Source organism: Brassica napus, chromosome C3 (assembly GCF_020379485.1).
Source record: "Brassica napus cultivar Da-Ae chromosome C3, Da-Ae, whole genome shotgun sequence".
NCBI lineage: Eukaryota > Viridiplantae > Streptophyta > Magnoliopsida > Brassicales > Brassicaceae > Brassica > Brassica napus.
Genome location: NC_063446.1, coordinates 11,478,091 through 11,619,943, shown reverse-complemented (window position 1 = coordinate 11,619,943; position 141,853 = coordinate 11,478,091). Strand labels below are relative to the sequence as shown.

The 141,853-nt window shown below is 33.1% G+C and overlaps 19 protein-coding genes, 1 long non-coding RNA gene and 1 other non-coding gene across 23 annotated transcripts in view; 8 read left to right on the top strand and 13 right to left on the bottom strand.

Moving 5' to 3' along the window:
• Positions 1–9,102: 9,102 nt before the first annotated feature.
• LOC111197890 (probable DNA double-strand break repair Rad50 ATPase) lies at positions 9,103–10,483 on the bottom strand. Its single transcript, XM_013789002.3, has 4 exons — positions 9,908–10,483; positions 9,583–9,693; positions 9,379–9,459; positions 9,103–9,281 (listed from the first exon to the last, which is right to left on the bottom strand). Exons 1-4 carry the CDS (start codon positions 10,169–10,171, stop codon positions 9,219–9,221), a joined length of 519 nt encoding a protein of 172 aa, XP_013644456.1. The 5' UTR covers positions 10,172–10,483; the 3' UTR covers positions 9,103–9,218.
• A 19,053-nt stretch (positions 10,484–29,536) lies between these two features.
• Positions 29,537–32,332, top strand: LOC106388119 (growth-regulating factor 3). The gene is made up of 4 exons (XM_013828115.3): positions 29,537–30,016; positions 30,113–30,292; positions 30,805–31,105; positions 31,746–32,332. The coding sequence occupies exons 1-4, from the start codon at positions 29,812–29,814 to the stop codon at positions 32,164–32,166; spliced, it is 1,107 nt and encodes a 368-aa protein (XP_013683569.1). The 5' UTR covers positions 29,537–29,811; the 3' UTR covers positions 32,167–32,332.
• Positions 32,333–32,479: 147 nt separating this feature from the next.
• LOC106388120 (ABC transporter G family member 39-like) lies at positions 32,480–41,034 on the bottom strand. The gene is made up of 19 exons (XM_022699050.2): positions 40,144–41,034; positions 39,875–39,995; positions 38,041–38,129; positions 37,865–37,949; positions 37,481–37,771; positions 37,173–37,263; positions 36,185–37,085; positions 35,947–36,107; positions 35,494–35,597; positions 35,240–35,405; positions 35,099–35,161; positions 34,887–35,005; positions 34,447–34,779; positions 34,067–34,357; positions 33,904–33,987; positions 33,697–33,830; positions 33,399–33,626; positions 32,905–33,331; positions 32,480–32,818 (listed from the first exon to the last, which is right to left on the bottom strand). The coding sequence occupies exons 1-19, from the start codon at positions 40,500–40,502 to the stop codon at positions 32,549–32,551; spliced, it is 4,317 nt and encodes a 1,438-aa protein (XP_022554771.2). The 5' UTR covers positions 40,503–41,034; the 3' UTR covers positions 32,480–32,548.
• An 8,944-nt stretch (positions 41,035–49,978) lies between these two features.
• On the bottom strand, positions 49,979–52,153 carry LOC106388122 (probable LRR receptor-like serine/threonine-protein kinase RKF3). Its single transcript, XM_013828120.3, has one exon. It carries the CDS (start codon positions 52,013–52,015, stop codon positions 50,153–50,155), a length of 1,863 nt encoding a protein of 620 aa, XP_013683574.2. The 5' UTR covers positions 52,016–52,153; the 3' UTR covers positions 49,979–50,152.
• A 1,452-nt stretch (positions 52,154–53,605) lies between these two features.
• LOC106388124 (GDSL esterase/lipase At2g36325) lies at positions 53,606–56,717 on the bottom strand. The gene is made up of 5 exons (XM_013828122.3): positions 56,631–56,717; positions 56,268–56,492; positions 55,208–55,485; positions 54,562–54,853; positions 53,606–54,146 (listed from the first exon to the last, which is right to left on the bottom strand). Exons 1-5 carry the CDS (start codon positions 56,686–56,688, stop codon positions 53,944–53,946), a joined length of 1,056 nt encoding a protein of 351 aa, XP_013683576.2. The 5' UTR covers positions 56,689–56,717; the 3' UTR covers positions 53,606–53,943.
• A 1,124-nt stretch (positions 56,718–57,841) lies between these two features.
• Positions 57,842–59,014, bottom strand: LOC106388123 (zinc finger A20 and AN1 domain-containing stress-associated protein 4). Its single transcript, XM_048752506.1, has 2 exons — positions 58,824–59,014; positions 57,842–58,638 (listed from the first exon to the last, which is right to left on the bottom strand). The coding sequence occupies exon 2, from the start codon at positions 58,602–58,604 to the stop codon at positions 58,104–58,106; it is 501 nt and encodes a 166-aa protein (XP_048608463.1). The 5' UTR covers positions 58,605–58,638; positions 58,824–59,014; the 3' UTR covers positions 57,842–58,103.
• Positions 59,015–61,965: 2,951 nt separating this feature from the next.
• On the top strand, positions 61,966–64,369 carry LOC106388125 (uridine nucleosidase 1). Its single transcript, XM_013828123.3, has 9 exons — positions 61,966–62,268; positions 62,647–62,762; positions 62,953–63,012; positions 63,093–63,275; positions 63,346–63,450; positions 63,530–63,626; positions 63,711–63,818; positions 63,892–64,027; positions 64,118–64,369. Exons 1-9 carry the CDS (start codon positions 62,175–62,177, stop codon positions 64,224–64,226), a joined length of 1,008 nt encoding a protein of 335 aa, XP_013683577.2. The 5' UTR covers positions 61,966–62,174; the 3' UTR covers positions 64,227–64,369.
• Positions 64,370–73,484: 9,115 nt separating this feature from the next.
• LOC106388130 (protein LITTLE ZIPPER 4-like) lies at positions 73,485–76,263 on the top strand. 2 transcript variants are annotated; one of them, XM_022698094.2, is made up of 2 exons: positions 73,485–75,221; positions 75,807–76,263. In XM_022698094.2, exon 2 carries the CDS (start codon positions 75,831–75,833, stop codon positions 76,041–76,043), a length of 213 nt encoding a protein of 70 aa, XP_022553815.2. In that variant the 5' UTR covers positions 73,485–75,221; positions 75,807–75,830; the 3' UTR covers positions 76,044–76,263. The 2 variants fall into 2 exon arrangements, with proteins under 2 accessions (XP_022553815.2, XP_022553816.2); XM_022698095.2 differs by having other exon boundaries at positions 73,929–75,275.
• Positions 76,264–76,667: 404 nt separating this feature from the next.
• LOC106388126 (FBD-associated F-box protein At4g10400) lies at positions 76,668–79,322 on the bottom strand. Its single transcript, XM_013828124.3, has one exon. It carries the CDS (start codon positions 78,320–78,322, stop codon positions 77,090–77,092), a length of 1,233 nt encoding a protein of 410 aa, XP_013683578.2. The 5' UTR covers positions 78,323–79,322; the 3' UTR covers positions 76,668–77,089.
• An 889-nt stretch (positions 79,323–80,211) lies between these two features.
• LOC106388129 lies at positions 80,212–81,851 on the bottom strand. Of its 2 annotated transcripts, XR_007321250.1 has the most exons (7): positions 81,807–81,850; positions 81,613–81,695; positions 81,374–81,498; positions 81,220–81,295; positions 81,028–81,144; positions 80,755–80,940; positions 80,212–80,434 (listed from the first exon to the last, which is right to left on the bottom strand). It is a non-coding gene; the product is annotated as an uncharacterized LOC106388129 (long non-coding RNA). The 2 variants fall into 2 exon arrangements; XR_007321249.1 differs by lacking the exon at positions 80,212–80,434 and having other exon boundaries at positions 80,606–80,940; positions 81,807–81,851.
• A 430-nt stretch (positions 81,852–82,281) lies between these two features.
• On the bottom strand, positions 82,282–84,260 carry LOC106388128 (CAAX prenyl protease 2-like). The gene is made up of 8 exons (XM_013828125.3): positions 83,904–84,260; positions 83,655–83,714; positions 83,342–83,548; positions 83,127–83,238; positions 82,956–83,027; positions 82,822–82,884; positions 82,650–82,730; positions 82,282–82,557 (listed from the first exon to the last, which is right to left on the bottom strand). Exons 1-8 carry the CDS (start codon positions 84,243–84,245, stop codon positions 82,424–82,426), a joined length of 1,071 nt encoding a protein of 356 aa, XP_013683579.2. The 5' UTR covers positions 84,246–84,260; the 3' UTR covers positions 82,282–82,423.
• A 1,155-nt stretch (positions 84,261–85,415) lies between these two features.
• On the top strand, positions 85,416–85,499 carry TRNAY-GUA. Its single transcript is given in 2 exon segments — positions 85,416–85,452; positions 85,464–85,499. It is a non-coding gene; the product is annotated as a tRNA-Tyr (tRNA).
• Positions 85,500–85,585: 86 nt separating this feature from the next.
• On the top strand, positions 85,586–87,657 carry LOC106388131 (1-(5-phosphoribosyl)-5-[(5-phosphoribosylamino)methylideneamino] imidazole-4-carboxamide isomerase, chloroplastic). Its single transcript, XM_013828132.3, has 7 exons — positions 85,586–85,964; positions 86,027–86,237; positions 86,351–86,436; positions 86,595–86,696; positions 86,777–86,910; positions 87,003–87,051; positions 87,333–87,657. Exons 1-7 carry the CDS (start codon positions 85,806–85,808, stop codon positions 87,516–87,518), a joined length of 927 nt encoding a protein of 308 aa, XP_013683586.2. The 5' UTR covers positions 85,586–85,805; the 3' UTR covers positions 87,519–87,657.
• Positions 87,658–91,504: 3,847 nt separating this feature from the next.
• On the top strand, positions 91,505–92,501 carry LOC106385824 (auxin-responsive protein SAUR15). Its single transcript, XM_013825722.3, has one exon. It carries the CDS (start codon positions 91,884–91,886, stop codon positions 92,265–92,267), a length of 384 nt encoding a protein of 127 aa, XP_013681176.1. The 5' UTR covers positions 91,505–91,883; the 3' UTR covers positions 92,268–92,501.
• An 11,338-nt stretch (positions 92,502–103,839) lies between these two features.
• Positions 103,840–107,149, top strand: LOC125574772 (beta-fructofuranosidase, insoluble isoenzyme CWINV4-like). Its single transcript, XM_048752504.1, has 6 exons — positions 103,840–104,121; positions 105,031–105,039; positions 105,150–106,009; positions 106,087–106,496; positions 106,595–106,709; positions 106,794–107,149. Exons 1-6 carry the CDS (start codon positions 103,938–103,940, stop codon positions 106,986–106,988), a joined length of 1,773 nt encoding a protein of 590 aa, XP_048608461.1. The 5' UTR covers positions 103,840–103,937; the 3' UTR covers positions 106,989–107,149.
• Positions 107,150–107,616: 467 nt separating this feature from the next.
• On the bottom strand, positions 107,617–108,823 carry LOC106388133 (ubiquitin-60S ribosomal protein L40). Its single transcript, XM_013828133.3, has 5 exons — positions 108,640–108,823; positions 108,477–108,563; positions 108,284–108,386; positions 107,920–107,986; positions 107,617–107,837 (listed from the first exon to the last, which is right to left on the bottom strand). The coding sequence occupies exons 1-5, from the start codon at positions 108,740–108,742 to the stop codon at positions 107,811–107,813; spliced, it is 387 nt and encodes a 128-aa protein (XP_013683587.1). The 5' UTR covers positions 108,743–108,823; the 3' UTR covers positions 107,617–107,810.
• Positions 108,824–109,417: 594 nt separating this feature from the next.
• Positions 109,418–110,814, bottom strand: LOC106388134 (40S ribosomal protein S14-2). The gene is made up of 5 exons (XM_013828134.3): positions 110,582–110,814; positions 110,305–110,424; positions 110,160–110,205; positions 109,764–109,979; positions 109,418–109,667 (listed from the first exon to the last, which is right to left on the bottom strand). Exons 1-5 carry the CDS (start codon positions 110,582–110,584, stop codon positions 109,600–109,602), a joined length of 453 nt encoding a protein of 150 aa, XP_013683588.1. The 5' UTR covers positions 110,585–110,814; the 3' UTR covers positions 109,418–109,599.
• Positions 110,815–111,017: 203 nt separating this feature from the next.
• LOC106388135 lies at positions 111,018–112,641 on the bottom strand. The gene is made up of 5 exons (XM_048749379.1): positions 112,621–112,641; positions 112,444–112,524; positions 112,067–112,183; positions 111,495–111,588; positions 111,018–111,411 (listed from the first exon to the last, which is right to left on the bottom strand). The coding sequence occupies exons 1-5, from the start codon at positions 112,639–112,641 to the stop codon at positions 111,191–111,193; spliced, it is 534 nt and encodes a 177-aa protein (XP_048605336.1). The 3' UTR covers positions 111,018–111,190.
• A 7,598-nt stretch (positions 112,642–120,239) lies between these two features.
• On the bottom strand, positions 120,240–120,533 carry LOC106383922 (abscisic acid and environmental stress-inducible protein-like). Its single transcript, XM_013823971.1, has one exon. The coding sequence runs from the start codon at positions 120,531–120,533 to the stop codon at positions 120,240–120,242; it is 294 nt and encodes a 97-aa protein (XP_013679425.1).
• A 9,338-nt stretch (positions 120,534–129,871) lies between these two features.
• On the bottom strand, positions 129,872–130,878 carry LOC106383923 (glycine-rich protein DOT1). Its single transcript, XM_013823972.3, has one exon. The coding sequence runs from the start codon at positions 130,814–130,816 to the stop codon at positions 130,121–130,123; it is 696 nt and encodes a 231-aa protein (XP_013679426.1). The 5' UTR covers positions 130,817–130,878; the 3' UTR covers positions 129,872–130,120.
• An 8,996-nt stretch (positions 130,879–139,874) lies between these two features.
• Positions 139,875–141,853, top strand: part of LOC106386421 (casparian strip membrane protein 1) — a 2,609-nt gene continuing 630 nt past the window's right edge. The window contains exons 1-3 of the mRNA XM_013826275.3: positions 139,875–140,396; positions 140,927–141,050; positions 141,140–141,853. The exon at positions 141,140–141,853 is cut by the window's right edge and continues 433 nt beyond it. Of these exons, the coding sequence (XP_013681729.1) occupies positions 140,116–140,396; positions 140,927–141,050; positions 141,140–141,355 (621 nt within the window). The 5' untranslated portion in view covers positions 139,875–140,115 and the 3' untranslated portion in view covers positions 141,356–141,853. The remainder of the gene's footprint in view (positions 140,397–140,926; positions 141,051–141,139) is intronic.

Here is a 141,853-nt window from a genome sequence, read left to right as displayed (position 1 = left end):
TATGGACTGGACTTGTATTATTATACTATAATAGAATTAACATTCTTTCGGAAAAGGAGGGGGCTGCCTGTAAAGCAAAAATCAGAAATGTGCCAACGCATAAAATAAGAAATTATATAATCTTTTTTTTTTAAACACAGAAATTATATAATCTTATAGAGATAATTATACGCCATACCAAAGCAAAGCCGAGAAAATGACCTAACTGCCATGTGACAACCATGTCCAACCAATCATATGTACAACATTTCTTGTACCTTTTAAAGCATACATGTAGTTTAAAAATATAGTTAAATGTGAAATATTTTCTTGATTGAGATCTATTAATGAATCTTTAGTATACAACCAGAAACCAAAATATCTTAAAATCCAATTTTAGTACATATCCAACCAATCATATGTGTAACATTTATTGTACTTTGATTTGGATTTAAACAATAAACGTCATAGCTGTACATACAAAATAATACATACGAACAATGAAAACTCATAGGCTAATCTTAGGGCATTTCCAACCCTACTCAATTTTCTACTCCAAACATCATTTTAGAGTAAAGTATTCTCTAATCCCACTCTATTTTCAACCCCAAAATGAAATAATGGTTAGGGTTACTCAATTTATAGAGTACTCTTATTCATTACTCCATTCTGGTGTTTAATTTTTTTTTATTTGTGAAAGTGTCCTTTAAATAAACATGACTACATGCATAAAATGATATAATTATATAAATAAACAAGATATTTCATTATCAATAATTTCACATAAAAAAATAATATATTAAAAAACATAAATAATATAAATAAAGATAACAGAAAAGGACATATAGTCATGTTTAGCTATTGTGAAAATATTTGTTTGTTTTTGAAAAAAAATGTGTTACATGACATCATTATTATATGCATAATTTTATATAACATGATAATTGAGAATGAATGTAAACTCGATGCACCAATTGAACTAGAAAGAGAAGCTCCAACTCCAGATATCAAAATTGCAAAAGATGAAAATATCTGATTTTAACATTTCTGGCTCGGTTTAATAATATCAAAGATAAAGAAGCTAATTTTTCATTGCGAAATGCATTAGAAAAATATTCTAATGCTTATTATTGAACCAATTTATATATTGTCTTTTATTTTATTTTTATGATTTCTTGTACTTTTTAATAATAAATATTTAATTCAAATAAACTACATTTTAAGGAATTTTTGTAAACATAAAATAGTTGGGGTTAATTTGTAAATTTTTATAAGTATAAAATATTATTAACAGTTATTAATAAAATATATTATTTTGGAGTGAAAAGTGAAGTAATACATTGGAGTAAAACTTTACTCCATTTTGATATCGCACTATTTTGAAATAAAATATGAAATAGTACATATGCTCTTAGCTAGGCCTGAGACTTATTATCCGAGATCCGGATTCGATCCGAGATCCGCTCCGGAAATAGGATATCCGGGGTGCCCGGATCCGAATCCGGATAGTAAAATCTTGGATCCGTGCAAACCGAATCTGGATCCGGATATCTTAATTTTTAGGTCCGGATATCCGGATCCGGATCCGTATTTTTAAAATACATTAAATTTTTAAATTTTATTAATATTTATATTTGATATATTAATATTTATACATGAATTAATCTTATAATATTATTTTTCAGTTTTTACAATATTATAAACATATATAAATATATTTATAAATATTTAATTTATGTATTATATTAAAAAAAAAAAAAATTTTTGTTAAAAAAATTATTTTTAATTATTTTGACGGATCCGAATCCGGATCCGGATATCCGCGGATAATAAAATATCGAGACGGATATCCGGAAACCACGAATCCGGATCCGGATATTAAATCCACGGATCCGACGGATCCGCATCCGGTTACCCTAAATTTTTCGGATATCCGGATCCGTCCCACCCGTACTCTTAGCTTTATATATATAGATAACTACACTACAGCCACTTTCCATCTCATCAAAACATATTCTAATGAGTATTCTAGTTTTGAAAGAGTTCAGCAACTTTGAAAACTGATGATTTTGGATACAAACGTTAATAAATAAATGGAAAAGTTTTAACATTTGCACTAAAAAAATAAATAAAAGGAAAAGGTATATTGTTGCAACGCATCTTTTTCCCATCAACTCGAACTTGTATAGAACTATCAAGTTTTCAAAAACAGTAGCTATCAAATGGTTACTTATAGTGGACTATGGAGGTGTTTCCTTCATGAAACAACACCGAACGCATAGTTTATACGGATTTTCTAATGAGATATAAAACATGAACTCATATTCGTGGCCGCACGATATTGCTTTCATAGTTGGATAAATCATGGGATGAGACTTGTATTTATTCTGAAAACATGTAAAATTGAGTTTGTTAAAACATATACCTTCACTAACATAAGAACTAGATGATATGTGGTTTTGGTGTCTTAATGGTTATTTATTCGTGTAGACATAATTATATTGGTTAAACATATCTCATATATATTAATTGAAAAATATTTAATTTTTTTTTGTAGCCACGTGTCATTACTATGATGATTCTTTAGAAAAATAGAAAAATAGGTTGGTCCATCTAGCTAAAGTATATATATGACAATTAATGATTTTGAATAATAATGAATTGATAAAAATTAGTATATCTTTTATCATATTTGTTAAATTTTAAATTATTAAAATAAATTACACAGCCACATTAACTATATAAGAAAATTAAATTTTTTCTGTAGATGTTATATTTTGAATTTTTAAAAATGGTTATAAATTACTAAAACTGTTAAAAGTCTCACTTTCAAATTTTGTGATCCATGGTTTAAAATTTTTGTTATGAAAAAAATACAAATGATTACAAAATCATATAAGTAAAAAGTCTAATTTAATTAATTATTATATTGTTTAAAATTAAACTATATACCATATAAAATATATAAATATTTTAATTCTGAAATTTACGTTGAACATTTTTCTTTGATAAAAGCTTTGAAAAAACATTGACAACTTAATTTTTAAAAAATTATAAATTACTACAATTATTAATCTCACAATGAAAATTTTGTTTTCAATAATTTAAAGTTTTTGGTATAAATGATACAAATGATTAAAAAACCATATGAGTAGTAAACATAATTTAATAGATATTAATATTAAAAATATATTATGTATGTTAATATCATTTAAATTTAATTATATATCCTATCAAATATAATTTTTTTTTGGATTAATAAAATTGATTTATATGTTCACATCAATTTAATTATATACAGTTACTGACTTTTGTTATTCAATATATATTTTTTATTTCATAATATATAAAAATATATAATATATAAATAATTTATATATATAATGTTCATTCCGCATAAGGCTCGGACGGACCATTATCTAGTTACATATATAATCTAAACCATCATTTTGATGCATCTTTCTCATTTCCAACTATTGACTTGACCAAATCTATTACGTCTAAAGACTTTTCTTTCAATCCAATGCCTGTCAAATATAATTATCCCTCTACACACGTAAATTAATGGAGTATTATGCTACACGTAAACTAGTCAAAAAAATCTCTCATTCACAAGTAGTATCATACTGACGGACTATTCTATTTCTAATTGAGAAAATTGTAACTAAATAAAAGCTTAACCTGTCTTCACAAACAAATCATTTGAATTAAGTAACTGAGAGGTAAAAACCTTTGTTGGGCCCTTGCAAAGGTTGTATCGGGTACAAACTACAAAGAGAGAAAACTTTGTTGGGTTTATGATTTAAACGTCATGGACAAAAAGCTAAGCAGTGGACTGCGTTGGGCTATATCGGAGTAAGAAACTTCTGTTGCAATAGTGTCAGATAGAGAACTCTTATAATTCTAACGGATAAAATACAAACCTATAAATTGGATGGCACATGTATTTATTATACGATAAACGAGAACATTCTGATGACAGACTAATGAAATCTGTAGACAACTCCGACACTTGAAACCAGAGCTGATATCAGTTGGCCTCACTGATCTGATTAAGTCTGAGACATATAAGAAACTTAATTATTCAGATCTGATCTCTAGACCAGATATTCGTACATCCTTGCTTATATAAGAGGTTTTTCCAATGGATAAGTAATTTCACATCATTAGTTTGTGCCCAACATAATGAATCATTACGAGTTTGGCAGCAACTCGATCATATGAAGCGAGAATGCATCTTATATAGAAATACATTGCTCTCACCGTCTTACGTATCTATGTATTTTGAAAAGCCTTCATAATTTCTCGCTTGGTTCTTCTTTAATATTGAGAGGAACAAATATTTTGGACCTTTGTGTATGTATTTATCAATAAGATTTGCATAATAGAATATAGTCCCCATCGCTAGTTAGACATATTAATATTGAATAATCACCCCAAAGCTACTGTAAGTATACAGATTAAATTCACCAATTTCCCAAACTAGATGCTAAACTTAATTAAAATAATTTTGTTTATTTGCATATATGGGTCATGAAGACGTTATAAAAGGGCCGGGTATTTATCTATTGTTGGGAAAATTATCCAATATCGATGAGATGAAGATGGTATTAGACAACTAGAAAATTTAAGAAGAAGACTCTTAATATTTAGGAAAGGGTTTACTACAAAGATTTTGTTTTTGGAAACTCTCTCTTACAAATATTTTCTCTCTTTGTTTTTCTTGATTCTTGGATTAAGGCTTGATTATGATTTGATTAGTTTTGGGCTTAAGGAGGGAAATCCAACAAATCTCCCCCTTCCCGATTTAGCCCGAAACAGTCGCCATGCCTGTGCCTTTGCAGCAATCTTCAAACTTCTTGATCGGTAATACTTTGGTCATAAAGTCTGACCAATTTTCGTCGGTGTGTACCTTTGTGAGATGTATGAGCTTCTCTTCCAGAACTTCTCGGATCCAGTGATGTCGGATATCAATGTGCTTTGAGCGAGAGTGAAACGTTGGATTCTTTGCTAAGTGAATAGCACTTTGGTTGTCACATAGCATGTTGTACTTGTCTTGCTTTACTCTCAACTCAAGCAAGAAGTTCTTCATCCATAGCATCTCCTTGCATGCTTCCGTTGCTGCGATGTACTCCGCTTCCGTTGTGGATAAGGCAACACACTTTTGTAATTTCGATTGCCAGGAAACAGCTCCCCCTGCAAAGGTAGTCACAAATCCTGATGTTGATTTCCTTGAATCTTTATCACCAGCCCAATCTGCATCGGTGTAACCGTTCAGCTCCAATTTTCCATTGCCAAAACATAGACACTTCTTCGTTGTGCCTCGTAGATAGCGTAGGATCCACTTAACTGCTTTCCAATGCTCCTTTCCTGGATTCGCTAGAAAGCGACTCACAACTCCTACTGCATAGGCAATGTCCGGTCTGGTGCACACCATAGCATACATGAGACTGCCTACTGCTGATGCATATGGGGTAGTCTTCATTTCTTCTTTCTCTTTCTCACTTGTTGGACTTTGCTCCGAACATAACTTGAAATGTCCACCAAGTGGAGTGTTCACTGGCTTTGCCTTATTCATGTTGAATCTCTCCAACACCCTTTCAACATATCGTTCTTGGGATAACCACAAAAGCTTCTTTGGTCTATCCCGAGTGATTTTCATTCCAAGAATCTGTCTCGCTTGCCCCAAATCTTTCATTGCAAAGGACTCTCCTAGGTCATTCTTCAATGCGGCTATTTTGTTGCGATCTTGGCCCACAATCAACATATCGTCAACATAGAGTAATAATATGAGAAAGTCGCCGCTTTCGTACCTCTTTATAAAAACGCAATGATCGTTCTTGGTTTTCTTGAAGTTGTGATCCACCATGAAGGAGTCAAACTTCTTATACCATTGTCTTGGGGCTTGCTTGAGACCGTAAAGACTCTTTTTTAATCGGCACACCAAGTCTTCTTTTCCTGGAACCTTGAATCCTTCAGGTTGCTCCATATAGATCTCCTCCTCGAGTTCACCATGTAGAAAGGCCGTCTTGACATCGAGTTGTTCAATCTCCAAGTCTAGAACTGCTGCTAGACCAAGAACCACTCGGATAGAGGACATCTTCACCACTGGAGAGAATATTTCTTCAAAATCTATGCCTTTCTTTTGGTTGAATCCTTTCACAACCAATCGAGCTTTGTATCTTGGATTTGAGCTTCTATCTTCATACTTCAACCTATACACCCACTTGTTCTTCAAGGCTCTCTTTCCTTTTGGTAGCTTCATCAGCTCATAAGTGTGATTATCATGCAAGGATTGCATTTCATCTTGCATAGCTTCAACCCACTTATCTTTATGGGTGTCTCCTATGGCCTCCTCATAGCTTTGAGGCTCCCCCTCATCTGTAAGATTAACGTACTCATCTCGATAATATCTTACAGATGGTCTTGTCTCTCTTCCAGACCTTCTTGGCTCATGTTCTTCCTCTGGCTCCACTTGAACTTCTTCTTCACCTTCATCACCATTCGGATCCATGATTGGATCCCCTTCGCCATCATCTCCAATCACTTGTTCATGATCTTGAGGCTTATGAGAATCTTCATTCCTTACAACCCTTAGCTTTGGTTTCTTTGATTTGTTGATGTCTTCGATTGTTTGATCTTCGAAGAAAACAACATCTCTGCTCCGGATAACTTTTCTGTTAACCGGATCCCAAAGCCGATAGCCGAATTCGTCTTTTGGTGATCCAAGATAAATGCACTCTTTAGTCTTAGAGTCTAGCTTGGCTCGTTCATCCTTAGGTATATGGACAAACGTTCTGCAACCGAACACCTTCAAATGGTTGTAAGAGACCTTCTTACCCGACCAAACTTCCTCCGGGACATCGCCTTCCAAAGGAACTGATGGTGTAAGATTTATGACGTCCACTGCAGTCTTTATGGCTTCTCCCCAAAATGGTTTGGGTAGTTTAGCGTGAGAGAGCATGCACCGAACTCTTTCTGTGATCGTTCGATTCATTCTTTCAGCTAGCCCGTTCAGTTGTGGCGTCTTTGGTGGTGTCTTCTCCATCCTGATTCCATGAGCTTTGCAAAACGCTTCAAAGGGACCTCGGTACTCTCCACCATTGTCAGATCGAACACACTTGAGTTTTTGACCCGTACTTCGCTCTGCTTGGGCTACAAACTCCTTGAAAGCATCAAGAACTTGATCTTTTGACTTCAAAAGGTATACCCATACCTTCCTTGAATGGTCATCAATAAAGGTGACGAAATATGATGCCCCTCCATTGGATTTCTCGGACATGGAGCATACGTCAGTATGCACAAGATCAAGAATATGCTTTCTTCTCATAGGCGTAGATGATCTTCGGAAAGCGACCCTATGTTGTTTTCCGGCTAAGCAATCATGACATGGTGAGAGAGAAATACCTTTCATATCAGGAAGAAGTTTCTTGCTAGAAAGTATACTTAAACCTTTCTCACTCATATGCCCGAGTCTTCGGTGCCATATATCGATGTCATCACTTGCAACGTTTACTTCTTCCTTGCAAAGCTTGGCTTGAGTCACGTATAATGAGCCTTCTTTTCTTCCTCGAGCCATGATCAAACTTCCTTTGGTTAACTTCCATTTGCCACCACCAAAATGACTGTCCAAGCCGACATCATCGAGCTTTCCGGTTGATATGAGATTGAGTCGCATGTCGGGAACATGTCTCACATCCTTGAGAACTATCTTACATCCAGTGTTTGATGTAAGAATAACATCCCCCTTTCCAATGATCTTGCTTCTTCCTTGATTTCCCATTTGAACATTACCAAAGTCACCACTTTGATAGGTTGTGAAGAAGCTTCCATGAGGGGTGACGTGAAAAGAAGCACCAGAATCAACGATCCATGAGCTATCATCAGAGCTAAGATTACATTCTCCAACGAGATATAATTCTTCGCTCTGGTCTTCCACAATGGTGGTAGTCTTTTCTTCATGCTTCTTTGTAGGATTGAACCGGTCTGGTTTGATATTACCGGCTTGTTTGTCTTTCTTGAAAAACCGACATTCCGACTTCATGTGACCCTGTTTGCCACAGTAATAGCAAGTAACTCTCGGACGTGACTTGGATCTTCCTCGAGATTGGTCTCGTCCTCTGCTTCGGTTTTGACCACGAGTCTCTTCTCTACCTCGTCTATCAACAATGTTAGCTTCTGAATATGAACTCGAACCTCGTTCCTTCCTGCGAACTTCTTCGTTTAGAAGGCTATCAGTGACGGTGTCCATGGTAAGCTTTCCCTCCGGTGCTGAATTGCTTAGAGTGACAACTAGTGTGTCCCAACTCTCCGGCAGTGAACTGAGGAGTAAAAGGGCTTGCATTTCGTCTTCAACCTTCATATCAACTTTGTTAAGCTGATTTACAATCCCCTTGAAATTGTTCAAGTGCTCCATCATGCTCTGGCCATCCTTGTACTCCAACTTTACCAACCGTCGAACAAGAAGAGCTTTGTTTCGAGGTGTTTTCTTTTGAATCATGGATTCAAGTTTTGTCCATAATTCAAAAGCATTTGTGTAGGTAGAGACATGTTCAAAAAGAGATCGGTCGACATACTTACGGATTACGGCAACCGCCTTTCTATTAAGAATCTCCCATGCTTTATCATCCTTTCCTTCCGGCTTATCCTTCATGATGATGGGCTCATGCAAATCCTTACAATAAAGGTGATCTTCCATCATCGGTTTCCAATAAGAGAAGTTGTCCGTCGTGAGCTTGAACATGTCACCTTCAAAGGTAACGGTGGCCTCCATCTTCACTTCTTCAAAGATAACGGTAACCTTGCTCTGATACCAGCTGTTGGGAAAATTATCCAATATCGATGAGATGAAGATGGTATTAGACAACTAGAAAATTTAAGAAGAAGACTCTTAATATTTAGGAAAGGGTTTACTACAAAGATTTTGTTTTTGGAAACTCTCTCTTACAAATATTTTCTCTCTTTGTTTTTCTTGATTCTTGGATTAAGGCTTGATTATGATTTGATTAGTTTTGGGCTTAAGGAGGGAAATCCAACATCTATATATACTAATTTTTGTAAGAGTGGCAGTTTTTTTTTTAAATATGCAACACAGGATTTGTATAAATTAAAAACAAAGAAAAACACCCATAAATTTCACATTTTACAAGAAGATACATCATAATTCACACAGTGAACAAAAATCCAAACCCAATAAGTTCTTTGGCTGATCTTTGTCATGTATGTTTTTGAGACATTCACTAAATGCTCTTGCTCAAATCTTCAAGCTTCTTCAACCTCAGATTCTCGCTTTCTCCAGCCAACTGTCCAATCTCCTCAGTAAGAACATAAACACCATGTACGCAAAAATATTCAAATCTAGGAATCAGCTAGCAACTTAGATAAGAGCAAGAAACTAACCTCCATGAGTTTGGTGATCAGCTGAATTTTCTCCAAATTCTTCTCGTTGAATGCATCAACTGCTTCTTTGTATTCCCTTTGCTGTTTCATTCCCATTACAAAAACAACAACAACAAATCCCAAGTTTCGAGTTTAGGGTTTAGTTTGGTGATTGCTAAACAGAAATGAAATCAAACCGATCTTAAAAGAATAATGGTAAGGCACCTTCTTTTGAACAGAGTAACTTAATGGTCTGAGCTCTTTGTAAACGCTATCAATCTTCTTACGAATCATCAAAACTTCCTTCCTCGTGGGATCTGCAAGAGATTCAAGCTCCTGTACAAGACACCATCATCATTCATTACACACCAGACACAACATAACGTCTAACTTTTGTTTTCTTTTCTTAAAGGCATACTGATCCTTGGAACTTCGTGGATTTTGGTTCTCTGATCTCATGATGAGTCTTTCTACCATTACACCAACATAACTTGGTTATCATAACCTCAAACTTTATACATATATAACTAAAAGAAATAAAGTAAGAAACCTCGCGTATTGTGGCGAGGCGTCGGGTTTCTTCTTCAACCCGATCTAGTTGAGCCTGGACCCGTTCACGAATCTCCATCTTTCTCCTCTCGATCTCACTCTCTTTAGCTTTAAACTCTGAAAGCGCTGTACGAGTCATATCCTCGTCTTCCGTGAACAAACAGCTGCTGGTGCTCATGCTCCTATGAAACATCATTTCGTTGTTCAGAGGAGCCTCTGCCATTCCGGTGGCTCCTACTCCGTCTCCGGCGTTAGACCGAGCCATATTCACCTCCTCTTTCTTTTCTGTTGATTTGGCTTTAGAACATCTACGCCTGATCAGGAGGTATTTGAATGGCCGAGGCGGCTATCCGGGCTATATGTTGGTTGTTATAGAGTATATCATTATTTAATTATACTATTTTATTTTAATTGCAATTTTGGAAAACAAACGCATCATTTAAAGTTGTATTTTTGTAAAATTCCTTAGAAGGGATGAATAAAATACGAGGTGGAATTTTTTGAATTTTTTTTTTTTTTGACAATAGCTACTACCGCTTTAACCATATTTACCTAAAGCTAAATTCATGATGGTCACATACATTAATATGTTAGATTTATTACCAGAGATTAGTCTTCAGTCATATAGCCACGAATTTGGAACCAGCTATTTTTTTGTGGCTAATACCATACACTACAAGAAAACAGCGGCATACTGAGGGAAAAAATCGTCGGTATGTTGTCGGAATAACGCTATTCCGACGACATACCGACGAAAAAAGTCCTCGGAAATTCATCTTTCCTCGGAAATCCCTCGGAAATTTCCGACGGAATTCCGAGGAAATTCATTTCCTCGGAATATTCCGAGGACTTTTTTCGTCGGAAATTCCTCGGAATATTCCGAGGAATATGTCGTCGGAATATTCCGAGGGATACACTTCCTCGGAATATTTCCAAAATTCAAAAAAAAAATTATAAATTTATTTTTTTAAATTGAAATTCAAAAATATAAAATTAAAATTGAAATAGAAAACATATTTAAAATACAAAAAATAATAAAATAGTTTTAATAAATAAAAAAATGTTTTATAAATACAAAATTAGTTTTAATAAATATAAATATTTTTATAAATATGAAATCATCTTTTTATAAATACCAAATAGTTTTTATAAATACAAAAAATAATAAAATAGTGTTTATAAATAAAAAAAATGTTTTATAAATACAAAATTAGTTTTAATAAATATAAATATTTTTATAGATATGAAATCATCTTTTTATAAATACAAAATAGTATTTATAAATACAAAAAATAATAAAATAATGTTTATAAATCAAAAAATGTTTTATAAATACAAAATTAATTTTAAAATATGAAATCATCTTTTATAAATCCAAAAAACGAATTTATATACAAAGAACATTTTGTATATTTAAAAATAGTTTTTATAAATACAAAAATAAAAAAATAGTGTTTATAAATCAAAAAAATGTTTTATAAATACAAAATTAGTTTTAATAAATATAAATATTTTTATAAATATGAAATCATCTTTTATAAATCCAAAAATCGAATTTATATACAAAAACGTTTTGTAAAATCGAATTTATATAAACGTTTTGTAAATACAAAAATAATAAACAATTTATAAAAAAAGTTCTAAATCAATTCAACACAACCAAATCACAATTCTAAACCTATTACACAACAAATCACAATCCTACCCAATCACCCTAACAAAAATCTATCAAAAAACTTCTAAAATCATCAAATCTACTTAAAAACCTAACAAATAGGACCTAAGAGAGTGGGATAAGGTCCTTACATGATTTGTAAAGGAATGGAAAGGATTCGCCGGAGAGATCGTCGCGAGAGAAGGTGGAGAACGCCGGAAGGAGAGAGAGATCGCCGGAGAGGAAGAAGAGAGAAATGGGGAAGAAGATGCGGTTCGAGTTTATAAAACCTTGGGTCTGACGGATATTTTCCGTCGGAATTCCCTCAGTATTTTCAATTTCAATTTTCGCGAAATATTTGGCGGCTTGTTTGCCCGGTTAAATGAAAATATTCCGAGGAAATTCCGACGGCCACTTAAATATCCGTCGGAATTTCCTCGGAATATTTTTATTAATTCGAGGAAAAAGAATATCCTGTGCATGTATTTCTATTAATTTATATTGTTCCTCGGAATTTCCTCGGAATATTCCGAGGAAATACCGAGGAACTAGTGTTTGGGGTTTCAAAACATCAATTTTTTTTGCCGTATTTCATTTCTTATACAATTGTAATGCATACCATTGAGGATTCTTTGTATAGATGAGCATAAACCATGAAATAACAAATTTCAAAACGAATTGTAAGTATTCCCTTTACCGTTCATTAAAGTGTATAAGTGTTTCTTTTATGTTGTGGGGATTTCGTTCATACAATCGGAAAAGTGTTTATTATAGGGTAATAAACAAATTTTTGACTTCATAATGAACGTAAGACACTTAATAAGGGTTATATAGGTGTTATTCAAACCGCAAAACGTTGTTTTCGGTTTAAAAACCATATTTCCTCAGAATTTCCTCGGAATATTACAAGGAAATTCCGAGGAAACCCTTTTCTTCCTCAGAATTCCGTCGGAATATTCCGAGGAAATTCTGAGGAACTAGTGTTTGGGGTTTCAAAATCTCGAATGTTTTTTTATAAACGGATCGATCGATGTATTTATGTCCAAAAACGCATCGATCGATCACTAAGATGGACCAAAGCGTAACAATGTGATCGATTGATGAGATTATCCCATCGATCGATCAAGGATATCAAGTGTTCCTCGGAATTTCCTCGGAATATTCCGAGGAAATTCTGAGGAACTAGTGTTTGGGGTTTCAAAATCTCGAATGTTTTTTTATAAACGGATCGATCGATGTATTTATGTCCAAAAACGCATCGATCGATCACTAAGATGGACCAAAGCGTAACAATGTGATCGATCGATGAGATTATCCCATCGATCGATCAAGGATATCAAGTGTTCCTCGGAATTTCCTCGGAATATTCCGAGAAAATTCTGAGGAACTAGTGTTTGGGGTTTCAAAATCTCGAATGTTTTTTTATAAACGGATCGATCGATGTATTTATGTCCAAAAACGCATCGATCGATCACTAAGATGGACCAAAGCGTAACAATGTGATCGATCGATGGGTATATGTCCAAAAACGCATCGATCGATCACTAGTTCGTCGGAATTTCCTCGGAATATTCCGACGGATTGATGTTTCCTCGGAATTCCGTCGGTATATTCCGAGGAAATTCCTCGGGAAATTCCGAGGATTTCATTTTCTGTCGGAATGTCCGTCAGAATACCGATGTTTTCTTGTAGTGATATATTGGGTACAAATTGTTGCCAACATGGTTTTGCTAACAGAACTTTTGTGTCTTGTTTTGGTTCATTTTAGACTTTAGGGTTCGTTTTGTGTTCTATTATCGTGTCTATGAGTATTTATTGAGCCTTTAGTTGCATTTGGATACATCATCACTCTAATTCTTCAATGATTTCGAGATGCATGTATAAATTAAGCTAAGAGATGAAATCTCTTGATTGAAAGCCGAAGGTATTGAAATAGTGTTTTCTTCTTATGTTGATTTGTGACCGACTTACTATAAGTAAGAGCTAGAAGAACATGTAATAAACTTATAAGGTGAATGAAATCACTTCACATAATATTAGTAATAAATATAAACATTTATACAAGCATTCATATACATCGACATTTATAGTACATAACCATGTACATACGTATGTCTCACCTCTGAACATCTATTGGACAGAAGAAGGCTACAAAACCAAAGCAGAAACGTGTAAAATGCATTAAATAAGAACACTATACAGTATCAAATTCTTTATTAATCCATAGTTTATGTTTTGCTGTTTTGCTACGGCATGTATTATGTATATATATACCAATACGACAGATTGTTTGATTTAGAAATATAGAGAAAGCCAATAAAATGACCGGACTACCAAGTGCCACCCAATCCCAACTAACCTTATGTGCAAAATTTATTGATTATGTTCGTCTTATCTCCCGTTAAATACAATCAACTTTAGTAATCAAAACATAGGAAACTGAATATCAATACAGCGAACAACCATTAAACAACAACTACATTACACTTCTTATAACGAATCCTATGTTACCGCCAACCAACAAAGAAAAGTTTCCTTAGATACAATGACATCATTCACTAATTGCATCGCCGCCTGTAAAACCTAATTCGAAGGCAATGGAACATCTCCTTGATTTTAATTAATGAGTAGAACAATTAAGTAAACTATAGTATGAAGATATTTGAACCCAAAAAAGGTAAGGAGATAAACATCATAGCTAGTTGTATTATATGATGTTCTTTTTGGCAAAATTATATGATTTTAATTTCAAAAGAGAAAATTATATGATGTCTTATTAATTACTTTTCTTTCTTACATGAATTATTTATTATTTAATATATTTATTGACGTTATATATGGTTTATGACATTTTCAGTTGATATTACGTTAGAAATCAGAATTATTATAGAAACAAATGCATGGGTTCCGAATCGCCCACTTGCAGAGAAACATATCCCAAAACCGGTTGATGGAGAGAGCATATTCAAATGAAACAAATCTATAAATGTATTTGTTTAAAGAAATCATTGTGAATATGTGGACAAAACATTCTTAAAAAGAAAAGACAAGATCGATAATTAATACTGAGCAGAAGAATTCGATTGTGGAAGGAACCAAACAGAAACTTCCAAACATCAAAAACAAAATATAAGTGAAACTAAAGGGATGTAAAGAAAAAATGAAAAACTAGAAGCATAAGTGTTCAAAAAAAAAACTAGAAGCCTAAAAACCTTTCCTTGGGAAAAATAGGGTTGAGTTCACTAGTCTCCCCGAAAATTACTTTCCACACTCATTCCTACGCCCAAATTATTGAGGTAATCACTAACCCCCCCCCCCCCCCCCCCCCCACGCTAATTGTTTAAAACACTAAACTACATAAACTAAAAAGTTCATAGTAAATCCGTATAAAATCTAGTTCAGTTATTCAAAATAGCGTTTACTAAATTGCGATTACCCACGATTCAACTGAAATGAGTTCCCAAACCCAAATGAGAGAGAACCTAACCCGATAAATATATATAATCCGAAGGTATAGGAAGATAATTTTCTAGGAGATAAAAACAAGTTCTAGGAGATTAGTGAAGTCTACCAAAGATAAAAAATCTACAAGGTGGAAGAAATTAAAGATGATGTTATAAAAGTCATATAGAGACAGCGCCGCTTTCGTTGAAAATATAAAAAGATATGGGGCCCGCTGCACTATTTGCACAGTAAATTTTTTTCTATATATACGAACGTTTGCGTTCGTTTGTAAATACACTGAAAACTCTTATCTTCCTTTCAATAAGAAACACTCTCTCTATATCAGTGTTATCTTCTCCTACGGGTATAAAATTTTGCTTCATTTAAATTTCTGCGATATAATAAAATTCCAGTTCTTTTTATAACACGTTATCAGCACGATCACTCTGCGATTCGGTAAAATTTATTTGTATCATTTATACCCTGTTATAATGGCCGGAATACCGCCTATATTATTTACTAGTAATTTAATTTATTTATTGGTCGGCCGAACCGCCTTATATCATGTTTATTATTTATTGGTCGGCCGAGCCGCCTTATATCATGTTTATTATTTATTGGTCAGCCGAGCCGCCTTATATCCTGTTTATTATTTATTGGTCGGCCGAGCCGCCTTATATCCTGTTTATTATTAATTGGTCGGCCGAGCCGCCGTATAATTTATTTATTATTCTGCATTGATCGGCTGAGCCGTCGCATGATTAATTATCATAACATAAATATTTCATTGTCATAATTTTTTACTTTTATGAAATTTTATAGATTTGATTGACTGTTTAATACGATATTTTCAGACTGATTTTTAGTGCACTCGATTTAACCCCAACGGTCACAAAGAAATTTTTTCAAAAATTTCTCCTTTCTCCAACGGTCATGAACAGTAATTTTCATATATAAATACAACTCATTTTCACTCTATTTCATCATCCAAAACATTTCATCTTCTCTCAAAAATTTCAAATCGCTCTCCTCTGATTTTTCATTCCAAGAAAGATGATTCGCACACTTTTGTTTTTATGTGCCATTTTTATTTGTGTTTCTATTTATGGTTTATTCGTTGGAGAATTTACTCCGAGTGAATTTAAGATGAATATCGGTTTAATTTTCTTTACATCGCTTCTCCTTGTAATTGCTTGCATGATTAATGTAAACAGTTTCTTTTAATATTAATAATATTCTAATAATTTTTATTTATATGCTTTAGAAATACAAATGGCAAAAATCGAGAAACTTCAGTTTCCGGCATTGGAAGTAACTGGGACAAACTACACGGCATGGGTTACAAACATGGAGCTTCATCTAGATTCCGAGAAAATACTCGGAACAATAAAAGACGGCAATATATCAACCTCTCATGAAAAGGCTAAGGCCGTGATATTTCTGAGAAGGCATCTAGATGAAAATCTTACGCATGATTATGCGAGAACCAAAGATCCCTTAGATCTTTGGAAAGCTCTGAAGGAGAGGTTTGATAACCAAAAGAAAATTACTCTCCCCCATGCACTCGATGAGTGGAAAAATCTACGATTTCAAGATTTTGAAAAAGTGGAAACGTACAATTCCGCTATATTGAGAATAGCGGCGCAATTAGATTATTGCGGTAAGCCTGTCTCGGAAGCAGAAATGCTCGAGAAAACTTACCAAACGTTCCACAAAAATCATTATGTTCTACAAGAACAATATAGAAATTGTGGGTATACGAGGTTCTCTGAACTCGCTGTGGCGCTTATAATAGCGGAGAGAAATAATGAACTCCTCATTAAAAACCACAATGCCCGACCCACGGGAACCAAAGCATTTCCTGAGGTAAATGCAACGGATATAAAAAATCCGGAAAAAGGAAATTATTCCTATCGTGGGCGTGGTCGTGGCCGTGGTCACAATCGTGGTTTTGGTCGTGGTCGTGGTTATCGATTTAACCGCAACCATGAAAGGAGTAACAACCCAAGAGGAAGGGGATCCAACACATGGAATCGATCTGATCGGGTAAAAGGGAAAGAAACCCAAGAAAACCCTACTCATAAAAATGAGAACGTCTGTTACAGATGTGGATCGAAGGGACACTGGTCTCAAGTATGTCGAACTCCTCGGCATCTATGCCAATTGTACCAAGAATCTATTAAAGGCAAGGCAAAGGAAGTAAATCTCAATGAACACCTTGTGGGTACAACATCGACATACCTCGAATCCTCTGACTTTATGGGAGATTTCGACGAGGCCACTCATCAAAATAATTGAAGTGCTTGTACTGATCAAGCTTAATAATGCCTAGTGATGCCATAAAATATTATGTATTTCACTTTCAAAATAATGTTGTATTTCAAAATATCTAATGTATAATTATTGATGAATAATATGTTTATTATGAAAGTTTATTTTCTTTATTAATATTAACTGTGTGTTACAGAAATGGATAAGAAAGCAAATGGAACAACAACTAAACAAATTGGTAGAGAAGTTTGCATACCAGATAGTGGCACAACGCACACTATACTGAAGGATAAGAGATATTTCTCTACTTTAAAGTCAGTAAAAATGACTATAAACACAATATCAGGTCCTACAGACCTGATCGAAGGAATTGGCAAGGCGAACTTTATGTTGCCTAATGGAACAAAGTTTTCCATAGATAATGCCTTATATTCTCCAAATTCTAAGAGAAATTTGTTGAGTTTCAAAGATATATACCGTCAAGGGTATAACACTCAGTCTGCAACTGAGAATGGAAAGAAGTATTTGTATATAACTTCTGAAAAATCAGGCAAAGGCCTTGTACTGGAAAAATTTCCAGAACTTCCTTCTGGATTGCATCACACTTATATTGATGCTATAGAATCACATCTTGTGATAAAAAGAAATCCAGAAGATGTTACATTATGGCATGATCGTCTTGGTCATCCAGGCACTACAATGATGCGAAAAATCATTGAAAGCTCACATGGTCATTCAATAAAAACCCAAGATATATACCAAAGTAATAAAATGACATGTGATGCGTGTGCTCTTGGGAAATTAATCATAAGACCATCACCAACCAAAATTGACAAAGAATCACCAAAGTTTTTGGAAAGAATCCAAGGTGATATTTGTGGACCAATACATCCACCGTGTGGACCATTCTACTACTTTATGGTATTAATCGATGCATCGAGTAGATGGTCACATGTTTGTTTGTTATCATCTCGAAATATGGCATTTGCGAGATTTCTAACTCAGATAATCAAATTAAGAGCACAGTTCTCAGATTATCCAATTAAAAGAGTTAGATTAGATAACGCTGGTGAATTCACATCCCAAGCTTTTAATGATTATTGTATGGTATCAGGGATTGAAGTAGAGCATTCTGTTGCTCATGTTCATACACAAAATGGTTTGGCAGAATCATTAATTAAACGGCTGCAACTAATTGCAAGGCCATTGATCATGAGATCAAAACTCCCAACCTCTGTATGGGGACATGCTATTTTGCATGCAGAAGCACTAATTCGGATAAGACCAAGTGCATACCATAGATATTCCCCATTACAGTTAGCATTTGGAAAAGAACCAAATATCTCTCATCTAAAAATCTTTGGTTGTGCGGTTTATATTCCAATAGCACCACCGCAACGTACAAAGATGGGACCGCAAAGACGGTTGGGAATATATATTGGCTATGATTCTCCATCAATAATAAGATACCTAGAACCACAAACTGGTGATGTGTTTACGGCACGATTTGCCGATTGTCATTTCAATGAGAAAGAATTCCCAACTCTAGGGGGAGACAATAAACAAGTAGGAAAAGAGATCAAATGGAGTGTACCATCGTTATTACACCTTGATCCTCCTACGAAACAGTCAGAACTAGAAGTTCGACGTATCATGCATTTACAAAATATAGCAAATCAGCTACCTGATGCATTTGCTGATACCAAAATGGTAACTAAATCACATATACCCGCTGCAAATACTCCTGCTCGTATTGAAATACCACAAAATGGTGGAACGGCAGTTGATACACGTGAATCAGGAACACGTTTAAAGCGCGGTAGACCTATTGGTTCAAAGGATAAACTTCCTAGAAAACGTAAGGAATGTGAAAAGCATGATACTCCCAAAATAACAGAAAATATTTTGGACGAAGAAAATTGTGAATCTAACGACAATATAAAGCATCTTGAATCTGAAGGAAATCATGAGATTTCTATCAATTACATCCATAATGGAAAGATATGGAAACGAAATGAGATGGATGATATTGATGACGTTTTCTCATACCTTTTAGCAAAGGAAATAAATGAAGAAAACGAAGATCCAGAACCAAAGTCTGTATATGAATGTCAAAAGAGACATGACTGGATAAAATGGAAAGATGCAATTCAAGTCGAATTAGATTCGCTTAACAAACGAAATGTATTCGGACCTATTGTGCTCACACCCAAAGATGTAAAACCTGTTGGGTACAAATGGGTGTTTGTCCGAAAAAGAAATGAGAAAAACGAGATTACAAGATACAAAGCTCGTCTCGTAGCCCAAGGTTTCTCTCAAAGGCCAGGAATTGATTATGAGGAAACTTATTCTCCTGTCATGGACGCAATCACATTTAGATTCCTGATGAGCCTAGCGGCCAATGAAAATTTAGAAATGCGTCTCATGGATGTCGTTACGGCATATTTATATGGATCATTAGATACTGATATCTATATGAGAATCCCAGATGGATTTAAAATGCCAGAAATGTTAAGTTCCAAACCTAAAGAGTTATGTGCAATAAAATTGCAAAGATCATTATATGGGTTAAAACAATCTGGACGAATGTGGTATAATCGTCTCAGCGAACACTTAACAAAAGAAGGATACACGAATGATCCTATATGCCCTTGTGTTTTCATAAAGAAAACAACATCCGGATTTGTGATAATCGCGGTGTACGTTGATGATCTTAATATTATTGGAACTCAAAACGAAATCCAAAAGGCATCAAACTATCTGAAAGGAGAATTTGAGATGAAAGATCTCGGCCAGACAAAATATTGTCTAGGATTACAAATTGAGCATTCTCGAAAGGGTATATTTGTACACCAGTCTACATATACCAAACGAGTATTGAAACGCTTTAACATGGATAAAGCAACTCCTCTTAGCACCCCGATGGTCGTTAGATCACTTAATGTTGAAAATGATCCGTTTCGACCATCTGAGGAAAATGAAGAAATACTTGGTCCTGAAACTCCATACTTAAGTGCAATTGGAGCTCTTATGTATCTTGCAAATTGTACTCGACCTGACATATCTTTTGCTGTTAATCTTTTAGCGAGATTCAGTTCGTCTCCTACACGAAGACATTGGAATGGAATTAAACATGTCTTTCGTTACCTTCAAGGAACAACTGATTTAGGCTTGTTTTATCCTAAAAGTTCAAAAGGTCAAATGATTGGTTTTGCAGATGCAGGTTATTTGTCAGATCCACACAAAGCTCGATCCCAGACAGGATATGTTTTTACAATTGGAGGCACCGCCATATCTTGGCGTTCTCAGAAGCAGACACTTGTTGCTACTTCTTCAAATCACGCTGAGATCATTGCACTCCATGAAGCAAGTAGAGAATGTGTATGGCTAAGATCAATAAGCCGACACATCTGTTCAAGCAGTGGGATTGACGAAAATACGGAGCCAACTATTCTATATGAAGATAACGCGGCATGTGTTGCTCAAACGAAGGAAGGATATATCAAAAGCGATAGAACCAAACATATACCTCCGAAGTTCTTCTCATACACTCAAGAGCTCGAGAAGAATAAAGAGATTGAAGTAAGATATGTTCGATCATGCGACAATGCAGCCGACCTCTTCACAAAATCACTCCATACCTCGGTATTCAGAAAACACATCCATAACATTGGGATGCGCCATCAGAAGGATCTATGACTGTTCATTCGAGGGGGAGCTTACGTAGTTGTACTCTTTTTACCTTACTATGGTTTTTCCCATTGGGTTTTCCTGGAAAGGTTTTTAACGAGGCAACAAAGACGTTAAGCGAGAGCGAATAGTGACACCGGCCCCCAAGGGGGAGTGTTATAAAAGTCATATAGAGACAGCGCCGCTTTCGTTGAAAATATAAAAAGATGTGGGGCCCGCTGCACTATTTGCACAGTAAATTTTCTTCTATATATACGAACGTTTGCGTTCGTTTGTAAATACACCGAAAACTCTTCTCTTCCTTTCAATAAGAAACACTCTCTCTATATCAGTGTTATCTTCTCCTACGGGTATAAAATTTTGCTTCATTTAAATTTCTGCGATATAATAAAATTCCAGTTCTTTTTATAACAGATGCCGATTAATTTCAAATTTCCGTTTATACTGGTCGCTCAAAAGCATATATTAACAAACCCAAAAGTGGTCGTTCAAAAGCATATATTAACAAATCCTTTAACAAAAGTCGTTGTACCTATTAGTTTACAACTTACAAGCCGATTATTAACATTTCTGCCCAAGCTTTCGTTAGTAAACTTATGTAGTGGATTGGGCTATATACTTTAGTTTACTTAAATAAACCTTAAGCTTTTCTGATTAAGGCTTAAATCACTGTACGTAGGCCCAAAATGACTACTTCACTGTCATATCGGCTCAAATTGGCTTTGGACGAGATGGACACTTTTTTTTCCCTATTGCCGATAGCTCATGTGAAACCCCAATCGGTTTATTTAAGCAACAAAAGGCATTAATTATCTTTAATCAGTTGTTCAACGATATTTTTTGAGACATATATTCAGTACAAAACTGTATAGCGACCAACGTCATGCAACGGTTAGACAAAAACCAAGTTTACAACCCAAATCAATATTATTTTAACCTAGTTTATGTAATTTTAGTATTGTGTTGGGGGATTTAATAACACCGTGCACTTCAAAATCTCAGGTTTCAAATACGTTGATAAAAAATTGAAGTAATTAACCTGCCCTGATACTTGATTCGAGGAAATTATGGATCTAGTGCGCGAAGCCTCTCTATAAACGAAAGAAAACAAATTAATGTTCTTTTGGAATAAGTTCACATGGTAGTTTCGATTTATAAGAGTCAAGTACACCTAGTTGATGGTTGATGTTTTTCAAAACAACTTGTTTAGGATACTGATTTAAAAAGATACCAAGAGATTGGCATGTCATGAAGGCAAAGTAGTCTTTACATTGGATTTTTTAGTTTATTTAAAAGATCGCATGTTTGATCTCTGCATGTTGACACGTGCGGTCATGCACTTAGATACCTTTTCTTATTTCTTTTAGTTTTTTGTCTTCAAATTATTAAAGTAGGTCCTGGTCCAAGTTTAGAAGTAGACTTTATTGTGGCTGTAGTTAATTGACTATATACCCAGTAGGGAAATAGAAATTTACATTTACAAATGTAGGCATCTTTTTTTTTGGGCAAAACAAATGTAGGCATATGTATACGTAATGTTAGAGCATGTTCAAAGGAGTATCTAAGACACTTCTAAATAATGTATCTAAGTATTTATGTGATTAAATTTAAATAAAAAAGACATAATTTATATAGATATAGTTCTATAATTGGTGGTTTTGGATCCACTTCTAAATGACATGTGTCATTTTGTGAGAGATGGTATTTAAAAAAAAATGTTCTTTGTATATGTTATATGTTTTTATGTCAAATTAATTTAAATTTTATGTAATTCAATAATTATAAGTTTTTTATTATAGAGTGTGATGCAAGTAATCAAATCTCTTATTACAAATTTTCAAATTTTTGAAATTTAGAACTTTTAATTGGTTCTACCATTGGAGTGGCTAAAATTAAACAAGTATCCAAATTTTTTAATTTAATTATTTTTACTTAAAAAATTGATTTAGAATTCTAATAGTGAATCTATCGCTGGAGATGGTCTTAGTAAACATAAATGTTACACCTAAAAAACATTTGCGATCACGTGATTATATTTTTCTCTATGTATGGTATATCAAAGTATAACCGGACCGCTAGAAATGTTTCGCAGTCGTGTAGATTCGTATTTCGCAAATATCATCTTTTAAACACACAAAAATCAAATAACACACGTGAGGGGAAACAAAAACAAAAAGGAAAGATTTTGTAAATCAAAAATATGATTCGGTAAATTGACATAATGAAAAATAAAATAAAATTCCTTACCTAACAAAAAAAGAAGAAGCAAAGAGATAAGGGAGGCGTAAGTAGGACCTAAATAAACCAAATCCGAAAACCGGAACTGAACCCAATCCGATAAAAATGAATCAGAACCGATCCGAATCCGACATAAATATCGAATGGGTCTTGTTTTATGATATTTCGGGTTATAATATTATTTGAACTGAACCTAAATGGATACCCGATATAATCCGAAACATTCAACATTCGAAAAAAAAAGAATTTGTACCAAACATGATTTCAATTCGGAATATGTATCCAAAATATACTAAGATATTATTGAACATCTAAAATAATTATGTATTACATGAAGATTGATGTTGAAGGTGGCAGTTGAAGCATGAAATTTTTAAATTTTGATTTTTGTTTTCATTGAATAATATTTTTCATTTGATGAGATCTTCGTTTTTATTTTATATTTTCATTTATTTGGTTTCTTTGTATCAATAACTATGTTTACCTTTCGTTTGATTTTGAATGATCATATTTGATATTTTATTCTTATTTTTGAATTGATTTACTTATGTTTTAGTTACATAATAAGTACAAATCAAGTATTTTAAAACCGAAGAACCGATTTTACTTATATTTTGATTACAAAGTAGATACAAATCATGTACTTTTAAACCAAAGTACTGATTAGGACTCGAACACGAAAATACATGGAGTTGTACTGGTTCTTTGAAGACTTACTAACCCGACCCAAATTCGATAGAATCCGAAATAGTTCCAAACCGAATTTTCATACAACAAAAATGAAACTGATTTTGATAAACCCGAAAAATGGATAAAACTTTGGGATCCCGAATGGCCGGTCCTAACCGTAAACGCAAACGTAAGAGAGAAAGAATAACGAAGCACGTGGGATCACGTGAGGCATCGCGTGCCGGCGTGACTTGCCTTTTACTACAAAACATAATTAACAAAATTTGTCCAAAAAGTGGGACCCATGTGGCCTGACTCGAACCCTTCTAGTTTGTAATATTGACATAATAATATACGTTTCTTTCTCATACAACAAAACAAAAGGCATTTTATTAATAATAAAATTAAAACTGGTCTCTGACAGATTTGTGTCAGGAAAAACGTATTTGTCTTGTCTCGGACATGTGAACTCTCGATCCTCCTTTATCCTTTGCCTCTTCCTTCTTATTCTCTGTCCTTCCTCAAATTTTGTATATTACGATTTCGTTTTAGATTCGATTGTATAACATCACAATAATTCGTTCTGTCAATTTTAATGATATATCTACCTGTAATTTATGAAATCAATGGATTTAAAGAAAAACATGACACAAACTAGCTGATGTAAAAAAATACGAATGAAAACGATAGAAAAGATTATTAACAAAGTTACAAAGACGACAATGAAATGCACTCGGGTTGAAGAAGAATAGGTAGTTTTTTAAATGTTTGTTTGGTGTGAGGGGAGTTAGTGTTAATAAAGATTTTGGAGGTTAAAAAGGTGAAAAATAGAGAATTAAGGGGTAAAAGTGAAAACGAGTACTATGAGTAGTCAAATCAGAGATGATCACTGTAAGAAAATTTTAGAGAGAAACCCTCACCACCCACTTGTGTTACTCACTTTTATGCTTTCCTCACTTCAAAGTTTCTGACACAGTCCCACCTGCTTCTTCTCTTTTCTCATTATTGCATCTCTCTCCAACTCCTTTGAGTCGTGAATTTTATAATTGGAAGGAACAGATTGTAAAAACTCGTTCTCTTTTAAAAAAAAATTAAAAGGACTTAGACTGAAATTTTATTCAAACAGAACTCATTTTCTAATAAAAATTTGATTGCTCTAAAAATAGAGTAACATGAAAGAGTTGGATTGAGATTCAATTAATTCATTTCGAAAGGAAAAAGGAAATAAAAACATTAGCGATGTTCTAAATAAATTAACCTTTGACAGACTGAACCAAAAATTTGCCAAAATTTTAACCTACGACCTTGGTTTCGGTTTCAAAAATGGCAATTGCTTAAATAGTAACGGACTTATTTTGGGCTGCATGCAGTGAGTTATTCAAATAGACGCCGACTGCTAGAAGACAAAGAAGTTTTTTCTTTGTATCTTGTTCACTTCACTCGGAACTCAAAGCCTCATCGTATAGGCGATGTCACCATCATACCTTCAGAATGCTTGAAGCATTCCTGTTGAATTTTCTCGATAAATTTTTTTTTTTTTTTTTTTTTTCTGTCTGATATTTATAAAACCCAAAAAACATAATGTACAAGCATGCTATTAAAAGCCCAAACGATAAACTTAAAACCAAGCCCACAGACGGGCAACCAAAAAACACAGTCGAGGCCCAAAGGCCCAACCAAATCCACCCAGGAACCGAAACCCCCAAGGAACACACGTGCATGCCATGTGTAATGAAAAGAAGAGGGGAAAGACACGCGTCGAGCGGAAGGAAAGCCGCTTCAGATTCTCCGCCGAATCGAGATTCACGCCGGAGAGATTCATCGGAACCAACAGAGCCACCGGAATACCTGCCGGGAACAGGGTTACAATCATCAAACCACCATCTTCATCAGCTTGCCCTTCATCTTCTGTGTTCCAAGTATTAGAGAGCATCAATCGACAGTTCGAGAGCTCATCCAACCCCGTACGCCACAAACACAAAAGAAGAAAGCATCACACAAATCCACATCACCATCTCGCGGAGAACTTCCTCGTCAACAACGATATCTCCTCCGCCACATCCAAACATCAAACCCAGAATACCGAACCTTCGCCTTTAAACGGATACAAGACGATAGGGCTATGGTTAAGAGCCGGCGGCGCAGAGCATAGAGAGCCTCCACCCCCGGAATCACTAAAGTCGGATGATTCAACCGAAAAGGTCGCAACCACCGAAGTCGAGGCCGGCTACACCATGACGAAGAGACCACAGTGTACCAGAAACTATGATACAGATCAAGAAAGAAGAAGATATGAGGAACCACCACGAGATCTCTTTCTCTCTCAACATTAAGAGAGAAGGGAGAGCCTCTACCATTCCTCCAATTTTCTCGATAAAATAGAAATTGCAAGTTGAATAAATTGCAATATATATGGAAATATGCTAGCTTTTTTTTTTTTTTTTTGCCATCTGAATTTTATTAAACAAAGCCCAAAAAATACAAATGGCCAAAAAAAAAGAAACACAAAACGAGGCCTAGAGGCCCAAACGACAAACAAAGCCCGAAGGCAAACCTAACCATCCAAACCACGCGTTACATTTAGCGTGAGAGAAAGAAACACGTGTCCAAGCCTCAGCGAAAGAGAAGACACGCGTCACACCGATCAACAGTCGCCTTCACCGCGAGGAGATCATCGCCGGAGCAGCTTCCCGTCGATCCACCGGAACACACCGAAAATAGGACGTCCGGAAAGAAGAACCGTAGAGACGATCTCAGACAATATTAAACCAAATCACACCGGTTATAGTCGCCGGAACTCCAACCAGAGAGCTCAATATGCCGCAGCCGAGAGCAAGTCGTTGTAAAGATTTACCCAGACGAATCAAACCACCACGAAAGGATCTTGAAAAAACCAATCAACGCCACCGGGATTGAAAACCGTCATCTGCGTCGATGGAACCAAGAGCTGGTGCTTCACCGAAGAGAAAAGTGTTCACCGGAGCCAAAAGCCGAAAGCTACGTCGAGAAGACCGTAAAACTCCAGAACCGAAAACCAGCCACATCACGCAGAGGATGCCATCATGTGCTGGAACTGGAGCCCATCAACGGGCGGCTACGCCGGAAGACGATCCGGTCAAGACTGTAACTTGATTCTCATCTCTCCCCGTGAAAGATATCGAAAGAGAAATAATATATTAACGAAACAATTTATATTTTATTTTATATTATATAATGATTATTTTAGTTTTTAGTTAATACTAATGAATAATGAGAAATATAACTATATAGTTTAAAATGATATTTTGTTCTAAATTTGTTAAATGGATACCTAAATCAGTTTAGGTGGCTTTTAAAAGTTATTTTACGTTTATGTAAATTAATTATTGTTTTACATTTAACATTGTACCACTTTTTGTCATATTAATTAATTAATGACACCCGTTTTTATTCTAAAATCTAAATCAATTATATATAAATACATGTTGGACTTTACATAAATCTATTTAACTAAATCCGATAAAACACATTACTAAATCAAAATGTCAGACATATTCATCTTTATAACAATATGAAAATTAATTTTCAGTATCGATCTAGAAAATATATTTAAATTTTGATGCGTCTGACTTATAAAAACACACACATGACTATGGTATTTCATATATATATATATATATATTTATTTATTAATTAGTAAAATTTATTTTAAGAAAAATTGAGACTAATTAAATTTTGGGAAAGTAGTGATTATATAATAGTTTTGTTACTATATATGTTAAAATTTATTAAGTAGTTTTTTTTATAATTTGAGACTTACCAAATTACGTATCCTAAATATATTGATCTTGAATTGTGGTATATTAACTAAATTTTAAAGTTATCATAAATTTGTTGTGAATTCAGTTTAGGTAATTGTCTATTAAATTAGAAAAAGATAATTAATGATAAAGTTATGTTAGTTATTACTTTAGTAGTATCGAGGTGTAAATAAATTAAAGTTGTAATGGTTAATTTATAAGTGTATTTCTGTTTTAATTGTATAGATTTCAACTGATTCCACATAATTCAACATGTTCCATGTAATTAAGGTTACAGTGGAAATCTAGATAAAAATCTTTTTTTTAACGCTGGATAATTATGCGATTACAAACGATAAAATATATTACATATGACTTTATATGCGATAATTCGACATGCCTTATGATGATTCATGTCTAAGTGCATCATCTGAACCATTCTATGGGATCTACGTTTGAAGGTACTTCTTGCGCTATGATGCAGATTTTTGTAAGTTTTTTCTCCATTAATTTGAAATTCGATCTTTTTTTTAAAGATCGAAACTCAGACTTTATGGTGTAGAAACATCTAGAGATCTATGTATAAAACAAATATAGAGAAGGATACACAATTTAAAGGGTCAAAATAGAAACAAAGAACTGAAAAGTACACTCAGTGCCATATGATTAAATATGAATTTAACTTGAACTTAATGTCGTTTGGTTTGTCATCAAATGCAACTGCAAATCATATCGAAGTAACGCCCACTCACTAAATAATCTTCAAACTAATAACTTCTGTGTCATAATATATCTGATTAAGGACTAGTATTATTTTCTCACTAATCAGGCTTTTGTTTTCTCAATAAACTAATTTAAAGAAATACAGATTATTCAAGTGCTATTTCCAAGGCGGAGACAGAACAACTGCAGGTTACTATCTCTCCATCTTCATCTCGCAGTGTGGTTCTTTATGTGTTTTCTGACTTGCTTTATTATACTAATATCTTATATATTAAAACATAAGTCATGAACTTGATTCATGTGTGATTTTTTGAAAATAGACCTAATGGACCTATTTCTAGAAAGTCATGTTACATTTAATCTCTAATCTTATCATTTAAATTTTGGGCCTACCATAATTTTTTATTGGACTATCAATAATTGGATTTAAACAATAGATGATCCATTTGATTTGTAGATAATATAAATTAAATAGATATAATTTAATGTTGTAATACTATACTTCCATATGTTAATTATTTAAATATTCGTCGATGTTAACTTTTAAAATTATAAAGATTTTTTTTTAAATAACAAAAATCATATTATCTAAAAATGATTAATCTTTACTGCGTTAAACCAATGAAAACAAATTTTAAACTATATAGTTTATTTTAAACATTAAACAAAAACTAAATGTTTAATTATTTACTCGATAATATAAATCTATGAAAGGAAAAGTTTAATTTTTTAAAAACTTTCTGAATTTGTGAAATGTTACAATATCTTTGAATATGACAATAAAACAATATTTTACTAATCTTTATATATATAGTTATGATTTTAATAATGAAATAATAATCCAAAAATATATATATAGAAGAAGATACAAATACATGTGAAAGTTTGAAATAATGTATTCAATGGAAAAAATATACCGTAAACTTATTTTGCTTTAAAAATTGATAGACACATATATATTATAATATATACCAATTTAGAATTGAAAACAAAATGTTTATATAAAAATAAATGAAAACAAAAAACTGCGCGGTTGCGCGGATCGAGATCTAGTTATTAATTAAGACATAAACTATAATTTAATAATCATAGATTAATGAAGATTTGTGAACCCCATTAATAAAGTTTTATAGTTGTTGTTCTTATAGTCTTTTACCGTATAGTTTTCTCCCCCCATCTGTCTCGTCTCACTGTCTTTCTCTCAAGTTTCAAGTGCCCTAAATAAAAACCTCTTTCCCCTTCTCTCTCTCTCTCTGCAGAAGAAGGTCAGATACAGAAACTGACTGCAAAGAACAAAGCTGCAAGGTGCAGCTAAGTCATTCCTTAGTAAAAAGCTTTGTTCTCTTTCTTGTTTTGCTCTTCACATCCCCCCAACAAAGACTTTTCTGCTATTTAAAACCAGACCCTGGAAAAAGTAGCCAACACTCTCTCTTTCCCATGGATTTGCAACTGAAACAATGGAGAAGCCAGCAGGTGCAGACAGAGTCAGAACCACAACCTTCTGCAGCTAAGATACCAAGACATGCCTTTGATCCGATTCAGTCCCAAACTGCAACTTCTACTGTTCTTCCACTCTTTGCCCCTGAACCTGCCTCTTCTAAACTCTCCTCCTTATGTCCTGATTCTTCTTCCAGGTTCTCCAGTGAGTCTTTTCTTTCCTCATTTTTCTGAAAATTAAGAGAGACTTTTCGCTCAGTAGAGTCAAACTAATGACATCCATTTTGTTGTTGTTTTGTAGAGATGGGGAGCTTCTTTAGCTGGGCACAGTGGCAAGAGCTTGAACTACAGGCACTGATCTACAGGTACATGCTGGCTGGAGCTGCTGTTCCACAAGAGCTCCTTCTACCAATCAAGAAAAGTCTTCTCCATCTATCTCCTTCCTACTTTCTTCAACACCTACCTCATTACCAGCCTGCTTGTTAGTCTCTCTCTCTTTCTCCTTTCTTGGTTTCATTCATCATGAGAATATGCTTTTTTATTCTTTATTTAAATCACTTCCTCCTTGTTTGAAGAGAAAATTTAATATACGGGTTCTGTGATGTTGTTGCTGGAGTTACCAAGATTAATATCTTCTGATTCTAAGTAGTTTTGATTAAAAGCACGAATATTTAGAAAATTGTTATTTAAAAGAATATATCATTTAACCAATTAATTCAACCAATTATTAAAAAACTAACATTATTTTATTGGTTACACGATATCCAAATAAATGAAAAAAATACATTGAAATATGTAAACTAGTTATATTGTGAAACAAACTTTTTTTTTTTTTTGCTAAAACTACTAACATTTAGAAACGGAGGGAGTATTATTTTATTTTGAAAATCTTGAAGAAGCATGTGATGGGTTCTTGATTTTGTTTAAACAACTTTAAGTATATAATTTCATATAATCCCTATTCGTGATCTCATCTGTGATATGGGAAAACAGGGTATTTGGGGAGGGGGGCGATGGATCCTGAGCCAGGGAGATGCAGGAGAACGGATGGTAAGAAGTGGAGATGTTCAAGGGACGTCTTCGCTGGCCACAAGTACTGCGAGCGCCACGTGCACCGTGGCCGCAACCGTTCAAGAAAGCCTGTGGAAACTCCCACCGTCAATGCTACCACCACCACTTCCATGGCTGCCCCACCCACAGCGGCACCGTCATCAACACCATCTGCCTTTGCTTTTGGTGGTGGTCAGGAAGTGGGTCAAAGAGGATCATCTAGTTTCTTCTTCTCTAGTCAAAGGTAATTGAAAGACTCTGTTTTGTTCTTGATCTTTGTTGGTCAAAAGCATTAAGACAATAAGCTTTTGGTTAAGACTTGAGACAGTTGAATTTCACCATTTAAAGATTGGTTCTGATATTTAACAACTAATGACACACAACTTGGGTTTGTATGTTCATCATACACTGAATGTGAAGTGATGTTGTGGAGAAAGGGGTAATGCTGGAAACTGAGAGACACATCCTTATGATTTTAGGCTTCTTTATTTGCTAGCTTTTTTATTATCGACAGATAATGATAACACTGGATTTGATAGAATCTATTATTTGAAGCTAGCTGTGAGACTTTTCAAACAGAAAGAGAGAGAGAGAGAGACTTTAGATACAGAACAAAGGAATGGTAGGACCTTAGTGAAAGCTGACCCATCAATGTCTCATATCTTGCAGAACAAAAAGTTAAAGCTTTTAGATTCTTCTGCACCCACTTTCCCTATCCACACACATCACATGATACAAAACTGATTAATAACAATAACAATAATAAACTGTACTATTCTTAACAACCTGCATTTAAAACAATGAAAACGCTTCCAACTATGCTGTTGCTAAGCCTAATTGTGGAATCTCTGTTGACAATATTTTGTGTTGTGATTTGATAACAGTTGTTCAGAGATGAAACAAGAAAGAAACAACAACAAGAGGCCATACGAGTCCCATAATGGATTTGGGAGCAATGGATCAGACGGAGGCCACATCTTGAGGCACTTCTTTGATGATTGGCCTCGTTCTGAAGCCGACAATAGTTCAAGTCCCATGAGCTCAGCCACTTGTCTCTCAATCTCTATGCCTGGAAACTCTTCCTCAGACGTCTCTCTGAAGCTGTCCACTGGTAATGAAGAGGAAGCTAGGAGCAACAACATTGGGAGGGACCAGCAAAACATGAGCTGGTGGAGCGGTGGAGGTACCAACCACAACCACCATCACATGGGGGGACCATTGGCTGAAGCCCTGAGATCTTCTTCATCATCTTCCCCAACCAGTGTTCTCCATCAGCTCGGTGTTTCAACGCAAGCCTTTCATTGAACAGTCTCAAACCAACGCAACTGTTTTGCTTTGTGTTTTTCTTAAAATTTTCGCGGTATAAAGAGAGGAGGCTTTGTTATCATCTTCCATTCTCTTAAGCTTTCACATGTATCTGTAACAGTTCTCTGCAGATTTGCCTCTCAAAGATTAATGTTTTTGGAACCAAGCAAGTGTTCATATCATATCACTTGGTAGAAAAATTAATGGTAGTAGTTTTGAGAAAAAAAAATCATATTTAAAGTATAATTTGGTAACATAAGCTGTTATTATTGTTATTAACCAAATACTAGCAGAATACTATAAGGGTAATAAAAAGAAAATTAAATGATTTCAACAACTTCAAACATACAAAGATTTTCAACTATGTTGTACAAAGGTTTCTTCACCTTCTTTGGAAGTTGAGGAACTTAATACCATAGGCAAAGACAAAGGCAAAGAGCAGTATCCATGCAATGTGGACAGCAGCTACAACTGGTAAGAAGTCATGTTCGAATCCGAACCCATTCTTGAGCAACGTTTTGAGGCTCATGTCTCCAACACCAGTGATCTGCACTATAGAATCCTTGTCTCCTACTTGAGATGTAATGATTCCATACAGTGTCCACGCCACTGGTGTTGCCCAGTAGTACCATCTCCACCATATCGGTATTTGCTGCGTTTGTCACCAGAACTTAAAAGGTTAGTTACACTCTTTTTTCATATGATTATTGATTGATGTAACTTTCTTAATAATGTTACCGGTCTAGGGATGAGGAAACCGGAGAAAAGATTCCAAAGAACGACGAAGAAGGACATGCAGATTCCAGCGATTTGAGGGTTTGGTGTCAAGGCCATAAGCATCATACCATATAGAGTGAAGTAGATGAAGCTTGTTAACATGTAGTAGTAGAACCAGAAGAACTTGGTCACTGTCCAGTCGTATCCTATCATTGAGTAAAGGATTAGCGTGTAAACTCCTGTCTGAATCGTGTTGTACATGATCTCCACAGCCACCTTGGAAATTGCATAAGGGATGGCTGAGTACATTCCAGCAGCTTTTTCGCGGTAGAAAACAGTTCTCTCAATGGCTATTACAGGTTGAACTGCTGCAGCGTTGGTGGCACCGAGGAACAGTACAGCAGCATACATGGCTCCAAAGAAGTTATTAAGGTCTTGCTCTTTCTCTCTGTTTATGGGATGAATCAGTCACGGTTTTTTGATAAAATGATAGTTACATAAGAAAGGAGCCTTACATTTTCGTTCCTGTTTGCCAGAAGATCAAACCAAATAAGACTCCAAAGGCTATAGTCATGAGAAACCTGATGGAATTGTACTGAGGGAATCTCCAGTTTGACCAATACTGTTTCCACAAGCAAGCTTTGGTTTGTGTCCAAAACGGTTGTGAGTACTTAGTTGGGAAGTAGAGATCATTTGATCCAGGTGGTGGCGTACTGAGCTCTTTGATGAGTTCCTGGTTTCTCCTGCGAGTTTTCAGACAGTTTAACACTCTGGTCTAGTACTAATAGTAGTAACTGTCTTTCTTGAACATACGGATAAAGAGAGGAGTTGGTGAATATTTGAGCAAAGTCCAAGCTCATTTGTGACTCCATTGAAGGAGTAGTGACATCAAGCATCCATGTAGCAGGATTGTATCCGTCATTGATCTTTGGAACCCCTTCAACAGCCTGAAAGTAGTATTAGATATGTGTCACAAATACGTAAGGCCAATAGGTGGTTAAAAAAAAATGATGAGACTACCTCAAAGTATTCAATGAGTTTTTGTGAGTGATGCCCTAGACTTCCAGCATATATAACCTGCCCTCCACGTTTCATCAACAGAAGCTGCATTAACCCAAAGATGATTCAAAAACTGTATACTGATTTTGAGACTCAAAAGTATAGAGTGATCTGGAAGCAAAACCTCATCAAAGGATTCGAAAATGTCGATGCTAGGCTGGTGAATGGTACAAACAACAGTTCTTCCTGTATCAACAGTGTTTCTAACTGTACGCATAACAATGGCAGCAGCTCTTGCATCAAGACCAGATGTAGGCTCGTCCATGAAGATAATAGAAGGGTTAGCTACCAATTCAACTGCAATAGTGAGCCTCTTTCTCTGCTCTGTTGAAAGACCATCAACTCCAGGAAGTCCAACTATAGAGTTTCTAAGAGGTTTTAGCTCCACTAACTCCATCACTTCCTCAACAAACATCTATCATTCACATAAATAGGAAAAATATATTACCAGTCTTACTAAATTGTCTATAGTCCCCAAAATCTCAGGACCGGTCCTGTACATACCTCTCGTGTTTTGGCATCTATATCTACGGAAAGACGAAGCCAGGCTGAATAGATGAGGGATTCATAAACTGTAACATGTGGAGAATGGATGTCATTTTGTTCACAGTAACCGGAGACTCTGGCAAATGTTGATTGGTTTTTTGGATAACCGGATATGCTAATACTCCCTTCGACGTTGCCTCCTGTTTTCCTGCCGGCCAAGACATCCATTAAGGTTGTCTTACCTGCACCACTGACACCAACCAATGCAGTCAATATGCCTGGCCTGAAAGCTCCACCAACGTCTCTTAGTAACTGGAGGCGATCCCCTTCAACTCCTTGAGCTTTCATTTCCTGAATGTTTTAAAGGAAACAATGAATGTAATTTAAAACGATAGAGATGTAACTGAGGTGTAACTTACTTTGATAAAAAAAAAAAAAAAGACGTGTAATTTACTTACTGCAGGCATGTCCACGTAGTAGTTCACATTGTTGAATGCAAGAGAAAGTGGTTGGAAAGGTAAAACCATTCCTCTCTTCGGTCCATTACTTGAACGGCTACTTAGTTCCACAAGAGAACCTGCACAGATTCTCAGTAGAATCAGAAACCTAGGCACATTGTCTAAAGTGAAAAGACAGAACACTCAAACATAAAAGAGGTAAAAGAGTTCACCTTCTGTTCCTTTCTGTTTGTCTTTATCTTCTTCCGCAACTGTAGCTTTGGAGTCACCAAGAGCTGAAAGAAAACATAAATGTTTTTCAAGATCTTTTCAACTAGAAAATGATCCTTGTCCAAAGATATAAGAGAACTTACGGTTCAAATACATCAAGGCTATTATGTAAAAGAGATTGAACAACAAAGAAAACCCGAGTAGCGCCACGATACAGATCCAGAACCAGTATGGCTCTGTAGAGAAGCCCCGGCTCTTCAGAAGGACTTCTCCAACTGTTTTCGCATTGATGCGGGTATCATTCTTGGGCTGCGACATGTAACATAACAGAGTTTGCATCACAATAGGCAAAGAGAAGTCAAGCAAATGAGGACTTGATCACTTGGTGAAGTCTTACCGCTCCCCATCTGTCATCTAGAAACTCATTCATAACAATAGCAGTCTGTCCATACATCATAGGGGATATGTAATAGGCCCATGTCATCCATGGAGGGATATCATCTGATAAAAAAGATAATATACGAGATGTCTTCACTTAACAATCTCTCACAGAGAGAAACCAAAGATGCTATCAAGAGAATGGTGTTTGATTCTGTAGTTATATGCTCTGTAATAAGACATGTGACCATACGGTTACTGTTGACAACAAACGCCAATTAACCTCAAAAAAGTAAAGAAACTTAAGAGAGCAAACCAGGATATCCGTTTTAGGATTTGTATATTAACAATATGATACAACTCTATATACCCATATTTATACTTGCCCAATCTTCATTTTCTCTTTAGAAAAACGAATTTGGCCTTTTATGGGTGCACAGAGATTTAAGTCACTTCCAGAATTAATACTTACCTTTAGCAATAATGAAGCCTCCAAGAGTAAATATAATTAGCATTGTGAAGGTCCCAACCGAGTTGGAGATAACTTCTGTTCTTCCAACGGCTCCAAGGAATCTAAACAAAGAAAGTGCCATCTGATTCACACAGAAGTATGCCAACAACTGTCGAAAAAACCTAATGGCACAAGTTTGGTTAGTTCTAAAGAAATTTCCTTGGTGATATTCATGAGCACTAGAAGCAAGTAGATGTACCTGGAAACAGCAGGAGCAAAACCTATAGTGTAATATGTAAAAGCTATCCATATTCCTGACTCAATAAGAGATAATGGGATCTTTAGAAGCCACGCTGGTAAGGCGAAAGCCCATGGAGGATAGAACAAGAAGTCCCTCTGCTTGTAGAAAACTGGGAGCCTCATCACTGTGAAACCTAGTTCAACCATTCCATTAAACAGTACATTGATCAAGCTGAAAAATAGACCACCATAAAACTTCTGACCATCTGCCACCGTGCCTACATGCATTTCTGTCCTAAGATAGACCGTCATGGCAATCAAAGACATGATGGTTATCTGGACCGTCTTGAAGACATACACAAAGGAGTTGCGTTTCATAAGAAGCCATTCTCTATCAAAGCATGCCTTGAAAAGGTCCCAGTTTGATATACCATACTTCTGTGTCACTAACGCAGCAGGATGTGTTTTAGCTTTTTCATAAGGAACCCTCATGTCTGATGCTAGTTGCTGCCCGGTGTGGAAAGAGTTAAAGGCGCTTGAGAAGTCACTCACTGAGACATAGCTGTAAGGTTGTTCTCTCCTGTTCCAATACTGTTCTTGGTCTTTCTTAGACGTGACTTCTTGCAGAAAGTCTGCAACACCTTTCCTTTCAGGACATTGGAACCCCATGTACTCAAAGAACTCAAGAACCTTGTCCCTTGGGCCCTGGTAGACAATGTGTCCCTCTGAAAGCAGGATAATGTCATCAAAAAGATCGAATGTCTCCGGTGCAGGTTGGAGAAGAGAGATGATCATTGTAACATCAGATATATGAACTAACTGCCTCATGAACTTGCAAATCTGGAATGTTGTGGAACTGTCTAACCCTGTTGATATTTCATCCATGAAAAGAGCTGTTGCTGGTCCTACTAACATCTCTCCTGCTCAATTTTAGACAAGAGTCATCCATGTTATGGACACTGTAATTATTCATGGGGATAATAAAAGTAATATACTAAAGTTTTAACCTGTTGTTAGACGCTTCCTCTGTCCACCAGAAACACCTCGTCTAATCTCATCTCCAACAGGTATGTCAGCACAAATGTCAAGACCAAGTATCTGTAAAGTTAGCATTTACCAAAGATGAGCTTAAAAACACCATTTCTTCACTTTTTAGCACTAAGAAGATTAAAATTTGAGTTTATCATGGGTTTCTAATTAACCAATTGGGGATAAGTGGATTAACTCTTACCCTTTATATATTAATTAATTATTTCTCTAACTACTGATGTGTACTTCTTGTATTCATTAACGGAAGATGCAAGAAAAGCTGTACCTTAAGTACATAGTCGGTAACCAAACTAGTTTCTTGCCCTGATATGGCAATAGATTTCATGAATGCATCAATTTCAGGGTCTGGCTTTATACCCGCTTCTCTCTCCTTCCTTGAGAGCTCAGTAAGCAGCTGGTACCGAGTCCCAACACCTAGACAGCGTCCAGAAAAATCTAACGTCTCTCTCACAGTCATTTCTCCAAAGTGTAGGTCATGTTGACTGATGTATGCACATGTCTTTTGAGGAACAAACTCGCTAAACTCATGACCACAGTAAGTTATCCTCCCAGACATCTGTTTGCCAATAAATACAGATGTTTTTTTTAATACAGAAATGTTAACTCAACCACCAAACATCTAAATCAATATCTATGATAGAGAACAAACCTGGAGAGTTTCATCGAGCTTTCCAGCCAAAGCTTGTAGAAATGTTGTTTTCCCTGAACTTGGTGGACCAAGTAATAAGGTCATCCTGCAAGCAAGAATGTTCAACAACAATGTAACTCACTATATCTCCTTCCTATGTACCAGAGATCACTGTCTCATTATGAAATTATTTTTACCTTGATGGTTTGACAATGCCACTGATATTTTTATGTATCTGAATTTTGCTCTTTTTAGATGGAAGGAGGTGGAACATTCCAAGAATGCTCTACACAAGAAAATAACAGAATAAACGTCTTGAGTAAAGCTTGGCCATTGTTTATAAAAAATAAAGAAAAAGAATAAAGAAATCAATATAATTATTTCAAAATCGTAATTAATTTCATAAATATAACATTTTATACATAAGTTCTAATTGTATTAAGATAAATACAATTTGGACCGATAAGACTTCAACATCGCGAGTTGACAAAAAGACTTTCATCCCACTAAAAGGGAACATTTATATGCATAAGACGCAAGAACCTTATGAAGTTATAGGTTTTATCTTTTTCCTGAAACTCGTATCTTACAGCATCTTGGCAGCTTGGCATCTTATGTTTGGCTTATTTCTTCTAAAAAATATAATTTTAGTTATTTGTTAACATTGTAAGATGTTTTGTTTTAACTTAAGTACATATAGTTTAAGAAGATAACTAGATTTTGACCCGCTTAGAAAGCGCGGGTTTGTTTGTTTTTCATTTATTAATTGAAAACTGATTTACAAATTACCATTATTTTTCATTTCGAACCATAACAATTGAGTTTTTAGGTTTTTATCATTTGTTTTTTTTCTCTTCAAAATATGGTATTTGTTCGAAATATGGTAGCTGTTCTATAATAATGTTTGAGTTTTAAAATTTGTTTTCATATCTGACCTAGATTCATGTTTGAACCTATAGACCCGATACATTGTATATAATCCTGTTCGGATTTAATGAAAAATTTGTTAATTAAAAATCCGATATAACCCGGTAAAAACCTAAAAACTCACTATTAACCCGCGATCTGATACTATTGATCCGATAACAAAATATCTTATAGTACTTTTTTTAAAAATTGATTAAATTACTCATATATTTATTAATATTACATAAATTAGTGATTCCTTAGAATTTGATAAAATTTTATCATGTTATCTAAATAAAAAATGATAATATAAAATAACTTATTGATATGACAATATTAGTTTATTTTCGTTATTAATAACCTATTATAAGTTTGTGTTTGTATTTTAGATTTAAAAATTTATTTTAAGATAGTTTTTAAAATATTCTTGAACACTCGTAATTGCCATATTAATATTATGTATAAAATGACATTATACACTGAAAAATGATATTCAAATATGTATATGATATATGGTGTAGGATATACGATTTTGGTTTGTATTGAAAATATGTATAATATTCAAATGATCTATTTTGAATATTGATACGTATATTTAAGAAAATAATATTTTCATGTTTCTTAATTCATTTATTGTTCATAATATATTTATACTTATATTAAATTTAAAATTAATATATATTTTAAATATATATATAGGCCTATTATTTATAGATCCATTTAGGTGTATCTGTAGGCCCAAAACCAAAAGACTTAAATGTCATTAATGAATTTTATTAATTCTTTGTAAAAATAAGGGTATTTTTGAGAAAACTACAATTTTCATTAAGGATATAATTTGAGAATGATCATCTTTTAATGGTATTGATAATTCTAAAAATATCATTAAAAGTATAACTAAAAATTAATTTATTTCATTATAAATAAAACAGCTAAAATATAATGGGTTACATCAAAAACTGAAAGCTACCTAATATGTGAAAAATATCTTATATTATAAAACAAAATTTTTTTTTTTTTTTTTTGCCAAAATTTCTTAAAACGTCTTTTAAAATTGAGCATCTATTATTTTTTCAAAGACATGAAATAAAATTAATAAAATAAATAGAAAAAAGGATTGAGAACCTCGAGTGTATTCAAAGTGACGTTGAAGAGAGTAGGAAGCGCTCTGCTTGCACTACGTACATCTCCTTGCACTGATATATTCTCATACCTTACTTCAATCTTCGGTACTTCGATTCCCACCCTGTTTTCTCAAACGGACCAAAACGAAATCCATTCAAAAAATACTTATATGAAAAAGACATAAACACTTAGGTTTTGTTTTAATATTGTACTTGTGTCAGAAGGATACAGACCAAACTAAACAAAAAAAGCATCAGAAGTACAAAAACCTGTCTGTTCTTTCTCTCAATCGACGGAGAAACTTCTCGTTATCTTCTTCAACGAACTTCAAAATAATCTCCATGAGGTGTTTCTTCTCCTTAGGAGCGAGCTTCGTGAGATCAACTTCTTCAAGCCCAGCCTTCCCGTTAACCGACGTTTGTTGCGGCAACATCCCTTTTCGTAGCCTATCGTACGTCGGTAATCTCTCTAGCGCCGCCCACCTGAGCTCCACGTCATCTTCCTCTCTCCGTTCGCTTCTCCCGCAAATATTGTCCTCTGCCGGAGGAATGAATACGTCTCTGAAGCTTCTAGAAGCTCCGGGCAAACTCTGGTAACTGGTAGAGCCTAAACTCCCTCTCCCGCTCATCGTACGGACCAGATCTTCGTCTCGTCCTAACTCGCCGACGAGTCGCCCGGTTTGATCAGTTACGAGGAAGGAGGTGGAATATGCTTGGACGAGATTCAAAATTCGAAATCTCAAGTCTATTTGTTTCCGGCCGGCATTAAAGCTTGGCGAGAGAGAGAGAGAGACAATAGGCGGGTGAAGTTTTTGGTCTTTCTACATTTTTACATTTCTTTGGAGAATGTATTATATAGATTTACAAATAAATAAAATAATATTATCTTTGTCTAACATTTAAAAAAAAGATATATGATGTCAATTAAATCTACCAGTTTTAGTCAAAAATATAGATTTCATTATTTCTCTTTCAACTATTTTGTAGATAAATCAAATATATTTATATTATAAATGTATGAAAGATTTAAGTAATCTGAAGATAATTATTAACATAAATAAAATATTTAAACAATTTTATAAAAAGAAATGAGTAACCAAGTTTCCATTATTTAAAATTTATAAACTATTAATATATGTACGTACCTTTCAAGGTTCAATATATTGTTGATGGGTAACATTTCGTAGATGTAACTATGTTTCTTCACTGAAATTGAAATATATAATGACCAACATATATTTTATGTATTTACGTTGGAAGATGCATCTTATAAGAGAAAATTATAAATTTACTTCAGATTTAATATTAATTTTTAAATTTTATTTTTAAAAATAATGTCTAACATCAAAATAATAATTTTGGCGTTGAAATAATACTAATTTGATGCTATGGTTGAATTCGTTCTTGAAAACTAATTACACCACACTACGGAGACAAAATTCAGAACTATTTGAAAAAAGCACTATAAACTTATAAAGTTTATTTTCCAGTTATGGATACTCATAGAAAATCTCATTGGAGAAAATAATCGAATGATCATAAATCACGAATGTCATCATCCATCTTTCATTTATTATATATATATATACTAGGTGTTTTCCTAATTTTTTTTTTAAATCTAACTTATATTTAAAAATAAAATTAATTAAATATTATAGATTTTACTATTTTCTTACTAATATTTAATATAGATTTGCTATATATTAAATCAATTTGTATAAAACTAATAAAAATGATATAAAATTGTATAATTATCAAAAATTTAGCCTAAACAATATTTATAAAATTTGTAGATATATAAGAAAGTAATGATCTTACAATTAGATATTTAATTTTTTTAAAAAATTGTAGTAATTTTTGAAAGTTTTGGTAATATAAATTGTATAATTATACAAAAGTAATAATATTTCAAAATTTAAATGTAATATATAAATATATTTATTTATAGATGATGTATGAACTATTACCATATTTTAAAAAAAATTACCAAAAAGAAATATCAATATTAAATGTAATATATGAATCATTACCGTATTCTAATAAGTTTGCCAAAAATATAAATCAACATTAAATAAAATTATCCATGTCATATTTTTTCGGAAGCCATGTCATCAATTTCAGTAGCCATGTCATATTTGTTTTGTGAAATTGATCGTAGAAATGACATATTGTAAAATCACTTCGCAAATATAGTTTAGGGGATATATGTATATATTAAAAATCATTTTTAAGTTGATTTTTTACTAGTCAACACTTCAGTCTTCAGCTGTTTTCAAATTCCAAACTAAACAACCGTTAGCTTATTACGAGAATTACAAAAAAATGCCATTGCATTATATACACGACCAAACTTTGGAGTATATACTCTATGGATTATTACAATAAATGAATTATCGCAGTTAATGCAATTTACACTTTCACAGAATACAGACATTTTCCTTTTGTATAATTAGGAATATCTCATTTGTCCTCTATTCTTCTTCTGTTTGTTGACATCAAAAACTTTTGTCTGTATTGATATTAGTTGTCTATCTAAATATTTTTTACCTGCACAAAGCCAATAAGACAATCACTTTCATATATAGATAATGGTATCCAAGATATTGATTTTTGTAATGTTAAGAGCAACATTATTGGTTAGCATCTAAAAACAAGTATCTAAACAAATTAATATTATTATCTTAATACAATTTATCTTTATAATTCAATTTGATTTTCTAAGAAGATTAAAATGATCAATAAGTGGACACATGACATTAAAAGTTTTTATGAGTTTCCTATAAACTCCAAATTTAAAACTTCACTACACTCTCTTTCCTATTTTTCTAATTTGTTTCTTTATTTTAAAAGTGAAAATTTTCCTAATATATTTATACCGGAGGTGTTCTTATATATTAGAAACAGAAATACATATCAAATTTAGAGCATCATTAATGGTAGTTGTTTACATAAGTTTTTTTGACAAAAATATAATTAAAAATAAAAAATCAAGAAAGAGAAAGTCATAAAATGTCTAATCGTTTCTTTAGCAAAGAACTTTTCCACACGATTTAGAGATAGTATTTCTCCGTGTGTCGTTTTATTATTAACACAGCTATTTAAGCATAGTTAAAATTTAACTATATGACAAAAATATAATTAAAAATAAAAAAAACAAGAAAGAAGAAGTGATAAAATATCTAATTGTTCCTTTAGCAAGAACCTCTCCAGACAATTTAGAGATAGTATCTCTCCATGTGTCATTCTTTTATTGACACAGCTATTTATGCATAATTAAAATTTATTTATAAAACATATTTCAGTTATAATAATAATATAATAAAGTTAAGAAACTGTGGAAGGATATTTAACCGCTAATCATGCTAAGCACCAGATACACATCAACGCAGCCTAAGCAAACAAACTGTTTCATCTTACTGGAAAGATTATAATTGTGTCAAGCTAAGTTCAAAAAAAAGATTATAATTGTGTTTGACATGTAATCGATCCATACTATCTCCATAAATTACTCACACAACCCGTGTACGGTGTATCTTAAGAACACAACACATATAACCAGAATTCACCGGGAATCACAATATGCATGGGCATCGGACAAAACAAAGATACATCAACATAAAAAAGCTTTTCATCGCAATCAATACATACACCCATAAAGCAGCTTCAGCGCAACACAGTGGACAAATACAATTATAAGGATAATTTTTTTTTTTGTAAACTAAAAAAATTAAAAAATTAAAAACAACAAAACCATAATATTTTGCCTTTAACATATCTTGTATCACATACTCACATTGAGACCATTATTATTTCGAAATGTCTAAACAGGAAGCTCTACTTTTTTGTACGAGGGGTTGGTTTATCCAATACTGTTTAAACTAGGCTCATGGTGAATTTATACGAAAATTATTTAAGAAATATCGTATGAAAATACAAAATTTATATTCTTGATCGAATTCATATTTTTGGTCCTTAAACAATTTTTAATTTTTTTTTATTAATTACATAATTTGTTTACTGATGAGCTGATCCCATTTTTAAAAATATTTTAGGTCAAAAAATAACTTATCGCATAAGAACCTAACGTTTAGGCCGAAGAATCTCAGACCTACTATTTGGTTACAATGAAACTATGTCAGCTCGATTTTATATCATGATTAGCAATTTAAAGTTAATTATGGTTATGAGAAATTTACATTCACGTGTCAATCTTATCTTATCTTCAATATTTTTTTCTCATTTTTGTGTCATTTTTTCATTTTAGTTATTGTGCGATATAAATATTGATCTTGAGTTTATTCTCATTTCATTATTTTGTTTTGGCATGAGATGTAAATTTTTTTAAGATTTAAAATTATTAAAGAAATACATACTTATGTTAAGATCTGTGACTTGTGCAGAATAAATATTTTATATTTATTACTTATTTTATGTTTTTCTGCATATTATGAAATAATAAAATAATAATTATATATTGAATAACTAAAAAATCAGTTACTATTATGTAATAAATTGGCGTGCACATATAAATCAAACGACTGTTCTTGTTTATTCGCAATCATTTTAGGGTAAATAAATCAAAACAATCAATCTTATCTATCGTATATGATATTAACATAGATATATATTATAATTTTAATATGGATATTTGTTAAATGAGGTTTCTACTCATATGTTTTTATGATTATTTGCATATTTGTGTAACAAAATTTTACACCAACGATTTTTTATAATATGGAATGTTTAGTGGTTTCAATAATTTATAATCATTTAAAAAAAACAATTAAGATTTCAAAATTAAAATATTAACTTTTCAATATATGTTCAACGTAGATATCAAAATATAAGTATTTATTTTCATATGATGTATAGTTTAATTTAAACGATATGAAATATATATATATATAAACATAAACACCTATTAAAATAAATTATTTATTCATATGATTTTATAATCACTGTATCTTATTATAGAAAAAAGTTTAAACTTTTATCATAAAAGTTTATGTGAGACTTTTAACAGTTTTAGTAATTTATACTCGTTTTGAAAAATTCAAAATACAACATATATAAAAAAAAACTAAAATTTTATTATATGATTAATATAATTGTGTAATTTATTTTAATAATAAATAATTAATCAAAAATGATAGAAAGTATACAGATTGTTAGCAAATATTTATTATTTAAAATCATTAATTATCATATATATTTTAATCACATTAGATAATTTCGTAAGTTTTATTTAAGGAAATAATATATAATAATTTCAATTTGATAAATGGATGATCCATAATGGACATACTATATAATATAATATTATCTAGCAAATTAATTTTGGACTAACAAAATTTTCAATTGATTCTCAAAGCGCCATATAAAAAAATTAGCTTTCCAATTACTTGACAACTCAGCAAATTACTTTTTTAATTAGTACAAACTATATATTATAACTTTTTAAATGTTTATCTATTAATATATAGGCGATATTATTTCGATTTGCGCTTACAGTTATCTTACCTTTGGTTATATGTTTTGCGTTGAACGCTTAGATGTTTTTAACTAAAAAGGAGGTGAACGTACCACCAAAATGGCGAGAGTGTTTTTTTTTTTTTTTTGATAATCCAGGGTTCCCCACTTACGTGGATCATTCCCTGGGCCCGGTTAGGCAGCGGTCCACTTCACCCGGGAGGGCTATACCTGGGCTGGGGACAAGGCTCAACACCCAGTACCGCATTTGATGACAAGATGGGCAGTTCCCCTCCGCCTGGCGTCGAACCCGGGAGCATGACAATTGGCCCCCAAGGTCCTTACCAAACGAGCTACCACATCCCGTCGAGAGTGTTCCAAAAGTGATATTCATCCACGTTAATGTAGATTTGATTGCTATTCAAGTAAATGAGTTAATAATGTCAATATATATCTCAAGATATGAATTTATGACATAATATTTTCTGAATTGAATATACCTATCTAGATTACTTGTCTAGATATATAGATTTCTTATATTCATATTTTCGGCATGATACGATTTAAATATTTATAGCGTTATTTGTGTATTTTAACATTCGGGTCTACTACAAAACAAAAACGTAACCCATTACGAGGGATCAGCGTCACCAGTCTTATGTTGTCCGGTTTGGTCCGGTGTGGTTAGCTCCTCAGATCCGAAGTGAAGCCCTGTAGTGAGGGAGTTATGACCAAAGTGTCTTTCGGACAGAGTTGTCTTCTTTCTTTAATGCTCTGTTTCATTTCTATTTGTCTCCCTTTGGAGTTTGTAAGGTCCCTACTGGTGCCTTGGTTGTTCTTTCTTTTTCCCAAGTCGTTTAGCTTGTAAACGTTAGTTTGAATCATCAATAACAAAAAAACAAAACAAAAACGTAACCCATTTTTTCTAGCTCATATAATGGGGTGGGCGTTCGGGTACCCATTCGGATTCGGTTCGGGTCTATTCGGGTTTCGGGGTCAAAGATTTTAGTCTCATTCAGGTATTTCTAAATTTTGGTTCGGGTTCGGATAACCCATTTAAATAATTTTAAAAAAATTTAAAATTCATTATATACTTTAAATTTCTCAAAATCTATTAATAAAATAAAATATCACATATAAATTTGAATAACATATGTTAAAATACCTAAACTTAACATATAAATTAGTTTGGTTTCAATATTTTGATAGAGAATCAATAGATATTTCAAGTATTTTTGGTGTTTTGAATATATTTTAGCTATTTTAGATATTTATTTTTGACTATTTGTATATATTTTCAAATATTTTAGACAACTTAAAAGTATCTTATATATTTTGGATGTTTTTAGTATACATTAAATCTAAAAATAATTAATATATTTAGGTATATAAATTTATTTCAGATATATTCGGGTACCCAAAATACTTCGGTTCGGATTCGGTTCTTTAAATACCAAAATTTTGAACCCGTTCGGATATTTAATCAATTTCGTTTTGGGTTCGGTACTACTTTTTCGGATCGGGTTCGGTTCTGTTTTTCGGATTCGAATTTTTTGCCCAGCCTTACTCATATATATATATATATATATTTACAAATATGGATCTAATTTTTAAAATATAATTATTTCGTCAATAATTACCAAGTTCAATACTAATTTCAACTATATTAATATAAATGTGTAATACTTACCCTAATTAGTTATATAACTTAACAGTGAGAAAAAATATTTTGGTAATATCTAAGAATTTTTTTTTAAAAAAAAAATATATATATATATATATATATGTAACACTTTAGCAATATTGTGTTGATATATAATTGTATTTAAAGTAAATAATGTTACACGATTATGGTAGCTTAAGAATTCCATTTAGTTTTAATTAAAATTTAAATGCAGTGGCGTTACTGTAAATACTCTCAAAATCCAAAGGAATCTCTGAAAAAAAAAGTCTTGTGTTTAATAGTATAGATTGACAAAATAAGTTATTATAAAATTGATGACACAAAAAAAAGTTATAATAAATTTGTTTCTTTATAACTTTGAATTAATTAGTCAGATTAGGTTGGATATAATTGCCTAAAAATGATATAAAAATATTAAATTGTATATAAATCGAAAAATAGAAAAAAAAACTAATACAATCATGAGAATATTTAACATGTTTTACAATATTAAAATTGAATTTAGAAAAAATTGCGTCTGTTGATCTAGATTAGTTATAATGTATATTATAAATTTTATACAAGGATAAAAATAAATATTCTTGTCCGGACGAGGTAGTCCAAGTGGCAGGACGGGCCTGTGGTGGCAACCACCATCCGGGTTCGATTCCCTCCCCATGCGGAAACTACCGTGCCTCTTCTGGACACCAAAGCGGTACTGGGTTCGATCCAGCCCAGGTAAAGCCCTCCCGGCTGAAATGGACCGCTGCTTGACCGGGCCCAGGGGAATGACCCGCGAAGCGGAGAACCCCTGGATTATCAAAAAAAAAAAAAAAAAATATTCTTGCTTACTTTCTAGTTTTAGGAAGGTTAAAATATGTATCGTAAACTTTTCCTATGATCTTTCTAAAATGTACAAAATAGAACCTGAAGTATTTGTAAATCTTCGTCAAAGTTGGATGCTTATGTTAAGAATCATGCAAACTTACTAAAACTAAATTTAAGAAAAGCATTTTACAACCCTTAATTATACTATAAATTAATAATAAGAAAATATATAAACCTATTAATTTACAAACAAAAAATAAATTTAAATTCATTATTTTAATAAAAAAATTATCTTGAATAAGAAAATAATTATTTTCACAGTTTTCTATTGATTAAATTTTATAAATTTAAATTTAAATTATTCTTATTATATTATTTAGTGTAAATGAAATATGTATGGTAAAATATATATGTATTTTAATATTAACATATTCTGAAGTATTACAAATTAGAATAGACTCACCCAACGAATGAAAATTATATATTTGTTTATATTTACATAAATTTTATTATATATTAATTATGAATTTTAAATAATATACATACCTTTAAAACATTATTATGTTATCTTATTAAATTATATTTCAAGTTTTTATAATTAAAAACAAATAATTATTAATTTATCGTTTCACTAATTTTTTGATATAGCAAACCGAACCTGAATCGTCCGAATACTAAGGGGGGGGGGTTATTGGAAGATGAATTTGTATAGAGTTTGTGAATTTTGAGAGTTGATAGATTTAAAAAGTTATGTGCATTATGAAAATTTATATACATTGACTTATGAAATTTGATCATAATTTTTTTAAATTGATATAGATTTTCATGAATTTATATTACCTCTTTTCTATCATTTTTTGTAAAATAAATATAGAATATCTTTATTTCTAAATCATATAGCATGATTATTTATTTTTTGCTTTCAAATTAAAAATAAAATAATATTGATACATACAAAATTGAACAATTTTTTCTTAAATAGCCATTTTAAAAGATTTTGTCACAAAAGAACATTAAAAAAGAAAATGACCAAAAGAAGTTTCATCAAAAATGTAAAAGACTATTTTACCTCTTACAGTATAAATGTATAAGTAATAAAAAATAAAAAAAATAAAAAGCTGTTTTTATATATATTTTTTTTGAAATTTGAACATTTTTATAATTTTTCTATTTAATTTTTTTTTTTTGAAATTTTTCTTTTTTCTTTTTGAAATTCGAAATTGTTTTTTGAAACTATTTAAAAAAAATATTTTAAAATTATTAAGATTTGTAAATGTAATTATTATTATTTATATTAAAAAATATAATATTTTAAAAAATAATTATATATTAAAAAATGTAAAAGTATATAAATGTAATGAATTATAGTTTTGAACATATAATTTAGATTTAACGTGCAATAGATATTTGGTAACAATAATTTTTTTGTTTTCTAGTATTTTTATCACAAGGATTTTGAAAATCACATGGATACATATGATATTTTGAAAGTTGAGTCTTATGAGTAAAAATGAATAGAATTCATCTCCCAATAACACTAGATTTAGTTAGAATTAGAGAATCAATAATAACTAAACTTTTTGGATAACAATAGATTTGAATGGATTTTAAAAATTCTTAAACCAATAACAATGGATTCTTAAAATTCTATCTCCCAGCAACCCCCTAAGTAACGGCATAAACCGGTTCTTAGAGTTTCGGCTTCCATAGCCAAACCCGATATATATTTCGGGTTTCAAAAGTTAAACCAGGTTGTCGGTTTAATGAATTGAAACTCGGGTCTCTTCCACAGCCGCGGATGAACTTCCCATAGGTTATTGCTGAACAAGCAGGCTCATCATGTTAAGGATGCTGATGTGTCAGTTAATAATTTCCAATTATTAATGAAGTTTCCCTGACTGGGTGTACCGATGGTATATGTATTTTGTATAAGCCGCCCTCTATCAATCATAAGGATTATACTTGTATATGAATTCACTAGTTTGTTTTGCCTGAGCTGATAACTAAACTGAAACTATGGTGTGTGAGATATGATTATCTTTGACAGGAGGTGATGGCCCTATCATAGGTGATCTGTGGGGGCTTTGAAGAGTCTAATAGACCAAGTTCATCTACAACTTCTTCTTAGTAAAGGACAAAACGATATACGAACATGTAAGATTTCTATTATCTCTACTTAATTCTCTGGATAGGAAAGCATTACACAAAGATAAATTTATTGGAGCGATACATCTTATGCTTAAGTGACAGAACCATGAAAGAATGAAATGAATGTACACACTAACAACTATTCACAAGTTACCAGCAAAAACAGAGAGCTCATTGGTGTCCAGGTCCATCAGCTCCAAAGGAGAAGGCCTGATAACCCGTGGGGCTAGTCAGCTTCCCAGAACCACTGCTGCTACTAACAGACCGGTCTATCTCCTCCCTACAAGCCACCAGAGGGATCGGCCGTTGAGGTATAGAGATAACAGTGAACTCATTACTCTCCAGCATCTTCACCACTTGGTCCATCGTCGGTCTCGCGTGTAACTGAGGGTGAGAGCAAAGCACAGCTATCAGCACATACTTCTCCAGAACCTCCGGAGATCCCTTCTCCGGCATCCCGTCTTCCACCACGTCCAGCGTCTGCCCTTCTCTGACAAGGGCCCACGCCCAGTCGGCCACCGACACAGGCTGCCCTTCCTCGTCCGTCACAATCGCCTTTCTCCCGCTCAGAAGCTCTAAAAGCACCACACCGAAGCTGTACACGTCGCTCTTCTCTGTCAACTTCCCGTAGAGCGCATACTCTGGAGCTACGTATCCCATCGTGCCCGCGACACGCGTGCTCATATGCGTCATTCCTTCGGGGTTGAACTTGGCTAGCCCGAAGTCAGCAACTTTGGCTTCGAACCTCTCGTCCAAGAGAATGTTACTAGCCTTGATGTCCCTGTGGATGATCGACGGCTGCGCGCCGTAGTGCAGATAAGCAAGTCCTCTCGCCATCCCAAGAGCTATCGTCTGCCTTAGAGGCCAGGGAAGGTGAGTCTCCGAGTCTCCGAACAGATGGTCGTGAAGACTACCGTTACTCACAAGATCACACACTATGATCCTCTGGTGACCTTCGTAAGCCGTAGTCGCCGTGCAGTAGCCTCTCAGGGCAAGAAGATTGACGTGGCGTATGCTCGCAATGACCTCAACTTCGTGAGCGAAGTTGGCGTCTCCATTAGCCGAACAGTTCTTGAACCTCTTGAAAGCAACCTCAGTGCCGTCTTGCAAGACTCCCTTGAACACGTTACCGTAGCCTCCCCTGCCTATGATGTTGTGCCTGGAGAAGTTGTTGGTGGCTTTCTTGATCTCCTCGAAAGTGAACTTAACCAGAGTAGTGCTCTCGCTCATTGAGTCTAGCCTTCCAGCTTCTAAACTATCTCTCTGCTGCCTCAGCTTCATCCTCCTCATCTTGAAGTCTCTCTTTCTCTTTAAATAGTACCATAGAATCAAAGCGGATGCTACAACAAGTATAAAAAATAACGGAACTAGTATCTTCACCACCTTCTTCTTACCAGAGCCGCTGCCACTAGAAGAAGCAAGATCAAGCAGAAACAAGCATTTCGCAGTTCCTTTATCCGTAGGACCGAACCTGTTAGCGAAAGCAGCGCCGTAGATCGAAGAAAAGCCAGTACAGTCGGAGACGTTTCCTAGTGAAGCTCCAGTGAGATAAGCTTGAAACGCAGACAAGCTCTGAGTACACGAAGCACAAGGAGTATTACTCTCAAGAGAGAGGTTACATCTCATCACAGCCGTGCTCAGCGTTGAGTTAGGGATCAGAGCTTCAAACTGAGACCTGGTGGTGATGTTCATACACCCCTGAGAGATCCACGGCGTCTGGAAACCGCATCTTGATCTGACGTCAAAGCGAGGGAGGAACCCGGCGATGGAGGACTGTAAAGCGTCCCAGCAAGAGGAGGCGGAGGAGATAGGCGGTGAGAATGAACCTGTCTGACGCAGGTGGTGAGAGTAGACCAGACGGAGGCCTTGGAGGAGGTATTGGCAGGTGGTGGAGCCATCGGGTCTTGGACGCTTGAAAGGTTGTAAGATGGAGAAGTCGAGAGGACATGAAGAGTTCTGAGCTGCGACTAAGGAAGAGGATGCTGCGGTGAAGAAGAGGAGGATGTGGACGACGGAGGTTCGACGGAGAAACATCTGGCGGTGGCGCCGGCAAAAGAGAATAAGGGAGGAGAGAGAGAAGGTTTAGTTGACTTTGCTTTTGTAAATATCCTGTTCTCTCTTGTCTCTCTCTCTAGTGTTTTCATGTGTGTTGTGTAACGATAATAATTATATTAATATTAATAACAGATTATAATATAGTAAGTTAGTAACGCCTGATTTTCTTTTGTGGGGTCAAATATCTCCGAAATTGCATGAGAACTTTCCTTTGTGTTATTCAATGGTTGTTAGTGGCGATCTGATGATGATGATAATATTTAAAAATACTTGATTGGATTCAACTACTAACTTTTTCACTTTTTCGTATTTTACTAACCTATTTGCATTTAAATAATAAAAATGTGAGACAAAAAAAGTCACAAAACTAAGGTTGATACGTGTCTTATCATATGGCAACAATTCATAAATATATGGTTTGATATTACTATAAATAAATAATTCTATAATGGACTCATGTCATCATTAACCCCGGTCTCTTACCTAAGGTTCTTAACTCATGATTTGATATTTTTTTAGGTTTTTTTACACTTTTTCAGCTAAAAGATGGTTTTTATATCTCTTATTTAAGACACGGTTCTTAGTTTTTCTTAGTTAAAATCTAAGAAAAATTAAAAACCGTCCGAAACTAAGAACCCAATTAAGAAACTGGAGTTTTAGGTCACCTCTGCATTCGGAGGTGGAAGCTTTGATTTGGACAATGAAATGTATGAAGAATTTACGGCAGTTTCAGGTTACGGTTGCAACAGATTGTTCTCAATTTGTGAAGATGGTTTCGGAACCAGAAAAATGACCAGCATTTGAAAGTTATCTGAAAGATATAAAGCTTCTACGAAAAAGTTTCCTCAACTCAGACATCGTTCATGTACCTCGGACGGAGAATCTACGGGCGGATAGCTTAGCACGTAGTGGTAGGAAACAACCGTCTATCGTCGTTCACATGGATGCAGAGTTACCAACCTGGTTTACAAAGTTAATATGACTCTGTGAATATTTTATTGTAAAAAAAAAAAGGGGGTTAATGATAGTCTCAAATGAGAACATTACGACATGAGAAGACTTATGTGATCCTAAATTTTTTAATAAAGTATTAATATTTAATTATATGTATTTTAATAATTGTAACCACTATATGAAAAACATGTATAATGTGTATTTCTCACAAATGTAGGAGAATTTCCGAAACAAAAACCATCTTTGCTCTTTCTATCATTTTATACTTGTTATGGTGGCCTTAGTATTAGTTCTTTATAATGGACCCAAAATCAGCAGTCTTTTAACAAACCCAATGAAATACTCCGCTTAACCCAAAAGGCTCAAGTCCAAAGCGTGTGGAAACATTGACACTCTTAACTCTCTCGTTCTTCATTCGGTAGCTTACTTGCTTTAGGTCCAAGTTAATAGCTCCTGAGCTTTTGCTATTTCGTGTTCTTGGATCCTTACGTTGGTTTCACTAGATATTACCAGTTTCGATTTATTTACTCTCAATGTCTGCTTTCTTCTTGTTTAGATTTTTGCTTCTGCTTTCTACCTTTTGCAAAGGAGAGTACAACAACAACGTACTATTGATAACTTAACCACATCTTTTATGTCTTCTCTATCCTCTAAAACAACTCTAAGACAAATGTACTCCTTGTGAACCCTAAACTAAAGTCTGATTTAACTCCAGTTTGATATAGTAAACAATAACAACATATAACCACATCTTTTTCGTTTTATTAAAGTCACCAACAAAGAACGTATGAGTATGCAATTGTTTCATGTTTCATGAATGAAAACCCTTTTTAAAAAAAAATGCATTTGTTTCATATACTGGATCTTTTATATGTGAAATTTCTTTATAAAATATGAATTGGCTACTCATCCCTTCTCATAGTAGTTGAATTTTTGGAGACATACATGATCCATTATCGTGAATCAGGTAGAAGAAGAGAAAATACAGAACGCCATCCTTCATCAGTAATATGAACATTATCCCAGAAAAAGAATGACTTTGGATCTTTGCAGACACTGTATAACCTTCTACCGTATATGTCTACATCTCCACAAGAGTTTCCTCCTTTTCTTCCCTCACAACATGCCTTCAATGGTTCCGAAAATGTCGAAACTCCTGCCCAAGTTAAACATGTGTATGTTACAAACTTACATTCTTGAACTATCCATTGTTTCACGTCCTATTTTTCTTTTCTTTTATTGAATTTTTTATCATATGATATTGCTAGTTTAATTACTCCCATATAAAAAAAGTAGCTAGTAGGATCAAGGTGGGATGTTAGATTTAGATGTCCATAAAAATTTATCAGTTAATCTTAATAAGATAAATTTGTATTCGAGGCCATGCGAACCTAAGTATAATATTTCTTTAAAATTTTAGGGTAATAACGAATGTTTTATCCGACTGTGCATAAAACCGGATTATTCATAAACACTACCATAGAGTATACCGAGAGGTTATTCATAAACACTATCATAGAGTTATCTCGGATTATAGTTACACACAAAAAATGAATGAAAGAACAACGTACCTGGAACTCCTCTATACTTGAATATGGTCATGAAAGCCTTGTAGAAATCAAGCATGAGGAAGCTTTTCTCATTATTCTCATCGTTTAGTTTTCTCAATCCTTCACGGATAAGACTGTTGTGGAGCTTCGTCAACGGGTTACTAGTGTTGCAGCCTTTAGAAGTGGAATATAACGGCACACAATTATGCGGTGGAGATAAAACCACAAACACCTTTCTCACTCCCAAGTCCTTAATTCGCTTTACATCCAACAAAATCTGTTTCGTAACTCTCCTTATCAATGCTGGACGGCCCTGCATGCCATTTCATTTTCTTTTCTTATGACAATATCAAGGCTACATAAACTTAAATCCCGATGTACCGGTAAAACATAATTTCGTTACGTACAATATTCTATTTTGATTTAGAAAAACCTCCAACAATGAAAAAGAAAAATCGAGGTTTTGAAGCTAATAAATAAAAGTTTGTAAATTGTAAATTATTGTTCACATTATTAATAAAAATCTTAAACGAGTATTTGTTCCAATCGAGTCTCTTTATAATTTTCTAGCTTCTTTTATGTTTAGTTCATCGTGTTACTCAACAAAAGTTAATACAGTAGCCGATAACTTTTATAGCCATCATAACATCATTATTAATTTGTATACCTGCGAGGTACCATTGAATATGTTGTACTTGATATAGTCATTGCCGATGAAGCTGAAAAAAGCTACGGAAGAGTTGAGATCGGCCGGTGAGTAAACATTTTTCCGGAGAAGTCGTTCAAAGGAATTGATCTGCATACTCGCGGTGGGGACTGTGAAAATTGTCTCAAACACGCCAGCTCCACCAAATGCGAAATTGATTCCTTTATTCACAACTTGTCTCGGTAGTGCGAACCTCCTCCATTTATATGCAATCGGTGTTCTAAGTCCAAGATACTTGGCTACATGATATAATACGAGCCAGAGTAATGAATTATTGATTTTGGGATTGCATATAGTATGTTTGCACGCAAATAAATAATAACACGGTTTTATTTATGTGTTTATATGACCGTTTAATAATTGAATACGGTGTAACGACTAATTAAGATGTTTCTAACGATTGCAGAAACCTACTTTTAGTTGCAACCGATGTACATTATATTATTGGTGTAACTCGTATGAACTCTTATTTCGCGATTATATGAAATAAACAAAATCAAATAATTTAGTAGATTTTAGTTAGTTTTAGTCAACACAGTTTCAAAAATGGTTGCTAAACTAAAAAAAATAAATAAATAAAAGAATGTAAACTATATAATCGACTATTAATTAGAAGTAAATGAGTTCGACGTGATATTTGAGTAATTTAAGTGTATATATATAGTATTATATATAAATTATAAAGTTACCATTTTAAACAAGAAAATATCTATAAATATCACTCTTCACAATTAATGGAACATCAGGTTAAAAAGAAGAAGTTATTTAGAATAAAGCCAAAATACCGTTTCATTTACAACTAAAACAAGCAATGTACACCTAAGACATATCTATGTAAGAGACTTCAGAGTTTTCGCAAATAGCTACTAAGTGTGGAACCAGTAACCTATTTAGAACAAAGCCAAAATTGCAGGTGTCGAGTTTTTGTATTTTTCAAGATGAAAAGTCTATTGTGGTATACTAGCAATAGCATAGTGATTTTTTAACCCAAAATACTTTAAATAAATTAAACTTTCATTACCGAGATAATCAGTTGAAATACGACCATCACCGAACCTGCCGGTAGGCTTTCCCGGGAAAGTGATTCCGTAAGGAAACCTCCATGAGGGCGAGATAATGACTGGTGTGTTCCCGGTGTCTGCGTACGAGTCTCCGAACACAAACAACGTTGTCGGTTTGAAACCAAACTTGCCATCTTTAGTGGGCTCGCTAGATGGAGAAATCGATCCTTTTACACTTTTGTAGCCTAGAGCCGTTAGAAATTTGATATAACAAATTAATTTTATTTATATCAATTTATATATGTGGGGATTCATTAATCAACTTAGCAATGAGCGTAAATATGCAGATTAAGGAGAAGAAAATATAAGGTATATATTGATACCTGATAGAAGAATCAGGCACACGTAAAGAAACCAAGGAGTGGTTTTAGTTATGTTCATGGTCGGAACTTTGTGTGTATTGTTGTTGCTTGGAAAAGGTATGAAGCTGCCTGAATGTATATATATTAGGTCGAGGAGATTATGTGCGTGTGAGTTTTAGATTTAGCGGTTTCCGATATTGAAATAATTAATTTCATTGTGTTTCTAATTTAAACTCCTTTTAAAAAAGGTTCTTCATATTAAAACATTTTTAGGGGGTTCTTTTTTTATAAAAACAGCTGGAAATGAAAAAAAGGCCAAAAACCAAACCGGGTTGATACAAACCCTAACCGATTGGATATTTAAACTCCTTTTGGTTCCTCGGTTTCATGTTATATGTATTTTCTATCTTCAATAAAGTTTTATATTTTTTTTCAATTTATGTCAATTAGATATCTTTTTATAGTCACAGATTAAAAATGCGTATATTAAAATCCCTATATTTGGATATTTACAACACTTTATCGAAATTTCTAACATTTTCAGGATTAATGAAAGTAAAATACGACATTTATTTTTCTTGGTTAGAGTATTCTTCATCAAGTGTGCATCTAATTAAGATAAAGACATGTTTTAGAGGTTTTAAATTTATTTTAGTATTTGTGAAACGTTTTTAACTATCATCCAATATAAACGCAAAGAGAATCATTATTTAAATTTGACAAGAAAACAATAGCCTTCTTCATCGTTCAAATGGTGGAATAAATATGAAAATATAATAAGACATGTTATATGATAAAGTATTTTCCATTGTCTTTGAATCTTTGATATGGTCATCACACACTTATTTTAACTAGTTTCAAACTCTTTCAAGGTAGATAACCAGCTTAGATTGCGTCGTAGTTAATTTCAATTGCATGTAGTTACATTTTTTTTTATTGTGAGTCTCTAGAGTCCACAGACTTAGCTCCATATTAATGGGTTAATCTCAAGCCATTAACGTCTTCACCCTCATCTTCAAACACTTAGAACCTTTGGCCACTGCAGTTTCGGCCCGAAGCTACTGTTTATAATCTTTATCATAAACAACACGTGGACAATTGTACCTCAGGTCATTGCCTTGGATGTCCTAGTGACAAGCTACCGGTTGAAAGATGATGAAACTGTCTTTTTCCTGTTCTTTTTTTGTCAAGAAATGTTGTTGCTGATAAATATTAGAAAAGCGAGATGTTGATGAAAAAAAAAAGCGAGACACAATTTTATATATTTTCTTTTTTTTTCCGCAAAAGAAAATCTTTTTTTTTACAAGCATAAAGCCACACAATTATAAAACTTAAAATTCTTCCGGAAGAAAAAGAAAATAATTAAAAGGTGAATGAAAACTGTCTCAACCTTTATTTACGTAACACATGTCCGTAACATAAAAGTATGTTTTAACATAACGAACGGCTGAGATAAACGGAGATTTTCACGGTGAACGCAAGCAACGGCTCAGATCATATCTTCTGGAGCTTCGCGGCTATGACCAACGGGTTAGCCTTAGCGATCTCCTCGCGCCCAGCCGATTTGAAATCGAACGTGCATCCGTGAACCTCCGGATACCTGTGGGTCCCGCAGAAAGTCGTCCCGCACCGGCACATGAACCCGGTCAACCCGACCCGTTTCCTGCACACGGTGCACCGATTAGGCCGTTGCGGCGGCTGCTGCTGGATTTGTTTCTCCGTCGACGGGATCTGTATCTCCGCCGCGTAAATTTTGACGACGGGCGCGATCGTCGACGTGGAGATTGATTGGATCTCCGATGACGGCGGAGGAGATGCGGCGGAGAGGGAGGATTCGACGGTTGATTTCATGGAAGCTTGCTGCTGGTTCTTGAGGCAGAGGTCGCCGTAGCAGTTGGAGCAGAGATTCATGGTGGCTGAGCTTCCGAAGAAACCGCAGTTGTTAACGCAGAGACGGTGGCCTTCCGGCGTCTGACATGGATGTTCTTCCGCCATTAATAATTATTAATCAATAGAATTCGTCAAAAATCTGAAAAAGACAATCAACGAGACTATAATTAGGGAGAATGGGTCACCGAGTTCTGCAGAATTATTTTCCTGCGTTTTCTCGGCAACCAAAAAGAATAGAAAATAAAACAGAAATGGCGGAAAATGAAGAAAAAGAAGGAGAGATTATAAAACGAAGAAGAGAGATGTGTATGTGTTGTTGTTAACCTGTTTTTGGAGGAGAAGAAGAATGATTCACTGGCTTTTTCCTATAAAGGGGTGAAACGGGCAGAGATAATGAGAGGGATTTATCATACTACACTATGTACAGAGCCCATATCATGCTGATGCACAAAATTTAATAAAATTTCTTTTTTTTAGTATTTAATTTTATATTATATGATTTTTCCAGAATTTCAATTACGTAAACCAATTAACCAACTGATATAGTTTATAAGGAGAAACGACAATTCCAAAATTCTGAAGTTGTAAACTATCGGATGAATTAAAGGTTTCATTCTTCCAAACTTTTTGTTACTAACTTTATTATTTTCAAAAACTAAAAATGAAAATTTTGATTAGTTGTGACAAATAGCAAAAAAAAATCAGCAAAAATGTATATTTGTTCTCTGTTAAATAAAATACCCGCTAACCATTTTGGTTCATGTATATTTTTTTATTACAAAAATTCTCTATGATAGCATTTTTTAATTTATTTTCACAAAATTAGTATTTAACGAAGAAAATGATCAAAATAAGTTTTATTAAAAGGTAAAAATATATTTTTACTCTAGGATTAACTAATCTAAACTTAGTTAAAAGATAAATTTATGTATCCAGTTAGTCTAATCTTTTCAATCATATCCAAAATGATATTCAGATTATATATAGGTGCCAAATATCTTGAAATATGTATAAATTTATGTAGGTTATATATCTTGAAATGTGTCAAAATGTCTATGGGGACTTCAAAACGTATTGAGCGAAAAAAGAAGAAGGGTGAAAAGACAGTTTGGTAGAGAAGCCAAATTGGAAGTCTATCTTCTGTCACCGTCTACTAGTACACTTTCTCTCCATCTTATCCCTTCTCTCTCTCTCCTCTTCGTCCTTTCTATACTATAAGCTCTATGACGTATATGGGCATAAAACAATGAATTTGCCTAAACTGTTTGGCATGAAACTGTATGATATTTGTTTCTTATTTCTCATTCGTGGAGTTATTATATTAGTGATGGCAAGTTGCATTTTATCCTAATCTTTGTCATGGTGACTAGCATCTTTATCACTAGATCAATCATAAATTTTGTTAATCCTTTGTACATTTATGTCTTCATGTGATTATATTCATATAATTAGAATATAATTAGAATCACTTAAGACATTGGGCATGGTGCATATAATTAGAATCTTACAGTGCTCTAGTCATAATAACAGGATCCGAAGCCTCTTTTAGAAAGAAAAAGGGTTATTGAATGATTTATAATACTTGTATTTAATCAGCTTCGTATGATTAGGTATTTTCTTCTCCTTCTTAAAGTTATTTTGTTGTTGAAACGATGAAATATATTTTTTAAACAACTCATACAACCTTGATTATATATATGATTTATTCGATAATAATAGAGATAATGGAGAAGGTTGGTCCAAATAAAACCCATTTTCGGCCCCTAAGATTCTCCCGTCCGTCCCATGTTCCCACTTTGCTTTCTATTTGTTTATTTACGCTTTCTTTTGACATGTCCCATCTAATAATTGATTTATTGTCGGCAAGAACTTCGTTTTGGATTTTTATTATCCCGGATGTGTTTAAATTACATTTTAAGATGTTATATCGACAACAAGTGTGACTTTGTTAGAAACGTGAGATTACTTTGAGATTTTGTTATCTAAGGGATTATATAATTTATAGCCATATATATATGTTGTATCCATAATTTTGTTTATATATCAGAAGTATCGAAATTCTTGTCTTGGTTTGCATGCAGTTGGGGTGCATATCCCAAATTATGGTGCTTGCAGAGTGAGATACCACTACTTCTTAGTGAAGTCTATTTAATTAACCCATTATTGGGTTTATTGTTTATTCAACGAGGACTACTTCTGGGTCAATTCTCTCTTTATGAACAAAAAGACTTGATTCTTTTGACATGATATAATTACAGAGACAAAAATATTAGATACCAACAAACAAAATATTAAAAAAAAATACTTGTAATTTATCTATAATTTTAAGGGAATTTGCGGTGAAACAAAAGATAAACTACCCTAAACATATGCATATGAATTTATACTTGCACACTTGAATATTTTTCGAGAAATCATAACTAGTTCACGCCATTATGACCACAGCTTTTTTTTTGTTTTTTTGAAACACATTATGATCAAAGCTTAAATGTCACAAGGTGAGAAAAAAAAGAAACTTAAAAATGTACGGTTGTTTCATTTTAAGCCCAAGGCATATTGGGCCTTTATTTACGAAATATACAAAGTGCGTTCTATAGACTTTGGTCAATGCGTCGTTGGTGACACAACTGGCTTAGTCGACATCTGACGAAAAGGTTCCCTCCTTCCAACTTCTAAACCTAATAATTCTTCTTTTTTTTATATTCCAACTTATTATTACGAGAAAAAAAACAAAAATAACACTAAATCAAATTTTTGTTGCCAAACTAGCGTCTAAGGTCAAAAGTCACAAAATAGCACTTAATATTTTATCAAAAGTCACAAATTTAGGGTTTAAAGTTAAAGGGTAGAGTTTAGGATTTAGGGTTTAGGGTTTAGAGTTTAGGGTTTAGAGTTTAGAGTTGAGAAATGAAGTTTTGGGGATAAGGTTTCAAATTTTGAAAAATAAAAAAATTAAAATTTCAAAAGATAAAATGCTATTTTGGTCATTTTAATTTTTGAGTGCTATTTTTGTGATATAAACTTAGAAATGTGCTATTTTGGAGATTTGCCTTATTATTATTCTATGAGATCCTTATTTTATTCTTTTAATTCTTTCTAATTAATAAACGTTTTTTCTTCACCATATCGGTGTCCAAAATCCAAACTCCACATTTTTAATCCGGAAAAAACACTTTTCTACAAACAACCAAATATTATCAAATTTTACAAACTTTCAAAATGTTTATGAAATATAAATTAGTTAATTTTATACGAAATTTGTTAGTAACTAAAATAAAGTCATGTCAAAAGGGTTTATCATGAAAATAATTATAGTATTGTGGGTTAAAAATAAAATAAAATAAAAAGGTGGCTTTAACTAAAGTTAAAATATTTGTTTTCAGTTAAGATCTTTGAAAGTTAGGTAAAATTGAAAGTAATCTTTCTGTCACCACAAATAAAGGAGAAAAAAAAATAAAAAAAAAATAAGAAAAGCAAAGCTGGATGGATTGAATCTTCGTCCTTTTAAAAAGTTTCTACCTTTCTGAGGTATATTTTCGCATAAAGGTCAGGCCTTTTTGACCTGATTCGTATATACAAATCAGGAAACAAACTGCCCACGGCGATCGAAAAGAGTTTCAGTTGGGTTTAAAGTTCATCTGCTGAGTTTTAACTTTTTGCTGAGAAATCAAAATTATGGAGTTTTGCAACGGTGGGATCTCAAACGGCGACGTTTTGGGTGTCTCTCCTAAGCGGGAGAAGCTCATTATCGATACAGACCCAGGAATCGGTGAGTTTTGTATAGACATGAACTCTAGTCAACGGATCTTGTTGCTTAGTCTGAGAGTTTCTTAGTATTTGACTTTGTTCCAATCGTAATCTAAAGCAATACCCTTTAGTTAAGAAGCTCTTGTTATCTCTTGAATCTGATTATCTGAGCTCATTTAGTTGAAAAGTTTTGATCTTTAAGCTCCGTGCTTAGTCGTGGTGATCTCTTGAATCTGTCTATCTGAGCTCATTTGGTTGTAAAGTTTGGATCTTTGAGCTCAATGCTTGTGTAATTCTTGTTAGTACTAATGTTTCTTGCCAATGGATTTGATTATGGAGACATGTAAGTTGATTTTGAGAATCTGAGAAATGGTTATTAACATTATTACTGTGTGGTTAGATGATAGCATGGCGATAATGATGGCGTTTCAAACACCAGAGCTGGAGATATTAGGACTCACTACCGTCTTTGGTAATGTTTCTACACAAGATGCTACCCGCAACGCCTTACTCCTGGTATGTACAAACCATCACTTAACACCTCAGTACAATTCAGGGCCGGGCCTCAGATTTTGGGGGCTGCTGGCGTCTAGGCTATTTAGTAAATATTAAAAAAAAAGAAATATTTTTACAATGCATTTTTTGTTGGTACAATTTTTTTTTTAAATGTTATTGGGATGTGTATTTGATCTCCTGGTATGTACAGTGTGAGGTTGCTGGCTTCCCTGATGTTCCTGTGGCAGAAGGAAGCTCCGAACCCTTAAAGGTTACAATATTTACATCTCAAAACCGTTTTTTTTTGGTGACTCTATAAGCTCTACTAATGGCTTTGCTGTGTTGACTCAGGGTGGGATTCCACGTGTTGCTGATTTTGTGCACGGTAAAAACGGACTAGGAGAGGTCTCTGTTCCTCTTCCTAGTAGAAAGAAATGTGACAAAAGTGCAGCTGAGTTTCTAGTTGAGAAGGTCTCCGAGTATCCTGGTGAAGTCACCATCCTCGCCCTTGGACCTCTAACCAACCTTGCAATAGTAAAGAATCACAAAATCTCTTTCTCTAATCTTTAAACTCAGTTTGGGTGACGGTTTGTTTTGGTTTTAGGCCATCAAGCGAGATAGTTCATTTGCGAGTAAGGTGAAGAAAATTGTTGTACTCGGTGGAGCTTTCTTTGCTTTGGGAAATGTCAATCCTGCAGCTGAGGCCAATGTACAACACACCCTCTAAACCTCTTCTTGAATCTTCTATTAATCTAATGTTTTGTGGGTTTGCTACTCTATAATGCCAGATATATGGTGACCCGGAAGCAGCTGATGTTGTGTTCACGTGTGGTGCTGATATAACTGTTGTTGGGATAAACATCACAACACAACTTAAACTAACAGGTGAAGAAAACTTTCTCCAACTCTTATCTCCTTTTAAACATTAGCTGAAAGCAAAGTGTTTGTTTTGTCTTTCTCATGTTTCAGATGATGACCTCTTAGCCCTGCGTGACTCCAAGGGCAAACACGCTAAGTTGTTAAGTGACATGTGCAAGTTTTATAGAGACTGGCACGTCAAGTCTGATGGTGTTTACGGTATAAAGCAATAAACTGTGGTCTTATGAAGCTGCAAGTTTTGATTCCAAATGTTTATTGTTGCTGGTTTCAGGAGTTTACCTCCATGACCCGGTCAGCTTTGTGGCTGTAGTACGGCCTGATCTATTCACGTATAAGAAAGGCGTTGTTAGGGTGGAGACTCAAGGAATATGTGTTGGCCACACTCTCATGGACCAAGGCCTCAAGAGGTCTTATTATTATTCTTCATAAAACAAATAAACACTTTTAAAAAATCTTTAGACCTTTCTCTCTAAAGGGCTGTTTTGATTGGATTCTAGATGGAATGGGAGCAATCCATGGGTGGGATATTCACCAGTATCAGTGGCATGGACGGTAGATGTAGATGGAGTGTTGGAATATATCAAAGGCATGCTGATGAAGCCTTAAAAAAATGTGAATATTTCATTGGAAATGACATCATCACATTTATCTCTCTGGTTCTAACTCGATTCTCAATTCAAGATCTGTATTTAAACTGTATAAATGCTAAAATTTGGTAAAATAAAATAAAAGATACGTTTTCGGTTTTCTATGGAAAATTTATTAACATTTAATGTTATATGACCAATGATAATATATCTTCTATTTTAATATTGGTTGATTTGTGATTAGGTAAATAATTAATGATGTTTTTGTTTAGAAAATATAAAAAATTAATGATTTTTTAATCTATGTGCACAATTCTAAAACAACTTATATTAAAAAATGGATGGAGTAATGAATAAAAACTATCTATCTATCTGTTTCCTCTTTTATTTTTTGTTTCTTGCCTCTGGATTATGTTGTAGTGTGACATCACAGCAAGACCACATGAAAACTACGAATCAGCTCAATAGTTTATATAAATGCATTTTGCTAAAAACTTTTTGTAGGAATACGTTGATATCATGATGAAGTTAGGAGTAATACCCATGTAACCAAATCATTTAAAGAAAATTAATATAGTTGGACTTGGGGACATTTTTCTATTTTTTTTCTCCACAGTTAGGTAGTTAGGCATGTTTAGGTGTTGATTGGTAACCTACATAATAGTGAAATTAATACACATTCTTCTACGCATATTTTATTAATAAAGAAAAACGTAATGAAAAGAAAACAAAAAACAAAACGCAAAAACATAAACTACATTTCCATGTAAATATACAAAAGAAGATACATCAAGTAAATAAGTGCTGTTTGAGTAGATTTTTTTTTAGAATTGTTGGATTAAATATATTATATTACTTAATTAAATAAATAATAGCATATTTTATTTTTAAATAACTAAGAGTTTCTACAAGTATTATATAATGAATCAATTTTATATATATTTGGATTTCATGATATTATTATTAGATTTTATATATTACAAACTTGTGTTATAAATCAATAACAAAAAATAAGTTTTTACTAATAATGTTTATTTTATATAATAATATTATTATAAAATAAAATCTATGACATTATATTATATGTAATAATATGAAATAATATTCTAGTAATTATTAATATATTTTATAATATATTACCAATCTACGACATTCTACAAGTTTATCCAATCATCTAAAAGTATTATTTCATATTATTCTAAAAAGTTTAATTTTATTACAAAATTTTAATTCTATAATTTAATTCCATGAACGATTTAGAGACTCTAGATTTCGATGATTTTTTCTGGTAATTATCATATTATTTTCTGATTTTCATCTCATTTTTTTATCTTTTGTTCACATACGAGCTTTACTCTCTCTCTTTTTTAATTTGTGCACTCTCAAATGATTCAGAGATTCAATTAGATCGAGTACTAAACTAACCAGACCAAACTGAAAACAGTATTCTAACTTGAGTTTGACCGTCCACTTGACATTTCTAGCTATATGCATACTAATTTCAGTATTTTATGATTTTAAACTATCTTTTTAATTGGTTTAAACATTTGAGCCTTAGAAATTAATCTCATTTGGGTTATTTCCAAGTTTTCATTTCCAACATTTCGAATGTCTTTTTTTTTTATGTTCCACCTTCTCTGGTTCCGTTCCCAAATTTATATCGAGTCTAACTTTCGAAGTCAATAGAAAATCGAATATTTTAACAATTTAAGATGATTATAACACTTTTTAACAAATATATGGTCTTTGCAGATTATCAAACTCGATTCTTAACCTTAGTTCACATAAGTTTCGAGGTAGAAATGTAATTTAAACGGTAATGAGAAGTTATTTAAACTTTTTGCATAACCTCAATGGAAAATAACAAATATACCAAGCTAGTGGTGTCGTTCAAAGAGTTGGTTTGTTGTGCTTCTAATTCTATTTATACTGAAATAATTATTTACATCACGTCATCAAGTATTAAGAGTATTTTCCTCCACACTCTATATTTTACTTCGAAATAAAATGGAAATAGAGTAAAGGACAAAAGAAATAGAAGATTATTCCATTTATAGAGTAATGCTTATTTTTTTGTTCATTACTCAATTTCCTACTTCATTTTAGAGTAAAATATGAAGTGAAGATGAAAATGCTCCGGTGGATGAAGTTAGAAAAAAATTAGGACATAACCCAAATCTTCTTAATTAATAAAAAATATATAATTACAAATTACCAACAAACTATCATCATATATATGTTTAGGACATATCCAACCACGAAAGTTTAAGTTAAAAGTACATCAAAATTTTGTATCTTATTGTCATACTTTTTTTTATTTCTAATCATAACATTAAATTTTACACTAAAAATAATATTACATATTATTTAAATTAACTAATAATAATAATAAAACTATATTATTAAATGAAACATAATAAAATATGTAATTTTAATATTTGATGGGATAAATTGTGTTACACCAGATGAATTGATGTCAAATTTAATATTATGTTAGAGATGAAATTATACCAATTTTGGTGTTTGTCTTATTATAGGTGGCCTCATGAATGCGTCTATCTTTGTAATATATTTATTTATAATGAGTACTATTGAACTAATGTTTTTCCTTAGTATTTAATACATTTATTGAGGGGCAAGTGAATTAACTTTCATATAAGGATTAATACTTGTTAAAAATGGTGTACTTGCAAGTTATTTACCTCATCTTAGTACTTGTTACTTATGAACTACTTATAAGTTACTTGATAGTTATAAATTATTATTAGTTTGATAAAAAAAATAGTATTAATTTTTTTCACTAATTAAAATTTTCATATGAGTTTGCGGAAACTTTTGTTAGTTAGAATCCCAAACTAAACAATGTTTTTTATAAAAAAAAATCCTTATTTCATATGTTTTTTTAAGTTGATAATATAAAATATTAAGAGGGAACGAGAAAAAGCTTTCATTCACATCCAGTAAATAAAATTAAGATGTTTCTATAAACATACTATTTTTAGTTCATTTATCGTATAAACGAGTTATTCTACCATAATTTGAAAATTTTCTTATTTTAAAGTGAAACATGTAACAAACCACGAATACCAAACCAAACAACACCAAATAGTTACTTTTATTTTCATACTTATACTTGTTTTGTACTTGCAATTAATTGAAATAAATGAATTGATACTTAGGAGGGGTTATTGGAATCAGAATTTGGAAATAGTTTATTGATTTTAAAAGTTGAGAGATTTTTAAAAGTTAAGTAGAGTTAGCAAATATTTTCTAAATTTCTATCAAATATTTTGTATTGATTTCTATAGATCTTATTGATTATTATGGATTTGCATAATATATTTTTCAAAAAGCGTCTTCTTATAAGGTAATGTATAAGAATCTTGCTAGAAAATTTCCAATTTTTTTTTTGACGTAAACCATATATATTAATATCACGTAATTGTGGACAGATCAGTTGAAAATGGAAGTCAACGATAATGGTAAGGCATATTTTTTATTGGGATTTGTTTTTTTGTGTTATGGTATAGTGTGTATTTATCCGGAAAATCTGATACCAATAAACATAACACAACGCTGATGGTGTGTTCTTTGTGTTATGGTCAGATATTTTTTAGGTTTTGTTACTCGGTATCATTCAAAACCGGTGTGTTCATAGTTTTGTTTAGGGGTGTACGTTCGGGTACCCGTTCGGATTCGGGTCAGATATTTCGGATTTTCGGGTATTTTGGTATAGAGGTGTAGAATCCGTTCGGGTATTTCTGTACTTCGGGTCGGGTTCGGGTATTTTTAGTTCGGATTCGGTTATTTCGGATCGGGTTCGGATATTTCGATTTTGAAAAAAAATATATTAAAATTTTCATTTCTCAAATTTCTCGTATTTAAATTTATAACTTTCACTTAACTAATTTTTTATTTTTAATAGATTGAATGGTTAATAGATTTAGACATAACATTTTCAAACTAAAAAAACATTAATCTGGTTATTGTTTTTAAATTTTGGATGTAATTTTTTGTTAATTCTTGAAATAAAAAGTTTGACATGCATTTTAAGTGAAAAACAAATCATTTTCTCCGTAATTGTATGTATATCATATGAACTTAAAGTATCTGTAGTATCAATATAAATATTTTATATAAAATGAGAGATGTAAACTAGAAATATAAGGTTAATTATACATATGTTCGGTTATCTTCGGATATCCATTCGGGTTCGGATATTACCTGTTCGGGTTCGGATATCCAATCTCTCCTAATTCAATACCCGTTCGGATATTTTGCTACTTCGGTTCGGATTTCGGATCGGGTACGGGTGCAACTTCAGATATCGGGTAAAGTGCCTACCCCTAGTTTTGTTATAATAATCATTTCTCTCTTCAGTTTTGTTTTAATTCTCTTCTTTTTGTTATAATAATAATGATCCCATTTGGTGTGTTCACGTTAATTTTGAAACAACATTCTAATTTTTGAGCTTGTATGTGTATATTTTTTTACATGGATTTCAAGAATCTTATAAATACACATGATATTTTCAAAGTTTGGTATTATGAGTAAAAAATATAAAAAATCTAACTTCCAATAATAATAGATTTTAATAAGATTACAAAATCAACGATAACTGAACTTTTTAAATAACAAAAGATTTGAATGGAATTTAAAAAATCTTATAACCAATATCAATAGATTTTGGTAAAATTTTATGGATCCACCAACCAATAACAATAGATTTTCAGAATTTTATAATTTCTTTAGAATTTTTAAACCAATAACACTCCCCTCCCCAAACCAATAACAATAGATATTCAGAATTTTCAGAATAACGTGTTTTATGCGAATAAATGTTTTATACATTTCAATTTTAATATGACGTTCTGTCGTTCTCTAAGGGAGTTTAAATCGGAAAGAATATTCACCTATTGAAAGATTATGAATCCACATAATATGGCAATAACGATAAAATGGTTACACCTGCTGGTTCATAAGTTAATATAAAGTAGCGCATGTGCATAATAAAGATAGAATTTTTCACGATAGTGTAACACCCAGAGAGCAAAGTTTTTTTTTTGGTTTTTTGACAACGAAAGACTATTCTATTACTCAAGATTGAGGTGGTCTGGGTAGAAAGACCGGAATAAAACAACCAATAAAACATAAATCTCTATAGAACGACCTCGTAGTCTTAGCTAAAAAGTTCGAAATATGGTTTTCCGCTCGTGGGATGTGAGTGATCTTGAAGTCCGGAAAGCATATCTTCAGAGTCTATATCCTTTCCAATTCTGTTGCAAAGTTTGGCCAAGCATGGGGCTCCTTAATCATAGCGATCAAATCTTTGCAGTCCGTCCCAAAACTCTGACATGTTGAATACTGAAGCATACTCTCCATCGCCCATCGTAGCACTTCCACTTCTGAATGCAATGCAGACTCTCGTCTCGGGTTATTCCGGGTGCCCATAAGTTGACCCTTCTCCAAACTATCCATCCATATCCATCCACACCCACTGAATTGTGATGAAGATGTCCAAGACCCATCTATCATGCATATATTACCCAAGCTTAAGACTTGGGATTCCTCAATATTTTGTACTTGTGAAATAGGTGACACCATCTCATTAGCGTTGAACCATACTTGGCACTCACTTTCTGCATAATGAACTAGCTCCAATGGGTCTCTATCTATTCCCCTGATTAGCTTATCATTTCGGGCTTTCCAAATATATCAGATTATCCAGGGATAAGGGTCCCAGGGTCCCTGTCTAATCTTGGCTCGACAATGTTGTTCTTTCTCCAGAATAGATAATCCATATTAGCATAGACACTCGGCATCAGAAAGGTATATGGACTTGTTGGTATTGCTGATAGGGCCCAAGCTTGTAGGGCTGGTGGACATTCGCAGATTGCATGAGTGACAGACTCTTCTGGTTCTCCACATCATGGGCAATAGTTGTCACATCTCATATTACGCCGTATCAAATTTCTCGTTACAGCTACATGACCTGTTATCAATTGCCATATAAGATGACAAATTTTCTGAGGCGCTTTTATTTTTCAAGCAAAGGCTTGAAGCTTTGTTATTGTGAGCTCCATTACTTATTTCTCTTCTTCAGCCTTCAATAAGTTCCGAGCTACCCAATATCCATATTTAACGGTATACTGACCATTTTTAGTGTAGCTCCAACAGGAAGTATCCCAACGATGATCTGAGCTTATGGCTAAGCTTCTTATAAAAGGTATATCCGCAGGGGCAACATAATCCTCCAGTAGTCGAATATCCCATTGCCTCGATTCCTGATCAATAAGGCCGCTGACTCTCATATTCGGGTGCATAACTGGGGCTGCAGGGTGAGCCGGTCTAGCTGGTGTTGTAGGGATCCAAGGATCCTCCCGCACCTTGACCTCATATCCAGAATGTACCTTCTGCCTAATACCCGATAGCAGTAGCTTTCGAGCAGCTAAAATACTGGTCCACACATAGGATGAGCTGCTGACAGAGATTATTCTCAAAGGAGAACTCATGTGGTAGTACCTTCCCTTTAACACACGAACCACTAACGAATCAGGATATTGAATTAGCCTCCATAGTTGTTTTGCTAGTAAAGACAGGCTGAACTCATGGATCACACAGAAACCAATGCCGCCCTCCTTCCTTGGTAGACAGATCTTTTCCCATTTGGCCCAATGAATTCCTCTTTTTAGGGGATTCGAAATCTACCAGAATTGTGCAATGGCACTTGCGAGGTTTTCACATATCTCCATCGGTAGTAGAAATGTAGACATAACATATGTCGGAAGAGCTACCAAAATGGATTTAATCAAAACTTCATTTCCTCCTTTTGAGAGCCATCTACCGTCCATCCGTTCACTCTATTCATCAATTTGTCTTTGAGAAATGCAAAGAGTTTACATTTAGATCTGTTAATATCCTCTGGAATTCCTAAGTACGTCCCCATACCTCCTTCGTTCTGTATTCCAAGCGTATCTTTGATCTGTTGTCTAACATTTTCTCCAATCCTCTTTATTTTATTTAATTTCCTATTTTAACTGATTTTATATCACTTTTGCCTTTTATGAAATTAAATATCAGTAAAAAAACAAAACAAAATGGAACCTCAAAATGAAGGACAAAAGCGAAACGCTTTTAAAATTGAAAAACAAAACCATTTTAAGAATAAATTAAAAACTTTCGTACCAAGTGGTCTTGGCTTAGTGGTAAAGGGCTCACAGCTGTGAGTACCGCCATGTGTTCGATTCCCCTTGGCCACCCAGAGTGCCTTAAGTGGTAAAAAAACGCGGATCCTGCGGACCTCGTAGTGATTAGTCTTTGGACCTAGAAAACATTTGGGATCACACTGCGGTTATAAAAAAAAAGTACCATTTTTTGTAATTCAGTAACAAGGTATGGATAACAAGAACACATAGAAATTTACGTGGGCACATCAGTATATGAAAAACCTCATAAATAATTAATATTGGTCGAATTGTTGAATAACTAAAGATAGATAGAGTTACTGCTTTTACATCATGGTTGGACTTATTTTTTAGAGAAGATAAATTCAGTTCTTTTTGTAGAAAATAATAGATATGTAGCAGATTAAGTAATATTTCGTGACCATATGTAATATTCTACATATAACATTTTTCCTTCAAAATAATTAATTAACGAAATGATAATTAAAAGAAAAAAAAAATAAAGTTCTTACTCAACAGTGCTGGCCCTGAGGGAAGCTATGGAAGCCTTGGCAGCCCTCCATATTATTACCATATTTCGACCTTATGTTTATTAAATTGTCTTACTGTAGTGGTTTACATATCACTGCCGGTAACATCAATGTCTTAGGTACAATCCTTGATAGCTTTCACAACATCCCTTAAAAATTATATAAAACTAACTTGAGGTCTGTTTTACGATGTAATAGAAGTATAGAACTAGTGTCTCGAATTGTTGTTGTTTTAAAGAAAAGATGGATTGTTTTGTTTTTCAAATTTAAAGAAATACCGATTTGAAATCAACGAAATTGTAAACAAAGAAACTATAATACAGAGAGCGTTTGATATATCGAATGAAAATTGGAACTAGTTTTACATAAATATATAAATTACATTTTTGGATCCCAGCGTTTGTATAATATATATTCGAAATCTCTGTTATATGTATCAGCTGCAAAAAGCCCTTTATCTCTTAATTAATATACTTGAAACCTATGTATATCATTACTGCTCACCCCACAAAATCTTTATTAAATATTCGTTGTATGTTTAAAATTTAGGAGATGTTATGATTAATTTTTCCATGCAATGCAATATGTACGCACTTTATACCTTATGGAGACCCAAAACATAAAAAAAAAAAAAGGTTCTAAAGGGACGAAATGATCACAAATTACAATGATTAAAAGTGGGAAATATATAGTTTCCTACTTATATGATTTCACATATTATAGACCATTTGATTTCCTGCATGTACAACCAATAAATATAGCATATGTTTAACTAAAAATTTGAAGGTACTAATTTGTATCATTATTACCAAAAACATAGTGATTATTGAGTCTAAATGTCGAGTCTACATGTGCTTAGATATTTTTAAGAAAAACAATATGTCAAATTAGCAAATAATTAAATATTTATAGACTATATCAAAATACTTTGTTAAACACTTATGCTAAACTTTAAATTATAACATTCTTACACTAAGATAAAATCCATAACTATAAACTTTTGATTAGCTAATAAAAGTTAAACACCTCGTAATTAATCAAAAAATTCTTCTAACATTGACATGGATGACTCACACACACCTCCCTACTTATTAATTGTCATTGCCTTTGATGTAAACAAGAAGTGCAACCACCATTTATTTTTTAATTCCATTTTGTTTATTTAGAGTTCCATTTCAAGACACACATAATAATTATGGGTTCGAACTTGTGTTTTGAAACTTTAAAACCATTGTCAATTTGGAACGCTTAGCGCAAAAGGAAACAAAAATAGGACAACAACCACCGTTCAAAAAATATACATTTATACGATTTCCCAAATTTTTCTGTGATAGAATAACAAAATCCAAAAAAAAAAGTCACAAGATTTGGTAAAGAAAAAGTAATTATATAAAGGTGAAAGTGCAATAATTCGTATTATTATTAAACCAAACGAGGTCCACGAGGGACGATGGTTTAGTGAAGCTAAAACATGAAGTGAAGAAAGAGCTCATGAAAAGATAAAAACAATTCCACCTTGGAAAAATTATTAACTATATGATCTTTTTCACGCTGTGACACACTCATAAACACACAAGAGAGTTATTTATTCTCTAAATGTTTGGGGTCGCAAAACTTTTCTCTTCATAATTACTCTCTTTTCTTTTGCTTTTAATAATTTCAATCTTTATCTAAAGAAAGGATGATGAAAGAATAAAATGATCATGAAAAAAAATCGAACATGAAATTATGGCTGATGATGAGTAGTATTGACAAATCAATTATCGACCAAACTGGGAAATGAAAGTAGTAAAAAGAGAGTAATGAAAATGGTCCAAACTGAAACTTAAAATTGAATTATGAATAATGATATGTTTAGAACCAGTCCCCAACCATCATTGCGTATCTTGAAGGGACTACGGCCTATAGAGCCATCCTCTTCATTATCATCATCGTTTTCACTCAATAAACGTCTCAATCCTTCTCTAGTTACATTTTAACCCTCTACTTACTACAAAACTATACCATTCTCCTATGATCTAAGTATTAATTCAAGCCGGTACGTATTGAAATCTTGTTTGAATGTTCTCATGACACCATGTTAAAGACAGTCTTTATTTATATGATACACAAACTGATGCATATTGGACAAAAGTGAGAGTTGTATGAGTTAGTTCTACTTGTTTGAAATATTGCTTGATATCTATAAAAATTTGTTGGTCTATGATGATATCAAAAACGGTTTATGTGAATGATTACTTGGTCGGTGAGAAATGAACCTGTTAGAAACTTATTCTATTTTTTACTCTAAAATAGAGTAATTCTATAATATAGTTTGAGTTTGATCCGGTGATACTCTATTTTAGAGTAGAAAATAGAGCGATGAACAAAAGAAAAACAAGTTACTCTTTATTTGGATAAACTTATTTTCCACTTTATTATAAAGCGAAAAATAAAGTATTATTGGAGCATTTTTACTCTAAACTCTATTTTAAAGTGAAAAATAGAGTGAGTTGGAGATGCCCTTAAACCATCTCCAACCAATGTCTATAATTTTCTCTAAAATTAATTTAACTTTATTACAGATATGAGTTTTACTCAAATTTTCCTGTTCTTAGAAGATATAATTAAATATTGTTTTTGTTTATAAATATACATGTAAAAGTAAACTTAATTATATTTTCTCCTAAAATAATAAAAATATTTATCACAAAATCATACATTGAGGAAAAACTACTTTTATAATAGAGATATTTTAGTTTAAAGAAAATATAAAGTTAGATTAACAAATAGTGGTCATCTCATACCAAAACACAATTTGAAAACAAATAGTGGTCATCTCATACCAAAACACAATTTGAAAATACAAGTAAAAGAAAAAGACATATAGAGAAATTTTGAAAGTAGACCCCCTCAAGTAGTACTCTATCCTCTAAGTTTTCTTCTTTATTTCTCGACTCTCCTCTTTCGATCGTCATTCACATGACGCAACCAGATCTTTTTCTCACTTTTTCCTCACTGGGTTATTTTTTTCTCACTTTTATAAAAGAAACAAATACAAAAGATTGCGAGCTGCGTATTCGGCCGCCATCTAAAGCATAACACACAACACAAAGCATGATTGTTGTGTCAGGAGAGAGGGGCATGTCCCCCTTCTCTATCTCTAGCTTGTGAGGCTCTATATAAGAGACATTATCGGACCAGACATTATCTTCATTTTGTTCTCTTTGTCCCTCTACCTTCCATACAAATCTCTCTCCTCTACAAACATATAAACACACTACACTTCTTCCTCACCCTATCGAACACTCTTTCCTTAAGGTAGCATCTCTCTCGCTCTCTCTAGATATCTCTCTCTCCTCACGTACAAGCAAGGTGAATATCATTTGCATAACCACCCAACTATTTTTTAGTTCTTTATTTTTGTATAACACAACTTTAAATTGATGGATAAATTTTTTGTTTGTCTTTTTCAAATTTTTTTCTTGTTTCGAAACTTTCTTTTTCTCCTTTTAATTTTACAATAAAGATCATTTTGGCTCTGTTTTTGCTAGTATACCTGCTTTGTTTTGGTCGGTTTCTTTTTCTGTAAATGTGTTTTGTATTTTCGTTTTCAAACTTCATCGTTATACTTACTGCATCATCATAACTTTATTTTTGTTTTCATTTCTTGTGGTGGCTTTATCTTTCCTATTCTCGAAACCAAGAAAAGCATGATTGTTCTTCTGTTTTATCATTGGTTTTTATTCAAAAGAAAAATTGACATTTTTTTTGTTGAAAACAAACTAAATGCGGTCATGGATTTTGCTTAATGTAATTCCACATTAAATGTGTGAACGAGCTCCACAAATCATATCTTTTTCTTTTCTCTTTGACATAAGAGATTTTGTTTGTTTGTTTTTTTAGTTTTGAGAGAGCAAGTTTATCGAAATGGAGAGGCTAAACGCGAAGTTGTACCTGCAAAACTGTTATATAGTAAAGGAGAATGAAAGGTTGAGGAAGAAAGCTGAAATCCTGAATCAGGAGAATCAACAGCTTCTCATTGGACTCAACCAGAAGCTCTCCAAAACCAAGGACCCTAATGAATCAAAGCAAGGAAGCAGCAACCTCTCTTCGTCAAGTTCTGCTTCTGGACAATCCTGATGCAGTAAAACTCTTAGGACAAGTATTGGATTTGGTATACTGAAAAAAATTATTCTGACCCTGCTCAGTTAGAAGAACCCATCTTTTCGTAGTTCCTTTGTATTGGTGTAATGTAAGAAAATAGTCAAAAGTTAGTGGGCAGTAGGAGTATTATTATTATTTGAACTTGTGGGTTCTTCTAAATTATTTCTACTACTAAAAGGACAGAACCATTGTGTCTCTACTTATCTTCTCAGGGATATTTTACATTTGTTTCCATTCATATACTTATTAATTAGATTTCTTTGTTGCCTTTTCATGTGGGGTTGTTTTTTAGGATATGGTGGATTATGGGACTACGTTGTACTACCTTCTGCTCTTTTCTTAAACAACCAGTATCTTTATTATTTTTATTATTCTACATTTTCTTTTCTTTAAGAATTTTGTTCACTGTATAATGTTAGCTATACGAGATTTACTAAGTTTTGAGCCGCGTTTTAAAAACGTGAGAAATTTTTTATTTCTAAAACTTTAATTGAAAATAAATATACAAATATGTTAGACGAAAAATTAAGTGTTTGAATTCGGATTTCAATAAAGTTTACGTGTTGGGCCTAGAAAACGGTAAACATCATCAGTGAGTGCTTTGATTTCCTTATATAATGTTTCTTTGGTTTAAGGATGTGTATTAAAAAAAAAAATTTGGATCTTTATAATATTAATTTTATCATGAGAGTCGGATATATATATTGGTTTGTTTTCTTAGAAATAGTAATTTGAATATTTTTTTTAATAGCTAAAGAAATATGCTATTAATTATGGTACAAATCATCAACCTTATCTCAATAATATATTTGTTAGAATAAACTTAAATAAGATTAGATAAATAGTTAATGTAGGTTAGTAAAAATATATATGTATATAAAGGTTAGTCGGAAATAATGGAATATATATATATATATATATATATTATTTTCAGTGTAATACTCATCCTTTATATAGAAAACAAGAGTATAATAAGAGAGACAAAACCTAACCAAAAACAAAAAGGTGTATAGATCCTATCCTCAATCAAATACAAGTTGGCATGCGTTTGAAGCTCGAGAAGAAAGAACCAACTCTTTTTTCATGTCAACCGTCGGAAACCAGATTGTTGCAGTCTTCAAGTGATTAGCATTTTTTAATATATAAATCAAAAGATCTCTTTCTCCTGGTCTTCCCGAGTATCCTGAACACTTGAAAGTTTGTAGACTCGACAAAATACATTCCGGAACAGTACTTGGTTGATTCCAAGTATACAGACCAATAGGGTTATGATATTCCATTTTGAATAAGTCTAGTACTCGTAAGTTAGGTGAATCTTTGAGCAACCGGACAATCACCGCACCCGACGTATGTTGTTCATCGCATGTGCATAGTTGCAGATGTTCAAGCTGGTCGAAGACAAAACCATCACCATACACATCATCTATGCATAACGTCAGACGTTTGACAGAAGTGATTGATCCGATAAACCTATCAATATAAACAGGATTAAAGCTAAGTTCTACATATGCCTCCTCCAGCTTAGGCATACGCTCAATCAAACAGTGGTGATTCTTGTAATTATAGTAGTCAAGTTTGAAGTATTTCAAAGGAGTATCCATCACAAACTCATCTAGATCCTCAAGTATATTGACTGTTAAACGTTGCAACGAGGGGACGATAACAATGAACTTTACCATATTGTCACCTTTGCATCCTTCCACCACTAGATCTTCAAGAACAGGGCAATTAGATAGAAGCCGCTGAAGAGAATCTTCATTCTTGTACTTCACATCTTGAAGCAGAAAAGTTTTCAGACAAGGGAGAGAAACCATACGAGGAACATCCACTAGAAGCCTTCTTCCATTGAGTTTCAAGGACACGAGTGATTTACAAGTATACAAGCTACTTGGCAACATGTTGAGCACCTTATTATTACAACCATGAGAAACCTCCACCTCTCGTAGGTTGCGTGAAACTGCGGTTAGAAGCCATGATCTAATTGTCACGGGTTTGAATTGTGAAGCAAGAAAATCGAGGCTGAAGCTTTCTATAATCGGAGCTCTGTGTAATGGCAGATTCTTGTTAAGAAAACGCCGTAACCTCGTGCATTCTGACTCTGAATACTTTCTAGTACTGTAGTCGAGTTTAGGTAACCACATCCAGAGAAAGTCCCATTGTTTGGACAAGATGCTAGTGGAGACAGCAACTTTTGTTGGAAGAAACGATAGTATCTTCACCAATAATTCATCCGGCAGTCGACTGATTTTGTCCATATCGTACAAAATTAAAGTTAAAACCAAAGAACACAAAAAGATTCAAAAACCTAGTTTCTTCTCTCTCGCGCACAGTTGCTTCTAGCTGCCTCCTTTCTCTTTATGTTCCGTCTTAGGTCTTAATGGTATATATATATACAGCCCTAAGGACGGGATGAATATTCGAAATTAATTGAAATAGTTTGAGTAAATAACTATAAATATTTTTATTAATTAAAAAAATAGTTGTTAGATTTTGTACTTGTTTTTCTTTTTTTTTTGAAGTCTTGCTATTTTGATAATTAGTTAGGTTTTCTTTTTTTTTTTTCCTTCGGGTGACATTACATCAGTTTTTGCTGAGATTTCATGTTGTACTGTAAGTTATTATTACATAATAACCTATGTGGTGCATTTCATATTTATTGTAAATGATTATTTTTATATAAGTGAGAATTTATTAATATTGTGTATGTTGTGGTTGAGATGCGAGAATAAATTGATGGATAATAGTTTTAGGGGTTGTTAACTTGTTTTTTTTTTATGTATTCATTATGTTTTTTACCTAAAAAAATGTTTATAAATTATAAGCTGCTAAAATCCCATTGAAATTTGTGATTGAAGTTTAATTAATTATAACAAAATAGTAATGATTACAGAAACATAATAAATATAGAAAAATATAATGAACGTAAATTTGGATTCAGTATGATTGTTCAGACTCTGTTGGCGTTCGGGTCGGGTTTTCGGATTTCGGTTCTCTTTTATAACATCTCCTAGGTCCCATTCTAGTAAATTTTCAAGTACGGGTCGGGTTCGGATATAACACATCGGGTTCGGGTCGGTTTTGTATCACATCATAGAACCCATAAAGTAATCATATATCATTCGGATTCAGGTTATATCGGATCGGTTCGGATATACCCGAAATAAAATCTAAAATTTAAAAGTAAAACATAAGAAATATATATTTATTTATATATAATTAAGTATTTAAGGTAGTTATTTAAATTTTAAATACTTATTGTTAGATAACATATCAAAATAAATATTAAATTGAATATTTGAAGTATATATTCATGTTTCATATAATTATATTGTATATTATTTTGGACATTCGGATCGGTTTCTTCGGATATTTTTTCGGATTTTTCGGTTTTTTTCGTTTTTTCGGGTTATCCGTTCGGGTTTGGTTAATAACACTTCGGGTTCGGATATGTTCTGTACCACCTTAAAAGATCCATTCGGATATTTTATACATTTCGGACCGGATATGGATCGGGTTTTTCGGTTCGGATTCGGTTCGGATATCGGGTTACGGATATTATGCCCATGCCTAGTTCAGAGCATAATGATTTGATATATCTGAAATTCACAAACTAAAAAATAAAATTGAATGCTTTAAATTATTTGAGACAAACTCTTAATTACGGTGGTTAGGTTTAGAGGATATTTTTATAAATTAATGAATGAAAGCTTTCACGATCCATAATGCCTTTCTGAATCAAAGAAATCACATAACATGTTTAATCCTCATGTTTAATACTACCTCCGTTCCCGAAAGTAAGATGTTTTAGGTTTTTTTCTTGTTCCACAAAGATAGATTTTCTATATTGTTAAGGTACTTTTTTATACTTTTGAGGAACATTAATTGAGAATATTTGAATTGATTAAATTTCATTGGTGGAAAGTTATTGGAAAGTGTATAATAAAGTAAAAAATAAATTAAATTATAAACATTTATTAAATTCTTAATAAGCGTGCATACTCTAGAAAATCTTACTTTCAGGAACAGAGGGGAGTATATTTTTCAGTGACTTTTCTCTAATTAGTCGACAGTGGAAACCAATTAGAACTGGATTTCATACACTTGACCTAACATAACGGTTGCAGATCTTAGTACTAATCAGGGATCAATCAATCAGTCTTAATTTAGTGAAGCTGTATATGAGGTTGTTTTGAACAAATAATAGAGAACTTTTTTCAATATCAAGTTAGATCAACAATGTAACCTTTTCAACAGAGAATCAAATTATTTGTGTCCAACACTACAAATATATTATTAAGGTGATCCACAAAGAAATATAGCAACCGAGAAGAAGCCTGGAGTTCATCTTGTCCCACTGTTTTGAGCATCTGCAATCAGACAGAAATTTTTTACTGTAAGAGATCTGATACAAACTACATTCTAGTACAGACGCAGAGGCGATGATTGATTGCATGTAACAAAACAAAACATTCTTGCGAACAAATTAAACATTCTTGCATGTATTATTCACAGTGACCTCTCACCTTTCAAACCAAAAGGAAAACAATACTTGTTTTCGTAAATAATAAATAAATAACTTTATATTCTTTTCTTAAATCTAACAATACTAATTAAGCTTCTCTAAATACATTGACCAAAAAACAAAACTATACTTCTGAAATACAGGTGTATGCGTCCAAATATTTACATAGTTATTTAGTAGAGACGCTACTCGACGAAGGGCTCCAGCACCATGCAAATTATTGCATCGCCCACACGCAAAAGCAGAGGCAGTGCGCTGCAACTTTTTACTGCATTTAGAGCATGCAGCATAACACCAACCCTTATCTGTGTCAAGGCGAACAACCCTCCCAATGCGTAGGAAGTCAATTTCCTGCATTATGGAAATAAGGTTCACATGCAACGTCACATCCTAAAATCCATTATTTTTTTTCTTAAACAACACTGCCAGACACGTTACCTGCGATGCAGCATTGACGACAGCAGCGTTGAGCTCAGCCAATGTCATTGTCTCAACCTTCGCATATGATCTTAGCAGTGGGCGGCTGATGGTAGACCAGTGCCCCTGGCGACCAACCTACGCACCATAGAATGGTTAGGCAGCCTAATAGTGTCAATGCACATATACACATTTAATAAACGAATAACATACTGGTAGAATCGGACTTCCCCTGCATACGTCTTCTTATCAAAATACACATGCGACGTTGCATTGAGGAACAAACGGCCTGCATAATGCACGAAATTTATAAAAATTTGAATATAATGTCATTAAATACTACCTATGATCTGGAACATCTCGGTACCTCTAACCAACTTTGGGTTTATGCTAGTCGCAACAATGACCTTCGGATCAACACACATGGCTTCAAGCTCTTTGTGAAAAGACACAACTTGGGAGTCAAATAAGCTTAAGGTGACAGTTTCATCACTGCGCATATCCAGAATAGCATTTGTTAGAAAAAATAATAATAATAATTAAAAAATAAAAACCGGGCACTACATACGTACGTATATATAGACAATCAAGGTTAATGACAGTTACCTATCCAGTTTTATAGTCACCATTCTTTTCTTCCGGAGGATCACTAACAGTACTTTGCACACCAATGATTTCTCCTGTGATGTCTACGGAAAGTTTGAGAGTGGTATCATTATGTTATATAGATAACCATATCATAATCTTTAATAAATGAAGCCCAACTAATTAAGAAGATTGTTTCGATTAGCTCAGAATACCTGGTAGATGAGTGTTTGTGTTAGCTAAATCGAACATCTAGGGAATTTGTATTGGAATATTTTGTTTGTATTATTTTGTTATAAACTAAATATCTATGATAATCTTTCTTTTTTTGGGATTAAATCTATGATAATTTTAAGATTATCAATACTATTCAAAATGAGATTTTAATATGTAACTGATAAGGAAAGTATTGACAATAATGATATAATAATATACCATGAATGGTTAAGTATTGTTAAGTACCATCAAGTCATCAACAATCACGTGAGTCCATGAATTGGTTGGACTGTAAATATATAAAATTTGTTATAGGATGTGTACCTAAACAGCCATTTTCTTCTTTAATTTCCATTAACATTTTTATAAACAAAGCAAGTTTGTAACCAGATCTGATAGCCTGATTTATCGGGTTGATTAAATATAATATATAATATATAAAAAGAAAATATGTATCAGTCTTCAAGATCAAAAAAAAAAAAAACATTTTTATAAACAATGTCTGTAAAAAGCAACTTGATAACGGACCACAATCTATTAAAAGAAACAACAAAATAAGACATGATCAGTGGAAACTGGAAAAAAAAAAGAAGATCAGAGCTATGAGTGCAGAGTATCAATGCCACAAACAATAGCCAAGCCAACACGGACAATTGTTGGTTCTATCGTTGTACATGAGAGGCTTTGTTAAAGGAAAGAGAAGTGTGACGAATCCAACCACACCGGCTAACGCAGCTGCACTCACCAAACCTGAAGAGAAGAACCCATGAAAGCATCTTTAGCTTTTATTCTTCTGCATTTGCATTTGCATTTGTTCCCAACATTGAAATCTTTTGTATTACCTTTTCCTCGTGGGTGTAGCAGCACAGGCAATCCCATGTAATTGCAGAATATATGAGCAAACAAAGGAGCAGCGAGATGTCCTTAAAAAATATTACACAATGCAGGAACATTATAGTCAAGGCCAGGCCAACATTAGAAGGGGCTAATAGATGTACAGTGCGTGGAATGTACCGGTTCTGATGAAGAGAAACGATGCATATGCACCAAAAACGACTGTGTAGCCAAGCTGAAGACCTGATCAAGCTCAGGAATGATTAGTTTACGCCTGAGACAAAGATTGTTAATATGATTATGGTCAAACGTACCAACAATCAGTGAGGCCTTGATATAACTGCGGTTCTGCTTAATGTACATTTCTCTAAAATGATTCAAGTGGGCTGCATAAAACATATAATAAACCAAAAATTCCAGCAATTTTCATCTCAACTCGAGCTGTAAACTTGTCATTAACAGAGAAGCAAGCAAAGAAAACAAACCTAAGCTAAAGAGAATTGGGCAGAGGAAGATAGCGTAGTAAATCCTAAATCCAGCACACAGAAGCAAAGGTATCATACAGGCCCTGAAAACCAGCTCCTCAGTTAAAGGTGCCTGCAATTTACAAGCTGAAACATATCAGAATTCGTCCGATTTAGTAGTAACTTATGCAAGGTTTTATGCAGTTTCGATAGAGAGATGGAGAAGAGTTGATTACCACGACCAAATTTCGCCAAAAGGAAACACCAGAAGCACATGTCATGATGCAAGCAGGGATTGCTTGGACAAAGCTCCTCACTTTAGTAAAGAAACTACACGCTTCACCATTTTCCTTGCATGATTCAAGGAGTAACAACAAGTTCAACACCAAAGATCCAGCGTAAATGAGCGAGGTCAATAGAAGGGGATACACCACTCCTTGCCACTGGTTCCATATTCACAAATATGGAATCTTTTAAGATGGGATATGTTGTATCAAGCCAAAAAAAAAAAAAAAAAAACACCTTTTCATGGTCAAAGATGGAACTTACAAGATGATCTGTCCTTATGCCAAAAATTCCAAGTATAACAGAGGCCTCCCAGCTTTTTATCTTTTAACATTTCTCAAGCAAACAAAGTTAGAGACTTTTCAGTGATTCTTGGAAACTAGTGAGGGATAGTACCAAACAAAGCATAGTCTTTTAATCTTAAACATCTCTTAGTTTTACACTGATTCTTATAACTAGTGTGCATAGCTCAAAGTTTTAGTCTTTGACTCTAACATTGTAAGAGAAGCTTACCGGGAGTATATAAGCTGTGAAGACGAGAGACACGACGGTTGAGATGGCTGCGCAAACGAATCGGCGAATCATGAAGTCAGAGAAGGAAGAAGGCGACGGGAGGCGTAGAATCACGGTGGGAGCGTAAAGGATCAAGACGTAGAATAGTGCCATAGCGACGCAGGAGGCCACCGCTACCGGCATGGAGATGTTGTTGTCTCCGTCGGAAGACATGGTGGAAAGGTAGTGATGGGGAGAGCTCCGGCGAGAAATCCACCGGCTGGACGTGGAAGTCACCGGGTTTTCTTCGCTGGTTGAATTAAAATCCCGGCGGTTGACGAAGGAGTCTTTAGCCAATCGCATCGTGTCACGTTAATCGAGTGTTATTGGGTCCGTAGAACCCATTGGGCCTTCTAAAATTTATATAACAGTTTATGCAATAAACCAATTTACCAAGATAGTTATCAAACAAAACTTTAATTTCTTAAATTCAAACTAAAAAGTTCTAGTTAATACGCTACTTAATATTTATTTAGTTAAGACTCTAGTAAACCATTAATTGTCATTGGTCAAGTTATTATCTTTTTTGGTTGATAATTGAAGAGTACATTCCATAATATACTACAAAAATGAAATGAGACATGAAGTACGAACAAAAAAAATAAAAAATTATTTTATAAATGGAGGGATTTTTTTATTTTTTTTTGTTCATACTCCACATTTTTGAAGTAAACTACGGAGCGATAATGGAGATGTCCTTAGAATTGCAGTTGCTCTCATGCTTTTTTTATTGGTTTTCTACTCAACTCATACTCTTTCGGATGTAAATTGCTTTAAACTAAAGGAGTTTTAGCTTGATCAGATCATTTTCTTCCTCATAACGATGGGATAGTATGAATCGATCAAAGAGATTCATGGATTTCTCAAATTTCTGTGTAGATTTTTTGATTGCTACTAATTAAGAGCACCATTATCACAGGTTATAAGAGAGTTTTTAGTGGTTTGGGTCCTACAAAAGTGGCAATAATGGGTTTCAAAAGTCACCAATGAAGAAACGATAATCGTGGGTTTTTTCAACTGTTCGCGGGTCTCACCGACACGTGACGGCCCGCAATTAATTCACTTTTTAATTTTTAATTTTTTTTTTAATCAGACAAAAAAAAAAAAAAACTCCTTATAGATTTTAGGGATAATGATGATCTAAGTACTAACACGTATTGCGGATGATTGGTAAGCGTGAAGTAGTAAAAATTATTAGCCTATATGTGTAGCAATATAACGTGGAATGTGAAGTAGAAAATAAGGTGTAGGTGATAGTGACCAAAAGCTATACAGTTCGAAACAAGTTCGTCCATTTGAAAAAAAAAAAAAAAAAAAAAAAAAAGTTCGTTCATTTGGGTAAGCAAAGCAAAAAATAATAGTACTTCTGTGGACTAACTGATTTTTCTGTATACTGTCAAGGGCCCAGACTGAATTGTAACGTATACATAATGTTATAATATATAAATATATATTAGGCATTACTGTCAGTGTCCGACCTTAGCTCAGTTGGTAGAGCGGAAGACTGTAGTAGTTGCTGTAATCTTTAGGTCGCTGGTTCGATTCCGGCAGGTCGGATTTTATTTTTTGCTTTCCAAATTTATTTTTGTTTCTCAAAAATCTCGTTGGTTAAAGATATAACTTTGGACATAAGATGTTGAAGCTAACCGAATTTCAGTTCACAGACTTTCTCCTTCATCTCCCTGAACAGATCAGAAGCCAATATCAAACTTAAGAGCTTTTTGCTCTTTCCTTTCCTATCCTCTTGTAAAAAAAACAAAACTTAAAGCCTTCGGTTTACCATCTCTCTAACAAACCGAGAATTAAACCGGTTTTTAAACCCTAGAAAACGAGAATTGAACCGAATGCAGTAAGCATCCAAAGATGAGAACTTTCAGCTCTCAACTCTACTCCAATGGTGGAATCTCTCTGCTCAACAAAAAGCAAATCTCTCCATCGAAAAAGCATCTCAATTTCTCCAGACCCTCGGGAGTACAAGTCATATCCGCCGTTCAGTTCCGACCTTGCATCGACATCCACAAGGTATCGAATTGAATTTCAAGCTCGAAAGCTGAATCCTTACTCTCTGCATGTGTCTTTTGAAGGGGAAAGTGAAACAAATAGTTGGATCCACTCTAAGTGACTTGAAGGAGGAAGATGGTTCAGTCCTCGTTACAAACTTCGAATCGGACAAGTCCGCGGAAGAGTATGCGAAGATGTACAAAGAAGATGGGCTCACGGGAGGGCACGTGATCATGCTTGGAGCTGACCCTTTAAGCCAAGCTGCTGCTTTTGGAGCATTACATGCTTATCCCGGTAAGTAAAGTAATGCCCTTTTGTGGTGTGAAAACTGTGATTGTGTTTTTGGTCTTACTGTCACATTTAATCATTGTGTCGTGTAATGATAATTACAAGACGATGACTTCTAGGCGGTTTGCAAGTTGGAGGTGGAATCAATTCAGAGAATTGCTTGAGTTATATAGAGGAGGGGGCAAGTCATGTCATTGTCACTTCGGTATAGCTCTTTTGAATCTGTTATCATACTGTCTTTTGTTTTGTTAGTAGCAGTGTTCAAAAAAATAGTTTGATTTAGGTCCTATTTTACGCTTAGACCAATTTTTAGAACATTGGTTAGTAGTAGTAGTAGTCATGTTTTGTGTTGATTGTTTTCAGTATGTGTTTAACAATGGGAAGCTTGATCTTGAAAGACTGAAAGATCTTGTGAAGATTGTTGGGAAGGAAAGATTGATATTAGACCTTAGCTGCAGAAAGAAGGTGATTCTCTGACCTGTTTTTTTTCTTCAGTTGGATCATGTTGTTAAGTATCTTGTCATTAAAATATCTATTCTGCGCAGGATGGAAGATACGCAATCGTTACTGATAGATGGCAGAAGTTCAGCGATGTCTTGGTTGATGAGAAATCAATGGAGTTTCTTGGAGGGTTTGCAGATGAGTTTCTGGTGCATGGTGTTGACGTTGAAGGAAAGAAGTAAGCTTTTTGCTTTCAGTGTCTTAGAGTGGATTCGTTTTGAGTTGAAGTTAGATTATGTACTGATCCTAATACTTATTCTCTCCCAAAAGGCTAGGGATTGATGAAGAGCTTGTAGCATTGCTTGGCAACTATTCTCCGGTGAGTAACACTCACACAATTTTCTTTGTAGAGTAATCGGTTTAGGCTCTATAATGTGGTGGATCCCGTCAAAGTGATATCACTTGGATTTTAAATGTTTATCAGCAAACTTGTGATGCTTTAAATGTACTGGTATATAACCAGAAAATGTGGTGGTCATGCTTCCGTAAGAGAGAGAGAGAGAGAGAGATAGACTGGTTATTATACTTGATTGCAAAATTGTACTATCTTTTTTTAGCGTTAGATTCTGGATCTCAGATGTAATTTTTGGCCCTTGACAGATTCCAGTAACGTATGCGGGAGGTGTGACGGTGATGGATGATGTAGAGAGGATCAGAGAAGCTGGAAAGGGACGTGTGGATGTGACAGTAGGAAGTGCCTTGGACATTTTTGGGGGAAATCTACCTTACAAAGACGTTGTGGCTTGGCATCACAAGCAAGCAGAACCCGCCTCAACACTCCACTAAAAGTCCCACCACATTTTTTCGATTTCGATGTGTTTAAATAAAAGCGAATATCATCTCAAAAGAGTAACTGTTGCATGTTCGCTTCTCTTCTTCCATTTTATAACTGAAACATAATAATATGCTGATAACTTTTGTGATCTTTTACTTATGTAGAAACTTTACTCTTTACAACCTCAGAGAATGATTCATCAAAGTATAATTCAAAAATGTAAAACCTTGTCTCAGTCTCGTGGTGGATAATCTAGCAACCACTGGTATTAAGCGAGTGCAAAACATTCTTCTGTTATCCATGTGATTATCCAGTCATATCTTGCTAGGTAGGGTCCGTCCTCAAATTTAGTTAATAAGATCCAAAATAATTAGAGAATTCGGCCTAAAAAAAACCTTAACTTTGCACGAATTGCCAAAAGAAACATGAACTTTTGGGCTGACAAAAAAAACACCAAACTTTCATTGACTTTAGAATTAATTAACAATGTTTTCGCTGACTTGCCAATTTAGTACGCCGTCAATAAATTTAACAGAAATATTTGACGTCGTTTATTGTTGGCGCTAAGTGAAACGACGTCGTTTTCAAATGAGATGAAACGACGTCGTTTTACATGATTTGAAATTAAAAATATGTAGACTCCTGGATTCGAACACAGGTTGTTTGGTCAAATGGCAAGGTCTTTTACCACTAGGCTAGTGGAACTATCAATGTACTTACTAACATGTTTACTTTTATTTGGTATTGATTGAATATAAAAATATTCTCTAAAAACTTAAAAAGACCTTTAAAATTCCAAAAAATTGAAAAATAAGAATTTTTTTATAAAATCAATTTTGAAATTAAAATTGAAAATAAAATTTATTTTTCTTCTTAAAAAATAAAAACTCTTCCAAAATTTTCTATAAAATTAAAACGAACTTTAAATTCCAAAAAATTGAAAAAAATAAATAATTTTTTTATAAATTAATTTTGAAATTAAAATTGAAAATAAAATTTTATTTTTCTTTAAAAAAAATAAAATTTTATATTTCTTAAAAAAAAAATCTCCCAAAATTTTCATAAAATTAATTTTGAATTAAAATTAAAATATTTTTTTCTTTAAAAAGTCAAAAAGTTTCCAAAATTTTCATTTTTTAAAAAAAATCCAAATTTTCAAAAAATTATAATAAAATGAAAAAAATTAAAGTTACAATTATCAACTTTTTATGTGTGTATAATTAATTTCAACTTTTAGCAAATGTATTAAAAAAATTGAAAATTTTGGAAGATTTTTTATTTTATGAAAAGAAAAAATTTTATTTTATTTTCTATTTTAATTTCAAAATTAATTTTATAAAAAAATTCTTTATTTTTTCAATTTTTTTGGAATTTTAAAGATCTTTTTAAGTTTTTAGAAAATTTTGGAAGAGTTTTTATTTTTTTTTTTTAAAAAAAAAAATTTATTTTTAAAAAAAGAAAAATAATTTTTTTTATAAAAATCTTCTTTATTTTTTATTTTTTTGGAATTTTAAAGATCTTATTAAGTTTTTAGAGAATTTTTTATATTTAATATGTACCAAATAAAAGTAAACATGCTAGTAAGTACATTGAAAGTGTGAGTAGCCTAGTGGTAAAATACCTTGCCATTTGGCCAACCAACCTGGGTTCGAATCCAGGGGTCTACATATTTTTCATTTCAAATCATATAAAACGACGTCGTTTCATCTCATTTGAAAACGACGTCGTTTCACTTAACGCCAACAATAAACGATGTCAAACATTTCTGTTAAATTTGTTGACGGCGTGCTAAATTGGCAAGTCAGCGAAAACATTGTTAATTAATTCTAAAGTCAATGAAAGTTTAGTGTTTTTTTGGTCAGCTCAAAAGTTCATGTTTCTTTTGGCAATTCGTACAAAGTTGAGATTTTTTTTGGCCGAATTCTCAAAATAATTATGGTATAAAATTTGGATGATATATATACACACATAAAAGCACTTAAAATTTGTTGGCAAAGACGGCCCTGTTACCAAGTAAATTAGTTTAACTTTTAAAGACGATTGGTACTAATATACTTGTAGTCGCTTCTTTGTATATTAAACCATTTCTGATCGAGTTTTACACAAACATAGAGAGCAGAATCTAGCTGGCTAAGAAGCAAAAACATATGGTCAAAGAAAGGGGCGAAAACAAATGTGTATTCAAACCCAAACATATTGGGAAGTAGAGAAAATTAAAGTCAGACTCAAAGTGACAGAATTAAGTAAAGGAAAACACCATAGTCCACAAATTTCTTTAAGTAGATCACTTGAGTTTAATGGGGGAGGGCCACTAGAAGAACTTCGAGAAGCTCTACACCTTTGACCATGGATAAAGTCTAAAGTATGGTGGTCCAGTATGGTCCAATGATTCTTCCACTTATTTCTAGTTTTCCACTAGTACTTCTCGACACTTTCCCGCTTCAAACCATCCTTGTGTTACCATTGTTGCCTCTCCTACATTTGTTTTTCCATGACAAATGAAGAATTACGGTTGAATAAAACAGAAAATATATAGTTATCGTAGTAGGTTAGTTAATACAATGTTTTTATTAATATAATGTTGCATTAGCATATGTATTGTAGACGATTAAAGCATTGCCATTAGGGTGTGGCTTTGGAGATGGGGAAGTGTTCAAACTATATATATATGATCGCATTGTCATTGTGAATTCTATGAATATAAATTATGCTTAAACTTTCAAACCAATCATACAAAAGACGAAAATAAATCAGTTCTCAAAAAATTACTGTATAATCCACCAAATTTGATCAGTTTATCTAAAATCGAATCGACAGGAAAAAAAAGTCACCATATATAGTTGTTTTCGTAGAAAAATATGTAATTCATTTTATAATTCAAATAAAAGCTTTTCTATCCTTTCTTTGTCAATCAAAACGATAACAATGCGTACAAAGACATTATCTTTGATTACATACGCGATCATAGTAGATGATGGTATTATTCTAAGATAAATATTATTTAAGTATGAATAATCAGTTTAATATATGTATAAGATATACAAATTCAATGATATTTCTTAAATTCTTCTTTCACGTACCTACTTTGTGTTATCATTTCTAAACCTAGTGTAGGAGGTTGGTGCTGAGCATTTTCAATCTAATCATGAACTGGCCAATAACTAAAAGATAAGAAGTAATAACAAAAGTAGAACTTATAACCGTTTTAAAAATTGGACATAAAGTTTGATCACTTTTGTTTTATTCTTCATGCTGACCACAATGGTCATCAGGAATATGAATTAAAAAACCGGATAACAATAATTAACAACTAATGTTAATAGGTTATAAACAGATCATGGTAACAACTAACAACTAGATGTCGTTATAGGCTCTCGTTGTACATTAGCCAGCTTAAAGAGCCGTCTTGAAAAACATTATTCTGCATCTATACAAATTCTACAAATCATCTAATTTCTCGTTCTTATAAACTATTTTAATAGAGATTTGATAATTACGAAATAATTTTCATTTTACACAACCACTATAACACTTGACATTTTGAATTATCTCCTGTTTATATAAACCCCTGCACATGTGTTAACATTCTATTAGATGAATTCGACTCGCATATTAATAAACATCATCAAAATATACAAGTCTTGTACACACTATCGTACGGCAATACTTATGACATCTTACCCACTACGGAATACTAAATGAACATGGTTAGATGCACATGCACATATATCAACATCACGTAAAAAATACTAGAGTTTATGTCACCATACTTTTATTTCCCTCAATTTATGTAATTAATATTCGTTTTATAGTTATGTTTATAGCCAATAATGCATTAGATGATCACCAACTCCTTATTTGAAACTTAAATATATGGTCATCAGAAAATCATTAATTAAGAGTTTTCTTTTTGTGATACAACTACAAGCAATCATCTCGTTGATTATAGGGGGCCTATCCTACATAGAGCATGACGTTTTATACTTTAAATTAATTGTCACGGACCATATCCATATGTACTAATATGAACCTCCGTGATGAACTACCGCTTGCGTAAAAGGTAAAAAGGGTGCTATATTTATTCATTTACAAACTCCAAAGACGTATTGCATGTATCACGTAACCATGATTTGCGACGAGATGTATGCACTTTTATTTTTGTAACTATCCTCTCCGCCAAGAAATGCTCCCCACTATTCCAAGTCAACAAAGACAAAAAGTATCGAAATAAATAAAATAAATAAAGTCAAAAGCTCTCCGGTTCTCGTTTTTTTTTATTATATTATACATCTAACCTTGGTATATAATCACCATCCATCTTCTTATTCTTCTTCATCTTCTCAATCTTAATAACTTGAAAAAATAGAAAGAAGAAAATGATGGGAAAAAGAATAGCTTCCTTCAAGAACTTAGCCAAGAAAATGAAGAGCATCAACACAAGAGAAGGCGGCTCCGAGTCAACTCATAACGAGTCTCTCCTGATCAGTGAAGCGGACATCGCGGCGACTAAGACGCCTACGGGAACGTTTGCGGTGTATGTAGGGGAAGACCGCGCGAGACGCGTGGTACCGACAAGCTATTTGAACCACCCTTTGTTCAGGATGCTCCTAGACAAGTCACACGACGAGTTCCACTGTTTGGATCAGAAGGTTATGTTGGTCGTCCCATGTAGCCTGTCCGTTTTTCAAGACGTCGTTAACGCCATCGAGTCTTGTAATGGAAATTTCAAGTTCGGCGATTTTGTCGAGGAGTTTCTTTGACTTAATTTTTTCCATATCGTTTTGATAAATATTAAGTGTTGTAGTGATTAACACCCCTTTGTTGCGTGGTGTGAATCTTTTTTTTTCTTGTGGAATTTGTATTTACCAATGTTCTAAAAATTGGTATGTGGTACCAATGCAGATGCCTCCGTTTAGACGGCAATTAGTCACAATCTAAACGATGTTTCAAAAATAATTTTTCTAATTTAAACTCCCACCTAAACGGTAATCTTATATCAAACGCATAACTAAAGCATATCGCTTTTTGGACCATTGATATTTAGGCATCAGTTACATTATATTATCTATGGCTTAATCTATTTCTTGGGCTCGCTATCTTTTTCCTTATTCTTTTAGAATGATCGGTCGCTTTATGCTTGGAACATGTTTGGATGTTTGCGTGAAGACATGTTGGTGAGTTGAGTGAGAGCTTTATCTCAAAACGTCGACAGACTGCGACTTATGTGTCACTAAGAAGTAAGAAGGTAATGAGAGAGCGCAATTACAAAAGGAGGTGGGTTTTGTTTGGCTATCTTATATTAATGAGAGAGAAAGAGAGAGAAAGAGAGAGAGAGAGAGAGAGAGAGAGAGAGAGAGAGCAATTAAGTTTTTTTTTAACATCTACTCTCTCCATTTCTTTTTATTTGATGCTTTGGAGGTGTGAAAACAAATTAAAAAAACATTTGTTTTATACATTTTATAAACAGAATACCATTAATTGTCTAACTAGCTATAATTTGACCAATAGAAAAACATTAATATACAAGAAGTGATAGTCACTAGCAAATCAACTAATCTAGCCTCTTTTGTAATCGTTTTGAGGATAGCAAGTTAGCTATTAACATGATATGCTACATTTTATTTGTTTATCTTCTTCTAAACATCTTGTCAAAAATGAATGTTTATTTTAAAGTTACTGGTCCATCACTCCCTGTATCGAATAACAACATATCACATCTTCTAATTTCTATAATAATCTCAAATCTTGGAACTTTATGAAAAACTGACCCAAGCAAGAGGAATATATCCAGTACTACTACTAGCCGAGGGGGAAGGGGATTACTGTAGTAGTAGTACTGGATATATTCCGAGGCCACATAGTCACAAATCGGTCGTAGAGTGTAGAGATTGTTCAAATCACAAATCTATATTAGTTACATAAATTATACTTATATGGGCCACTTAAACGGGCTGTATAGTAAGTTGTCATCGTCAGCGTGTATAATCAAAAAGAGCAAAGTGGTAAACTACTCAGATCAGTAGTAGTGAAGAAACGTTGATTTATGTCCAATTTTGAATTAGGTTTTGGGTACACTGACACTGTTTTCTTTCTCCTGAATTTTTGGGTTCAGGCCATTTAGCGATGATGAATTGAGGAACAACCCTCCTCAGGTTCTCACTTGTAATGATTTGCAAAGAAAAGTTGTCGTCTCCCAAAACATAAACGGGTAGCACATTGATGGGGTTTTCACTTTTGATAAGGTACAAAAAAAAGTTGGCCTTTCTGATTCTTGATGATCCTTTATAGCATTTCTATGTTGGAAGTGTATAATGGGAAATGCTGAAATTGTCTGAATCTGGGATTAAATTATGGAAAGTGAGATGGTCACAACTTAATCTCAGATAGTTGATGCAGTTTGCATTCATATTATGGTGAAACGAGGGGGACTAGTTAAGCTAAACAAAGTACTCAGTCCAGTAAAGTTTGTTTGAGCATATGGTAAGTAACAACCAGTTAGTCAGTCAATTTGTATGTTTCAGGTAGAGCTGGGTTTGTAGGTCAACCCGCCAACCCGCGGGTCGACTATTTTTTTTTTTAATTCAAAATTCCGACCCGCATGACCCTCGAAGAAAAAATGATATATCCGTATCCACTCCGCTGAGATTTACGGGTAACCCGCGGGACCCGCGGGTAATATTAAATTTAATAAAATCATTATTTTTATTATATATTAATTACTTTTTTATAAAAAGTAATAAAAATTATATATTTATATTTAAAATTATATAATTTTAAAAATATTTTTTATTTTTTTTTTACAATTTGTTTTTTGGATAATTCCCACTACCGCTGGCAGGCCAGCCAGGCCATGAGCGTGGTGGGAACGGGCTTTAACTTTGCGGGTTGGCGGGTACCCGCGACTCAAATTGGTCGATTCGCCCCGCTTTAAATTGACTCAACCCGCCAAACGGGACAGGACCTCCGCGGGTAATGACTCATATTCCCAGCACTAGTTTTAGGAGACTTAAGTGGACTTTGATGTAATTTATTTTAGAACTTTATAGTGTATTGAAAGGTGTGATATCCATTTGTTCAGCCCGTTTGCCTGTTGATGGAAATAAGTATATAAGTGCTGATTGTGTGTTGATATGTTGGACATAGGTGTTTGGACCACCAGCTCAACATAAAGATTTGTATGACCAGGCCGTTGTTCCCATCGTGAATGAAGTTCTTGAAGGGTTTAACTGTACTATATTTGCGTATCGCCGGATTGGTACAGAGAAAACGTATACAATGGAAGGAGATTGTAGAAGGTCCAAGGTTTGTGTGTTTGTCGCACAATGTTTGCTTTTTGTAAGGTTTGCTGGTAATGTTCCCTAACCTAATCTATTTAGCTTCATTTTAATTTGCATAGGGTGGGGCTTGTTTAGGTCTTCCAGCAGAAGCTGGGGTTTACCTAGAGCTGTAAAACAAATCTTTGATACGCTTGAAGGTCAACAAGCTGCGTACAGTGTTAAAGTCGTCTTTTTGGAACTCTATAATGAAGAGATTACCGATCTACTTGCTCCTGACGTTACCTTTAATGGAGGATGGAAAAGGTGGTGTTCTTGTTAGAGGATGTGGCAAATGCCAACGAAATCTTCACTTTGCTCGAGAGAGGTTTTTCTAAGTGGCGAACTGCGGAAACATTCTTGAGTAAACAGTCAAGGTAATAAACATTCTTCAAGTGCATGTTCCATTGATGAGGTAAGCCTTTGTCTTGTGGATTTCAGTTTCTTGCTTCAGGGGATGAGACAACATCGTCGTTATTTGATGAGCTTCAGAATGCTCTTACTTCTCACCAGGGAGAAATGCTCTCTTTGCAAGGGAACTGAGACAAGGTTAATGCTCTGAGATATAACATAGAGTTAGCTTATGCATATTTTGGCCTTGGACGTATACAAAAACTGTTAAGTGTATTGTTTTCATAAATTGAAGAAGTTCCACACGACGATGGAGAAAACACAGGAGATGTTTTCAACATGATCATTGTCAAGACACATGAAAAAACTCATGAAACTTTTCAACAAAGATACAATGTAAGTTGTTCCTCACAACTCATGACTCTCTTCCCTCTCAAAGAATGTTATTCTTTTTTGGTGAACCGCAGGGACAACTCCGTTGTAGGAGTGAGCCGGATGTCCCAACCAAAGCCACAATTGAATCACTACAAGCAATGCCAATGGAGGCATTGGTTGAAGGGTTCCGCGAAAACAACTCCTATGAATCCTTTGCAGCCAAGGAATCTAAACCGCAACAGCTAACACGATCGCCTCTCTCACAAGTAAACTAGGGAACCACCTCTGTTCCTTTATGCTCTTTTGGGTTTCAAAATCAGTGTCTGTATAACTATTATTTGTTCGGACATATTTACTGAGTTTTAAGTTGTGAAAACTAATCCTTGTGGGATTCAACTTCTTTCACCTACATTGAAATATTCAACATTGTATAATGTATTTTTTTATATATATCAGTAGCGGAGTTTCAGAGAGTAATCTAAGATCTCAAAAGTGTTATTTTTTTATAACAAAATGTGAATCTTGGACCCTTTTTGCTCGTGTTGTTCATGTTGTTTATGTTATGCCACTTGATAACTTTCTATAAATGACTCAACCAAGAAGATGCTTTCAAATTCCGGCGACGAACATTTTAAGTGGAAGTTCAAGTTGTTGTAATTTATACCGGTTTATAACGATTTATACATCTACTTATAAATTCAATTTGCCTAGATTTCATGCAAATACTGAAATAAATCTAGATCTTAGAGTTCCGAGTATACCTGGCTATTCGCAGCGGAAAGGTGAATAAACCAAGTCGAGATTTCAAGCACTCCAAACGTCGTGCCTCTACCGGTATCCACACGCACACAAATTGGATCGATACGGGATGCTAGTGCTGTCGAGATCAAATCTCTAAAATCCTTGACGAACTATTCGTCCTTTTGTGTTTAGGGTTTGCCGTCAGTAGGTCTATATCATGATTATTAAAGTTCCATTGTCTTATATAAGACAAATCCTCTTAACCTAATACACGTGAGTTAAGTCACGTTATTGTTTATTAAGTAAGGCTCACTTAACAACTAATAATCATATACCATACGAGTTTATATGTATAAATATATATATGTACTTATATCATATATAATACACATAAATATACTATACAACCCAATATATATCACTGATCTAATTTGCTTAGGTGTGTGACCCTGTAGGATCATATAATATTAGTAATGAATTTCCAATTCATAGATTATAAGCGGTTTCTAGCAAAACATTATAACCACCTAATATTATATGATTGTCAAACCTTGACACTACGACTTTAACAAGAGTAAGTACAATAAATTTCAGGACATTCCCAACAATCTCCCACTTGTACTGGAATCATATATTCCCATAATCCTTTTGTCTCTATATCTCGATTTCAGCATAAGGCAAGAACTAGTGCCATCCTTATTAAGCTAGATCATGTTTATCGAACTCTGAATTATACTGATAAAACAAACGACTGACATTCACCTCGTTTGAGCATGGCCATGCATTTCACAGTATTAATCTTCGATAGGCCCAGAGATATTTATCTCCCGTTATATGGGAGGGACAAATCCCATCTTGTTACATCTATGTTCCTTACAAACTTCATAGAACACCTAATCAATGCCTTTATAATCACCAGTTACGGCTAACGTTTGACAAGGTCAAAGTGAACTAATCCACAAGTAAAAAATCATGACGAACTCAGGTCTAAGGACTATACTCTATAGTCGTAATGAGAAACTCTTATGACACTCATATAATAATCTTGTAGAGTTCTCATAGCGGGTCAGTCCGATCATGTGTTCTCTAACACATATCCATGTGATTGACTTCAATACCACATATTGAATGACTACATGAAACTTAGTCATCAATCACCTCACATACTAGCCATTCAAGGTTATTAATGTCCCACGTTAACAACCTTGACTAGGGACCTCAATAATTTATAGCATCTTTCACTTATAGAGTTTCATGATCAAGTCACATACTTGACCTATAAGAATGATATAAATTATTTTGGGACATTTATTTAATTATCCAATAATCAAATAAATCTGAAACAATTTCATTTGTTTGAATACATAATCAAATGTATATCAATATGAACATCATATCATAAACAAAAAGCCTCCCACTAAAATCAAGATCACATCTTAAGATACTTAATACCCATGGCTGCAGTATGACTCTCATACTTAGGCCATGGAAGAGGCTTGGTCAATGGATCAACAGCATTTGCATCCATTGAGACTATACTATGGTGCTTTGCTTGGAACTCTTCCAACCCACCACTCTCCATTAAGACAAAAGATGAAACCAACTCGTGATCGAAAATAACTTTTGTCATTTTGAAAAATTGGCATCGCTGTAACTGCTTACAACAAACTCATAAATTCCTCCATAGACCAAGAATTTATCCTTAGTATTTCTCAAATACTTGAGGATATTCTTGACTGTTGTCCAGTGACTTTCACCTGGATCAGATTGGTATCGACTCGTCATGCTCAAAGCACATGCAACATCTGGACGAGTACAGATTATGACATACATGATAAATCCTTTAGCAGAAGCATATGTGTTACTCATGCGCTCTCGCTCATCTTGTGTCGAAGGACACTGAGTCTTGCTAAGAGTTATGCCGTGAGACATTGGCAAAAAACCTTTCTTGGAATCATGCATCTTGAATCTATGTAAGACCTTATCGATATAAGTATCTTGACATAATCCAATAGTCTTATTTAATCTATCTCTATAGATTCTTATTCCAAGGATATATGTAGCCTTTTCCATGTCTTTCATTAAGAAACAACCTCAAAGTATGTCATCTACATACAACACCAAAGAAAACTGCGCTCCCACTAGTCTTCTTGTAAACAAAAGGTTCTTCTTTCTTTCTAATGAAATCAAACTCTTTGATTGCCTCATTAAAACGAAGATTCCAACTCTGAGATACTTGCTTCAAACAATATATTGGAGTCAGGGGCAATCATAGCTTCCTCAAAGGACGTAGGTTCATCACTCTCGATTATCAATAGATCATGATGATCCGTCACCCAAACCTCATATCTATCAGGTTCGTGACGTGTCCTTTCGGACCTACGCACTTCAGGTTTCACAGGTGTAGATTCTACGACTCTTCGTAAATCTAATTGATCATCTTCCTAATATGATGAAACCATCTCCTGTGTTTCTTGAACTTCTTCGAGTTGTACTTTACTCCCACTGTTCTTCTTAGAAAGAAATTTTCTCTCAAGAAAAACACGACTATGAGCAACAAACACTTTGTTCTCGGTGGGGTAGTAAAAGTAATAACCTTTGGTTTCTTTAGGGTAACCAATGAAGTAGCATTCATCAGATTTAGGTCCAAACTTATCAATAAACATATGTTTGACATAAGCATTAAAACCTCAAATTTTCAGAAAAGAAAGATTTAGAACCTTTCCAGTCCACATCTCATATGGTGTCTTCTCAACTGATTTTGATGGACATCTATTTAGCGTAAACGCAGACGTTTCTAGAGCGTATCTCCAAAAAAATGGTGGAAGATCTGTATGATTCATCATAGACCGAACCATATCTAATAAAGTTTGATTTCTCTTTTCGGACACACCATTCCATTGTGGTGTTCCTGGAGGAGTGAGTTGTGAAACAATTCCACATTCTCTCAGATGATCATTAAACGCTTGACTCAAATATTCTCCACCTCGATCAGATCGAATAGCTTTTTATTTTCTTGTCAAGCTGATTTTGTACTTCATTCTGAAATTCTTTGAACTTTTCAAAAGATTCAGACTTATGTTATAAACATAACCATATCTACTGAAGTCGTCAGTAAATGTAATGAAGTACTGATAGTTTCCTCTAGCATGTATATTCATTGGTCCACATACATCATTATGTATAAGTTCCAACAAGTCTTTGGCTCTTTCACCATGTCCAGTAAAAGGAGCCTTAACCATTTAACCCAATAAACAAGATTCACATTTTTCATATGATTCATAATCAAATGAGCTCAAAAGTCCATCACTATGAAGCTTTTGAATGAGTTTCCCATTTATGTGGCCCAAACGACAATGCTAAAGAAAAGTCTGATTCGTGTCGTTTGACTTGAATCTTTTAGTATTGATATTATAGACATGCACGCTTTGGTCTAGAATATAAAGTCCATTCTCTAATGGACTGCTACCAAAAAAGATATCATTACGATCAAAGGAACAACACTTGTTTTTGATCGAAAACTGAAATCCTTCCAAATCCAAACAAGGAATGGAAATAATATTCCTACTTATAGCAGGTACATAGTAGCAATTCTTAAGTTCTAAAACCAAGCATGAAGGTAAAGACAAGCGAAATGTTCCCACGGCTAATGCAGCAACTCTTGCTCCATTTCCCACGCGTAGGTCCACTTGACATTTCTCCAAATTTCTACTCTTGCTTAGGCCATTCATATTCGTACAAATATGAGCACCATAGCTGGTCTCCAATACCCATGAAGTAGAACCAGAAGTCGTAACATTTACTTCTATAACATAAATACCCCTAGACGATGTTTCAAAAGTCTTTTTCTTTTTCAGATCTCCCAAGTAGGGTTTAAACTCTTCTTTGAGAACAATTATCGGGTTTCGATACCATTGGAGGAAATTTGATCCATTGAATTTTTCCTTCTTAAGGACATATCGCAATGAAAATGGGTTGTGAGGAGTTAACATTGCTGGAATAGAAGAATATTGAATATTAATATGATGTTCAAGAATTAGAGAAATCTCAACAATTATGAAAATTCATATTATATTCAAAAAAATTTCCTCAAATGAATATAATAATCCAAAATCCATATTTCACTAAAATTCGAGTGAGCTCTGGCTCATCGCCCGAATGTTTAGCTATTTAAGTAAGCAACACTTTGCTAATTATATCAAATATAATTCTTGGTTGTCAGACGACATCTTATGTCTTTTCCAACCTATGTCTCTAAGCCCAAAACCGTTTTGATAGCTTAGTCAAGTGAACCAATCTTATATTCATATGGTAACCGTTACCATCTACCTCACTCATGTAATTGCAGACACCTTGCTTTGGCAAGCCCAGCAAGCCCATCTTACAACGAAACGAACATTGATAGTTGATAAGATTGGGTAGACATCAAAAACTTGAAATTAATTGAGGAACAAATTTTAATTCAATTTTAATTTATATTTAAAATTTTATATCTTATATAAAATATAAATATAACTAATACATATCTAATATGTATTTAATTGAATTATAAATAATTAAATTAACTTTAATCTACTTAAAATTATTAATTATCATTTAAATAATCTTAACGTTATTACTAGATTCTAATCAAATTAGATTTCTAATTCAATAAAAGATTAAAGCGATTGAACCAAACCAATCTTATAAACTAACTAAACAATTCGTTGGTTTAATTGGTCTTTACACATCTCATGTGTATTATGTTAATTTAAAACCAGGCATTCAAGCATTACAATAATACAAGTGCATCTATAAATTAATTATATGTACACATGAACCATATGTATACAACACGCATGGTCATCACATAATTTCATGACATATATTTTATTAGTCTTAAAATTTAGCAACTATTGTTACAATAATACGTGCTTGATTTTAGATTAGTCATGCATGTACTCTACATGCAAATAAGGTATGAAAAGTGTGATTTAGATGATATACATTAATCGCATACCTAGCGGGATGATCATATCAGCCGTTTAATATCTCTATTAACGTATATTCTAGACTTTCCAAAAGTCAATAATCTTTAGCATATAATTCAGTATGTCGTGATCGTAATATACAATATTAACTTAAGATATTGACCTTTCCAAAAGACATGTGTATCTAATACTCGCATATCTTTGTTTTGGAAATTGATGAAGATGTTCATCAACTTACGGTTATCACAGACTCGGTTGATTAACAGTTAAAACAAGATCGAACAAAATTATTTATCTATATCAATATATAAACTAAATAATATTTAATTTCAATATTAAACAAGTAGGCTCTGATACCACTGTTGGAATTCATACCGGTTTATAACGACTTATCAATCTACTTATGAATTCAGTTTGCCTAGATCTCATGCAAATACTGAAATAAATCTAGATCTTAGAGTTCCGAGTATATCTGGCTATTCGCAGCGGAAAGGTGAATAAACCAAGTCGAGATTTCAAGCACTCCAAACGTCGTGCCTCTACCGGTATCCACACGCACACAAATTGGATCGATACGGGATGCTAGTGCCGTCGAGATCAAATCTATAAAAGCTTTGACGAAACTATTCGTCCTTTTGTGTTTAGGGTTTGCCGTCACAGGTTTATATCATGATTATTAAAGTTCCATTGTCTTATATAAGACAAATCCTCTTAACCTAATACACGTGAGTTAAGTCACGTTATTGTTTATTAAGCAAGGCCCACTTAACAACTAATAATCATATACCATACGAGTTTATACGTATAAATATATATATGTACTTATATCATATATAATACACATAAATATACTATATAACTCAATATATCACTGATCCAATTTGCTTAGCTGTGTGACCCTGTAGGATCATATAATATTAGTAATGAATTCTCAATTCATAGATTATAAGCGGTTTCTAACAAAACATTATAACCACCTAATATTATATGATTGTCAAATCTTGACACTACGATTTTAACAAGAGTAAGTACAATAGATTTGAGGACATTCCCAACACAAGTACCATTTGTGAAATCAGTCACTGTACCACTCAAAAGATTCATCTTTCTCACAATACCATGAGAATTTCTCAAAATCATGAGCATAAAGATTCCCATAGAATCCTCTTTTGCCATTTCAGAGTGTAATTATGATACGGGTAATGGCATATCTGGCTTCAATATCAAGCTTTTGGTACATTTGGCCATTCACTTTAGAAAGTGAAAACATCAAATAAAGTCGAGTTATATACATTTTTTTTCATTCATGTTTCTTCAATCAAATATATGGTAACAATTAGTTAAAGATGTTGTGTTAGGCATTAGCCTCATATAGAGCCAACCCGAGACTGGGTGATAACTCATGCAGGTTTGTATACACAAAAGATGCAAGCTGTTCTGTTTCACAATTTCAGCAATGGAATCATGACAACTAGCCTAAAAGTTGTGCAAGTAAGTTCAATGCTAAAGATGTTAACTTGAAACTGTGCGAAGAATCTTTGCTCACTTTTTGGAGTTATGATGTGATGGCCTGTTCTAGTTAAGACAACTTGCTAAAATATAACTGGTCATTAGGTTCGTTATGTCTCTAGTGTTGTCTCTGTGTGAGTCTGGTTTAAACTGGTTCTTGATTTAGATCGATCTACGGATACATGCATGTCAACTTTAGTTTTTTTTTTTGCATGTCAACATGTCAACTTTCAAAGATATTGATAATGTTCATCTATAGTTATTATACGGATACCTTGTGTTTCAAGTTTTTTTTTTGTTTAATCAACTATTGTAACCTTCATTTCATTTAGGTTAAATTATTATAATGTTCATCTATAGATATTAGTATATCTATTTTATAATTAAAAAGTTTCAGTCCTTAAACTTCTAATCTCTTCAGATCAAAACATGATAGAATTATTCTGGTTCAACCTTTTTTCAAAACTAAAATTGCGGTTCAACTTTCTTCCTCCCAAAGATTAACATATTATGGTTAGCATCTTATGATATATATAATATACATATATATATATATAATTGTACCCAAGAAACAAATTCTATTATGACAGCAAATTCAATTTACATATTATATCAAGGCTGGAATATTTAATTAATCTATAATATATCATACCCTTTTTTATATAAATAAGAGTTTTAAATGCAAGCTTGATACAAAATATGTTCACTTGTTCAAGTAAAAAAGAGCAGATCGACATGCTGCCATAATTAACTTCATTATTGTAGAAGTTAATAAGTTATAGTAAAATATATCAATTCACGTGAGCAACGGATCGTCACATAAATCATGGAAATATAATCCAATAATATTGGTGAACTAATATATTTATCAAACTTTGGATAACTACACCTAAGAGATCTCCTAGAAAGGAGTAAAGCTGTGACCAAATAAATTCAACTTCAATTTGGATAAGAAAAGTTAAAACTTAAAATCAACCTGATGTATATCTTTCTAATTATAGTTTATAGTAAAAATTCACTAAACGAACATTATCCCAAAAGTTATCTTCCTCCTCATCCTTAGCCTATATAAACACCACAACAACTATATTTTCAGTTATCCATTTCTGGATACTCAACTTCTACACACAAAACTATCAAACATCACTTAAATCCTGAGTTTTTGGATCAAATGGGTGTCTCAAGTATTATTTCTGTGATGTTATTGCTTGTACTAATCAATTTATGCAATAATATCAAAGGAATTGACGCTTTTCATCAAGTTTATGAAAAATTGCAGTCTCAGTCAGTTGAGTCAGTGAATCATCTTCACAGATCCGCTTTTCACTTTCAACCTCCAAAGCATTGGATTAACGGTACATTGATGAACTGCCCCTCTTCATATATAATTTATGAAAACATTTGTTTCCTTAGTTGTATGTTTATAACGAATTTGGCTTTGATGCTTAGTTTTAGGTTTTTTTTTTTGTTTTTTTTCTTGTTCTGGTATTAGGGTTAATTCCACTACGACGTTATTTGCATAGCCAGATTAAAAACTCTTCATTTTCTTTCAAATCCAATATTTGCATGTTATATTAAAACCGGTGTTTCAATGAACGAAACAATTTTTTTTTTATCTGAAACAAACAAAAGTTCCCGTATTCTTTAGGAAGGAAACTTCCCTCCGTTCGATTATTATATTCCCTAACAATCCATGTATTGATATATATATATATATATATATATGCGTGTGTGTGTGTTTTGAGAAAAGGGTTATGGGGTATAAATCTAAACCTATTTATTTATGTAATTTCTAACGGAAAAAAAATGTGTTAGTATTAAAGTCTTAGCTTTAGAAAATTCATATGCACCAAAAGAAACACATCATATATCACGTGAGAACGCAGCTATGCTTATTTTTGTATAAAATGTATGCTTTATAGTTATCTGTGATTGTGTGGCCATATGTTTCTGTAAATATATCTCTTTGCCAAAAGGGAAATTCTGTCTCTGAGTGAAGATAACCATTATCTAGTAATAAGTAACTATAACTACCAAGATACGGCACTTCGTATAATATATATTTTGTTGCACTTTATCCTCCTTTTTTCACATTTTCTTAATTTCATCTACAAGTTGTGTTCTATCAAAGAATTTCATGTGATTCTATTGTATCGCATATCCTCTTATCTTATCTAGTTTCTTTAAAAATCTAAATTTTGATGACTTGACTAACCTTTGTTTTCGTGTGTGTTTCCATGTGGCATTCTCGACCATCCCAATAGATCCAAATGGTGAGTTTATCAGATAAGTACTTGTATAATTGTATATATTCTTATGTTAATTGTAGTACATTGTTATTAAATGTAAAAATAATCTTAATCTAGGTGTTTCTGGAACGCAGGTCCATTGTACTACAAAGGTTTCTACCATCTCTTCTACCAATATAACACCAAAGGTGCAGTTTGGGGTAATATTGTGTGGGCGCATTCGGTTTCCAAAGACTTGGTGAATTGGGAGGCTCTTGAACATGCCATCTATCCCTCCAAATGGTTCGACATCAAAGGTACATGGTCCGGTTCAATAACACTCGTACCGGGAAAAGGACCGGTTATCCTCTATACCGGCATTAACCAAAACGAAACTCAAATCCAAAACTACGCAATCCCGGAGGATCCCTCAGACCCATACCTAAGAAAATGGATTAAACCAGATGATAATCCGGTTGCAGTGCCAGATTATACCATGAATGGTTCAGACTTTCGTGACCCAACCACGGCCTGGTTTTCCAAAGACGGACATTGGAGAACCGTCGTGGGGTCAAGAAGAAAGCATAGAGGAATCGGATATATCTACAGAAGCAAAGATTTTAAGCATTGGGTCAAAGCTAAGCACCCTATCCACTCCAAAGAATCCACCGGTATGTGGGAATGTCCTGACTTCTTCCCGGTTTCCACAACCGATTTTGAGAACGGTTTGGACTTAGATTACGCCGGTCCAAGCGCTAAGCACGTGTTGAAAGTTAGCTTGGACATGACACGGTACGAGTATTACACGCTTGGCAAATACTATCCTAACAAGGACCGTTATGTACCAAACGGTGAATCGCCAGATGGCTGGGACGGTTTAAGATTTGATTACGGTAACTTCTATGCCTCCAAGACATTCTTTGACTACAAAAAGAACAGAAGAATCTTGTGGGGTTGGGCTAATGAATCTGACACCGTTGAAGATGATATATCCAAGGGCTGGGCTGGTCTTCAGGTTATATATATATCTTAACTAAACTAATAATTTAATTAATTTTCAATTTTTTTTTAACAATTTTTGAATAATTATAGGTAATTCCAAGAACGGTGCTTCTTGACTCAACAAACAAGAAACAACTAGAGTTTTGGCCTATTGAAGAAATAAAATCATTAAGAAGTAGTTATGTCCGAATGAACAACAAAGACATCAAGATGGGTCAACGCTTAGAAGTCAAAGGAATCACTCCTGCCCAGGCCGATGTGGAAGTGACATTCAACGTTGGAAGTCTAGAGAAAGCTGAGCCATTCGACCCGAGCTACACATACAAGCCGTTAGATTTGTGTAGAGTGAAAGGCTCGAACGTGACAGGTGGTGTTGGACCTTTTGGTCTGATCACATTAGCCACCCCTGATCTGGAAGAGTACACTCCTGTCTTCTTTAGAGTCTTCAAAGGCACTTCCATAAATAAGCCTAAGGTCCTCATGTGCTCCGATGCTAGACCGTACGTTTCCATAACCATCTATATCATTAATTAACATCCTATATATATAGTATGCTTTCATTTAAAGATTCTAACATTAATGTAACATATCGGTCTAGTTCGTCCTTAAAGCAAGACAGGGGTCCACTCAAACAAGATAGGATGTATAAGCCACCATTTGCTGGTTTTGTGGATGTTGACCTAACTGATGGAAGGATCTCTCTAAGGAGTTTGGTATGTATAATAAGAATTTTTCGTATATTTTTAGTTTGTTTATGTAAATGTAATGTAACATAAAACTGAATTATGAATTTACAGATTGACCATTCGGTAGTAGAGAGCTTTGGAGCGTTAGGGAAGACAGTGATAACGTCAAGAGTGTATCCGATAAAAGCAGTGAAAGAGAATGCACATTTGTATGTGTTTAATAATGGAACACAAACTGTGAACGTAGAGAGTCTTGATGCTTGGAGCATGGAGAGGCCTTTGCAGATGAATAATGGAGCTACTTAATTATAGATCCTTTAGCGTTGGTTAGTTATTAATGCGACATTAAAATAGAGAAAATTTGGAGCTTTCTGTTTAGCAATTTGATTAGATAAGTCTATGTTTTATATATGGACGTCTTGTACCTTTCCACTAATCACTCAATAAAAATAATTTTAGAATGCAAACCAACAAGAATCTTTCAAAGTGTTTTAAAAGGACCATGACACTCTAAGGCAAGGAAGCTGAAGCCTTGCGGCCCAAGGCACTCGCTTTAAAGACAAGACGCTTATATGATAGTAGTAGATAAGAACTTATAAATGCATGATATTTGGGTTGAAGTAGAAACTGTAAAAGAACAACATGAACAACGACACACTTAAGCCAATCATTAAAATACAAAACAAGGAACTTGAAAAGTAAAAAAAGTTCTAAGCTAAACCTCCAAAAATCTCTAATAATTTCAATTTTTTTCGGAGATTGTAGCCAAGACTTGTAATATTTTTGTTCAGATTTCAACAATGACTTGTTTCAACAAGTCCATTGATCGAGTGTTATGTTGTACAATCTCAAATGACCACAGTTAAAATATACATGTGGTCAACTAAATTACTGGTGCTGTATGTTTTGCTATGGTTTCAAAAACGTTATCCTATAAGAAAATTAAGGCATGCCTAGGATTGAAATACACATAAACAAGTTTGTGTCACAGTTTCGAATTTTATATAAAAGCCAAAGAAAATCAGAATTACTAGTGAAAAATCCACAGAAACGTGTTTGTGACAAAACAAAAGAGATGAAACACACAAAAAATAACATAGATAAATGAGCCTCCGGTGAAAAAAAAAATCACTTGATCTTCTTCTTCGGCCTCAGCTGCAAAAAAAAAAGAAACAGAAATCAATCTCAATAAAAATAGTAAAAGCAAAGAATCAAAAAATGAGAAAGAAGCAAAAACCTGGTTGCTGTGGCCACACTTCTTCTTCCTGCAGTTGACAGCTCTTGGGTGCAGACGAGCGTAACACCTAAATATCAAGATATAACTCAGCATCAGACACAAAGAGAGTCGGATAGCAATAACAGAAACAACTTTATCCACAAGAACAGAGGTGTATATGATTAACCTAATGTTAAATACGTGCACATGACAAATTTATTTTAAAATGGGCTCACTAAAACGATCATAACACTTTATTAACAACAAGAAAGAATCCACAATGATAATAGTATGCCACAGAAACTCCACATTTCTCTAATAGTAATCTAGATCCCTCAAACATGGTATCACATTACAAAGAAAGATATTGGAGCGATGAGCTTACTTGCGGCAGATCATCTTGTCTTGATTGTACTTACGGGCCAAAGCCATCAAAGAGGGCTCAATGATACCTCCCCTTAGCCTCAGAACAAGATGCAGAGTCGACTCTGTTTACAACCCAAAAAAAAAAAAACATAGCACTGAATTAACATACAATCGTAAGGAACCAAAACTAAAAGAAGCGTTTTTTGAAGAACCTTTCTGGATGTTGTAGTCAGCCAAGGTACGACCATCTTCAAGCTGTTTTCCGGCGAATATCAACCTCTGCTGATCAGGAGGGATTCCTGAAAACAGAGCAAACCCGAATCAATAAGAGATCATCATTTCAAAAAAAAAAAGAAAAGACAAAAGTGAAGTTACCTTCTTTGTCCTGGATCTTGGCCTTGACATTGTCGATGGTGTCGCTGCTCTCCACCTCGAGGGTGATGGTCTTGCCCGTCAGCGTTTTCACGAAAATCTGCATCTTCTCCGCCGCGGCAAGTCTCGACAAAACTGTGTTTGTTGTGAAGAAGAAGATTGTTTATACTTGTCCTTCATTTCTAGGGTTTTGATGAGGATTATTTAGATGGGCCTTTAATGCTAAAAGCCCATTAACTTATGTACAATTCGGATAGTCCTTACCAATCAGATGTTGGGTGAATGCTTGGGCTAAACATATCAAACCATGCTTTAGCGACTCGATTAGCGTGGTAACCTTAACCATCTTTGTTATGTAACAAATTTGTAGATATATCTACTAGCTTTCAATTTTTCTTTTCATTTTTACAAGAAGTTGTTAACTCAATGGCGCATACCTTGTTGTCTTTAAGAGTAGAGCCTTAAGTAGTATTGCTTTCTTACAAATTTATCTCAATATGTTTACTAGTCATTTTGTATGCTCCCCTCAAAGATAGCTAGCGTTTGATGCTTTTGAGAACTTTTTGGTGAAGAATACATGGAACAATAGATCTTGGTTTGTCCGCATAGAGCATATTGGGTACTTGCACATGACAACTACAAGTCCAAATAACTCAACTGACAATTTATTCATGTCTTTGTACCAATCATGAGCTCACCATTGAACAGAATGGCAAACACTAACGGAAATTGACGAGTACTTGCAAATGGCTGGTGTTAATACGATATTTTGTCCCATTAATTCAGAGATGAAAATTATGGCATTTAAAAATAACAATTGAAGTCATTCGCGAATGCGACTAATCAGAGCAGAAAAATTGTTGTTCCAATTAACAAAAAGCATTCAACTTCGAAACTGTTTCAGAAAACTCAAGAAAACATTGTTCTGACAAAATGAAATAAAGAGCAAAAAAAGCCAAAAACTCAGAGCCTCCTTCCTCTTCTACCACCCTTTCGGCGGGTACTGTCCGTTGGGATCGGAGTAACATCCTCTGCAGCAACAACAACAACAACAACAATGACAGAAATGCTCAAGACACATTAAACAAAGTCTTAGTGGAGATTAAGTTATTGCAAATGCAACTTACCAATGCGGCCAATTTTCATGCCAGAACGGGCAAGAGCTCTAAGAGCGGACTGAGCACCAGGACCAGGTGTCTTGGTCTTGTTTCCACCCGTGGCACGGAGCTTAACGTGCATAGCGGTGATTCCAAGCTCCTTGCAACGCTGAGCAACATCTTGAGCAGCAAGCATAGCTGCGTAAGGTGAGGACTCATCCCTGTCAGCTTTCACCTTCATTCCACCTAACCCAGCCAAAAAAAATATTAGCGATTAATTATATACACACAAAGAGACAATGCCATCAGGAGATTAAGTGGTACTCATGAAAAGTTAAGGGACTTAAGTAACACTACATTTCACACACACTAAAGAAACACAAGGACGATAATATCATAAGTGTTATAAATCAAATCGATGCTTACCAGTGATCCGGACAAGAGTTTCACGTCCAGACAAATCAGTAACGTGCTGCCAAAAAAAAAAAAAAATGTAAATCAGATACAATGTAAGCTTTCCTATAAACATGAAAATGGAAAATAATGATAAAACTCGTGAGATAAACTATACAATGAAAGTGTCGTTGAAGGAAGCGAAGATGTGGACAACACCGAAGACTTGCTCTCCATCACGAACAGCTGGTCCAAGAGTCACTGTCTCTTCCTTTGGCTCTCTCGTCTTTCTCCTCGACTACACACAACACAACGCTAAACTTTATTACTATACATGGAATCACAGCACTATAGTCATCCATCAATACATTAACCGAAAAGAGGATCCAAAGATCATATCTTCCAATTAACACGAAACGAAACTCTTCTGGTCAAATCTGAGAGACGAAGCTTACCATGTTTTAGGGCAAGAAATGGATGTGAAAGATCGTCTTTCTTCCTGTAGTTGCGCCGCCGATGCAGAGATTTGGCCAGAGGGAGAGAAGATGGTGAAATCAGATAGCGATTTTATATTAGGGTTTATGACTTCTCTGAGTGAGCTCGATAAGCCCTTTTCCAAATAAGTTTTGGGCTGAATCTTAACTATTGGGCCAGAAGCAGATGAATCACTCGCTTGTTGATAGCCTAAATCTGGCGCAGCATGAATAACTCTAGAAACCCATTAGGTTTCTTAATGACTATTTAAGTATTAAATTTTAGTTAAAAACTTTAGTTAAGAATCACCTAATTTTCTTGCTTCAACGGAAGTTTCTTAATGAAGAGTTCTTTAAAAAAAAAAAAAAAAAAAAAAAATGAATTGTAATCAAGTTTCAGGCAATGTACACACAAGAAGAGACAGAGAAAGATCATAGATGAGAGTTTTGTGACATTATACTGTGTCGAAATTGTAAAAGAAAGGAACTCAATCCTTTAGAATCTGTGAACCAATGAACTGAAATTAACTTTATAGTGTATGGTAACCCTGCTGCAACAAACTTGATAAGACTACAACAACAACATGAAAGTTATGTAGCTGCCGATAAAGCAAAGGGGGGTTTTAAACTTACTTCCTGGAAAGCCTTGGACTGACTGTTACAAGAAGCAGAGCCCATGCTGTTGGCAACATGGGGCGCAGAAGCAGGGGCAGCAGCCTCAGAAACAACGGTTTCATGCTTAATGGTTCTTGGTCCCATCACAGCATCCACAACCCTGTGTCCAATTGCGTTTCCAGCACCCCAAGTCATACCTATAGTTCCAAAATAAACAAACATATCATCACCAAACCATACCACAAAACTATCAAGGAAAAATAAAAATCAGCACACATACCATCAGCTATGGTAGAGCCAATACCACTGCGTTGAGGATGAGCTGTCTCTGCATGATTCAGTGAAACACAAAACAAAGAAAAAAACCCTAATAATTACATATCAATGAAAAATTAACACGATGGATTATTAAAGGAATCAGAAAATGAAATTCACCAGTTTGAAGAGGCGGGGTACGTGCTGGTGCAGGGCGAATCAGCCGAGCTTAACGCTCGATTTCACCAAACCTACCATCTTTGGATCCATGAGCACATATGCTTACCGGAAAGCTAGAAAAAGAGGCGGCGATATGGCAACAACACGTGGAGGCCAAAGGAGCCGTTGATGACTGAGGGAAGGGAAGCAAGCAACTGGTGAGAGACATAGTAGCTCGTCGGTTTGGATCCGACGAAGATCACGAGAAGCCGTGAGAAAGAAAAAAAAAAAGACCACTCTAAGGATTGATCATTAATTAAGGATCGGTAACAAAGTTTTTTATTTATTTATGATTTAATTATATCAGTCATTTGGTTTAAGGATTGCCGGTAATCATGGTCTAAAGCTTTAAGACTACCTGAGTCATAGAAAGCTTACCGGGTGGAAGTTGAGAGCATTGATAGAATAGATCTCATTCCCATCTCTGTGACATTTGAATGTGAAGTTCTTGTTCTGCTGAGAATCATCCAGATGATGAACACCAACCAACTCGCACTTCAATTGAACCAACCTATATAGAGAGAGAATCGGATCTGGTTAATGGTTATATATTGAACAGTTTCTGTGATCTAGATAAGATGCGACTGATGAAACAACTTCCAACATTACTATACTTAATTTGGTTATTAGAATAACCAACTTAAAACTTCTCAAGGACAAAACATTTTGTATATGCAATGTTAGCATCAGCAATATAATCCCGTGCCATTGAATTAACCAAAACACAATCGAAAAAGATATATAAGAAGACATACCAAAAATCCTTGCTGATCAGGGAAGGCAGTAACACACCTCGTCTGGTACTTCAGTGGTGACACGATTCTTTTGAACTCATTCTGCAGTTTACCAAATTAATAAAAAGTTCAATGAACAAGAGAATTAAATTAGTAAATCATGAGTCACGGGACTTGTTCATCGTATGATAGACTTACAGGCTTATTCAATTGATCCATATGGTCATAAACTGATCATGTAGAGAGAGAGAACCAAACCCAGAAACGAAACCTCGCCTCTTTCCTCTCCGATTTTTTTGTTCCTCTCTCGCCTTGACACGTGTCTCTAAGGGGCGGGCCTTCCAGCCCTTACCCAAGACTCGCCTCTTGGGCTTTTCTCTTCTCTTTATTTCTTTAAAATATTTTCTTGGGCTAAGGGGTGAGCTAAGCGGCAGCGATAATGCTGCTCTTAGACCACTCGGTCTAACTATCAGATATGTAACGACTTTTAACTTATTCGCTATATCTCGATCCGCGCAACCGCGCAGATTTTTGTTTTCATTTATTTTTATATAAACATTTTGTTTTCAATTCTAAATTGGTATATATTATAATATATACGTGTCTATCAATTTTTAAAACATAAAAGTTTACGGTATATTTTTTTCATTGAATAGATTGTTTCAAACTTTCACATGTATTTGTATCTTCTTCTATATATATATTTTCAGATTATTATTTCATATTAAAATCGTAACTATATAGATAAAAATTAGTAAAATATTATTTTATTGTCATATTCAAAGATATTGTAACATTTCACAAATTTAGAAAGTTTTTAAAAAATTAAACTTTTCGCTTCATAGATTTATATTATCGAGTAAATAATTAAACATTTAGTTTTTGTTTAATTTTTAAAATAAACTATATAGTTTTAAATTTGTTTTCATTGGTTTAAGGTAGTAAAGATTAATCACTGTTAGATAATATGATTTTTGTTAGTTAAAAAAAATCTTTATGATTTTAAAAGTTAACATCAACGAATATTTAAATAATTAACATATGGAAGATATAGTATTACAGCATTAAATTATATCTATTTAATTTATATTATCTATAAATCCGATAGATCATCTATTGTTTAAATTCAATTATTGATAGTCTAATAAAAAAATTTGTAGGCCCAAAATTTAAATGATAAGATTAGAGATTAAATGTAACATGATTTTCTAGGAATATGTCTATTAGGTCCATTTCTTAGAAAATCACACATGAATCAAGGTTGTGACTTATGTTTTAATATATAAGATATAAGTTCACTAAAAATGTGTCGACATTGGATTCAGAGAGAGTAGTTTTATGAGACTCGAGCAAGTTCAACACCTCTTTTAAGTTCTCTCAGGCATCTTAACGTAAAGCTCCATTTTTTCCTCCAAAATTGAATAAAAGATGATTATAGAGTAAAAATACTCCAACCCTGCTCCATTATTACACTCAATAATGGAGTGATGAACCATCTGATAATGCATCCCTTACAACGTCTAATCTGAAATAAACAAGTTTTGCATTCTCTTCATAGGATGCTCGATGGTGATGATTGGTTGGATTGAGACTATAAAAATTTAGCTGTAAGTGAATTGGTTGTAGTAATAAATTTATCACTGCAGATTTGTTTTTGCAAAATTTTTTGATGTAGTTAAAATTTGTTGTAACAGTAAGTTATTGGTGGTAAGTTAGCAGCTGTAAATATTTTAAAATAAAAAATATATAAATATGTGATGTATATATAAATAATTATTTTTTACCAATTTAAATAATTTAAATTAATATCTTTTTATAAATTATCAAATTTTACTAAAATATAATGTAATATTGAATAATATTTATGTTATTTAAAATATTTCAGTTATTTTAAAATCACCCAAAATTAAATTAAATTATTTATATATGGTTTTATGATAATTATCAAATTTATTTGATATTATAGATGGTTTTTTATTTTACAGATTCTAGAGTCTACAAAAGAAAGATGTAGATTTTTTTGTCTAAAATACATAAGAAAAATATTTTGTTGTAGCTTTAAAAAAAAGTTAAATCATGATTGGTAAAAATTAATATAAATTTGATATAGGCTATAAGTTTTTTAAATAAAGTTACATCGTAATCGGTAAAATTTAGTGATTTTAAAATAAATAAAGTTAAATAATGGCAATAAAGTCCAACCACATGCTACACCATGATCCGTAAAATTTAGTGATTTTAAAATAAATAAAGTTAAAGAAAGGAGACAAATTTCAACCAATCACCCCATCACAGCTGGAAGCTTACCATCCAAGGACGATGCTGGTGCTAAAGTGATGAAGAACTAAATCCCATTTCTGTAAGGACCGGCGTTTGCCATTGACAAATGCCCAGCTCCTGTGTGTTGCAACTCTGGCTTTATCACGTCCTCAAACTTCGAACTATTACAAGGCAAAAGACACATATGACAAAAATTCTAGAAACTATACACAAACATGCAATATACCCATTATCTTTAAATCTAGAAAGTAGTAGCTTTGGTGTTTCAATTCTCTGAGAAACATCAGTGGAGGCAAAACAAGAATGAAACGGAAAATAGATAGAGCAAGTGTCAGCAAACTTGACATATCTAACAACATTGTGCCAGTCTCGACCATATATTCAATGTTGTGACGTCTGAATAACGTCTGCCCTGTTTCAATAATTCTCTTACGTCTTGAGTAAACATAAAAACGAAAAGTGCATTGAATACAACCAATCCCCTATATATTAATTGAGAAGCATTTGAAAAATTAGAACCTTAATTTTGTATTAATTAAAAAAAACCCCAAATCCTAGGTGGCACTCTAAATGCCTTCTAAATTTCATTTCAAAGAATTCTAAAGCATCTAATATAAAGTATAGTTTAATCTAATGGTGTCACATTATTTCATAATTATATAACACTAGAGAACATTATATTAACCTAAAATATAGGAAGTGTGTATTCTTTTCTTAAATAAAAGCTACGGAATTACCTAATATGATTTACATATATATGACAATCAATGATTATGAAAAATAAAGATTTGATAACAATTTTTGCATCCTTCTTCATTTTTGTTTAAATTTATATTATTAAAAAAATTAAACAATCACATTAACCATATAATAAAAAAATATATTTTTTTCTTATATGTTATATTTTGAATTTTTTAAAATGACTTTAAATTACAAAATGAGGAAACCTTATATGTTATATATATTTTTTTTTAAACGACTTTAAAATACAAAAATGAGGATACCTTATATGTTATATTTTTTTTATATGTTAGAATTTTCTCATATGTTATATTTTGAATTTTTTTTAAACGACTTTAAATTACAAAAATGTAAGTTTTCCTTAAGTAAACGACTAAAACATTAAAATGACATGTATCAATTCGATGGTTGATTTGAAAGCTTTCAAAACCATATGGAAGATAAAAGTCAAAATAATTTAACTGTGGAAACAATACTGTTCACTTTTTTCAAGAATGTGTTCGATGGAAAAAATAAGGTTTTTATGTAATAATTTGTTTAATGTTCACTAGAGAACATTATATTAACCTAAAATATAAGAAGTGTGTATTCTTTCCTTAAATAAAAGTTACAGAATTACCTAATATGATTTACATATATATGACAATTAATGATTATGAATAATAAAGATCTTATAACAATTTTTGCATTCTTCTTCATTTTTGTTTAATTTTTTTTTTTTAAATAAACAATCACATTAACCATATAATAAAAAAATTAGATGTTTTCTTATATGTTATATTTTGAATTTTTTAAAATGACTTTAAATTACAAAAAAGAGGAAACCCTATATGTTATATATATATTTTTAAAAGACTTTAAAATACAAAAATGAGGACACCGTATATGTTAGATTTTTTCTTATATGTTATATTTGAATTTTTAAAACGACTTTAAATTACAAAAATGTAAGTTTTCCTTAAGTATACGACTAAAAACATTTAAATGGCATGTATCAGTTCGGTGGTTGATTTGAAAGTTTTCAAAACTATATTGAAGATAAAAGTCAAAATAATTCAACTGTGAAATCAATACTGTTCACTTTTTCAAGAATGTGTTCGAGGGGAAAAATAAGGTTTTTATGTCATAATTTGTTTAATGTCCACTAGAGAACATTATATTAACCTAAAATATAAGAAGTGTGTATTCTTTCCCTAAATAAAAGCTACGAAATTACCTAATATTATTTACATATATATGGCAATTAATGATTATGAATAATAAAGATTTGATAACAATTTTTGCATCCTTCTTCATTTTGTTTAATTTTATATTATTAAAAAAAGAAACAATCACATTAACCATATAATAAAAAATTAGATTTTTTCTTATATGTTATATTTTTTAATTTTTTAAAATGACTTTAAATTACAAAAATGAGGAAACCCTATATGTTATATATTTTTTTAAATGACTTTAAAATACAAAAATGAGGACATCTTATATTTTATATTTTTCTTATATGTCAGATTTTTCCTTATATGTTATATTTTGAATTTTTTAAAACGACTTTAAATTACAAAAATGTTAGTTTTCCTTAAGTATACGACTAAAAACATTAAAATGACATGTATCAATTCGATGGTTGATTTGAAAGCTTTCAAAACCATATGGAAGATAAAAGTCAAAATAATTCAACTGTGAAAACAATACTGTTCACTTTTTTCAAGAATGTGTTCGCTGAAAAAAATAAGGTTTTTATGTCATAATTTGTTTAATGTCCAATCCGATCAACCCATGATGTATTAATTATAGTTCTGTTGCATTATTTTTAATAAAAATTGATCCGATCCATCGGAAAGAAATTATATAATAACAACAAAAAATATTTTATATATATAAATAAAATGATCAAATATATAAAATAAACTATCGATAATATATATAAATAAACTCACTCTGCGCAAGGCGCAGGTCTTATCCTAGTCAAAACTTAAAGGAGCTAACTTTATTACAACAGCAGAGACTATCATTGATCAAAGAAAGTCCAACATTGAGAATGTATCCATAAATGGACTGGCCACATCTTCCATGTCACATTCTCTTCAGAGAATGGAGCCTAACTAACTAGAAGTAATTCATTATCTTAAATCAGTAGCTCATTAGTTTATTTTTGGTCTCAAGGAGACAAGATATAACTCAGAAAACTTCTTCAATCTATTTTCATTATATCTTGTTTGCTAGACAACTTTTTTGGTGCAACTTACTTACGTGAAAATATGTATTCTCTGATATATTTACATTACTGATATTATCTCACATTATTTCAACTTGAAATTAATTTTCAATTTAGCTGAGATTTATTTAAAGACTTGTGTCTGATAATCTTAGATGTAAATACTCTTAACGATTTTAGGTAATCACATCATGATGATGATACTTTTATTAGATTACTTTGAATTAATTTTATGGTCATGATCTATAAAGATGATAGTAATGAGATATAAATATGAAACTATATCAAATTATATATATAGAGTTATGAGGATACTGTTATAAAAAATCTTAATGATAACTATTACATTTTTATTACCATGTCATTAATCATTTATTGATTATTTTTTCAATAAATCATCCAAAAATCAGATGACATATACTAATAATTGACTATGAATTGACATAAAGCATAAATATATATGATACTTATTTTAATAACTATTTTAATAAAGAGAATTGCATCCGGAAATCTAATATGAAATTGGTTAGGATTTCATGAAAACTCTAGTATTTATATATTTATATATATATCACAAAAAATTAAAAAAAAAATCTCATGAAAACATGGCTGTCATTCAACATTAGATATCAACTATTAAAATAATTTTATTTAATTGAATTTAATTAAAAATATTGAAATAATTAAACTAGTTTTTATTTTCAAAACAATTGATTTTAACTGAACCATTGTTATATGTGCATACTAAAAACACAAAACTTACATGTTACACACATATAATTTTCAAACCTAAGATGTGACATCAAACCAATGTAATAAGTAAATCAAGTGATATCAAACTAATAAAAATTTCAACCACGGTCGCGTAAAATACAATCACTAGATCAAATAACTATGTATATGTCACTTTTCAAGAGAGCATATGTTTGGTTATTATATGTCTTGTATTGCACACAAAAAAATTAAATGACACTAATATAAATCTATATGATAATTGTTTCAAATACACAATCAACGTTTATGATTTTTTGTTCGAACCGTTGAAGTTAAAAATAAAATAATAATATTGTCTTATAGTAAATTAAAATTTTCTTTAAAATAAAACAATTTATATTTAAAATTATTATTTCTGTACACGAGGCATGAAAACTTCTAGTTGATTATATGCATTCTCAATTCTCTTATGCACTTAACATTATATGAGTCGTAAACAAATAAAAAATAAAATTCAATACAAAAATCAGTCAAAGCGATGGGTATGGCATCAGCAAATTTTTAGTTGGTTATAACTATATCCACATATTTATATGCCATAAAACAATGTGATGAAATTAATATTAGAAGAAATAAGACAGATAAAGAATCCCATAAATAAATATGGAACATACTCATTCAATTATTTAAACTATATGTACAAATATTCATGAAAAACAATACTATTAAAACGAACCACAATTTTGGACCCAATTATTTTTAAGTGAAATATTTTTTTAAACTATATATTATAATATTTTTTATAACACTTTAATATTAATAACTACATATCGTAAAATTTAGTCTAACTATGGCAAAACTTAAATTAACAAATAACCAATAAGATTTACTTAAATATTTTTTTGTTATCAACTTAAACAAATTTAATTTAAACTCTTCTAATTAAAAAGGGTTGTGTCCATATGGAAAAATAAAATGAGACTCGGAGCACCGCATGCAAAATTTATTTAATCCCTAATATTATATTCTCTAAATCTCTTACAAAACATTTCCAAAACACGGTCAATATATTCACAATAAACATGTACATGTTGTGTTTGCAATTATTCAGTTAAGATAGATTATAGAACGTGTAACCAAATTTCTAAAAAATGGTTGGACAAAATATATTAAAATCAAAAGAGTTATATATGTGAATGTCTAAATCTAAGAGATTTTTACTATTTTAATTTATTTTAATTAAATTATTTATTTTGGAAAATTAATAAGAATGGACTAAAACATGAGATCATAACGAAAGAAAACATTTGGCAAAGAAAAAACAACGAAATAACACATTTGCAAACGATTTTTTCGTGATTAACATTATTCATTTGGTTAAAATCAGTTAGAGGTACTTATAATGCACAAGTGATTGTTAATTTTCCTAGGATCGATTTAATAAAAATCTTTATAATAGTTGATATTTAATGACTTATCATGGTTAAACCAAAATATATATTACTTACTTTATAAAAAAATTGATTATAATTGAAAAATAAAATATAACATTTGAACAAAAAAATTCTGTCTAAAATAAAAGTCCATTTTAATAGAATAAATTGTTTGATGCATGGCGGGAGAAAATTATGTCCAAAATAAAAATCCATTTTAATAAAAAAAGTTGCCTCCCACGCATCGATGATCTTTTGATAGTGTGGTGTAGCTGATTGATGCATGGCGGGAGTTTTGGTTGACGTCTCCTCGGGTCTTTCTTTACTTCTAATTATTACCACACATATTGAATTGAAACATATAGTCTCTCACGAGTTATATGACACTTCACTCAGTGGCCCTTACGCTTCACATAGATATGATGGTATCACGGTCAATAGCCACCGTGTCCAGGTCCAGGTGCAGCATAACCTCCCCCACCGTGTCCACGTCCAGCTGCAGCATAACCCCCTCCACCGTGTCCACGTCCAGCATCAGCGTAACCTCCTCCACCGTGTCCAGGTCCTGCTGCAGCATAACCTCCTCCACCACCAGTTCCCCCAGCTCCATCTCCACCTCCGGCACCGTAACTATCACCGTATCCGACTCCACCCTCCGGCACCGTAACCACCACCATATCCGACTCCACCTCCGGCACCGTAACCAAATAATCCTCCTCCAGTACCATCACTGCCACTATAGGCAGCGACTTCAGCCTCGGATTCAGAGTGGGTGAGAAGTGATCTTCTTGCGGAGCATAACCCTAAACCGATTAAGAAACATAGAAACAAAATATTGTTGCTATTAGCCATATTTCACTCTTTCTTTTTGATATTTAGTTGTTAGATGAGTTTGCTTAAGAATGTGTCCGTATTTATAGGCATGTCATGTAGTCAATTGGTTTCTCTGCCCATGGGCAACCCCAATTCTGTTCATTTGAACAGGTACGTTAAAGATGCGCCCAATTAAAAAGCGGTCCAATTAGGCCGAAGACTAATTGGTTCATAATCTAAATGGGTAAATACCTAATGGATAATAGACATACCCAAACTCTTTAAAATCTAGGGTCATTAATTAAGGATTATCTTTCTGATTTTGAGCGAAAATATACTTTTATACGGTGTTGGCATGAAAACGTAATTTCATGGTTGCTTTGGGAAAACATAGTTTCACGGGTTTAACATGAGCACATAGTTTCACCTTTTTGGCGAAAACATAATTTTAAGAACATGACAGAAAAACGTAATTTTATAGTCTTTGCAGGAAATACACTTTGACGATTTTTGCTGGAAAACATAATTTTTTTTATTTTTGCGGGAAAATAAAATTTTATGATTTTAGTAGAAAATGTAGTTTCATAGTTTTGACGGAGAAACATAGCTTCATGTTTTAACAAGAAAACATAATTTCACATTTTTAAGGCTAATGTACTTTCATGGTTTTGACAAAAAATGTACTTCCACAGTTTTGAGGAGAAAACATAATTTCATATTATTGATGGGAAAATATACTCATGGTTTCAACGAAAATATAATTTTGTAGTTTTGATGGAAAAATTAATTTTAAGGCTCTGACTGAAAAATGTACTTTCACCAGTATTTATGTTCAAAACATTTGTTTTTAATTGAACCATAGTTATATATATGTGCTTACTAAACACAAATATTACATGTTATACACATAGAATTTTCAAACCTAATGTGTGACAGTAAACCAATGTAATAAGTAAAAGGGATAATTTGTAAATTACTCCAAAAACAATTTGCAATTTGATAATTACACCCTTATTTTTTTTTTTTTTTGAAAACTACACTTTCTTAAATTTGAATTTACCTTTTTACCCAAATTAGATATTTCAATAATTAAGATATAAATCCAAAATTAATAAGGATATTATAATTATTTATTTTTAAGATAAGTATGTGTTTTAAGATAAATATGTGTCATTTAACTATAGTTCTAAGTACGGGGGAACATACATATCTTCTAGTGTCTTTTATTTAAATATATTGGAATGCACATACTTTGATTATTGCAAGCATAACGTGTATACACACTGTTTTGCTTATTTTTGTTGATCTCTTGCTTATATGCTTGGTTCATATTCCATTAAAGAATTAGATATAAAATATCTTCTCATGCAATGTTTCTCTAGTAATTTTCCCCATCAAAGGCTTGTGTAAAGTAGACATTATCAAGCAAAGGCAAATATGATATTTTTTTAAAAAAGAAACACAAATTGATCGAGAGAATGATAGAAACTGGAGTTGAAGATTCGTGTGATAAAAAAACTTTTGTGTTCGTTGGTTTGACAGGTTCAAACTGTGTATACAAATGAGGAGAGACGAAAGAATCAAATATTTCTTGTAGGTTTTAAGATGTGGTAGAACCACGGGTCTGCCCTCTTTCTATATGCAAAATGAATAGTTGAAAAAGTCTTATTAGAAAAAGACTTATGTTTTTAAAGTGGGAGAAATCGTTTATCTCAATGTACCCAAGAAAGTTGTGGCTTCTATTACAAGAGAGAGCCTAGACTCCTGGACTATTAACTTAAATCTTTGTTTGGATACAGACACGGTTCAAATATGTATTATGATATGATGGATCAGAAACTCTTTTTAGTGAGTGTTAACATAGCCTGAAAGTTCTAATTGCAACTTAGTTTCAAACCTAACTCATTCATGTATGGAGTTCTCTCATGGTATCAGTCAGATAAGATATGGAACTAGAACGAACATTTGGACACATACGTCGAACTTAAACAGAAGCAGAGTTCTTCAAAGAAGTAGAACAAATGGAAAACATAACAAATGTTGAGGAGAACAGAAGACGAGACGGAGAAGAGAAGACGAGGCGGCGTCTTGAATTCTTTTATTTTTTCCAAAATAATAATTTTTTTAACAAATATTACAAAGATATGGAAGAGATATTGTGTAGATATATTAAAAAGATATTAGATATATTTTCTAACGATATTTAAAAAAAAACAATTTTTCAAAAAAAATAGAAATTGAGAAATATTAAAATTGGACAATTTGGTAAATTTATATATACATAAGTGTATTTTTCAAAAAATTTAAACAAATGTGTAGTTTTCAAATTATAATCTAGTGCATTTTTTCAAATTTTCCCTAAGTAAAATCAGGTGATATCAAACTAATAAAATTTTCAACCGGCCGCGTGAAATACAATCACTAGATAAAATAACTATATATTTGTCAATTTCTTTTCTAGAGAGCATATGTTTGTATACTATAGGCATCAGCGTTTTTACCTCAAACTGAGGCCTAAACCTTAACCAGAACCGAAAAACTGATATCCTATCCGAATCGTTAGAAAAAGTTATTCGAATGAAACTTAAGAGTTTAATATTTTCTGGTTCGGTTCCAAACTAGGATCCGAAAATATCTGAAATTATTTAAATATATTAATTTTGATATTTTATGTATTTTAAAGATTTTTGTAATTTGTTTTATTTGTTATTTTGAATAGTTTTAGTTAGTTTATGTAATTTTACTAGTTTTGAATTAGATTATTGAATACTTTTTATATTTTGAATACCTTTCTGTTAATTTTGTAAGTTTTTTAAAAAATATTTTGGGCGATTTCAAACATCGGTTATACTTTCATTCAAACCGAATCAAGAAGGAACATATCTGAATCCGACCAAAAAACTAGTAAAACCCGAATGGAAAAACATGTATATATTATACCATTTTGTACAAAAAAAAATTAAAAGTCAAAAAAAATATTCAAACGGTCACAGGTCAAAATATATACTAAATTTTTCTTTTAATTGAAATTATAATTCCAAATATTTTTATATATTTTGTTAGTTAATAAAATTTATTTTATTTGTTTTTAAGGGGTGCTAAATTTTTGGAATTGGAAAGAATTATGGCCCACCGTTATACTATTTTAATTAAGATAATTAAAATCTATATTCAAATATTTTATTAATTTTTTTAAGTTTTGTTATAACTGCATAATTTAGTTTTCGATCTAAATTTACGAATAGACGGTGTAACTATGTTTTGTGATATACATTTTTGTGAAAAATAATTTAAAATATATACTTCAAATCTTTATGGAATAAGAGCAAACAATTATATGACTTTAAAAATCACAAAGTTATCTGCAAAAATGGTAGAAGAAGAAAAGAAAGAAGAAAACAATACATGTTAACTATAACATTATTTATTTCAAAAAGCTATAAATGTTTTAAAATATGGTTAATGTCAAGAATATTTACCATTAACGATATAGAAATAAAATTTTACGTATATAAAAATAAAAGCAAACACCCGCGCGGATCAAGTTCTAGTTTTTCTATTTTAATGACTCATATATAATGTGCATACCTGAATTGGGCATATATACAATCAATTTTTATTCTCAAATCATTAATTTATACGTCGTCATTGTAGTAAGATAAGTATTTATTTTAATTTAATAACCCCTCACCTTTTATCATAACTGACGATCAATAATTTATGCATATATATGTTATGGGTTGAGAATATTTTAAATGTCTGATTGTATATTTGAAACAATAATCATATAGATTTATATATATGTCATTTATTTTTTTTGTGTACAATATTATATAAATTGATTATGATGCGTGGTTTTCTACTTTATTATTTATTATTAATAAATATTAAAAATATTTGATATGTTAATACAAAATATACTAGATATTGACCCGCGTTCATTTATTTTTATATAAACATTTTGTTTTCAATTCTAATTTGGTATATATTATAATATATATGTGTCTATCAATTTTTAAAACATAATAAGTGTACAGTATATTCTTTTCATTGAATAGATTGTTTCAAACTTTCACATGTATTTGTATCTTCTTCTATATATATATATTTTTGGATTATTATTTCATTATTAAAATTGTAACTATATATAAAGATTCACAAAAAAATGTTTTATTATCATATTCAAAGATATTGTAATATTTCACAAATTTAGAAAGTTTTTAAAAAATTAAATTTTTTGCTTCAAAGATTTATATTATCGAGTAAATAATTAAACATTTAGTTTTTTTTTTAATTTTTAAAATAAACTATATAGTTTTAAATTTATTTTCATTGGTTTAGGGTAGTAAAGATTAATCATTGTTAGATTATATGGTTTTTGTTATTTAAAAAAATCTTTATAATTTTAAAAGTTAACATCGACAAATATTTAAATAATTAACATATGGAAGTATAGTATTACAACATTAAATTATATCTATTTAATTTATTAATTTATACTATCTATAAATCCAATGGATCATCTATTGTTTAAATCCAATTATTGATAACCCAATAAAAAATTTCGGGTATGCCCAAAAGTTAAATGATAAGATTATAGATTAAATGTAACATGACTTTCTAGAAATATGTCCATTAGGTCTATTTTTAAGAAAATCACACATGAATCAAAGTTGTGATTTCTGTTTTAATATATAAGATTAGGAAATCTATTATGGTTAAGAATCGATTAAGAAAATATATTATTTAAATTAGAAAAGATATTGAATAAGTAAATCTATTGGTTAAATTAGAAAAAGACAAATATAATAGGTTCAGTAAATATTTGAGTGACATCTTAGTATAAATAGGTGGTAAAATTAAGAGTTAGTGTTAATTTGTACTTCTCTTTTAATATAGATAGATAGATTCAATACAAAAAGTTAGTCAAAGAGATGCGTATGGCATCAACAAATTTTAGTTGATTATAACTATATCTACATATTAATATGCCTTGAAAACAATGTGATGAAATAAAATATTATAAGATGCATATAAAACAGGTAGAGGATCCCATAAATAAACATGGAACGATACTCATTCAATTATAAAACTAGATTATAAGATACATATAAGACAGGTAAAGGATCCCATAAATAAAAATGGAACGATACTCTTTCAATTATAAAACTAAATGCACAGATATCCATGAACAAATATTTTCTAGAACAAAATTCAGTGGGATTAGTCTTTAGACCTATAAAACTTTTGAGTTTTTCATGGTTATAATTTTTTTTTTACTAAAACAGATCGATGAATTTAATTTACTTCGACGGAAACGAAAAAATCTTTATAGAACAAGGGTAGATGAGAATATAAACTAAGATTGTAATTTAAGTGTTTGCTTTAATAATATAATTTATGTTCAATTTAAGTTATAATTTGACACAAATGTAAGATTTAAAATAGAACTTATCTGGATAGATGACATGGCGATAGGAAGGACAATCAGTAGAAACTAAATTATCAGCGGTTAAGGGGATTTATCAGTGGCTTCGGTTCTTTTTATTTAATATTTCATGTTGGTAACATGTTGTAAACAAAAAAAAAAGATAAATTTATATTGCACTTTTCATATATAATCACATATATGCGATAAAATACCTTAAAAATAAACAAATATCTAGATACCGAAATATGTAGAATTCTATTAAATTAGAACTTTATGACTATTATATGTGAGATTTATAATAGGTTAATCGGAACGGTTAAAAATGGTTTGTAAACTAGAAGAATGATATGCATTTGCGATATATACAAAAGTTTCAAAGATGCAAAGAGAAATTCAATACATTTGAGATCACATATGTCTTAAGACCAACTCTAATAGTTTACTATATTTTTTACTTCAAAATAAAATAACTCGATAATAGAATTAGACTATATTCCAATGGTACTATATTTTAAAGTAAAAATATATAGGAATAAAGGAATAACTCTATTTGTAAAGTAAACTTTTTTGTATATTATTTACATAATGGTTAATAGAGTTGGACTAGAGCTTTTTTATTCTAAACTTTATTTTAGAGTAAAAATAGAATGTGGTAAATGTTCTAAAGACTCAAAAAAACAAAAATGGAAACTCTAGCAAATAATGTTTCCAGCCAATCGTTCATACATGCACATAGTTTTCGGTTTGGTTTACGGAGTCATCATAGAACATGTATTGTTGATGACAAAAAATGGCAATCCATATCTAGTTATTCATACATAACAAATACAATATATTATTTTTATACAAATGATAGTATTTTTTGTGGAGCCTCTTGTATTATAGGCATGTCAATGATCTCATGTATACTTGTCAATTGGTTTTTCTATCCATGGGCACACGAGCATGCCATCGATGCACCCAGTTAAAAAGCAATCTAATTGGACTGAAAACCAATTGGTCTATGGTCTATTTGCAAAGACTAAATGGATAATATATGTATGCCCAAAATTTTAAAAATATAGGTTTTATTAATTAAATATTGTTTTCTGACTTTGAATGAAAATATAATTTTACAGTGTCCGTGAAAAAAGTAATTTCACGGTTATGATATTTTCCATATTTTAACGGTTTTGGTAGGAAAACATAGTTTCACGGTTTTGACGGGAAAACATAGTTTTACTATCTTGATAGGACAACATTATTTCACGGATTTGTCTAGAAAACATAATTTTAAGAATTTAATAGGGAAAAGTACTTTCACAGTTTTGACGAAAATGTATTTTCATATTTTGGTGGAAAAACATAATTTCACGATTTTGATGGAAAAACGTAATTTCACGATTTTGACATCAAAACGTAGTTTTATAGTTTCAACAAAACAATATAATTTTATGATTTAAACGGGAAAACAAAAATGTAAGGTAGTGGCGGAAAATGTACTTACGTGGTTTTGAAGAGAAAATTTAATTTTTCATGTTTAGGCAAAAACTTACAAATAATTAGAAAATAAATTATAAATACTATTTGGTGTTTGTTAGGCCGGAAGTGCACATGCTGGAGGAGACTAAACTGCCGAGAACTAAGCCAATCCTCGAGTTCGATGATTGAGCGATCTTGACTGGGTCAGATAGGTCCCAAGATTTCTGTACGCAAGTATTGAAGCTGAAAGAGAGATTCAAGGAACTGGAGACAAAAGAAGTCCAACTATAAAAAGAAGAAGAGAAAGAGGAAAATGGACATTCCGAACCTAGCAACTTTCACCTCCAACTTCGACTTCGACTTCACTTCTTGTTAGTCCTTTTTTTACTTAACTTCTTGTTCATCGACTTTAGTTAATCCTTTTTTTGTATTCATTCAATCTTTGTAATGATTTAGTATTTCAACTTTGATATATGTAAAAGTTTATTTTTATCAACTCTAATTTGATTAATTATATCATTGTGTTACGAAGATATTGCTATCCATAAAATTCTTCTTCTCCAATATTTTACATAAAATCACTACCAAATATTGCTATAGTGTTCATTAGGCCTGGGCATAAAATCCATAATCCGAAATCTGAACCAAACCCGAACCGAAAAATCTGATCCGTACCCGGTCCGAAATGTAAAAAATACCCGAATGGATCTTGTAAGGTGGTACAAAACATATCCGAAACCGAAGTGTTATTAACCAAACCCGAACGGGTAACCCGAAAAACCGAAAAAATCAAAAAATCCGAAAAGATATCCGAAGAAACCGGTCCGAATGTCCAAACTAATATACAATGTAATTATATGAAACATGAATATATATTTCAAATATTCATGAATTTCATATTTATTTTGATATGGTATCTAACAATAAGTATTTAAAATTTAAATAACTACTTTAACTACTTAATTATATATAAATAAGTATATATTTCTTATGTTTTGTTTTTAAATTTTAGATTTCATTTCGGGTATATCCGAACCGATCCGATATAACCCGAATCCGAATGATATATGGTTACTTTATGGGTTCTATGATGTGATACAAAATCGACCCGAACCCGATGTGTTATATCCGAACCCGATACGTACTTGCAAATTTACAAGAATGGGACTTAGGAGGTGTTATAAAAAAGAACCGAAATCCGAAAAACCCGATCCGAACGCCAACGGGTATCCGAACGCTCAGGCCTAGTGTTCATGAATCTTCTCATTTAAACATGATTTTTATTAGGCTTGAATATTTTGGACTATTATCCATTACGGACCAACCCATTATAACAAAAAATGATATGATGGTGCGTGTGGACGGCACCATTTGGACACCTCTAGTGTTATGAAACCCAACCGCTTTTGATGCACATAAGAAAAATATCTTAAAGTTCACTTGTTGGGATTCAAACCTAACCTATCAATTCCATCTTATGTCTATACTATATATGATTATTCTATGCTTTGTATGATCATTCGATTATCGGTTGAGTTAAAGTCTTAAGAAGTTTGGAAAGCTATATCGACCACTGTATAAAACACTTTCCGTTTATAAATGGCAGGCTAATATGACTGATATACTTTTATCAACATATACTTACGTTTTTACATTAATTGAGGGTTTTAATAATGTATCTCGTATCAATATATATATATGCGTGAATCGAATATACGAAACACTACTAATTTCAGATTCGCTTATCACTAAGTAGTGGTACTTGTGTGTGTATGTTTGGCATGTCTCACATATTGCAAAATGACATGTATTATCTGATAATTAACTATACTATAATTAATCTGACCTAATTTCAACATATTAAACGAAAGATAATTAACTTACCGTTTATAAACAAATATTATACTATAATTAATCTGACCTAATCTCAACATACCTCACTGTCATTGTAAGTCTTTTTTTACCTTTTTTGGGGGGCTTGCCTTGACCCGTGCTTTAGTTAGCAAACCTTAGGTGCAGTAGCTTTTGTTCACTCAAATTCTAATGTATCTCTTGTATCATTATCTTTAATGAAATTCACATACTTATCAGAAAAAAGGGAAAGAATTAAATTTACATGATGCTTTGTTACTCGCTAATTGATTATCTAATCCATTGTTTTCTTTTTATTTACGATCTTGACTCTATGATTGACAAACAGTTTCTTCCGTCGATCACCTTATTTACCTTCCTCACAGTATAACACTTAACTCATAGAAAAATATCGCCATGCGCGTCTATGTGACATCTTCAAATATGTATTTATAAGGAACAAATATGATATCACCAAATGTTAGCAAAAAAAAAAAAAAAAAAAAAAAATGATATCTTGAAGATATTATCTTCATCTCCATATATAAAAATTTGATACACACGAAGTAGTACTGATGTAGTATATAACATTGGTACAATTAAAAACATCAACGATAACCCTTTTTCCGGCTTATTTTACAGATGATTAGTGTATTTGTTACCATATATATATATATATATAAAATCTCTTATACGAGTATTATATGACACTTCACTCAGTGGCCCTTATGCTCCACATAGATATGATATCATGCACGGTCAATATCCACCACCGCCTTCTCCGCTACCAGCACCGCCACCATGTCCAGATCCAGCTGCAGCATAACCTCCCCCACCTCCTGAACCACCACCTCCTCCTCCTCCACCACCATGTCCCCCAGCTCCACTGCCACCACCGTATCCCTCTCCAGCTCCACCTCCGGCACCGTAACCACCACCGTGAGCTCCACCGGCGCCAGAACCTCCTCCTCCACCGCCTCCTTTTCCACCACCTCCACCACCTCCATGTCCACCTGCCCCTCCACCTCCATATCCTCCTCCAGCACCACCGCCTTCTCCACCACCGTATCCACCTCCATGTGCACCGCCAGCTCCTCCACCACCGCCTCCTCCACTTCCTCCACCTCCACCGTGCCCACCAGCTTCTCCACCTCCGTATCCAGCTCCACCACCTTCACCGCTTCCACCTCCATAACCAGATCCTCCTCCAGGACCACCACCGCCACCTCCTCCAGCACCACCACCATGTCCACCGCCTCCACCACCACCAAGACCAATACCAACATCAACATCAGCACCAACGCCAACGCCAACGCCAACACTCAAACTACTTTTCTCGCCATAGGAAGCGACTTCAGCCTCGGATTCAGAGTAGGTGAGAAGTGATCTTCTTGCAGAGCATAACTCTAAACCTATTAAGAAACATAAAACTAAAATATTGTTGCGAGTAGCCATATTTCACTCTTGCTTCTTAATATTTTGTTGTGAGATGAGTTTGCTTAAGAATGTGTCCGTATTTATAGGCATGTCATGAGACTCGAGCGCGTTTGTTGCACATCGAAAGAATGTTTTAAAGTTCACTTGTTGGGCCTCAAACCTAACCTATCAATTCCATCATATGTAGATACTGTATATGATTATTCTAATGATTATTCTTTGTTGCTTTGTGTTATAACTATTTCTTTTTATATACAATCTTTTGTGGATAATTCACAATACGGCGGAACCACAATATGTACTAAAGTCTAAAGGTATAAAATGACCCAACAAAATTTACTATACAAGTTATATATAACTATATCTCATTAATTATGGTGGTTGAAATAATTTCCCATAAAATGGTATTTTATTTGTTACAGTTTCATAATTTCTTTTAATGATAGCTAGTTCATTCAAAAGTCTTTACCGGTTTATAAATACTCTCCATCTAGAATTTTGAGGGCATGGTGCGGGAGATGCTAAATGCTAAGCTACACCAACATATTCTGTGGATTATCGGTGAGTTAAAGTCTTAAGAAGTTTGTAAAGCTATATCGACCACCAAATAATAACACTTTCCGATTATAAATGGCAGGTTGATATGACCGATATACTTTATCAACGTTTTTTTACAATAATTGTGAGTTTTATCAAAGTATCACACTATCACACGTACTAATATATATGCGTGAATATCGAGCATACGAATTTCAGATTCACTTATCACTAAGTAGTGGTATTTGTGTGTGTATGTTTGGTTGTCTCCCATATTGCAAAATGACATATATAATCAGATAATTAATTTTACTAAATATTAATGAAACATATTGTTCTCTATGGATATCTGACCCACTCGTATGTCTACACTAACTTTAACATTTTAAAATCAATTCCTGACAACTTGTGTTTATCAGTGGCTCCTCTACTGTTTTACAGTGCGATTTACATGAATGTTGCATAATCATAATTACACATATTGATATGCTTTGAGTATGACCAACTTGTTTGCAATAGCACGATACCTCGTTTTATATAATTGGGCATAGGTTTGGAGTTAAGTAATTTATGGATGAATTACGGTTATGCTTCCTTAACATAAACGTTGGACAAACCTAATTAGATTTACTGCTATATATGCCGAGTGTTTATATTAGCTTCCGGATTTCTACTCTTTCTTATGTTTTAAGTCGCTGATTTAATTTGAACTGCGTTTGTTCTAGTCATGGAGTCAAAATTTTAACGTGACTTTGTGTTGCTATTCTAATTTCTCTGTTTTTCAAAACAATTTTAATTTCTCTGTTGATCTTTTGTAAAGATCATGTCTTGATTTTTATTTTATTGACATCAAAGATCATGTCTTGCTATACTAACAAAAGGCAGATAAATTGTTCTCTACACCCTTGTCTTCGACAGGCTAATCAGCTCTTCATAGTTAAATGGAATAAATAACCATGTTTTATGCTGCGCTCGTCAACATCATACAAAATTCATATTTATTCGAATATTTACCCACTAATAACAGTTTCGTAAACTTTTTGACAATAAAACTAGAGAGGAGTAATATAAATTGTCATGTAAGTAATAGTTATTTGATGAGATTTTTTTTAGTAATTATAACATCAATAAACTTTGAATTGTCATTTGTAGAATATCAACATATTTCCATGTGAAATGCTCATTATTTAGAGCTCTGGCAATGCCAATGAAATGTGACATCCAGCAAATTAGCAACACTGGGGAAAATACTTTCCAGTCACGTGTTATTCCTATCGTCTTCATTTTTTGTGTTATTCCTATCTGTTAAGACAGTGTATAAATATATATAAAGGTCAAATTAATATATAGGTTTCATCACAATAATCATATTCACATCTTATAATAAACCTCATAATCTTTTTTTTTGACCAAAAAAACTCATAATCTACTAATTACTAGACATGCAATCAACAGAAAGCTAACATTGCCGAACTACTGAATAAGTGAATCAAATTGACTTAATCAAAATTATGACTAGAGTTAAATTAACAGTTTTACTAAAATCAACGAACCGAACTGAACCAAAAACCGAAAAAAATGAAATACCCATTCGAATGTGAAAGCGGTGGCAGCAATAAAAAAATGTTTAGTGTCATACTTATAAAAGTGGACCCAACCATTTCATTTTGTTACGCGAGTGCAGTTCTTATTATCCTATACTTTTGACAAATAGGGTTAGGCTTATATGATTGTCATGAAAGATATATAAATACACACTTATATCATTATAAACATATAGTCCACCAAAAAACTTATGAAAATTGGAGGTGTGGTTACTAACGATTATAAAATAAATATTTTTTTATAATATTAAAATTACAAAATAAAATTGAAATAGTAAAATATCTAAGTAGTGTTGTGAAACTAGAGAATGAAATTCATGTTTCTATATTATTCATAAACATAAAGAGTCTTTTATATATAGAGAATTAAATCGTCATAGAATAATGGAAATACTAAAGAAAGGAAATACAAATATAGAAAGATTACAAATCATAATCTAATAAGGAAAAAGGCAAGATGTCGATTCTCTCTCTCTCTCCTCACGGCCGAGTCTCTCTCTCTCTAACATTGGGCCGGTTATGAAACGAACCGGTTATAGACATCCACAATATGATTTATAACACTCCTCCTTGGATGCCATAACCATACATGGATTTTAATACACTTTAGATGTTGCCTCATTAAAACCTTACCAGGAAAACTCAGTGAGACAAAACCATGGTGAAGGAAAAAGAGTACAACATGTATTACTCCCCATGTTCTGAACAACTCGCGGCTGGCCTCATAAACAGCCCAAGATCTCCGAATGGTTTGAAGATGTGGCCGCGATCGTCTGCTTCATGGAACACCATGATATGGCCGTTCCACCATGTGTGAAAACACAGTCTCTCTGTGATCGAGCATTGTGTGGATCCAAAAAATAACATGCATCAGCAAAATCAACTAAACCTTCTTTGTTTTGGTTAATATAAAATAAACCCAAGTCTTTCGTTCCTTGCAGGTAACGAATAATATGTTTAATCCTGTCCCAGTGCCTTTGGGTTGGACAAGAGCTAAATTTAGACAATATATTCACGACAAAACATATATCTGGTCGTGTGTGACTAGCCAGATACATCAAAGCTCATATGGCACTGAGATATGACACTTCGGGACCAAGAACATCTTTATCGTCCATCTTAGGACGGAACGGATCAGTGTCCAGGCCGAGGGACCTCACGACCATGGGGCTAGATAAGGGGTGAGACTCGGCCATGTTGAATCTCTTGAGTACTTTTTCTGTATATGCCATTTGATGCACAAGGATTCCATCTCTTATGTACTCAAGCTGTAATCCCAAACAAAACTTTGTTGTTTTTCCAAGATCTTTCATCTCGAATTCTTTCTTAAGATATTCAACTGTTTGGGAGATTTCTCCAGAGGTTCCTAGGATATTTAAATCATCAACATACACTGCTATGATCACAAAGCCCTGGCCGAATTTCTTTATAAAGATACAAGGGCTGATCAGATCATTCTTATATCTCTCTTTCACTAAGTACTCACTTAGTCTATTGTACCACATTCGGCCTGATTGTTTCAATCCATAAAGTGACTTATTCAACTTTATACAGTGTTGTTCTCGAGTACTTTATTTGTTTTTCAACTCTATACCCTCTGGTACTTTCATATAAATCTCATTATCCAGTGGCTCATATAAGTATCCAGTTACAACATCCATTAACCGCAAGTCTAATTTTTTTTCTCTTATAGCCAGACTTATCAGGACTCTAAAAGTAGTAGCATCCACCACATGGGAGTATGTCTCCTCATAATCTATTTCTGGTCTCTGTGAGAATCCTTGTGCAACAAGTCGTGCTTTATATCTAACGACATTACCATGTTCGTTTCTCTTTCTCATAAAGACCTACTTATGGCCGACTGGTTTAACATCATAAGGTGTCCAGACTATTGGTCCAAAGACATCTCTCTTCTTTAAAGAGTTTAACTCCACGTTTATAGCTTCTTTCCATTTGATCCAATCTGATCGTTGAGTGCACTCATAAATAGATGTGGGTTCATGATCCTCATTCAAATCCATAAGTTCAAGTGCTACCTTGTATGCAAATATATCATCAATGTCGACATTCTTTCTGTTCCATTGTATCCCAGACAAGACATTCATTATTATCAGGACCTTCAGTACCTTGAATTCTGGCGTCCCAAGAATCTGTATTAGATACATCAGGGCCGGCCGCATCTAAACATTCATGATCAGCCGCGATAGCTATTAGGGTTTTGGGATCGGCCGCGGCTAAGTCCCGGGATTTAGGAACGGCCGCGGTCGTGTCTAGGGTTTCAACAACCTCGGTTTCATTCTCTGCACCTTTCTTAGTTTTCCGAGGGTTCTTATCTTTGGAACCTATTGGTCTACCACGTTTCAAACGTTGTCTAGACTCTGTCGCAACTTGATTGTGTCCCTCTTGAACATCAATTCTAATTGGTGTATTAGCAGCTGGTATATATGACTTAGTCACTCTTTTCGGGTCAACAAAAGAATCTGGTAATTGATTAGCTAGCTTTTGTAAATGTATAATCTTTTGGACTTCTAAATCACATTCCCGAGTCCGAGGATCTTGCCAAGATAAGGATGTTTGATTCCATGTAATTTCTTTTACCAGTTTACTGCTATCTCCCCCTAATGTTGGATGTTCTGATGCATCAAAGTGACAATCGCATACCTGGCCTTAAATAAATCACCCGTAGTTGGTTCAAAGTATTTTATAATCGTGGGGGAATCATATCCAACATATATCCTCATCCTGCTTTGAGGTCCTATCTTTGTTCTCTGTGGTGGAGCAACTGGTACATAGACGGCACAACCAAATGTCTTAAGATGGGATATGTCTAGCTCTTGACCCGTAAGCAATTGTGATGGGGAATATTTATGTTCACTAGACGGTCTGATACAAATCAGTTCGGCCGCGTACAAGACCGCGTGTCCCCAAGCTGTGGCCGGAAGCTTATACCTCATAAGCAATGGTCTAGCTATTCGCTGAATTCATTTTATGAATGATTCGGCCAAGCCGTTCGGTGTATGTACATGTTCCACGGAGTGTTCCACACTTACCCCCATGGACATACAGTAATCATTAAACGCTTGGGACGTGAAATCACCAGCATTATCAAGACGTATAGTCTTTAAAATGATGGCCGTTTGTATTCAAAAACCGGTCGTGCCAGAGAGTAAAATTCTCGGTGGCCACTTTCTTAAATGCAGCACTGGCCTTCATCATACTAACCTTGGCGTAATAAAGGCCAGTAGAGAGCGTAGGTATAAACTCTAGGACTTTCTTATGTCTTTGGCCGATTTCTATGATCTGAAGGAACTCTTTGTTTCCTTTGCCCTTAGTCTCAATATGAAAACCATTCATTCGAATGTCTTTAAAGCTCAATAGGCTTCTCTTAGAGCTGGGTGAATACAATGCATTAGATATCTCTATATGTGTACCCTTAGGCAACAAGATGTTAGCCTGGCCGTAGCCCTCTATGAGACTGGCTATACCTGGAATGATACTTTAGAGACTTCATATAAAAACTTTCATTCATTAATAAAATAAGTTCAAAACAATCAAAACATGGAAAACACAAAGCAAAGAACACAAAACATAGATGTCGAATTCAACTTCATTCTTTTAAACAATCTGAAGTTTCATAATCCATAAGAATCTCGTTCATGATTGAAATCATCTTCACCATCTTGATAAGTCATATGAGCTTCATGATTCTTCCCTTTCAAACTCTCTTGGTATATCAACGAGATGTTTGGGAGTCCTACATGTCTTAGCCCAATGATTATCCATACCACATATATGGCACACGGATTTGGTCAAGTTTTGTGGTTTAAATGATGTACCACGTCCATAAGAGTTTCCTTAGCCACGACTATATGAGTTGCCTCGGCCTCGACCAAACGAGTTTCGGCCTCGACCACCACGTCCATGCCATTTTCCACGACTACGACCGTGTTGGCTATCACTCTGGACATGGTTCGACTCTTTCTTATCATCATGTGCCTCAAGTAATGGGTTTGTTCCAGGAGGTCTCAATTCACTATTTCTCATCAACAGTTCATTGTTCTGCTCAGCGAGTAAGAGACAAGAGATCAGATTAGCATAAGTTGTGAAGCCCTTCTCACGGTATTGTAACAACACATTGCTTGTGTGGAAGGTGGAAAATGTTTTCTCAAGCATATCCTTATCCGTTATATCCTCACCACACATCTTCAATTTAGAAACTATCTTAAACATGGCCGAGTTATACTCCTCCACGGACTTGAAGTCCTGGATTCTTAGATTCCTCCAATCATACGTAGCCTTTGACAATAACACCGTTCTCTGGATATCATATCTCGTTTTCATCTCTGTCCAAAGGTCTAGAAGATTCTCAATAGTCAAATACTGATCATTGAGACTCTCAATAAGATGATGGCGTATAATTAATATAACTCCATATCTATCTTTCTCACTTGCATTATTGCCCTCCGTGATACATTCACAGAGTCCCTTGGATTTTAGGATGATCTTAGCATCAAGTGCCCATTGCAAGTAATTATCTCCAGAGAGATTTAGGGCAGCAAAATCCAAGTTGTTAATTTTCGACATCTGAAATCATATGTTTCATAATTTAGATTTAAAAGTGTTCAAACGAATGCAATCAATATGCTCAAGCAATCCGGATTCTAGGTATGATGCAAATAGGTCATTCGTATATGATGCATACATGTTCAATCTTAGCATTCGGATTCTATATGCAATCAGTTCGTACTATTATGCATGCACAATGAAAACAAGCCGCACAGCTACGATCTTAGCAAACGGTTTCAATGCAATCAATACAATGGTCATTTGTTTTCAATCTTAGCAAACAGTTTTCTAAGAGTTCAATGTGTAATTGCAATCAAACAGTCGAGCAATGCATCAGTTAGGGTTCATTCGAGAATGTATAAAAACTATCAATACTAGCCGGATCATTATCAAGACGAGAATGCGTAAATCATTTAACCTAGCTAGCGATTTCTATTTCAATTCAAGCATTCGGTTTTAATCAATCAAACAAGATAGTATTCGATTTTAATTTTAAGACATTAGGGTTTCGATCAAACAATCAATACGACTTCAATTTGAAAATCATTCAATCGGTTTTATCAATTCAAACAACCAAATTCAAGAATGAGATTATCAATCCCAGCAATCGATTTCTATGTGATCAAATTCAATACGGTTTTAATTAATCAAGGCTAGCATATTATATCCAAACATACAATCATATTCAAATAATCAATTTCGATCTCAAAGATTAATTAGGGTTTGGATAAATTCGATTATGCATTAGCTTTAGGGTTTTAATCGATTTCATGCATAGCATGCATTATGCATGTATGCGGCTAAAGGTATTAGGAAAACGATTTTGATCATTAGATCAATTGGGGTTTAGGGAATCGAACTTATGATTATGAGCTTCGATTTACTCATTGGGGTTTTGATCTATTACCCTATGGTTTTGATTTCAACATTAGATCATACTATTAGGGTTTGTAGTTTTTATGGTTTCGATTCTTATCAAACAATCAAATTCGATTATGGGTTCTCTTTTAGGTTTCGAATTACCTTAACCTCAAGTAGGGTTGAATGGACCACCAAAGAGATGAACCGCGAGGAAACAAAACTAAGGGAAGTAGCTACGATCGCTCGCAGGCCGTTGCTCGCTCCCTCCAAGTGTTGAACATCGGAAGGCGAGCTGATGTTGTCGCGAGCTGTCTGATTGCTGAGATTGGGTCGCGAGCCGTCTGAGATCGTCTTGTTTGCGAGCTGAGGTTGAACAAGCCGAGATCGTCTGAGCTAGGATTAGGAACGCCTTGAGCTGAAGCTGATCGGGAACAAATTGCAAACAAGGATCGGGATGTAAGGTTTCGCAATCGGGATTAGGATGGTTCGCCGATAAGGATGTTCGCCGATTAGGGTTAGGGTTTTAGGCGGTTTGTTTTAGCTTAGGGATTTAGATTCTATCGTGTTGATAACGTGTTGTGAAACTAGAGAATAGAATCTATGTTTCTATATTATTCATAAACATAAGGAGTCCTTTATATATAGGGAATTACACCGTCATAGAGTAATGAAAATACTAAAAAAAAAATACAAATATGGAAAGAGTACAAATCATAATCTAATAAGGAAAAAAGCAAGATGCCGATTCTCTCTCTCTCCTTACGGCCGAATCTCTCTCTCTAGCATTGGACCGGTTATGAAACATGCCGGTTATAGACATCCACAATATGATTTATAGCAAGTAGTATTTATAAATTTTCGAGTATTACCAAATAGTAATTTTAAATTATTTAATAACAAAAACGAATTTCTATTTTTACTATTCTTTTCAATTTTGATGAAGAAAAAAATGTTTCATATTTTCTTTAAATGAATAAAATAGGAGAAAAGATAAAGAAAAAAACATATATGAAAAGAGATCTTTTGGAGAAACATAACATTTTTTATGTTTCACTTTTTTCTCTGAATAAATCACCAGTTAAAATTTTTGTAGGTCTGAAATTCTTTTTGGAACTGAGCTGGATTGATTTTGGGCTTTAACCCTAACTGACATGCCATATCACCTAGTGTTGGTAATGCTGATTCCAATTATGGTCCACATACAGAGCCAGAATAGTCGATCTTCAAGAAATTGACAATATTGATCTTCAACGAAAATTCAGGAATGATCAAGATCATGCACGAATAATCACATGAGAGGTCAGTGCTTTGCTTGAAACTAACCAACTAATTTGAAAGTAGATAGTCATTCAATCAACAAAATTCGGTCGTATAATTTGCAAATAAGATGAACATAAATCACAGGTTATTAAGTTCATTTTGCGTACCCACCAGTGATTCATTAGTATATGATATTTTCAGCTTTCTTTTGTGTTGAATTATCAGCCCAGACTCAGTTAAGTGGGGAAAGTAAGAAGCAACAACTCCTCTTCCCAGACCTTAACAAATCAACTAAACTTAGATGTTAAACAATTAAAAAGGCTCATCACGAGTTAGCTGATTATTCCTAAGTCCTAACCAACCACTTCTCCGAATAAGGACTATATAAATACTCGTCCAGCTTTCATTAGTTTCCCACCACAAGTAGAAAACATTTCAATACACAATCAACACACTTCTTCTTTCTTTAAATCCCAGCTGCAAGAGATAATGGCGAAAGAGTCCACCACCATTGACATTGGCGAAACGAGCACCGTTACAAAAAGTACAAGCCATGCCTTGGTGGACGAGAAGAAGAAGGGTTTTGTGACAGCCGCCCCAGGAGGCGGCTACAAGAGAGGTTTGACCATATTTGATTTTCTCCTCCGTTTGGCGGCCATAGGAATCACCATCGGGGCTTCCTCTGTCATGTTCACCGCCGAGGAGACACTTCCCTTCTTTACTCAGTTCTTACAGTTCCAAGCCGGTTACGATGACTTTCCCACGTTTCAGTAAGTCCATTTTCATTTTCTTAACATATGATTATTAATTACACAACAAATGCCTTTTTAAACTAAGTTACTGTTATATTTTTCTTAGACCATCGTGTTATATGTAAGTCAAGTCTTAGGGTTATATATTAAAAAAAAAAATTCTCATTTAACTTATAAAGTTAAGTCAAGTTCATGCTAGGGTTATATATTTCCTCTTTATGCTATTCCAAAATAGCATCTATCAAAAATTTAAAAGGCAATTTAAATGTATGTTTGGATTTAAAGTTTAAGGTTTAGTAATAGAGTTTCGAATTTAGTATTTAGGGCTAGAGATGGGATTAGGATTTAAGAGTTAAAATAATTTATTTATTTTTCTTATCAAATGAATGTTACTTTTGAATTTTTTTTATCATTAAATGTTATTTTGGGATAAACTTTTTTAAAATCAATATATTGGATATTTTGTTCCCTGTTATAAATGTGTGGTTATCTATTTTAAACTTGTATTAGTGACTTAATGAAATATTTAACCATAAATCTTCTTAAAGGTTCTTTGTGATAGCTATAGCCATAGTGGCCAGCTATCTCGTCCTTTCACTTCCCTTTTCCATCGTCACTATTGTCCGACCACTAGCAGTTGCGCCCCGGCTCATCCTGCTCATCTCCGACACCGTAATTCCCCCTTTTGTATATATACAGTTATATTCTTCGAGTTTACTTAATTATTTCATTTGATTCATTCGGTTAATGTATACTTCAAGGTGGTCTTGACGCTTACCACAGCAGCAGCCGCTGCGGCAGCATCAATTGTCTACCTCGCACATAACGGTAACGCAAACACCAATTGGCTCCCCATTTGTCAGCAGTTTGGAGACTTCTGCCAAACGGCAAGTACTGCAGTTGTAGCTGCATCTATCTCGGTTGTCTTCTTTATCCTTCTCATTGTCATCTCAGCCATTGTCCTAAAAAGGCATTGATCTGAAAGTTTCTGCATGTATATGTTTGTGTTGTGTCGTGTGCTTTGTGCAAAATGAAATGATAGATATATGGTATCATTAAGGTGTGGTCCGAGTGGAAAATGAAACCGGAATTCATGTATTTTGTAAAGAAATTTGTCTTGGTTCATGTTGAAAGCTTATCTTAAAGTTAAAAGCCGTAAATCATCTTACTATCGTCTCTCTTTTGGTTTGCATCATTTTGACTAGATTATAAATCAAAATCCTTTTTCAGTTTCACTTCTGAAAATTTTGAAATTAATCTTCTGTTATAAAAGGGGTGGATTCGATGAATAAAACCAAACAAAGAAGTGATGAACATTTTAATCATTTACAAAAAGGTCAGATAACATAAATAAACCTAAACACAAAGTATGATTGCAATTTCAAAGTATACTACGTGTTTCGTTTATCAAAAAAGGAAAAAGTGTACTGTTGGCAACCATTTTTACGATCAATATACGTTATTTTTAGTGATAA

Coding starts and splice junctions, on each gene's coding strand:
- LOC106388123 (XM_048752506.1), bottom strand. CDS start 58,604: ATGGCGGAAGAACATCCATGTCAGACGCCGGAAGGCCACCGTCTCTGC.
- LOC106383923 (XM_013823972.3), bottom strand. CDS start 130,816: ATGGCTACTCGCAACAATATTTTAGTTTTATGTTTCTTAATAGGTTTA.
- LOC106388119 (XM_013828115.3), top strand. CDS start 29,812: ATGGATTTGCAACTGAAACAATGGAGAAGCCAGCAGGTGCAGACAGAG. Junction 30,293..30,804: donor ACCTCATTACCAGCCTGCTT/GTTAGTCTCTCT, acceptor ATGGGAAAACAG/GGTATTTGGGGAGGGGGGCG. Junction 31,106..31,745: donor TTCTTCTTCTCTAGTCAAAG/GTAATTGAAAGA, acceptor ATTTGATAACAG/TTGTTCAGAGATGAAACAAG.
- LOC106388131 (XM_013828132.3), top strand. CDS start 85,806: ATGAGAACTTTCAGCTCTCAACTCTACTCCAATGGTGGAATCTCTCTG. Junction 85,965..86,026: donor CTTGCATCGACATCCACAAG/GTATCGAATTGA, acceptor TGTCTTTTGAAG/GGGAAAGTGAAACAAATAGT. Junction 86,697..86,776: donor ACCTTAGCTGCAGAAAGAAG/GTGATTCTCTGA, acceptor TATTCTGCGCAG/GATGGAAGATACGCAATCGT.
- LOC106388120 (XM_022699050.2), bottom strand. CDS start 40,502: ATGAGCGGGAGAGGGAGTTTAGGCTCTACCAGTTACCAGAGTTTGCCC. Junction 37,264..37,480: donor TTACCGACTATGTACTTAAG/GTACAGCTTTTC, acceptor CTAACTTTACAG/ATACTTGGTCTTGACATTTG. Junction 35,598..35,946: donor AGGCTTCATTATTGCTAAAG/GTAAGTATTAAT, acceptor CTTTTTTATCAG/ATGATATCCCTCCATGGATG.
- LOC106388128 (XM_013828125.3), bottom strand. CDS start 84,245: ATGCGATTGGCTAAAGACTCCTTCGTCAACCGCCGGGATTTTAATTCA. Junction 83,239..83,341: donor TTTGGCGAAATTTGGTCGTG/GTAATCAACTCT, acceptor TGTAAATTGCAG/GCACCTTTAACTGAGGAGCT. Junction 82,558..82,649: donor GCTACACCCACGAGGAAAAG/GTAATACAAAAG, acceptor TCTTCTCTTCAG/GTTTGGTGAGTGCAGCTGCG.
- LOC106388133 (XM_013828133.3), bottom strand. CDS start 108,742: ATGCAGATTTTCGTGAAAACGCTGACGGGCAAGACCATCACCCTCGAG. Junction 108,387..108,476: donor TGACTACAACATCCAGAAAG/GTTCTTCAAAAA, acceptor GGTTGTAAACAG/AGTCGACTCTGCATCTTGTT. Junction 107,987..108,283: donor GACAAGATGATCTGCCGCAA/GTAAGCTCATCG, acceptor CTTGATATTTAG/GTGTTACGCTCGTCTGCACC.
- LOC106383922 (XM_013823971.1), bottom strand. CDS start 120,533: ATGGTACTGGAGGAGGATTATTTGGTTACGGTGCCGGAGGTGGAGTCG.
- LOC106388125 (XM_013828123.3), top strand. CDS start 62,175: ATGGAGTTTTGCAACGGTGGGATCTCAAACGGCGACGTTTTGGGTGTC. Junction 62,763..62,952: donor CCCGCAACGCCTTACTCCTG/GTATGTACAAAC, acceptor TGGTATGTACAG/TGTGAGGTTGCTGGCTTCCC. Junction 63,276..63,345: donor CTCTAACCAACCTTGCAATA/GTAAAGAATCAC, acceptor TTTTGGTTTTAG/GCCATCAAGCGAGATAGTTC.
- LOC125574772 (XM_048752504.1), top strand. CDS start 103,938: ATGGGTGTCTCAAGTATTATTTCTGTGATGTTATTGCTTGTACTAATC. Junction 106,497..106,594: donor ATGTGCTCCGATGCTAGACC/GTACGTTTCCAT, acceptor ATATCGGTCTAG/TTCGTCCTTAAAGCAAGACA. Junction 106,710..106,793: donor GGATCTCTCTAAGGAGTTTG/GTATGTATAATA, acceptor ATGAATTTACAG/ATTGACCATTCGGTAGTAGA.
- LOC106388135 (XM_048749379.1), bottom strand. CDS start 112,641: ATGGATCAATTGAATAAGCCT. Junction 112,184..112,443: donor CTGATCAGCAAGGATTTTTG/GTATGTCTTCTT, acceptor GTTCAATTGAAG/TGCGAGTTGGTTGGTGTTCA. Junction 111,589..112,066: donor ATGCTCTCAACTTCCACCCG/GTAAGCTTTCTA, acceptor ATTGATATGTAA/TTATTAGGGTTTTTTTCTTT.
- LOC106385824 (XM_013825722.3), top strand. CDS start 91,884: ATGATGGGAAAAAGAATAGCTTCCTTCAAGAACTTAGCCAAGAAAATG.
- LOC106388126 (XM_013828124.3), bottom strand. CDS start 78,322: ATGGACAAAATCAGTCGACTGCCGGATGAATTATTGGTGAAGATACTA.
- LOC106388134 (XM_013828134.3), bottom strand. Junction 110,206..110,304: donor CCTTCAACGACACTTTCATT/GTATAGTTTATC, acceptor TTTTTTTGGCAG/CACGTTACTGATTTGTCTGG. Junction 109,980..110,159: donor AACTCTTGTCCGGATCACTG/GTAAGCATCGAT, acceptor TGGCTGGGTTAG/GTGGAATGAAGGTGAAAGCT.
- LOC111197890 (XM_013789002.3), bottom strand. CDS start 10,171: ATGGCTCGGTCTAACGCCGGAGACGGAGTAGGAGCCACCGGAATGGCA. Junction 9,460..9,582: donor GTTACTCTGTTCAAAAGAAG/GTGCCTTACCAT, acceptor GGAATGAAACAG/CAAAGGGAATACAAAGAAGC. Junction 9,282..9,378: donor TGATCACCAAACTCATGGAG/GTTAGTTTCTTG, acceptor GAGATTGGACAG/TTGGCTGGAGAAAGCGAGAA.
- LOC106388124 (XM_013828122.3), bottom strand. CDS start 56,688: ATGAACATAACTAAAACCACTCCTTGGTTTCTTTACGTGTGCCTGATT. Junction 54,854..55,207: donor TATTCAATGGTACCTCGCAG/GTATACAAATTA, acceptor AATGGCATGCAG/GGCCGTCCAGCATTGATAAG. Junction 54,147..54,561: donor CAAGTATAGAGGAGTTCCAG/GTACGTTGTTCT, acceptor TAACTTGGGCAG/GAGTTTCGACATTTTCGGAA.
- LOC106388122 (XM_013828120.3), bottom strand. CDS start 52,015: ATGTTTCTCCGTCGAACCTCCGTCGTCCACATCCTCCTCTTCTTCACC.
- LOC106388130 (XM_022698094.2), top strand. CDS start 75,831: ATGGAGAGGCTAAACGCGAAGTTGTACCTGCAAAACTGTTATATAGTA.